At 35.3% G+C, this 106,808-nt stretch overlaps 3 protein-coding genes across 7 annotated transcripts; 2 read left to right on the top strand and 1 right to left on the bottom strand.

Annotated features, from left to right (window-relative positions):
• The first annotated feature begins 15,497 nt into the window (after positions 1 to 15,497).
• On the top strand, positions 15,498 to 68,472 carry LOC149795036 (short/branched chain specific acyl-CoA dehydrogenase, mitochondrial-like). Of its 4 annotated transcripts, none has more exons than XM_089964708.1 (11): positions 15,498 to 15,536; positions 19,033 to 19,201; positions 22,273 to 22,373; positions 27,454 to 27,660; positions 29,711 to 29,881; positions 32,192 to 32,317; positions 34,921 to 35,013; positions 39,215 to 39,304; positions 43,208 to 43,345; positions 47,116 to 47,215; positions 65,472 to 68,472. In XM_089964708.1, the coding sequence occupies exons 1-11, from the start codon at positions 15,510 to 15,512 to the stop codon at positions 65,543 to 65,545; spliced, it is 1,296 nt and encodes a 431-aa protein (XP_089820834.1). In that variant the 5' UTR covers positions 15,498 to 15,509; the 3' UTR covers positions 65,546 to 68,472. The 4 variants fall into 4 exon arrangements, with proteins under 4 accessions (XP_089820834.1, XP_089820836.1, XP_089820835.1 ...); XM_089964710.1 differs by having other exon boundaries at positions 15,533 to 15,659; XM_089964709.1 differs by lacking the exon at positions 15,498 to 15,536 and adding an exon at positions 15,763 to 16,136.
• A 5,364-nt stretch (positions 68,473 to 73,836) lies between these two features.
• On the bottom strand, positions 73,837 to 82,701 carry LOC149795037 (small integral membrane protein 8-like). Its single transcript, XM_089964711.1, has 2 exons — positions 82,491 to 82,701; positions 73,837 to 76,796 (listed from the first exon to the last, which is right to left on the bottom strand). The coding sequence occupies exons 1-2, from the start codon at positions 82,629 to 82,631 to the stop codon at positions 76,638 to 76,640; spliced, it is 300 nt and encodes a 99-aa protein (XP_089820837.1). The 5' UTR covers positions 82,632 to 82,701; the 3' UTR covers positions 73,837 to 76,637.
• A 340-nt stretch (positions 82,702 to 83,041) lies between these two features.
• Positions 83,042 to 101,512, top strand: LOC149795038 (ATPase PAAT-like). Of its 2 annotated transcripts, none has more exons than XM_089964705.1 (6): positions 83,042 to 83,170; positions 84,659 to 84,753; positions 87,607 to 87,916; positions 91,105 to 91,314; positions 95,324 to 95,622; positions 99,474 to 101,512. In XM_089964705.1, exons 1-6 carry the CDS (start codon positions 83,057 to 83,059, stop codon positions 99,880 to 99,882), a joined length of 1,437 nt encoding a protein of 478 aa, XP_089820831.1. In that variant the 5' UTR covers positions 83,042 to 83,056; the 3' UTR covers positions 99,883 to 101,512. The 2 variants fall into 2 exon arrangements, with proteins under 2 accessions (XP_089820831.1, XP_089820832.1); XM_089964706.1 differs by lacking the exon at positions 83,042 to 83,170 and adding an exon at positions 83,319 to 83,460.
• Positions 101,513 to 106,808: the final 5,296 nt, after the last annotated feature.

The raw sequence follows: 106,808 nt of genomic DNA on the forward strand, positions 1-106,808 counted from the left end.
CGAATCGATTCAGAATGATGTCGATGTTGCTACAACAATAATTGGTCTAGCGAGATATTCTGACGATTACACAAGATCGGCTGGTCCATCAATGATGTTTGCTATAGATACTACCGACAACGCCGATCATATTCGGTATGCTAAAATACGAACACCACAGAATACTGCATCTGATCCACAGCCAGTTGCTGGTGGTCCTGAATACGCAACCAGACCAACTGCTGCTTTTGATATTGTACGAGGTGATAGCGCGACTTACAACTTGGGATTTGTAACACGCCAAGCGATGTTGCTAGGAAATACCAGAGATTTTTCGTGCGCGATCCCACTAAATCACATCTTCGGATTTTGTAGGGATGTTAGAAAGGTTATTTTTGGAGCTAAACACACCGTTGTGCTTCACAGAATAGGTGATGACAATGATGCGATCTGGCGAGGGTTTGGTGTTGATGATGCTGGTATGGTAAGAATAAAAAAACTCTCATTGTGGATGCCGGTATTAACTTCATCGGACACAGAAGAACCGCGACTGAAATCTTTTATGAATCAAGGCGGTAAATCATTGCTAACATGGCTTACAGTAACTACAGACGCCATTCAAAGTTCCGTCAGAGATGTGTTTACTTGGCATATAGCATCACAACAGGGAGTTTCTGCGCCACGACATATTTTTATTGCGCTGCAAAGTATTCATCGGACGGGTAATCAGAAACAGTCTGATATGATATTTGACAAACTTGACGTTACCGAGGTTTCGTTGAGAATAAACGGACAACAAGAACCATCTGAAGATATATCATTAAGTTTTACAAATAATCATGTGGCGCGCGCATATCATCGCTGGCTGACATTCTTGTCGCGTAACACAAATATAGACTCTGGGACGCAAATATCGCAGTTTGATCTCACAAAATTTGTACCCGATTTATTACTTTTCGCTGGAGCATCTTGATTTATCCAAGCAGTCTGTTGTTGATATACATTTTCGAGCTCGTGTCGGCACCCTACCAGTTCCCGATCCTGTTGGTGAGGCAGGTGTTCACGGTCCCTATAGAGCAATCGCGGTCATTCTCAGTGATAAAGCAATGTTACTTGAAGGTATTAGTGGTCGAATGAGAATCGTTGATGCACCAGTGGAAAATATGTAGTTTTCCGAAAACATGTAGTATTGTTAAAACGATGTGTGTAGACAATTAGATCAATCCAATTTAAATAAAAATGTCATCCAGTCACGTTAATGTCACTCCTGGTCAGATGAAAAAATTACAATCGAAAAACGCGAGCACATGTGGGGCAAAAATAACTTTAAAACATGATCGAATCGCTAATGGTAGTCCAAATAAGCTATCGTTGACTAAAACACAACTTAATCATTTCAATAAAGCAAAACAAGCAAAAGCTGGAACCCAACTTGATTTTTCTCCATCCGCGGTCAAAAACATGATTAAAACCGGTGGTATATCTCCTCTTTTTGCCGCGATACCAGCACTGATAGCTGCTGCTGCTTCCGCAGTCGCTAAGGCCGCCGCGTTAGGAGCTGTTGGAACAGCTGCTGGAATGGCACTAAAGAAAGCAACTGGAAAAGGATATAAATAAAGGGACGCGGGTTACGACTTCCAGGAACTCCATCATCATGGTACCCAAAACGGTTCTAGGTTTTACCCAGAGTGTTTTCACTCCAATGTCAAATTTTGACTTGCTTGATGCTGTTAAGCAATTAAATATAAACATTTTTAGAGGCGTCTTTATGAGAGATCAGCTACCACGACAACCAAATAATCCAGAAACCGGAATTATTAATCTTGATAACAGCGATGGTCCAGGAACTCATTGGGTTGCTTACGCGATCGATCCACGTGGAATTATCTATTTTGATTCGTATGGGTTAGCACCGCCAGTTGAATTTCTAAAATATACAAAAGACATCCCCGCGTCAAAGACAAAAGTTTGGTACTCAACGCTACCAAGACAAACACTGACTGATCCTCCGATATGTGGTCGTGAAGTATTAAATGTTCTCGATGCGATATCAGCGTCAACCAAACCACCTCACAAAGTTGTGCACGAGTATACCACGGGTCGATTTAAACAGTTTCCTATCACATAATGGTTGATATTTAAGGAAGATCTCTTCTCAACAGAAAAGTGAAGCGTACCGACGTGGATTTATCAAAATATGCAACCAAAGATGAAATCGATAATCTTTTAAGTCTGACTGGGATAGACCCAGATGAGGTTGTTATTTTTCAGGACCGACACGGAAAACTAAAAACCAGCGATATCAAATGGCATGAAATAATTCGTAGGGTTATTGGAGCTGCTCCGGGTAACATCCCTGTGTTCACTGATAGCGGAAAAAATCAGAGATTCGCTGATATCAGCGCTGCGAGATGATACGCATAAAGCTGCAGGGGAACGCGTAAAAAAGACCGGTGATACAATGACAGGTGAACTCAGCATGAACGGTAACAAAATAACTGTGTTAAGAGATCCAACATCCCCGGAAGATGCCGCGACAAAAAATTATGTTGACACCGTTGACGGTAAATTCTCCACGTTGCGAGCCGAGGATGATGTTCATGTAAACGCGTTTAGAAATCTCCGTAGAAACTTTAGAAAAACCGATGAGACCACGGATAAATTGTTTGGAACTCCTCCCGTCATCGATATGAAACTTTCTGATATCAAGACCAACATTGACACGACCAAACAAACACAGCAAGATATCGTAAGTGGGATTCCTGAGATCGTTAACAAAACCAGTTTGATTAAAATCCCATCTGGAGTAACTGTCGGGCATATTACCAACATAGTATACACAGTATCATCTGGATTTGCAACATGGTCTAAACAAAATAATACTATCAAATATACAGCAACAGTCACTGGAGTGTACAGGCTGTCTGTGTTCAGTGCAGCAAAATTTGAGATATTTACAACGTATCCCTGGCGACATTCCACCGACAAGTTTTCCGGGGTTGTGAATATCATATTAAACAAGGGAACCGAAGAAACATTTATACTGGAATCCGCCGACAAGAAATTAACCGCAGAATCTTACTGATGGTGTTTGGAATTTGTAGCTGAAACGCCTCAATTGGTTACTGCGTAAAATAATAAAATGGCGTTAAAAAATAACTCAGCATCAATGACAACACTGGATGCTCAGCAATATAGATATGATCAAGTACGCGAATGGCAATCAGAGTTAAAAAAAATACCATTAACGAATGCACAATAAAAATAAAAAAATATCAGCGGCGTGTAATCATCCTAGACACAATAGTGTATTCAGTATCCGCGATAGTTGCATCTACGGGAGTATTACACCAGTGACAACTGCAATCGCGGTCACAATTACAGTTTCAACATCAACGACAATTGCAGGCGTTGCTAATATTATCGCGAAAAAAATATGCTCATGCGCGCTAACAAAATTGCACGAGTATGAAAAGTTAAACAACGCGGCCACGAGCACCTACTCGAAATTGTCGTCGCTGATATCATCAAGTCTCGATGATACAACAATATCAGATTCCGAATTCGCGCAAATGGCAAAGATGTATGAAGACTACACCGGTCATTTTTGAAGCAACAAAAGATAAATAATGTCGGAATTACTTCAACAGATAATCGCAAATACAAGCCCCAAACGAACTTCTTCAATAACAGTAATCTCGACTAAACCAGAATTCAGTATTAATTTTCCAACTGCGATTCCAGTAAACGAGATCGCGTTAGCACAATTACGAGTATATCACAGTTGGCCCAATATCAGATCAAAATCGTTCGGTGGATTACCAGCAAATAATTCGTTTGTGTTTGCACATAAAAATAAACCCGATGGCACACCAGCCTGGAACATCATTGGGATACCAACCGGGTCTTATTAAATCGATGAAATCAATGAGGAATTACAACGTCGAATAAAAAATATCACAACAAAGGAATCTAAGATAACAATAACTGTTCATGAGCCAACCCTGTCTTCTGCCATCGAAATAAGCACCCCAGACTACGCCGTGGATATATATCAGAGTTCGATCAGAACAGTGTTAGGATGGCCTTAAACTCCACCGGAAGCTCTACCAATACCACCAGAACCTAAGAAATCTGACTATGTCTCTGACAAACAATCATATCACGAAATCACCCCGTCATACAAACAACATTTAATTAACATAAAATCTTCACCGTTGGGTAGTAATTTTAAGTTCACTAACAAGGACAACATGGAGTGGTATTTTGATTATGAACTACCCGCCGCTGGACGTTTTTCTAAATTTCTTCACCTAAATCAAATTATTGAATATTTTAAAATCATTAATCAAGAACATAAAACACAACTAGAGCGAGTACGGCAGAGCTTCCAAGAACATCTTTTTGATATAACAAGTTCACGCAGTGAAATCATCACGCGAATAGAAATATTAAATCAGCTTGTATCCGACATGGTATATATTAATCGACGAGCATTTCAGGCAATAATTGTTCAACCCGACGACATAAATCGCTATAAACAAAACTTTTTAACTACATATTCGCTGACAGAAGCTACACTGCCAGATTTAAAGTTTCCTGGATATAACGCATCTGAGTTAAAAAAATCAGTCAACGATCTAATCAATGAATCCTTTGATGACATACTCGCACAGTACAGAAAAACACTACCGGAGCCAACTATCCTCAGACATAACAATAGCCCAACCGGAGAAGGACGACATGTATCTCCGGGCATCGTAAATATAACCAAAGTGGTCGCGGTCAATCTTGTGTGTGATGTCATTGATGGCAGTTACAGCACAGACATGACAGTATCAAATCAAGCGCAGCAAGGATTTGTTCTTTATTCATTTACTCCGAAAGATGTACCACCTGGATTTCTGATTGTGCAAGGGCCGATCAATCCAGTCTATCTGCGATGTCACAATCCGTGGCTGACCAGAATAAATTTTAAACTAACAGACCAGAGTGGTCACCTTCTTGATTTACGGAATGAAACACTTCATATTAATTTACTTGTAAAGTCTTAAAGACTTTTAATCGTGAAACGATTTTCGGTCTTCAGTAAAAATATATATTTTGTATACATCGACCAATTTCTCAATTTTGATAGGGTAATTACTAGTAAAAATCACAGAAATCGTCCGATTTGCTAATTTTGATAGGGTATTTACTAGTCAAAATCACAGAAATCGTCCGATTTGCTAATTTTAATAGGGTATTTACTATTAAAAATTACAGAAATCGTCCGATTTGCTAATTTTGATATGGTATTTACTAGTAGAATTCATGCGAATTTAGTAATCTGCAGAAAAAATATATTTTTTACTGAAAAATCGTTTACGATTTCACAATTAATCAATCGATTATATAATGTACCACCGTGTAAAATGTTTCATACATAACAAAGAACTTCTTGATGAAGCTGTCAGTAACGGAAAAGTCGCCCCGGAAAATATAATTCTTGATGAACACGGCACTGACGATTTTATACTGACTGATACGCAACTACAAAGACTACAAAAAGATCATATTGTGATCGCGCACTGCAGTATACCTCAAATTTTAGAGTATATACGCGTATTTAGATCTTAGATTTATGAATATGTACCACCATATAAATGTTTTCGTGTATGACAAACAAGGGCTCGAGCAAGCAGTTAAGGCCGCATTTACCCAAGAAGAAATTAACGTTAAATTTATTATTGACGAATACGGAGACGAAGATTTCTTACTAACACAGCAACAGATAGATAGTCTCAGACGCGAGCATATTACTTCAATTGTATGTGACCGTGATCAAATTTTCAATTATGCTCACTCTTGCATTAAATCCAATCGACTAAGGAAAATATTACAAGTCTCCTTGATGAGGAAGTAAAAAAAAAGTGACATATGTTTTTTACTTTCAATTTCATTTCCAAGTACTTGACTTCATTTCTAGGTATTTATAAGTCAACGGACATGCAATTTTTTAGCTTTCTTACACGAGTATTTATCATCTTCCTTGTTTCATATTCTTGAGCTAATTCCAATCTATTTTTTTCCATTGCACGAGACAACGAAATAAATTAATTTATTTGTGCTTCTTCTACTGTAGTCAGCGATTTATATAAATTCGTCTGGATCCTTTTTATAAATCGGTACTGAGCAGGCAGAATATAACGCCCTACGCATTTAGCTTCATGTAGTGATTCAAAATCAGACATGATTGTTTCAGGATTTAGTTTATCGGATATATTAAATCCGCGCTCTTCTAATTTTTTAATAGCATCAATCACATCATTGATATTTTCGTAATTCATATATATATATAAATATTATATATTTAAAAGAAAAAAATGCACACCACATCTCCTTTGACTCTCTAGGGTGTCTTATGACATCCTACCAAACTCAGGAGCGGAAACACAACCCCCATGTGAGCCCCTAACCTGTCAAATAACAGTCTAGGAGGCCAAGAGGGCGTGTTTGCTAAAGACGAAACATTCCCCATGTTGAACCTCTAGCTTACCCAAATGATATGCTAGCGGGTTCAGAGGAATACAGATATATACATATAGACTTGTAAGCTTCTAAGGTGCCATCGCATCTTAGCAAGTTTACAGTAGGACAGTACAACATATAGTTTTGTAAGCTTCTACGGTGCCATCGCATCTTAGCAAGTTTACGGTAGGACAGTACAACATATAGTATTTACATGTATTTACATTTGTAAGCTTTTAAGGTGCCGTCGCATCTTAACAAGTTTACAGTAGGACAGTACAACATATAGTATTTCCATGTATTTACATTTGTATGCTTCTACATAATAACTGTATTTGAAGCAACAAAAGATAAATAATGTCGGAATTACAACATATTGTATTTTTTAACTAAGGACAGTACAACATGTATTTTTTAACTAAGGACAGCACAGACAATTGCGGGGTTATATTCTACGCTCAGGTGGCGCTCACCTGATAATATATACTTTTGAGAGAGTGACGTATGTAAGGTGAAGTAGTTCGCATTTAAAACATGCACAGTGGAGAGAATGTTTGCATACCTCTATGCTACATTAATGTAATGTGGATGATATTTCTTTTGGATATTGTACTTTTGGAAATTTTACATGATTTAAGCACACTGCTAACTAAAATGACTACTCCCTTGTGTTAAAAAATCAGTCTGAATTAGTCTAAAGTACACTATACATAGCAGCTATTAAAATAGGGAAAATGAATTTTGCCAGACTAGACAATACCAGCTTGTGAAAGTGCAATGAATGAATTACCAAATATATAAAATGTAAAAAAAGTTATCGGCTCTTTTTTATACAATTTACCTCTGAAGTTCAGGAAGTGAAAATGACCAAGTAGAGCTAGCACTTTTTTGAAAGGTGCACATTTGAAGTAAGGCCAAGCTGTATACTCTATAACCCATAGTACACCCATCAATCATACACCAAAATAAAGGGAATTAAAGGTTCTTTGCATTATACCTAAGATATACAAGGTCTTTTTTAAATAGCCAGTATAACCAGTGAGGAAAGCCGGGGACATTCTTTTTCTTTAAAATCCTAACCCTATGCAAAATGCGAAACTGTATAGCGCCACCTCAACAAAGTTGCACACCCTCCCCCAAAATCAATCCCTCGAGGTGTAAAATGTCCCCCCGTCAGGGTGATAAGGCGGAAAGTTGTGCAACTTTGTTGGGTTTCGAAACCCCGTACATAATTCGGACGCTATAGTATATAAACTGACTGATACTTGGAAGCTTAGAAATAGCTCACTCGGTTTTTCGTACTTGTTTTCTTAAATATAATCGCAGAAAAAATACAGATGAACCAGAAAACCAAACGAATTCAGTAAAACAAGGATTTTATCTGTGAAAAAAAAAATTTTTTTATTGTACACCCGCCCGTGTTGACAGTTTTTGATAAAATCCTTGATAAAATCACCGGGAAGTAATTGGAGATGTGTTACTTCCGTGTTACCTGTACACGGAAAATTGTTTACCGTTGTAGTGTATATCGTTAACAAGTTCTGAACTGAATTTAAATTTTAACACAGCTTATGAAAAATAACACTTACCTTAACTGACAAACGCGGAAGTGTTATAGACTGTGACGCAGTGTGTATACAATTGGCTGTATACCGCTCTACCGCGCTGGATAAATTGACATCTCAAAGAGTGTTGCGCAAGGGGAGGCATGATATATATACTTAACGGAGTTATCTCCCATTTACATTAAAAAACTTCAGGATTTTAGTGAAGTAAATAATGAAAAACAATTTTTTGACTATATTTTTTTGAGAGGGCAGATTTGCATATATTTTTTTGCCACGGAGTGTATTGAGAATCTGTGAATATCAAAACACTTGCCAGCCTCGCACATTGAATGAAATATTATTTCTTCATTCGTATCTAAATTTCTGGATACAACTCCCTTGGCTCTTTTATTGTTACAGCCAGTATTACCAGACCTACAATTCTGGCTTTGTGTGACAGCCCTCAGATTGGATAAATTATTATTAAGCTTTTGTCCATCAATGTGATCGATCACAAGACCATCTTTTATCTCTCCGTTAAATACCTCGAACACGAAACGAGGACAGAGATACCTCTTTTTCCAAGCAACACTAAACATTTAATAACCAGTATTAGTAAAAACACCAACTGGTTTTTTCAACTTGCAATGTCTGACTATTCCATTACGATTCGCTTCATAATTCTTAATGATAGGGTGTGGGACAAATTCTTGGCTCATTTATATAATAATGTATTTGTCTAATTTATAATTTGTTTGAAAACTTATTTAAAAAATCGCGCTCACATTTTAGCGCAACATCGTTATTTTCTTTTTGTTATAATATCTTTTAAGTTTACGGTATCTCTTTCCCCGGAAACTTGTACATAACTGTGTTTTACCCCTGACCCCAACACCACATCGCAGACACGGTATTGGTCCTAAACTCCCCCCTTCGGACGCTTTGGGAATGTTCCCCGCAGAATTCTTTTCTGCAGGATTTATTACAAAGAGTTACAGATCCAACTTTAAACCACTTGCACTGATTCATTATATATATAATATTTCTTATTTAAATGTTTGTCTTAAATATAATATGGAGGAGTTTGAAAGATTATCTGTCATCGGCACCGGGAAAGCTTCTAGATTCGATCTTGACAGACTAACCCCTGACTGGCGGAGACGAGCTCTGACTGCTCTGTTTGATATTATCAGGAATGCCAAAAAAGAATTTCGTAACGACGGTGCATCTCACGTATGGTCTACATTTAAAATTATACGCGGCATTGACGAAGTCAATGTCGCTGACTCTGTCATTGATGCTACAATGAATGATGCACGAGCGAAAACAATTATCGATTATCTCTTTGATAATCAGAAATATTTTTTTCAGAATAAAATTTATTGTGCAAGATGATTCCGATACGTGGATTATCCGTGACAAAAATGACCCTGTACTTGCTAATGGAAAAACCGTTCTGTTAAGTAAAGATTCCAAACCAGGAATGTTGACTGGAATTGATAAGCCATATTACACTCGCTCGTATCCTGTGACCGCGGTCATTTATGGAATCTATCCGATAAAAAAAAAAAACAAAATCAATAAACTTGCCCTAATGAGATTCTCAAAGATGAATTGTGTAGGCGAACGAGTTATTGAATATTTTAAAAATGCGATGCGCGGAAACGGTATAACTGATCTAAGACGTTCCAAGATAGCAGAGTGGGCTGAAAAAGTCAAGGATACAGGAGCGTCAATAAACGATGTTGCCGAGCTAGAAAAAGCATTTAGATTTCCCATAACCGTAACAACGATAAGAGAAGAAGTATTATACAAATCGAAATATAATCAGAACGGAGCTCCAATAAATATCATTGATCATAACACTCACGCTTGCACTAACGCAGTTACGATATTTCCGCGGGATCGTGTTGTGAAATATTATTCGGGAAATATACTTGATTTTATTAAACAGATAAGCAAAAACGATCCTGTGTCGGTGTGGTTGTTTAAAAGTTCCGAAGATGGCGAGTATGATCAATTTGTAAGATCTAACGGTGAATTATACCGGACGGAATTTCTGCAACAACAAATGAAAAAACTCGCAGATAAATATTCAGAAAACACTGAGCAGTTATTAACTAATTGTTTTACAGTTCCGAAGTGAGTTTCTTGAAGATATACAATTGATCTGTGTCGAGTATGGACATGGCGGTTTGTGGAATACCAAGTATGACCACAAGGATATCATTTCCGTGGACATGGTTGCATGTTATCCGGGAAGCTTTCTTGGGATGGGTGAGTGTAGTGGATATTTTAAAAGATTTTGACATCCCACGAACTCGATGACGCGAGTTGCTATATATGGTCCTTTACCCGATTTTTCCCTGACAGGATTTGCTCGTGTAACATCGTTTGAATTCGCTGAAGAGATTCATCCAATTTGTTATGTTTGGTTTGGCAGACATTTCTCAGAGAAACGTTGGACACCAATAGTGTTATTGCGATATATGCTTGACAGCTGAATACTGGTATCGTTGACGGTCAGTGAATCAACTATTTCATATCGACCGCAGACTTTGGTTTGGTTACTAACACCGGAGCATATCAGTCTCGATGAAGTCATTGAAGAATATGCACGAGAGTGTCCCCATCAGACCATGGATGTCATTAACAATAACGCTTCTAATATTCTTAAAATTAAACTCAGCAATAGTGAAAAAACAGCAAAAGATCTCGGTAGAAGAATAATCGGTAAATTTACTCAAGGTGGTGCATATGATCATAAACGACATCACTCACGATTGATTATGGATGATGCTGAATTAAGTTTTATAATTGCTGATGCCGCTGCGAGAAATATATTTTGTAATCGGGAGGACGCTTACTTGTCTGACGAAACACGGTTGGGCACAATTGTTAGTTACTTTAATGGAGAATCACCTCAGTACACACATTTAAGTTCTTCGATGCTGGCTTATGTTTCTATAAATTTGCTATCAATGATAAATAGATTTCCCGACACTGCAGTTAGAGTTGCAACGGATTTATTTTATATCGATAAAAGATATTCAAAATCACTGGCTCGTTTTACAAGCAACGATGAATCTTGGAGTTCGCGGAGAATAAAAAAGGAAATGCTACATTGTTATTGTGAATCCGCTGATGTTGCTATCAAAGACAGTTATTGCAAATCAGAATTATCAGAAATGTCTTCTGCACCATCTGTGTATGATCCAATCACCAGACACAAAACCGTTTATTTGAACGTACCGGGTGGGTCTGGTAAGACAACTCGAGTGATTGAATTATTTCGTGGAAAATCTTCAGATATGATTGTGCTAACACCTACACACAGACTTGCCAGAAAGATGAAACAACGAGGAGTTAATTCTTGTACTTATCACAGCTTTTTCAAATACAGCGGTGGTGTATGGACTCCAGATCGAATGGGAACAAAATATATTCCGAGGATTATAATTTGGGATGAAATAGGCACAGTGTCGTTAGATATATTAAAATTGTTCCTGGATTGGCTGCTAACAAAAAATACAGATGTGATAATGTGCGGCGATCACGGTCAGCCACCACCTTTTGTTGGTCCATCTCCGCATCTGTGGTTAAAAGATTTTGTTGATTATTATGAAGAAGTGTCTGATGATTATATATCTCTTGATGCAACGTTAAAGGAATTTAAAACATTAATCAGATTACAACCGAATAAAATTCAATGTGAAATCATGCGTAAAATAATTTCAGAGACTTCAATGAGCGACTTTTGGAAAACGTGGAGACCAAACGATTTGATAGTGGCAAGTAGAAAGATAGTCAGAGACACACTTCAGATGAAATTGTTTTCACTGCAACGAGAAAAGTTTCCAATGTTGCCAGTGCCATTGTGTTATAGACCAGCTGATACGCGGTTACAGAATATAGATGTTGATATTCCTGGGAACTTGATAGAGTCAAGGAAACAGAATTTAGTATTAAATGATATTGTCACAGTTGATGTCAATGTTGTTGAAGATGCACTAAAAATGAACAAATCCCCGTGGACGCTAGGATACGCAATGACGATTCATTCATCTCAAGGACTAACTATTTCTGATATAGTTGTTTGGATTGTTGATGATCGAATCGAGTGGTCAAACTTAGTTTACTTGTCAGTGTCTCGAGTCAGAAGAATATCTCAATTGCGAAGAATTGTCTTGGAAGAGCCAATGGCTGATAATAATGAAAACAACAGTGATATAATAAGAACAAAATTAGCCGGTTACAAACAGAGTGACAAAAAATAATCGTGATTTCGACCTCGATGTTGAATTTATCATGACACTGAAACAACAGCAGAATAATCACTGTGCGAGCTGTAATTGTATAATGTTGTGGTGTTACACTAATAAAAATCCAAAACAATTCACCGTAGATAGAAAAGATAACAGTCGCGGTCATACACGACAAAATGTGATGCTGACATGTCTTGAGTGTAATCGAAGTCGTGGCGCTAGTTAAGTGATCTGGGCGGTATGTGTCCTCGGGAATTACTTGTAATTGTTCACGTGTGAATCCACGTTGAGGAGCAGTTGAATCCAGCCTGTAGATTGCTGGTCTACCAGTAGATCTAGTTATGTTAGATATCTTGTGTGTCGTGATGCTCCAGATAGGATCAGTCGCTCTTTTTTTACCACCTTTAAGTTCACCTGGTTCATATAAATATCTCACAGTGACATTGCCCAGTATTGGTTGTGCTGAAAAATCACGTCGTTGTACGGGTATATGTTTTTTGATAATTGCGTTAATAGGTTTCATGTTGGTTGTTCGAGTTATTTCATTATTTAATGCAGTTATCACACTTGGTAATCTTGCAACCCATTCACGCGATCTCCTCTCTTGAATGAATTCCTTCGCGTACTGATACCCAAATAACCGCTCGGCAAGTGTTCGATTAAATCGTTCAACAATTGCCTGATCACGATGAATCTCAGTATGCCCTCGTCTGATAGTGACATTATGTTGCTTCATCAGCGATGATACTGCACCCTGAAATTCTCTGCCAGGATCATCTTGTAATAGATTTGGCCATCGCAGAGGTCCTCGTTGATAAATTCGTTCAAACGCAGAAGCAACCTCAGATGCTGTTTTAGTCGTTAACGGTTCTGCATCTTTGTATTTACTTGCAACATCAACTGTGGTTAACGCGTATTTATATGTTCGACGACGAACGGTATCATGTGGTAGAAATAATATATCAGCTTGATGAACTTCATTAGGAACACTAACATTAAAATGTGCAAAATTAATTTTTCTAGGACGCGGTAGATAAATTTGCCATATTGCCTGTTTGGATAAGCAATCTGATGCAGTATCACGTGTGACTTTTGCTGCACTGGCAAGTTTACTAATTGCTGCGCTACCCTTCCAGTATCCTCTTGGGGAATACTAAATCGACTCCATTATAATTAATTACTAGCGCCTAATACAAGTTTAGATTTCATTGAAGATTTTATTAACCAGCTTACTAACCTCTCCTTGAAAGATTTATCAGTAATGGAATTTAACGCGTGAATTAATTTCACATCCGCGAGATGTCTATCTTGTAGATTTTTACTTTTATAAGCTACATCATGGACATGGCATGCTTTATCGATAGCATTTATTGGTTCTTCTCCGGGTTTTGGTCGATCTTGGTCATCAAGTCTGATATCAAGTCGGGTTCCAGTACCACAGTAATTATATCCTGGGAGATGTTTGTCTCCGGGATATTTCGCCCACGGAGTTCCGGGTAACTTTCCTAACTTGGCTGCGATATCACCGCCCTTTTATTGTTTTTTTTAGCTGACTTTGGTTTCGGCGCTGACTTTGGTTTTGGCGCTCCACTGGAGATACATTTAAATTTCTTTGCTCCGCATCGTTCACACTTGCCTGTACGCGCTTGTCGATTATTTTTTGTTGTAGTGGTTGTTATGTCTGCAGTTGGAGTACGTGCTCTACATTTCACACAATATAAATCCATATTTATATTATATTATTCTAATGGAGATCACTGTCTTTTCTGCTACAAGGAAACGAGAACCAGTTAAGCATCACGCAGCGCTACCAAATTCTGTTCGAATGATTATAATTGGACCATCTGGGAGTGGCAAGACACAGCTGTTGTTAAATTTAATAATGAAGTGGATGAAGTGGGATAAGTTGTATTTGGTAGCACCGAGTGTAGACGATCAACGATGCTACGAAATGTTCAAAGATTTTAATGAAAGTGCAAAATCATTAAATGAAAACGGTCGATGATATTGTTGAATTTATAACTGACATTAATGAAGCACCAAGTATTGATGATATTGATGGATCCATTAATAATTTAGTCGTGTATGATGATGTGATGTTGGATAAACAATCAAATCCTGCTACGATATTTTCCAGAGGCAGGCACAAAAACACTGATGTGATTTATGTAACCCAACGATATACCCAAATTCCTAAAGTGATCAGGGATAACTGTAATATTCTTGCTGTGTTTAACGGAGTTGATACACACACGTTACGAAATATACATCAGACTTGGTGCAGCGGTGATATGGACATAATTAAGTTTAGAAATTTATTTAGTCAGGCTCAGTCAACCCCGCACGGATTTATAACAATAAATCTACATGATCCTCAGACACGGTATCGAGGCGGGTTAGATACGATTTTTGGATAAACTGCTTTTCGAAAAAGGACACAGAAAGCAGCAGGGAGGGTGCCGACAACAAAACGCAGCAACGACGGCGACAACGAAGCGTCCTCGCGGTTTTTTAAAGGGTTTATTTCGCTCTCCTTTTTGCCTAAAAACTTGTAGGATTCGCCCTCCCTGCTGCTCTATTAATAGACTACTGTATTGTAAGGACTTAGAAATATGCAGGTGATTTCCAGTTGCTGTAGCATTGTGGGATCACATGATGATATTTAAATTAATTGTAAGAAATTAATGTATAATGATAACAACGCAGTTGCTAAAAGAAAATGTTATCTATTAAAGGTTGCAAATTACTCAGGTTTAAAATCTATTAAAAAAAAATATTGGTTACATAATTTACTTCTAATATCGACAGCATACTCCTAAATATCTTGACAATATAGATACAGGAATAGATAAAAACGATTTATTCCAGCAGACACCATACTTTAAAAATTACGAGAAAAGAAAAATCGAATTAAAACATGATTTATCACCTGTATAGACCTCAGAAAATCTATGGAGGATAGAAAAGCTATGTTTGATGCTCCTCAAAAACAACATAATATTAAAAAAAAAAGACTTTAGAATTTGCAAGAATTTATTGCACAAATTAATTTGACGGTTATTTTCTTTTCATTCTTCCGACTTTTCCAGCATTTTACACTCTGCTGTTTGCAGGACTACGTTGTAATTAATAGTTATTTCATAAATACCCCCCGAAATGGGGTGCTTCGAAACAAAGAGGATGTGCTGTACTGAACAGCAACAACAATATGGCTTCAAAGCTCTGCAACGTTGGGGTAGATAAGCAATATGCAACTTTCTGGTTTGAACCAAGATCTCTTCCTCAATCGTTAAATTTCGAAAAAAGTTAAAAATAATTGTTCTCTGGCTATCTGAATTTAATATTTTATATCCCTCAGGTAAACAAGCAGTTCACATTGGATCTCCATCGCACTGGTCACAGGTGCTTGAACTTCGTAGCCCTACAATGTAAGACGTATCACGTTATTAATGTTTTGTAGCACCAAAACTATCATGTGATACGTCTTACGTTGTAGGACTAGGGACGCCGTGTACCAACGTTTGCAAAGACTATTCACACAGCTGCTTTGTGCCGACGACAGAAAAGACATGCGACTGGCGAATGCTTTAGAGACGAGTCCAAAATATTCCGGATGATGTAAATTCCGCTAATGATAGCACCGATATAGGTTTCTACTTGAGGTGTCCTACTGGAACGTTTGTGGGCAGCAAGACACCTAGTCCAATAAATCATCAACCAAAATGTATGCGTGTTAGTGGTTACACATCAATACCATCATGCAGATTTTCCATTAAAAAAATCACAGAGATTATATTTTTTACTGAGCATGAATGGTTTAATGAGCAGAATAAAGGTGAATACTGAAGAAAAGGTACATTTTGTTAAATAACAATTGTGTGGGAAACCATTCAGTTACAAATAAAGCAAATGACACTGAAAATTAAGTCATTTATTGCAAGTCTTTGTGAGTAATTTTCTACATGAGATTATGAGTATGACTGGCAATAGATTTTCTTACATTTGTATTACTGCAGACGGTGTGACCCATAACAAGTTTAAGGTTGAACCCAAGGTTGGGTTAAATTAATAAGAGACCCTGGAGCAATTTCAAAAAGAGCACACTCCCCATTTTAATAGGTTGTGCCCCACTCCATCCGTTAATCGAGCCTTGATTTTACCAATTTTGACTACAACTGGTTGAAAAACAAATCTCAGATCAGGTACCTTTGTGTATCTGCATAGCTTTAAGTAAATTATGTATGCAGTGGCCATGTGAATAGTCTCTGCCATTATCTTGACCCGTATAAATGGTATTTTAGCATCATATGCCCTCCCAGCTGCAAATATGCTCAGTTTTGAGGGATGTAATTAGTGAAGATGATGATGATAGTGGCCAGTTTTCGACAGATTCTACCTATCTTCATATTTTTATATACTGTGGAATGCTTTATTTTTGACCTACCATGGTTCGTGCCCTAAACATGAATTTTGTTGGTTGCATTATAATTTTGCTAACACTATTAAAATCATTATTTAAGTTGATAATTTTTTAATGGTTAATTCATCCATGAAAAATGGGTAGCATCCTCAAAATCATTTGCAAGTTGACATATCTCCAAGGATGTTGAGGTGTGTATACTGGTATTTCCAAAAGTTTCTTTTCATGTTCGTGTGATAATGCCCATCTGCTGAATTACTGTTACACTGTAGCTGAAGTAGGCACAGACAGTTACACCATAATCTTCATATTCTAATGAACAAATGGTTTTCTTTTACATCATTTCCATGAATGCCAACATCTGAGCCGGGATCACCACCAAAAAAGAAGATGGAATAAATGCAAAAAAAATGTATTCAACATTTATGGGTTACTATCCCTTTACCTCACAGAGCATAGTTACAAAGTGCAGCATGCTATAAATAGAACACCTGTTACCTATTCGACTCCATACACGTAGGCCTGCCTGTTAACTGTTAAGCAGTGTAGTGTATGTTACGTTTAACAGCAATTTTAACCATTTTACATTTTTGGTACACATCTATTATGTGTGGAAAATTTAAGAGTAAAGTCCAATTGTTATAGCTGTGTAATTATTTTTCACAGAAGAATTTTGTATGTGCTTTAAAATCTTGAGAGAACTTGTTCACCGTCATGTCAGTGAGGCCGCATGACCAACCGTAGCTGCCATTTCTCATACTCGAAATTTACAAGTTTTTCGTCTGCATCTACATCACTAAGTCATGTGAATTTGATAATTTATAAAAACTAATTGCTGCCTACATCAATATCAGAGACTTTACCTTAGTTATTGAATCTTTCATAGTTGTGATTCTAATCGTGAAAACTTTGTAAGTACTGAATGAAATCCGCGACTGCCATTTTGGAGAGTGGGGATTATGACCCAGTTACTTTAAATAGCAGATATCGACCAGTGCATAAACAGTGACCACGTGATCTGATGTAATTGTCATTCGCAGAAATGGATGTAGTCTAATAGGGAGTTTTCCTCGAAGGTGGCGCTATGAAAACGGCTTAAATGGCTGATGTTTATAGCAGGCATCAAAAGGCGCTTCCATGCGAATGGAGCAGAGGCGTGAAAAGGCGCTTCCATGCAAATGGAGTAGAGGCGTCCAAAGACGCTTGCATGAGGTAAAGGGCTATCTGAAGTGTGGCATACCATTGGAATGTTCCACTTAGGTTACGGTGTTAAAATCAATTCTTTTTTGTGTCTCAGTATTTCTTTATAGCCATCAGTGATATATTTTACAATTTCCAAAGCATATTCATTTGCAGTATAAAAAAAATATATAAAAATGGGTTCAAAAAAATATGCCTCCAAAATTTGTTGTAGTTTTTAAAAGATTTCTTTCAGCAATTTTGGTAAAATATATCAAAATTTTAAAAACGTTTTTATTGTGCATTTTTATGTTTCTTTTCAGGCTATTTCACCACAGACATTTTATTTTCATGGTTTAAAATATTTCAAATAAGAATTCCATACTATGTGCTGTATCTGTTTTATTTCTTTTTCCAACATTTGATTTTAGCCATTTTTTTTATGGTACAGCATAAGTCCTTCTCATGACTTTTATTTACTTTGCCTTTGCCATCTTGGAAATCCTGGGCCAAGATTTTCTGTTAATGAAAATGGGTAAAAAGCCAGCCAATGAACAGCAGACCAGCTTAAAGTTAACAAACTTTCAATGGTCACCAACTTATAGTAAATATAGCATTAGGTGAATTCATCAGTTTGATCATATATTTTTCAATTTAAATTGAAGTCCAATGTAATAACTCATTTTGTCAAATATTTCATAATCAACACTTGCTGACACTTAGAACACTGGAGTCTGGAGATTTAAATGATAATGCCACAACAAATGTGCCTGAATTAAGGACAGAAATGAATTAGTATGGGTTGATGACATATTGACTGTAATCAATAACCTTATCTTAAAACCCTAATTATCAAATTAATTATGTAATTTTTATATAATCTGAGTACTTTTGACTATGGTTTCTCTTTTATCAACTTTCAGGGCTTGCCTCATTTTTTTTATCCCATTGTATTTTATTATAGCTCCTCACACACAGATGACATGGACCTGTTGGTTTTTACTCAAATTCTGTTACGTACATAGTGTGTCCTGTAACTGTTACCTATGTTCAGAAGAAAAATACATGTTCTAAAATGTCATTGTAACTACAAATGTCAGAGGTGCTTTACTATGTCATATATAATTTTCAGAGGTGTCTGTCCAGAAGAAATATACTTTCAAGATGTACACAGTTGGTTCGGACTGGTCTTTATCGGCCCTTTTCCATTCAGACTCGGACAGAATTGGGCATCCCAGGACTGCTGACATCGCCGCCAGTGGACCTTTTAACCCCAGATGAAGAAATGATGAGAGAATCAGGTTACATTTTTTTTTACATCATATTTGTATCAGATTTGTAGAAAAAGACATTTTAGTTGTGAAAATGTTGCCTAATTATCTTGGCAGATTCTTACAGTTACTTTGTTAACAGCACTGACAAAAGTCTGAAGAAGAAAGCAATCTATGATGACAAAAACATATGCTTTCAGAAGGGATCAAAACAATTATTTAGTGAAACTATTAATATTATCGCTGCAATGACCTTGATAATTGGTGCTATTGTTGCACCATTTTCTTTGAACGGTTGTTTCCACTTTTTGGTAATTTGTATTCCATACTTTGAATTGATTTTTCCAATTGCTTTTCTCAAACACGTAAACTGGTTTTATAATTTAGCCTTTTGTTTGGATAGTTTTCTTGCTGTTGTCTTCTTGGCCTTAAATCTGTTTAAGATACCTTTCATTGTCAAGTTTCATTAACTCTATTTTAGATTTGCAAACATCTACAGCAACCACATATTCCATTAATTAACTTTCTTCTTCTGCAGTGAACATTATCTTCACTGCAAGTGGAAGTTCTCTGGTATGAGATTTATCGTGGAACTCATCTGCTACAGTTGAATAGTCTTTGCCATGACCTTGACTGAAGTTTTTTGTGTCTATTGTTTGCATCTCATTTTCTTTGGGTCTTTTTAGTGGCTGTCTTATAAGAACTGAAGATTAATTTGAATACATAGATTGTGTCTCTGACAATTGAATTTCACAACGATCTACAGTGTCCTCTGTTCATTCTATCCTTAAGTTCATCTTCCACACAAAGTTTGTTGGGGAGGAGCCACAAAAATATGCTTTGTAGTTCAAGGGGGGAGTAGGTGTCTGTATATGTGATCCAAATAAATAAAATCCTACAATTAGCAACAAGTTATCTCCTAAAATAAGTTTATTAAAAATTATTGTATTCAAATTTGTTAATATATATGATGCACATACATAAACACACATGTAAACACAGCTGATCATAACTATACAGTAAACAAAAAAAACTTTGTCCTTGAAGTCCATTGGATAGTGGAGAGCAGTATTACCTTATAGTTGCTGATGTGGACTTTGCAGCTGGGGGGTTTGAAGGGATTTTAAGGTATGCAAATGTAATATTTGTTAATCTTTGATGTCATTAGAGACTTGATGGTACTATTTTTCAAACTTTCCCAACCATGATATTTTATCAGTGGCAAAAAAATATGTAGGTGAGACTTTAAGGGAATTACAAGTGAGAATAAAATAAGTTTTGAGGAATAAAAAGAAAGAGACCCCAGTGTCTAAACAATTTAACCAGCCTGACCACAACCTAAATTTTGTTTTATTATCAGATAATAGAAATCATCCATTCTTATCCGCAGCTCTCTAATAGAAACATTAATCAGAAATAAAGGGAACTTTATTGGATACACCGATTACATACTCTGCAGTTATTAGGGATCAGATCTCGGTTTTATTGGCATTCCAGGCTGTATTATTCAAATGTATAATATTGTGCCTACCTTCAAACTGTCCATCCGTGTGTCTGTCACCATATCTGCACCTAAACGCTTGGGTGGAATTTGACTACATATCTTATGCATACACTGGATAATCATGTGAAAGAGAGTTACTTGCATCATAATTTTGGGAGATCCCTTTATGATATCACAGCCACCAGTGAGTGAGTGAGTGGCCAATATTCCATTCACTGGTTTCTACTCCTGTCTATCGAAACCTCTAATGCATTGTTGTACAAAAAGAATTTCTTAGTAGTAAAGTATCTGTGACATTCCACGGCTCTAATAATATTGCAGTTGTTGTTGTTAGCACATACCAATATATTTTCAGTGAGTGCTAAATATAGTGCAATCACATTCTTGTACATGCCACATGACCATTCAAAGACACAACACTAGGTAACTGTAAAAAGACATGTAACTCAGAAAGGATATATATGTAAATGCATATTTTTCTTAGTTCCTCATGCAAACCACTGAAATAAATTATAGGGTAGGCAAACTTTTCGGATAAAGCTAGTATGTGTTATAAAGGATAAAATATAGACCTGTAAAAATTGCACATTGAGTTTTTCCACCACAACACGATCAAAGCCCAATTGTTATTTACATGTAGCCATCATAATGTTGTTGAGTGGTTCCTGATTAAAGGTTTAGTTAAGGGACTCTACTTTAAGAACTTGAAAAGAAGTTTCCATTTGTTTTTATCTTGAATAATTCTGTTTATGCTTTTCATTTAGAACTACCTTCACTGATTAGTAGTAGTTGTGGCGGTAGTAGGTTTTCAAAGAGTGTTATCCAAATACTGGCTCTATGATACAGATTAAAAGGAATTGCCATACAAATCCTGGAAGATAAAGCTTTCCAAACAGACAAAGACACGAGGCACTAAACAAAAACAGTTACATGGTAAAAAGGTTAAATAAGTAAAATCTTTAAAACACAGGTTAAACTTTTACTTCATTCCCTGAAAAGTCCAAGATTCTTCTGATGGAACACCATCATAAAGATTCATCATCAAGTTCTCCTGAAAAACCTCTGTCTCGCATGGTGGAAGTTAACACACCTGACAGAAATGTGTTCCTTTCTTTGTGAACACTAGCATGGTATTCCCTCTCAGGATATATGCTTAAGTCAGGTACATTGGAGTGTGCCCTAGATGTGATTGGCACAATATCACCTATCTCTGAGAATTTTTCTTTATGTTGTTGTTGTGGGGTTTAACGCCATTTTTCAGCACACGATAGGTTATACATGGCAGCCAGTATTAATGGTGGAGGAAGAACCCGGGAAGAACCACTGACCCACGAGAAGATACTGGCAAGCTTTCTAACATACCCACATTAGCTGAGTCTGAGACTTGAACCCACGCAGACAGAGGTGTGATGGCAGTGATCCGGAATGGTGAGCACTTTAGACCACTCAGCCACTTGGGGCCCCTTTTCTTTATGAAGGATGCCATATAATCATAGCATATATGTACAGATTTTTCACGTGTAATTTCACCAGGAGTGATAAGAGATACTAACTGATTAATATGTATGTATTTATTTGTAATTTCCTTATATTTCAGTGGCCAAGTTGGCTGCAGAGAAAATCAAACCTCTGGTTCGGAAGATGGATGAAGAGAGTCACATGGATCAGTCTGTTATCGATGCCCTCTTTCAGAATGGGGTACGCTTGCTTTTATATTTGTAACTTTGAATCTACAATCAACATGCCGGGGCTCCGAGTGGCCGAGTGGTCTAAAGCGCTCTTCGTTACTGATCACTGCCATCTCACCTCTGTCTGCATCGGTTCGAGTCTAAGATTCAGCCAATGTGGGTATGTGAGAAAGCTTGCCAGTAGCTTCTAGTGGGTCAGCGGTTCTTTCCGGGGTTTTCTCGGGTTCTTCCTCCATCATTAATACTGGCCGCCATGTATAGCCTATCGTGTGCTGCAAAATGGCGTTAAACCCCATCACAACAACAACAACAATCAACATGCCAGATTTTTTATAAATGCGGATAAATTATGTAAAAAGATCAAATCTGATACATGCTGATTTCAGACAGTCATAGATACACATAAAAATTACAGAGAAAGATACGCATAATAAGTGCAGACAGTGATTCACTTACTAATTGCAGACAGTCAAGGATACATATACTAAGTGCAGACAGTCAAGAATACACAAACTAGTTGCTGACAATCAAGGAGTTATAAACTAGTTATATACAGTGATGTATATACATACTAATTTCAGACAGTCAAGGATACACATAATAAATGCTGTCATTTAAACACATACGGATTGCAGTCAGTCAAGGATACACATATTAATTGCAGACAGTCAGTGATACACATACTAATTGCAGACAGTCAGTGATACACATACTAACTGCAATGATACACATAATAATTACAGACAGTCAATGATGTACATACTAATTGTAGTCAGTGATACACATACTAAGTGCAGACAGTCAAGGATACACATACTAATTGCAAACAGTGATACACATACTAATTGCAGTCAAGGATACACATACTAATTTCAGACAGTCAAGGATACACATATTAATAGCAGACAGTCAAGGATACCCTTATTAATTGCAGACAGTCAGTGATACACATACTAATTGCAGACAGTATGTGATAAACATACTAATTGCAGACAATGCTACACATACTAATTGCAGTCAGTCATGATACACATTTTGATTGCAGTCAGTCATGATACACATTTTGATTGCAGTCAGTCAAGGATACACATACTAATTGCAGACAGTGAAGGATACACATACTAATTGCAAGACAGTTAGTGATACACATACTAATTGCAGTCAGTCAAGGATACACATACTAATTGCAGACAGTCAAGGATACACATACTAATTCCAGACAGTCAAGGATACACATACTAATTGCAGACAGTCAAGGATACACATACTAATTGCAGACAGTCAAGGATACACATACTAATTGCAGTCAGTCAAGGATAGAGATACTAATTGCAGACAGTGATACACATACTAAGTGCAGTCAGTCAAGGATACACATACTAACTGCAGACAGTGATATACATACTAATTGCAGAACAGTTAGTGATACATGTACTAATTGCAGACAGTGATACACACTAATTGCAGACAGTGATACACTAATTGCAGACAGTCAGTGATGCACACACTAATTGCAGACAGTGATACACATACTAATTGCAGTCAGTCAAAAATACATATACTAATTGCACACAATCAGTGATACACATAGTAATTATAGACAGTCAAGGACATACAAAAAAGTTGCAGACAGTCAATTATATACATGCTAATTGCATATAGTCAAGGATATATGTACTAATTGCAGACAGTTAAGGATATACATACTATAGTACAAGTCACATGGGTCATGTAAGCACATTTACTGATATATGTTTAAAAAATACTTTTATTTTTAACATTTAATCGTAGTATAGTTATAAAAAAGTTTTTTCAGTCATGATTTTTGAGTGATCCTCACACTAATTGTCATAAAAAAAATTCCAGATGAAAATTATCGATCGCTATGGACTTTTACAATGGTAGTTTGGCATTACACTGGGTCAAAAAAGTCAATATTGGATTGAACTATTACTAGTGAATAGGGGATCATGTATGCGATCATGTGAACAAGAAGTTGCGTGCATCTTCATTCATTTCCTGTGTGGAAGTTCAGCTATGAATGGGATAGAGGAGTAACACACAATAAGTTTTATTCCTAGCAAGTTCATTTGACATTTCTTCAAAATGATAATTTAGCATGATGTAAAATTTAACTTAAATAAATCTGAATTGACAGCAGTCTTTCTAGTCTTTTATGAGTATGAAAGTACATACTTGTATGGGGAAAATATATGTTATGTACAAATTGAAACAAAATATATGACATACCATACAGAAGATATAAATGAAGTTAAATAATTGCCTGAAATTTATTGGACTTGTGTGACAATTTTTTGTGTGCTGGTGTTTCCCTAGGCTTTGTTTATAAATGATGATATTGTCGCTTCTCTGTTTATGTTTGTATTGCAACTTTTTCTCTACAGCAGGCACGTTCACTTTTACGTCATAGCACGTGATGAAACCGACTTAAATGAGATCACCCTGCTTGCTTGACTATGCCTAAAAATGTCGAAGTATCTTATCATGGAATTTGGCATCAAGCATTTTTCTAGGAATTTATAAAATAATCTTCAATGGAATTTGGGTGGACAGAGGGCGAAATAAAGTGTATAAACTCCATTTAAATGTATGTGTAATCAAATTCTCCAAAATGACAACTGATGCTGCAAAAGTGACTTGGTGTACATGAGCTATGTGACTTGTGCTATAGTTGCTGACAATCAAGTATATACAAATTGCATACAGTCAAGTATATACAGTTTAATTGGAGACAGTGAGGGTCATTTAATATCAATTGTTAGATTTAGTTTTAAACATTCTGAAGATGGTCCTGATGTATTTGCTTAGCCTGATTTGATGACTTTTTAGATTGACATCCTTTGACCTTAAAATGTCTGTTATATACAAATTTGTGTTCTTAAGAAGTGTATTAAATTGGGGTTTCCCAGCTCTATGATGACCCTTTCATCAGTCACTTGAATACTCAGCGTTGCTAAAATTACTTAGTTTTGGCATGATGTTTTCATTGTACATGTGACCTCAAAAGGTCAAAACAATGGAGAACTCCATTAAAATTTGGGCTAGCACTACTTTAATTACTTTCAGTAATGAGTTTCACTGCTGAGAAAGAACCATCCGAAGAGCAACATTCTAGTTTGCAGCAATGAACGTCCCTTTGTGTAGGGTAATTATTATTTGATATTGATTCAGATTCAAGATACTGATTAGTTTGCAGTTTTTTCATAGAAGAATCACTTCCTTTGCACAATTATTTGAGTGCTTCTATGCTACAGTCTGATTCATAAGCTAGGTAAAGTATATACAATGCATTTTAATAATTTAGTGCCTAATCACATGGACTACCTGTGTTATACTCCTTCTAATTAGGGCTCTGCATTCAGTTTTTGGAGGCCTATAGTAAACAGATTTTAAATCTTGACAACAGCAAGTCTTTGTAATCTCAGGAGCCATTCAGCTAATTCTGATGTGTGTTTGTGAATGCATGCGTCATAGATTTAGATATGCCTTTTATGGGTTTTGTCTCTGCAGCTCCCTTTTGGATATAGTCATGTCCCTTGACAGTTGACATAAAATCTTCAGATGGGATGTTGATGGTAACTGGCATAGCTCCAGAACCATTCAACAATTTCTCATGTAATTTGGTATGAATATTGTCTCACACACTTGTACCTTTTTTAAGTGTGGTCTCATTTAAAAGAGTTCTGAATCTACACCAGTCCACCCCCACCCACCCCATCGCTTGTCCTATTGACTTTGGTTTTGTTAAGATAACTTCAACAAAATAATTTGATTTGAACCAAATTTGGCGTGTGGCTTCTCACTGAAGAGACCCAGAATGTATTTGAGTTTCAGTATTCCATGGAGTTATGGACCCTGATTGTGCATGATTCTGACTTTGGTTTCTGCAGCATAATTTTGTACTAAGTTTCCTTATCTTTCAGGAAAATTTGGCATGCAGTATTTTATTGATGAGTCCTCGAGTGACTCAGATATCTAGCATTTTATGACATTTACAGGACTTTTGCTCTAGTTGTCTGTACTCCTTATTTTGGTTTTGGCACATTGTTTTTAAGCTTTGTTGGAATTTAACCTAATTCTTTTCACGGTAATAAGCTCTGCCTAATCTTTGGTATGCTAAACATATTTACAGTGCATCTGTCTGAGTAAATTTGCAATTTATTAACCTTTCTTCAGAAAATAAACTTGGTTGTTTGTTACAATAGAGTGAGCAATATTTAATGGACAGCACGGTGTTTTTAAAGGTGGTCAGAGCTTATTTGGCTCAGCGTAGTCTTTCAAGGTAATTGTCACTGGCTAAAGCTTTGATATGCTAAACATACTGGTAGTGACTTTTCCTTTGTCCAGGTACCAGTAAATGTGCAATTTATTTACTTCTCTTCAGAAGAAACCTCAGTTCTTTGTTACAGTAGAGCGAGCAGTATTTAATGGACAGCATGGGTGTTTTTAAAGGTGGTCAGGCTCATTGTAATCAAGGTGATGGGCACTGACTAAAGCTTTGATATGCTAAACATACCGTTAGTTGCTTTGCTTTGTCTGGGTTCTGGTAAATTTGTAATTTATTTACTTTTTTTGCAGAAAATAAACTTGGTTCTTTGTTTTCTTGCTCATTTTTAAACCACAGTATTTGATGCTTCTTTGTTACAATACAGTGAGCAATGTTTAATTTACTCTTTTGAGAGTGATGACAGTGAAGATGAACTTGAGGGATTTGATGCAATAGACTGAACTCCAAGGCTAACTTTAATATGACCCTTTTAAGGGCCAGCCATATAATCAGAAAGATAAACTGTATTTTCAATATTGCCCAATTTTTCATTCATGATCCAAAATGGTGAACTGTTGTTACACTGCGAAAATGGAGTGAAGTTATCAAGATTTTAAAATATATCACATGTATGTTACATTTTTTTTTATAATATAGCAAGGCAAAGTGACAGCTTTCCATGATTGTAAATTCAACTTGAAATAATCCTATAAATGGATAATTTAGTTATTATTTAGTTACGATGTACACGTGAGTTTTCCTTCAACTTCATATTACAGTTGCATTTCCTGTTTTGTTTCAGCTGATGGGGATAGAGGTTGAGGCAGAATATGGCGGTACAAACTCTACCTTCTTTATCGCCAACTTGGTGATTGAGGAACTAGCCAAGGTTGATCCTGCCGTCAGCGTCATGTGTGATATTCAGAACACTCTGATTGTCTCCCTTTTCAAGAAATATGGAACTAAGACACAGAAAGATAAATATCTTCCTCAGCTGGCTATTAATATGGTGAGAGAACCACTGTGTATTGGTCATAAAGTTACAGTCTAATATTTCTTCATCTCCATTTTATTAATACATCATTAATTGATACATTGTAGAGGAATTTAGTTGGAGTCAAATTGTGCTAGCCTGATGCATAATGAAGTCACCTGTTTGAAACAGCAGCCTCCCATATCATGCCTGGTTCTAATTTTTGCCTTCTCCATTTACCCAAATATTAAACCTCTTGAAAGCAACCTACCTTACACAGCAGATTGATACAGTTAGTGGGTGGCTGTTAAGAGAGGTTGCACTGTATTGTTATGTCCTAGTGGCTTAAATTACATAAGAACAAAAGTGAGAAAAACAGTAAGCATTCTATAATACAAAATATAAATTTATTTTTAGATAACATAAAGGCAAACAAAGTGAATGAATTAAAAAAACTTAAGTATGGTATCAATTCCTAGAATTTCCTAAATGTACTATTAATTTCACTGTAATCCAGAAGTACTTCAAAAGTATTCCAAATGAAAGGTTCTAATGTGCTTATGTGCTAGTTCCACCGTTCTAATATCTAAAAGTTTTTATTTATTCAAGGTCACAAATGTCCTTGAATGTTTCACAGTAATCCGATGAAATTAATAAATATACAAGTCCTTGAATAATTTCACAATAATTCAGTAAGGTACTATCTGTTTAGAATAAATGTTTCAGCTCTGTAGTTTAATCAGACAAAGTATAAATAAATCAGATTTCCTCTCATAACACTCACAAGTCTGGAACAGCATTGAATAAGAATGCTGCTGATTTAATTTAATTCCTTGATATAGTCACTATATACTTGGCAGATAAACAACACAAAATCACTAGAATATAATTCCACATATTTTTTAATTAATATGTATTGTGAAATAGTTTAGCAGTCAACACTTGACTTTTTTTAATTTTAACCAATCACCAGTTTTGACAATCTGACCATTCTGCAGTACAAATTTACTTCTTAGATCATGTGATGTTGATCTGTCCTACATTATTCACTCATAGCCTATTTAAACCAAAATATAATATTGACATGAACTCAAGTGGCCGAGTGGTCTAAAGCGCTTACCGTTACGGATCACTGCCATCTCACCTCTGTCTGCGTGGGTTCAAGTCACGGGTTCAGCCTATGTTGGTATGTGAGAAAGCTTGCCAGTAGTTTCTTGTGGGTCGGTGGTTGTTTCTGGGGTTTTCCTGGGTTCTTCCTTCACCATTAATACTGGCCACCATGTATAGCCTATCTTGTGCTGAAAAATGGCATTAAACCCTACAACAACAACAACAACCAGTTTTTCTGAGCTGGTTTTGATCAAACTTGGTAAATAGGCTAATATCATCAAGGTGTTAGGTGAGTTTTATTATGAGTGAGAACTATGCATATCAGTGAGGTTATATTTGCATTTTATCAGATAGTTTCTTTTGCCACTATGGAGACTGTATTTTTGATAGGATTTTTATCAAACTTGGGGAAATGGCTTACATCGTCAATATCTGAGCAGATTTATGGGGTAATCTTATATTTGATCGTTTAAGCTTGTTACTGCATCAGAAGTCAAATTATGGATTTTGCCTCAGTTTGTTAAGTAAGCTAATATTATCAAGGGCTTTGACAAGTTTTATAATAATTGAGATCTGCTAATATTGTTGAGGTTATTTGCATCTGATTAGCTGAGCTTGTTGCCTCTCTATAGCTTGTATTTCTTACCAGATTTCACGGCAGTATCAGGCACACTTTGGCCTCTTGTTTTAAACCATACTTCATCTATTACAAATTAATCCATGACTTCAAATGTCTTTTGACCATAAGTCATGTGCTGTGTGAATAGCACAGGTACTGAAATGTTTCTAAAATGTATAGAAAGTTAAGAAAAAGTCTGTCTTGTTATCTAAATACTAATGTATCAAGCAGTGGTAATATTATGTAAAAAAATATAAACATTGATGTTTTTAACTTTTTGTGGGATGCCTATAGATTTATCCTATGATCCAGGAAATCTTTTTTTCTTGATAAATCTTAACTTATTTATGCTTTCAGCTTGGAAGTTTTTGCCTTTCTGAAGTCGATGCTGGAACAGATGCTTTTGCTCTGAAAACTGCAGCTGTCAAACAAGGGGACCATTACATCATTAATGGCAGTAAAATGTGGATTTCTAATGCTGAGCATGCTGGGGTCTTCATCGTTATGGCCAATGCTAAGCCAACAGCAGTATGTATCAGGTTTGGTCTCTGAAGTTGTCATAACCAGTTCCTACTACATTGTATCAACATAGGAAAATATGAAGACTATGTTATTTGCCATCTTGCAGTTTGGCTGTTTGCTTGATGAGGAAAGGAGGATTGTGCAGCAATTTCTTATTTGAATGCATTCCCTAATCACATTAACGTCAGGAAGAAACTGCTACCTCTTGAACCAGCAATCGAGATGAAGGGAAGAAACTTTCTCAACTCTTCCCCTTACTTCCCCTCACCACTTAGCAGTGATTGCTTACCATGTTTTAACTTTCTCTTGATACAATATACATTGCATCTTATACCTTATTGACCATCCATCAGTGAAGTATTGTATTCCGTGTAAAGTTATTTACTATGGTGGCTCTCTAGAGTTTTTAATTTGCCTAGGGTTTGATTTTTAAAGAAAGATAATTCCCCCAGGTTCCTCACCAGTTTTACTGGCTATTTAAAAAAGACCCTGTATATCATGGGTATTTTTAAAAGAACTTTTATTTCCCTTTATTTTGGTGTATGATTGATTGGTGTAATTTGGGTTATAGAGTATACAGCATGGCCTTACCTAAGATGTGAACCTTTCAGAAAACTGCTAGCTTGACTTGGTCATTTTCACTTCCTGAACTATAGACGTAATTTGTAAAAAGACGAAGTCAGTAAAAAAAATTAAAACATTTTCTATATTTGAGAATTTATTCATTGCTTTTTCAGAAGCTGGTATTGTCTAGTGTGGCAAAATTTGTTTTCCCTATTTTAATAACTGCTAAAGATAGTGTACTTTAAACTAACTCAGGCTGAGTTTTCAAGCACATGGGAGTAGTCATTTTTTTGGTTACCTGTATTCATAGATCATGTACAGTTTCCATAAGTACAATATCCAAAGAAATCCACACTACATGAAAGTAACATAGAGGTATGCCAACATTCTCTACATTGTGCATGCTGTAAAAGCAAACCTGTCACTCATTCAGAAGTTTATAATATCTTTTGAGCACCCCCATGCAGTCATTATTTTCTGAAATTTGTTGATATTTATGTGTATTCTCGCAAAAGTGAACCTTTTTTTTTTACCTCTTGTGGTAATAGACCAGAACAGATTTTATCGCTACTCCTCTAAGTCTCCACTAAAATATTTATTATGTCTAGTTGGTCCTAAATAAAAATGGTGTCAGTCTGATGTCCAGTATGACTGCCATTGCAGTAATCTTGAAACTGTTGTTATCACTACTCCAGAACAGAAAGTCATACTGTCATGAAATTTTCACCAGTGGCCTTCTTAAGGATATCCAGTTGATCCTAAATGAAAATGGTGATATTTGATGTCCAATATAGCTGCCATTTTTGATAATTTTATTATCACTAGTCTTCACTTAAATTAAGCTGAAACTGGTAATCATCTACAGACACCTAGCAATGGTGATGGGAGGTAATTGCAAGGATTGGAAAGAGATCCTTCTCATCTTTCATATGGAGTATAGATGGGAAAGCCTTTCCATGATTTCTTGATTGAAGAGTTTGCAGAGCTTCTTAATGTTAATATGATTGGGTAGGTATTCTTGTAGAAATGTAATTCGCTAAACAATTTGCTGTTTACTTTTTAATGCTGTATAATTCACTCCTCTTATAAAGTTTTTGAGTGAATTTGCAATTAGTGATGTTTGTTAACATTTGATGGCATTATTGTCCATTTTCTGTGTAAAATGTACTAAGATGTTAACATTCTAGATTCGATAAGATTGTCCATTTTGTTTTTTAAATATTTATTATGAAGATGTAGCTCAACATGATGAGGATATGTTTTATAACCAGTCACTTGATGAGGATATGTTTTATAACCAGTCACTTGATGAGGATATGTTTTATAACCAGTCACATGATGAGGATATGTTTTATAACCAGTCACTTGATGAGGATATGTTTTATAACCAGTCGCTTTTGTAATTAATATAAAGATTTATGGCCCTTTTTTTACTGATCCCACATTGTGAATAATTGAGATATATATTGTAACCTTTCCAGTAGTGATGTTATCAACAGACTTGTTCACATTTTGGCTCAAGATTGTCATTTGTATATATTTCCATGGCTCTTTCATGGATTCATTTTATACTTGGGATCTTTTGTCAAAGTGCTCATCCATTTGATTACAGAAGCTGTTTATCATTGTATTACATGTCCTTAACCCTTGCATGGACTATGTTCTTTCATTTATTCAAAAAAAATTGCCATTTAAAACATTTATTCACCACATTCATCCTATAATTAATTAATTAATCAATGTGATTTTCAGGGATACAAGGGAATCACAAGTTTTATAGTTGATCGAGGCACAGAGGGTCTGACGATCGGCAAGAAAGAAGACAAGCTTGGCATCAGGGCCTCCAGTACTTGTGCAGTTCACTTTGATAATGTTAAGGTTATCCTGTGCTTACATTTTTTTATGTCCCACCATATATGTGGCAAGGACATGTGGTGTCACCTGTTTCTATCCATCCATTCATCTATCCAGTAAAATATTTGTATATGTCATTTTTAAATAATACTATATTGGGGATTTGTCAATAACATTGGCAGCATTTGGTTTGATGAACACATTGCTAGTTTAAAGCTAGTATAACAGAGCTAAATTACTTTATTCATGTAGAATTGATAAATAGTTGAATTGCTTTGAAACTGTTGATCTATACAACATTTTTTATTTAACTGATACTTGTGCTAGAAACCTCCACAAAACGTTACGTGGATCCAGTTGTTCATGAATGAGATTTAGATAGCTGGTTTTGAATTTTTTACATTTTAAACATTTTAATAATAATATCAATTTTGTTCTTTTGTCTATATGTATTATTTATTTAGCACATAGAGCGTCTGGGAGTTGGTTGATTGGTTGGTTTTAATGGCATTTTAAAACATTATTGGTGTTATCATGTTGAGGAAATAGGATCTAGGTGCCAAAGTTCCTTTCACAGAGATACTGAGGCAGCTTACTCAAGCTGGCTTGGGCAGATATCAGATCTGGTACCTTGGATGAGAAATCAGATGTTCATCCATCTGAGTTACTTTCCAGTATGACTAGGACCTAAGTTGTATGTTGTTACTCTTTGTGGCATCAGTATGATGTTATGTGCATTTAGCTCAGTATCTCTTTGTGTTACTGGCATCAGTATGATGTTATATGCATTTAGCTCAGTTTCGCTTTGTGTTACTGGCATCAGTATGATGTTATGTGCATTTAGCTCAGTTTCTCTTTGTGTTACTGGCATCAGTATGATGTTATGTGCATTTAGCTCAGTTTCGCTTTGTGTTACTGGCATCAGTATGATGTTATATGCATTTAGCTCAGTTTCTCTTTGTGTTACTGGCATCAGTATGATGTTATGTGCATTTATCTCAGTTTCTCTTTGTGCTACTGGCATCAGTATGATGTTATGTGCATTTAGCTCAGTTTCGCTTTGTGTTACTGGCATCAGTATGATGTTATATGCATGTAGCTCAGTTTCTCTTTGTGTTACTGGCATCATTATGATGTTATATGCATTTAGCTCAGTTTCTCTTTGTGCTACTGGCATCAGTATGATGTTATATGCATTTAGCTCAGTTTCGCTTTGTGTTACTGGCATCAGTATGATGTCATATGCATTTAGCTCAGTTTCTCTTTGTGTTACTGGCATCAGTATGATGTTATATGCATTTAGCTCAGTTTCTCTTTGTGTTACTGGCATCAGTATGATGTTATATGCATTTAGCCCAGTTTCTCTTTGTGTTACTGGCATCAGTATGATGTTATATGCATTTAGCTGTTTCTCTTTTTGTTACTGGCATCAGTATGATGTTATATGCATTTAGCTCAGTTTTGCTTTGTGTTACTGGCATCAGTATGATGTTATGTGCATTTATCTCAGTTTCTGTTTGTGTTACTGGCATCAGTATGATGTTATATGCGTTTAGCTCAGTTTCTCATAAATTGTTTCTGTACTTACTATCACTGAGAGAAATAAAATGTTCATATAAGTACATACACAATTAACATCACACAAAATGACTTCAGAATTATCACCAACACAGTTATTAAAACAAGCACCATTACATCAATAACAAATGCCTAGATTTAATAGTGACCACTGCCTACATGTGTCTGTTCCATCATACCTTGAGAGTACATGAATATGTTCTGTTGTTCCTTTCAGCACCTTGTATATATGTGTCTTCATTCAGTCCTTTCATTGTACCTGAGTGTATTTATTTCATTTACTTTTGTTCCCTTGGCTTTTTTCATTTGTCACATTGTTCTGTTCGATGCTGTAGTAACTATCTCTATCCCACCTGACCAATGTAATTCTAAAGTTTTATGTAAGAATCTTTGCTCAGGGTTATCAGCTTGTTCATTGAAACCAGTCAGGTTTGTCCATTGAAACCAATAAAGTTGTGACATCATGTGATGAATCCTAAATCTGTGTGACATGAATATATCAGCAACACAAGGTAAGAGACTGACAAAGCCTGAAAGAAACCTTGAGCATTAACAACCCAGATTTCAGCTGGTAATCGTATTGAATCTCATTATGCCGACATCAACAACAAGAGATGGGCAGAACTAGAAAATGTCACTGACCCATACTTCATAGAGAATGGGTCACACGGCTTTATCCAGTGAAACCCAACTCATGGGCTATGCCCACTCGTACATCAAATTGGGTAATGCTCAAGGCCTATCCTCTATTTATAAGATACTGCATGTTCTGATCTTATCAGAAGTTGATTTATGTAGACATCTTACATGTATTTCAATTTAGTGTCTTCAATGCAAAATTTACATTTCATCAAGAAGAATGAAAAAAAATATTGTATTTCAGGCAAATGTGTATGTAAAGAAAGGTACAAATCCATTGATTATTTTTGTAAATTATATAATGCAGATAATTTTGACTAACACGACATTTATGTTCACCAGTAGAAAGTGATTATTGCTTTGTCCTACATGTATACGACTTATTCGAGGAATACTTTGTATAATACCAGGTACCAGAGAGCGACATTCTGGGAGAGATTGGGAAGGGATACAAATATGCCATCGAGATGCTGAATGAAGGAAGGATTGGAATTGGTGCACAGGCAAGTGTATCATGATAAGTTTTCGACAAACAAGAGAACTTGGTGTAGGACAGCTTGGATCTCTTAATATTCAAAACTTTTAAAATGTCATTATTTTCATTAGTATTTATCTTATATTTTAAGAATGTTTGCTGGTATCAAATCAGAATATGTAAATGAGCAATTTTGAAGGTTCTAATTGACTGACAGTAGTGAAGGTTCTAATTGACTGACCTTTGTGAAGGTTCTAATTGACTGACAGTAGTGAAGGTTCTAATTGACTGACCATAGTAAAGGTTCTAACTGACTGATGATATTATAGGTTCTAATTGACTAATGCTGTAGTTTATGGTAGCTACATACAGTAACTCAATTATGATATATAATCTACATCATCTACAACTGGACATTACAAATCCACTTGCCCATTTCCCAGAACAAGCTCAGATTTGCCTCAGACAAGCTCAAGTTTGCTGGCATTGTTTCTCTCTCTCTCTCTCTCTCTTTATCTACATATCTATGTTCATGTACTATTTACATTTATCATTTTTGATACCTAAATAATGGTATATGGTTTTAAGGTGCAAATTTAGATAATAAATATATTGTAATTTCCAGAAAACACTGAGTTTATTTTACTTATTTTTGTTAACTTTCATTGTGATATTACATGTCTTATTTTATGTATTGGGGCAATTGATATGTATATTGGGGGGTTGGGGGCAAGTAAACCAACTGTTTTTTTTTGTTACATATTTAACCTATTATCTAAAATTAAAGCATGAACTTCTGTAACTGAAGAGTTGGAGCTTGTTTCTGTTCAACAACTCCATTTACTTAATGTGCATTGATTTGTCAAAGTTTGGTGTAAATGATATTTCATGTTTGTAAACTTGATATGTATTAGGGTGAAGTTAATGTTAAGGGTTATTATTATTATTATTATTATTATTATTGTGTAATCAGAAAACTTGTGTATGCTTATAATTTTTTTTTCCTCTCAAGAACTCAAAATAACTACAGTCAGAATAGTTACAGGTCATCACAACTTAAAAATAACTCTCCATTACAAAGAACAGGTTACATGTCATCACAACATAAAAATAACTCTCCATTACAAAGAACAGGTTACATGTCATTACAACATAAAAATAACTCTTCATTGCAAAGAACAGGTTACAGGTCATCACAGTATCTAAATAACTCTAAATCCAGTGCAAGACTGTTTACAAATGCATTGATGAAGATGTGTTCACTAAAACAGTTGTATGCAAGGAAACAAAAGAATATTCAAGTAGGTAAGAAATGAATGACAGTCAAAGATCATAGCTGGCAGGACCATTGTGACAGATATCAATTACTCTGTCATAGATTAAAGGAGACCAGAAACCAATGGAAATATAGAATAATAATAAAAGTACTATAGCAGAAAACCTTATTCTGAAGTATCATCTGTGACCATAATGCCAATATTTAAATATTGGCCTATCTTCTAAGAGCTGAATTTCCGTGACCTCATATGCAAAATTTCTGCGCCTGTTCGGTCACTTTCGGGATGTGACGTCATAGTAGCGACTCCAGCAGCCCAAGTGGGAGTTGCCAGAGTAAAAGACAATACCGTTTTGCGTTGCTTACAGGTGTAATAGAACATTAAGAAAAGCCTGTGGACATATTTTTTTTTCTTTTCCGAAAGATAAAGGCATAATGAAAGAATGGGTACATTATTACAAACGAGTCGTTTTTTGAAAGCAACACCATACAGCACTATGTGCTCGTTACATTTCTCAAAGGAATGTTACGAGAGGGATCATGAAAAAATGGCAGCTCAAAAATACGCAAATGCTTGGCCTAGACTAAAAGTTGGCGCTGTTCCAGATATACCTTTGGACATTTTAAATCCTGGGAAAAGTGTTAAACGTGTGAGTTACGAAAATAGGCAGAAGGACGAGTAAGTGACCACAAAATGCAACAATCAATCCACATATCTTTTATCTAAAACAGCAGTGCTAAAAACAAATCTGATATCCCGACACCCTGGGCCCCTTCTGGTTTTAGTTCCGGCCCATCCTGTATTCAAAGTGAGGTGCCCGTCAGGCTTGTCGAAACAAAATTGTTTGCCTGAGGAGACTTTGATCACGCTGGTGAAATAAGTAAATGTATTTTCAAGATGTTGACATACATGCCATAACATGGCACAATCTAAATCAGATCACCACTGTCCTAGGTGAAATTTAGATTTGATTTTAATCAGATGGAAGCTTTGCTAAAAATAAGATTCTAAACCTGTCGTGTTTTGAGAAAACACAATTTTCAGTAATCTTATAAAAATTAAAAATTAAAAAAAAATGCATTGTATACATGTAGTATGTATAAACGGTAATCTGTAATAATTGGAACTGATATAAAACTATTCTTTGGGCAGTTTAATAAGCAGTGATTGAAAGAAAAGATGTCAAAGTTTCACATTAACTGTCTGACAATAGAAACGGGTGGGGGGGGGGCTATTGACCTCCCCCCTTGCCCCAATGTGCGACCACCCATGAGACGTGCCTTTTCTCCCTGTGATATGCCTTATTATTCCCCCATGACAAGCCCCTTTTGCATATTCTGGTCAGCTCTGGCTAAATTGCAAAATAGCTAAAGTTTTGATTTAAGTACGCAAACAATAAAGCCGGTGTGACTAATGAACATAATCCTTATCCTTGCATTGATCTTGTGAAAAGGACTGCCCTTTGAACATACTTCAAAGAAACCATGTTCGACAGTGTGTGTATGTGTAAGCACCAGCAATTGATTACCAAATAAACGATGCCTATTTTGTTGTTACTTATGATGCCATGGACTTCATTTTAACAGTTCAAATCTGCAGTCACAAGTTACCGTACATGTGACAACTGTTTTTCTCAAGTTTTATGCCCCACCTTATTTCCTTAGGTCTAAGTCTTAATGCATGTAACACTGTTTGCTGAATAAAATATTTATTCAGAATTAGTTCTTTAGGGCCACATATACTGCATGGTATATTTTGTTTTATTCCTTGTAATTTAATCATGGTAATTAAACTTTTCATATACGGTAGAGGAATGTCAGGTGTTAACTGGCCGAGTTTCTTTGGCAGAAATGGAAATGCGATTTTGTTTGCAGAGAAAATTTCAAATTGATCATTCATTTAAGCTAATTGGTGACTTTAATTTTTTTTACTATAGTACTGTTGTAGTTGTTTAAAAAAATCTGAAATTTACTTGAATAATGTTTAATCTTCATGTTTTATTTACTGAAGAAGAAAAAAAAGAAAAAAACTGTTGTATGATATTAATTATTTCGTCCAGTGTCAGATTTAGATGTGTGTGCATGTGATTTGAATTTTTAACATAGCTTTAACAATTTTTCAGTCATATCGCTATGATGTCTGCAGTGTGGCAGTTTAGACTGTGGATTGCATACGTTATATCTATTTATAAATGGTTTGGGGTTGCGGTTTTTTCTTCCGACAAATGAAAATTGACAGACATAATGTAATAATCGGGACTTTGCTGCGCAAAATTGAGAGATATTACGAGATCGGGAGGTAGATGAGGAAATACCCCCAAAATCGGGAGGTTTTTCTCCCAGCTTGAGAGTTGACAGGTATAAATTGTCCGGGCTTGTGGAATTTCATTCAGGACTTTAGTTTATTTAAGTCACCAGCCCGGGGCCTGTGCCTAACAAATTTCTTTTAGCACTTACCAGTACAGTACATAAACTATTATATCAGACTGCAGATTCAACTTTTGAATGTGCAACCCAAATGTGGTCTCCTTCCTTTCTGCCTCGCTCGCCAATGTTTATGTTTGTATTTGAGGACTGGCTAGTATAGCATCACGGTACTACGTGATCTGTCGTCTCATCAAAACTCAGCAATTTACGGAATCGTGGTATCTTCCATGCAATATAATCACTACCCGCTTACGATATTTAATTTATAAACATTGCAGTCGAATTAAAATCTGTAGAGAATTACATACGTAAAAGGAAAATTTTGATTTCTAGTCTCTTTTAAGTTATACATAACTTATTTAAAATGTATTCATACATATCAGTTTCAGATTCAGTATCCTCGGCTGATGTATGAGAATTCATGATATGCTGAAGTTTAATTCCTCATAAGGATTTGTTTGGGTAATATACCAGGCTCCATTACTTTGTTTCTCATCGTTTGCAGATTGCTTATGTATATTTTTAGATGCTTGGACTGGCAGAAGGTTGTTTTGAAGCCACTATCCCATACACAAAAGAGAGAAAACAGTTTGGGAAGAGAATTTTTGATTTTCAGGTAATTCATTAGCATTAACACAAATTAAAGTAAATCTGGAAATATTTAGTTTTTATTAAAATTTAGGACTTGCTCCTATCATTCACAAGTGTTTACTTTTATTAATAAAAACTTACAGATTGTATTTTTATTGATCAAATCTTGTCCAAAGTAGATTGTATTTTTATTGATCAAAACTTGTCCAAAGTAGATTGTATTTTTATTGATCAAAACTTGTCCAAAGTAGATTGTCTTTTTATTGATCAAAACTTGTCCAAAGTAGATTGTATTTTTATTGATCAAAACTTGTCCAAAGTAGATTGTATTTTTATTGATAAAAATTTGTCAGAATTTGATTGTATTTAGTTAAAATTGTTTTTGAATCTTTCATTACAACAAATTTTGTTTGTAATGTGTCTCATGGACTATGGGGTGGACTGTGTATGGGTTTGTGTAAATTAAGTTTCACCTTGCATAATTTCACCAAAAATTCCTTATGTTGCCCTTGAGAGTAAAATTCAGCCTGTTACCTATGAGGTCAAGTGATTGGAAGTCGGGAATGAGCGTGATCTAATCATGGAATATTACTCGTGTATGGTAGCTTGAATTCTGAAGACTGTACCATTATCAGCTTACATAAATGCTGCAGAAAAAAGTTTCTGTATTGTAACATCAGTTCTATCAAATATACCTTCACCAAACCTCACAGAAATGCCACCATTGAATCTACAGAGAAGCCCGATGATTTTAGTGGCAGTAATACAATATTGGTCATTATTGCCTCGGGTCTCAGAACTACACCTTCTGCTCTTGTGGAGCCAAACAAAAGGAGTCAATCCAGTCCTCCCCCCCACCTAAACAGTCTTGGAGGGGTGAGATGAATAAAAGTTAGGGGTGGTCCCTCCACTCCTTATATGCAGTTGAGGACCCTCCACCACAAAAGCATTCATACTGTTCTTTGTGAGGAGTTGGGGGAAGAAGTTACTCCAAGTTAAATTTATTGGAGAGACGATAGAGGCACTAGAAACTACATCCGAAGACCCGCTACCCCAGGAGTAGGAGTTGCCAGCTATAAAGATCTTACTGAACCATAGGACTGCTCAGTTTGAGAGAGATGCACTTTGAAGGTCTCATTACTTTCATGGCATCTTTGGAAACATGATACCAACAACAACAGCTTGCAGTAGCTCCTGGTCCATCGAAACTTGCCAGGAAGCATGTTCATCCCAGTGGATAGTAGTGACAGATAAGTACTGCATTATTAAAATAGGTTTTATCCCCCCCCCTCTACATTTTGTAATCAAAAGATTCAAGATGGAGTTTGTGATGTACCAAAGAAAAAAAGAGAGTAGAGACATTTTACAGTCAGTTGAACATTTATTGAACAGACTTCGACTTTGCTGTTACTGTACAAAGAAGATTCATTTTTAGGGTAAACAGGTGAAATATAATGATCACTATGACTTGATGAAGACAAATAATTCCTATGTAATATTAAAAAATTATTCAGAATTAAATCACTGTTGATAATGAATTAAATATTATCATAATGAAAATGTTTACTCAGATGATATTCTGCATCTAATTTCCTACCATCTGTTTAGAAAAATATATAAATCTTAGAATTAGGAAACGTATTTCATGCGCAGTCACTGGAAAACTTGCACGTGTATTTACAATATTTTTAAATTTCTTGATTAATTACCTGATAACATTAACATTAGGAAATAACCTCCATATATATATATATATATATATATATATATATATATATATATATATATATATATATAGGGAAGTAACTCTTATTGATTAATTCTTTTCAGGTGAAATAAGTTAAAGGAAATTTTACACCTTTTCATTTCGGTAATGCCTTGTGGGTAATTTTTGCTCTTCTGGTCCATCATCCATCCATCTGTTAGCACAAGTTTGTTAACACAACTACTCAGAGGATTACCTTGAAACCATAACCACATTTATCTTGTCGTCTAGTTGGTCCTTAATGAAAATGGTGCCACTCAAATATGTAATATGGTCATATCAACATGAGATTTTCTCTAAAACATGCATGATGATATCTAGTTAGTTCTTAATGAAATTGTTGCTGATCTAACATCCAACTTGGCCACCATGGCAGGTATTTTGAAAATTTTGTTTTTGTTACTTCTCTGGAGGGAAAGTAATATTGACAAGGGGTTTTCACCAGAAGACTTCTAGGTGATCAGATGCCTAATATTACTGCCACAGTGGTCATTTTAAAAATGTTATCACTACTCCTCCTGAATGGAAAGTTGTATCAGCATGGTTTTTTTAATACTAAAAGTCTTCTTAACATGTCTAGTTCGACCTAAGTGAATATGGTGTCAGTCTTAGGTCTACTACGACTGCTACAGCAGCCATCTTGAAAATCTTGTTATCACTACCCATTGTAAACAAAAGTCATATAGTCATGCAGTTTTAACCAAAAGACTTGTAAATGTTATTACACCTACTTCACCTTCATACCTGGTCATATCATTACTGTGCTTTCCACAAATGACTTTGTAAATTGTCTAGTTTTGTTCTAACTGGAAATTGTATAAATCTGATATACAGTATAGCCGTCAAGGCAACCGTGTTAAAAATCTTGTTATTCTTGCTCCTTCAAAACGGAAAGACATAATAGCATAGGGTTTTCTCCAGAAGAATTCTTATAATGTCATGCTGGTTAAGATTTGTAATGGTGCTGATATGACATCCAGCATGGCCTTCAGGTGTTCTTAAATGAAACATCACTTTGACATCTGGGTTTCCATCAGATGACTTCTTATGGTGTCTAGTTGGTCCTATATCAAAATGATGCAAACTGACCCTCAATATTGTTACCTGTACTCCTCCCAAAGGGATGGCTAGATCAGCATGGGGTTTTACCGATAGATTGCCTAAGATGCCTTGTTAGTCCTAAATGAAAATAGTTCCAGTCACACGTTCAGTGTAGTTGCCATGATGGCAGCCTTGAACATGTTGGTGCCACAACTTTCTGTGAATGGATGGCCATATTGATATGGAATTTAACCAAAAAAGACTTCTGAGGTCTACTTGGTCCTAAATGACAATGGTGCAGTCTGACATCCAATATGTCCACCACATCGACTAATTTGAAAATCATGTTATCGCTGCAGATTAATAGAGATGGTTTCAATATTCAGCAGTTAAAAGGAAGAAATGGTCTTATTTTGAATTCCTGTAAACGTTTTTTGGGCCGATAGAGAGTCAGACCCTTCGAGTGATTCTTGTCTCAGAATTTATGCACTTAGCATTATTGGTACACCAAAATGAAAGTTTGACATTTGAGTATTGAGCTTGCTTTCCATTTCATCAATATTTGTTCTTGAAACTTTGTCATCCACATGGATAAATATGGTCAGATAAGAGGTCAGAGATCATTGATACACAGTAAAAATAAAAGTGGTCCTGAAATTGACCCTTGAGGTATTTCAACTGCCATTATGGGATAGATCAGCACAAAGATCTTTTTTAAAACAAATATATTTAAAATATGGGTTAAAACAAGATGGTGTTAAATTAGAACCATGGTAAATTTCTGATTTCTGTAGTAGAACATTGTAATTGACCAGACCTAATACTTTTCAAAAATGTATTTAAGTTGCTATTAACCATTAGATTGATTGATTGATTAATTGATTTATATCTTACAGTTCTAGATCCATATTACCTTGAACCATATGCACTTATGAGTGGACCAAAACAAAGACTGAATTGGCATGCATAATCACCCATGCAACAAATGTGAAGAGTCAAGAGTGAGTTCGCTAGTATTAATATGATCTACTAAGTAAATATACGTGGTCATACTACAGGATTTTATATAATTTTAGTTTCGGACTGAATCAATGCATCTGTATTTTGATTTGGATACCACAGGGCATGCAGCATCAGATAGCTCATGTAGCCACCCAGATCCAGGCAGCCAAGCTTCTAGTGTATAATGCAGCCAGGAGAAAAGAAGCAGGGCTTCCTGTAGTCAAGGAAGGAGCAATGGCAAAGTATTTTGCCTCTGAGGTAATTAATTTGTGTTGCACATTGTTGATTGGTTGCCATAACAATGATTTTACAGGCTACAGCTTTCTCACACAAACATCTTATTCATCTCAACAAATTGTGCCACAGTCTTAACACTGTCGACAGCACCACCACCAGAAAATGGGAAACACTGCTACAACACATTTGTTAGGACCCATCTTGAAAGTTGTATATTCCATCTGGTTGAACATGCTTCTGTGGACTCTAATTTGCCCTGGATTGAACAACATTTGTACACAGTGCATTGGAAAAAAAGGAGGCATTAAGAGCTGTATTGTTAAAGATTCACTCCTATGAGATTAACAAGCTGATGCCTTGGACCAATTTTTAAAAAGATCTGAACTTAAATTATTTCTCTCTCCTAATTTCTGTGTAGCAGACAAACATCTATGGTTAGAGCTAAACCCAGCTATCTTTTTTCATTATAAAAATGAATGTTTTACAACCTTTTCACCAATTTCTCCTGATTTCAAGATATCTACAGTTTTATTGCCAAAAGAAATGAGATTTTGATTTGTTTTTCTGGCAAGATTTGTTGTATTATTTAAGAAAAAATGATGCATCATCAAAATGGGTGTAGTCGTGTTGGCTTTGATAGCCATAAATATTGTTACTGCCTAGTACACTTAATCTCACAAGTGCTGGCTGATCGGCTAAAGAGAATTATTAGATAGGTGTACATGGAGCTGTCACTGGATCAGGTACATTTTATAAAGATTTAAGCCCATGAAATAACAATTTCCGTGTGCATGGCTTTTGAAAATAATGCTGTGCTTGAAAAATCCAATAGCCTGTTCGGGCCCCTCCTGTATACTAAGTGGGGTGCTTGTCAGGCTTGTAAAAAAAAATCTAGTTTTCCTGAGAAACAATGATCACACTGACAAGGTGTGGAAATTTATTTTCAAGATGTTGGAAGACTAGTAAATTATTAATATTTATCCCCATGTATGTCCCTTACCCTTATGAAGATCTCTACTTACCATGCTTTTATTGAAAGCTGTCAACTTTGTGAAAATGCGAAGCATGTTATCTGTTAATGGGAAACAGGTTGCCTGGGTTACCATAACTAGTGCTCACATGGCTTTAACATACTTGTGATTCTAAAATACCACTTTATATATTTATGTGTTAGAATCAGTCTACTTGGGACCAGAACTGTCTCACCAACTGTTGCAACCGGCGCAATGATGCATGGCCGCATAATACAATTAAGGCTAGTTTGTATACATGACATGCTGTTGATTACTTTATTGTTGTAATCTAGAGAGTTTATGCCAAATGCAGGATGTTTTTTCAGGTATTATAAATAAAAAAGGGATCGAATTTGGTTGTGTTGGCTTTTGAGTATTTGATTATAAAAATTGGCTGACCTTTTCTTGAAGTTGAGGTAAAAAGGAAAGACTGACTAAAAATGATTTTGGTAAAGCACTTGTGTAAGTACTCTGAGTTTTATTAATGGTTCTATGTAATTGTTATTGTTTTTGTTCCAGGTGTTTGAAGTTAAGTTGAATGAAAAATAATTCAACTGCCCTGAGCTCACGCTTACTCTAGTGTAATGAAACACTGGTTAAACAAATTATGCAGCACCTGTGAACAACATTCAAAGTGTAAACAGAAACTGTATAAATCATTGTTGAGCAATTAGATTGGCTGACGTCGGGACCTAGAGAAAAACATTGCATTACAGTTTTCAAGATTCGGGTGAATAAGCAACTCAATTTAATTTTAATTTTTTCATATTTGATGTGTATCATTTGCAACATGGTGTGAAAAATAAAGATTGAAAAAGGGGCAATTTTGGGTACATGGAAATTGGAGACCAGGCTTGTGGAGTTTGTGTCAGGGCTTGCAATTTTTTTTTTAAGTCACCATCCTTGGTCCTGTGTCTAAACAAAAAATTCTTTGAGCATTGTAATTTTGAAGCACAGTGGAGTCTTTTGGCTGGTATGCTGTGTCTACTTTTGGTAGCTTTATGTACACGATATGGGCCTCGCAAAGAAGAGAGCTCAATCTTGTCGAGCAACAGTAGCTGCAGTTGCTATATATACTTCATGACAGCACAGCTTCATTCCCAGGCATGACCTTGTAACTTTGACTGGATAATCCTTAGTAAACTTTTAATTTGAAGGCAATAACCAAAGGTGGAATCCCATGGGAATCTCCCTTATCCATGTATAAATGATTAATATTAATATTCATCTATGGTCATCTCATAGTAAAAGAAGTTAATCATTACAGGGTTAATGAGGCAGAATGACCCTGGCAGAGGTTGGATGCCATTATATTTCCTCCTCCTGGTACATCTTCTTATGTTAATGTTATGGGATTGTTGTTGTTGTTGTTTCTGTTGTTGTTGCTGTTGTAGGGTTTAACGCCTTTTTTCAGCACACAATAGGCCATACATGGCAGGCAGTATTAATGGTGGAGGAAGAACCCGGGAAGAACCACCGACCCATGAGAAACTACTGGCAAGCTTTCTCACATACCCACATTGGCTGAATCTGAGACTCAAACCCACGCAGACAGAATGTTATGGGGTAATTTATATGACAGAAAAAAACATTTTTTTTCTAACTAATGATTTGCAATGTTCTGATTGTTTTTTATATCCACTTTGTTTCCATCATTTATCTGAATAATCATTGAACATTCTCTTTTTAGGAGTAAGATGCAGTTTCTCAATATAGTCTTTATGACAGCTTGACCAACGGAATATTGTTTTTACTATTATTATGAACATAAATACAGCAGTTGCCCTTGTGAGGTCACCCTTCTGTAATGTAGATGTGGCCATATACAAAGCTTGGCCTCAGAAGAGTGGTAACAAATAGTACTGTTTATTTGGTTCTGGGGAAAAAATAATACCAGCGTAATTTGATCCAGGGCAAGATGGCCTAACATATAGGGTAACTACTCCATTTATATCTAAACAACCAATGAAAATTTTATACTCAATTCATCATCACTTTACAACATTAGAGAATCACATTAGTGTTATATTTATATAAATTTATGTGTTTCAGATTAAACGTATACATTTTAAACCCATGAAATCAATTTATTCTCAGGCTCATTTTTTTAAAGATATAAATGTTAAATACCAGTACTAACATGGTACAGATTAGCTTTAGGGGAGCTGGAAGCCAACTTTAATGACAGTAATTATCCCAAGACATGCCTAGGATGCATTCAGTTCAGCAGATAATTGAAGCTACACAGCTTCCCTAGCATAAACATTTGCTAAAATTTCTCATCGTGGATGTAGTCTTATGATCAAGTGTGGCCTTTTGATTGGAAAAATACTGTCAATTCCTTTGCTTTATATGTTTAAAATGGAAAGTATGTGCATGTCTGTGTTTGATATAAAACGTGTGAGGGAAAATCTGCTTTTAGTCGGTGACTTTTGTTTCCATTACCTTTCGAAAATCTACTCTGCCACATTTGAATGCACAGTCATGAAACTTGATGGGTGTATTCACTTTTGAGTGTACTATTCAACATAGACGAAAGTATATCACAGTGACCAATTTTTTATGTTCCATTTGACTACTTTTAATTTGTACATTCTTCTCAGTTTTGCTGATACTGCTGTATGTAGTCATAAAACTTCATCTTGGAGGGTATTAGCTGCAAAGGGCAAAGGTAGGTTATAGTGACCTATTTTTATTGCTTATTATATTTATAGTGTGACTATTCAAATGTCTGCTCTTGGTTAGTCATTTTACCTGTTGAATATTTACTATTTACAGGTTGCTGCCCTAACAGCCTCCAAGTGCATAGAATGGATGGGAGGTGTGGGTTACACTAAGGACTATCCTATAGAAAAATTCTTCAGAGACTGTAAAATAGGTATGAAACATGCAAAACGTCATTGCTGTTTTAAACACTCTTATTTTCAGTGGGAGTAAACTTTTTAACATTATTGGTCAATTATCTGATATACAGATTCCTTTTTTGTTAAAGTTGATCTGAGGATGTTTTGTTGAATACAAGACAGTGTGATCATTGAGGATGTTTTGTTGAATACAAGACAGTGTGATCATTGAGAAGCAGGATCATTCACCTATCTACTTGCTTAGATTTCATTTTTTTTTAAATCATGCACATAGGGGGTCTCCCAAAATAGATACAAAATTGTGTTCTTTACAATATTAATCATTATTAAAAGTATGGCCTCTTTTTTTCACTGAATGCTATTAATAGTACTGGAAAACTTCTCAGCATGAGTACATTTATTGACTGAGCTGAGGAAGAAGCACTTAGTGGGATTAAGTAACATCCCTAATTTTGCCAACCGTTGTTAATTTGTTGGCACATACATTGGCAAAATATATCCTCAGCAGCAGAGAGGGTGAACAGACCACTTAGGGGAATGGTCACCCTTGTGTTTTACCAAAAAAAATAGTGACCACTCATAGAGGTCAATTACCACGTCTACGATTATTGTTTGTCCCAAACAGAATTGTAGACGCCCCTCTCTGCTGCTATCAATATTGGGAATCATCATCTGAATCATGGGAATCTTCATCTGTTTCATCTTCATCTGAATCTTCGGAATTTGTTCTATGTTTCAAGTAATATTCAAGTTCTGATGGTGGTTTTTCTATTTTGGGATTTATGTTCTTTCTGTGTTTATAATATATCATCAAACTTCTGTATTCCTCTTCTGCTGATATTAATTAAATTATTATGTTATAATAAAATGGTACATCCAGAATCTCATACTGCAAGAACAGCTCGAGAACGATTAGAAACAATTAAAAAATTTCTTCCTGTCAGAGACTCATTTAGAAAAAATCTGCAAGCGCAGCAAGAAGCAAAAGTTGAGTTTGAAGAAGACACTAAAAAACTATTTAAACCCGTCACTGCAGCTACTGAACAAGTTACAACTGTCATCAAAGAAGATCTTCTTCCGGTATCAAAACAAACTGCGGCGCAGGCTGAAAAAATAGCAAGAAGAACCAAACAAACAAAAAAGATTTTACGAGACCTTCCAACTGGCATAGCCGCAGCTCAACCTCCACCTGTTGGTGAGGAAATACTTGAAGGTATTGGAGAACTTCGTACTGAAGTCGCCGATGTGAGAAAAAAACTTGTATCTAAATCCAAACCAGCAGGAGAAAACGTAGAATTAATTGCAAAATTTAACGAAGGAGTTGTTGAGGAAATTAGAAATATTAAAAGAGAGAGATTACCTGAGATGATATTAGATAATATATCTAATAAATCTAGTATTTTAAAACCCCGTTATGAAAAAACAAATGATGATAATTTCATTAAATGGATATATCGCGTATATTACAACAAAAAACAAGCTAGAGGTCTAGAATACGAAAGACTTAATGAAGAAGTAAAAAGACTTTATAGAGAGAGACGGGAACAACCAGAACAAGGAGAGTCCTACCAGTATCAGCTTCCTCCACCTCTGCAACAAATAGAACAACAACAATCTTCTTCGCCGCAGCAAAGGTTGAAGTCGGAAATTAAAAGGACTAAAGAGCTAATTAAATTACTATCCTCGAAGAAAATTTCTTCGCCTTTACGTACAATTTCTTCACCGGTTGTAACATTTACACCGACAGGTTCACCACATGGATTTCGAGAAAGTGACTCACCCCCGGACACCACTGAAGTACTTACTCCGGTAATGCAACCACCAGTATTTAAAACACCTCAAGATGAACCTAAAACAGGATCTGGTTTATGTCCTGATAATATCATCAATGACGTGTCACGGTTAGAAGTTCTCATAGGAGGAAAACGTGCTGGAAATAATTCACCAGAAATAACCAATGAAGCAGCTGATATTTGTCGGCGACTATTTCAAGGTGGTATCATGGATATTGGCGTTTACCGAGAACTTATTGATGAGCTCGTTGATGACTAGTTGTTAGATAAATGGTAAATAAAATAAGATGATTGTGCATGATAATCATCGTAAACCCACACAGGTTAGAGCGGTAAACTCACGATTACCAATCTATAGTGTTATTTACGGAAATGGACTTGGTGATGTCATTCGAGGATTATTCACGAGGATAGCTCCAAAAGTAGCGCCTGTTGCAAAACAATTATCGATGAAGGCTATTGATATTGTTCGTGATAAAGCTCCTGGTGCAATTGTCAATGTTGCTGGTAAGGCGTTCTCGGCGATCAAGGAAAGACTAGCACGATTATTGCGACGAAAACAACAACCACCGGTGAAACTGGCAAGTACTGAGGTGATGCCCTCAGACGTAAGTAAAATAATAAATCAGGCTGCAAATCAAAAACTAGCGGCGATATCTGAAGAAGCAGAAAAAAATATAACAGCAAATTTAATAGCAGGGAGCGGTCTTCGTCGACGATGATCATCATTTGGAAAAATGGTAACTATAATAAAAATGTTCAGGCGCGAATCAGACCCAGCATTTGATATGGAGGCACCTGTCCTTAAGTACGAGTCAGTACGTGATTATCAATTTTATTCCTATGACGCAAGACTACCAAATCAGCGGGGGAGAATCGAATTACAGGTTCATGATACAAGTAGATATTTCTTGCCCGCTGAGGCGTTTATTGAAGTAGAAGGTAGACTTGTAACGAATGTTGTAGCTAATACGCCATATGCTGCTAATTTGCGTGTTGGTTTTGTCAACAACGGGATCATGGCATTATTTAGTGGCGCCACATACATGATTGATGGAAAAAATATTGAATCAGTTCAGAATGATGTCGACGTTGCTACAACAATAATTGGTCTGGCGAGATATTCTGACGACTTTACAAGATCAGCCGGTCCAACAATGATGTTTGCCAAAGATATTACCAACAACGCTGATCATGTTCAGTATACCAAAATACAAGCAGAACGAGATACTGCAGTTGATCCACAGCCAGTTGACTTTGAACACGCAGCCAGACCAGCTGCTGCTTTTGATATTATAAAAAGTGTTAATGCGACTTACAACTTGGGATTTGCAACACGCCGAGCGGCGTTGTCGGGAGATGATAGAAATTTTTCGTGTGCAATTCCATTATCACACATCTTTGGATTTTGCAGAAATGTTAGAAAAGTCATCTTTGGAGCTAAACACACAATTGTGCTCGTAAGAAAAAGTGATGATAATGATGCAATCTGGCGAGGTGCTGGTGTTGCCGAGGGTAAAGTAAATATATCAAAACTTTCATTGTGGATGCCAGTAATGACTCCATCTATTACTGAGGAACAAAAATTACTATCTTTTATGGATCAAGGCGGCAAATCATTGCTATCATGGTTAACAGTAACCACAGATGCTGCTCAAAGCAATATTAATGGTTTATTTACATGGCATATAGCATCACAACAGGGTGTTTCTGCACCACGACATATTTTTTATTGCACTACAAGATAATGCTCGGACGAATAATCAAGAACGTTCACATATGATATTTGATAACCTTGGAGTTAATGAAGTTTCCTTACGGATAAATGGACATCAAGAACCAGCCGAGGATATACAACTAAATTTTGATCAAAATCATGTAGCGCGCGCATATCATCGTTTAATGTCATTCATGGGACGTGATCAAAATATAGATACCGGCTTGCAAATATCACAACTAGATTTTACAGGTCTATATCCGATTTATTATTTTTCACTAGAACATCTTGATTTATCCAAACAATCTGTTGTTGATATACACTTTCGAGCTCATGTTACTAACCCTCCTCCTGATATACCCGGTCCACCAGTTGTTCCCGGCTTCTACAGAGCGATCGCGGTCATACTTAGCGACAAGGCCATGTTACTTGAAGGTGGCAGTGGTCGAATGAGGGTCTTTGATGCACCGGTGGAAAATCTTTAATCGTGTTATTTAGAAAAATATATTTTATATAAAAATGTCGTATAGTCATGTTAATGTTACTCTGACCCCGGGTCAGGTAAAAAAAGCTTCAATCAAAAACCGCCAACAAATGCGGAACTAAAATATCACTAAAACGAGATCATATTAGTGGTGGTCCAAACAAATTATCGTTGACAAATAATCAGATTAAACATTTCAATAAAGCCCTAGAATCAAAAACTGGAGTTCAATTCCATCTCTCCCCGAGCGCCATCAAAGACATGGTTAAAACGGGTGGTATATTTCCACTTCTTGCGGCTATTCCGGCATTAATAGCTGCGTCTGCTCCAGCCGTAGCAAAAGCGGCCGCGTTAGGTGCTGTTGGAACAGCCGCTGGAATGGCACTAAAGAAGGCAACAGGGCGAGGATACAAAAAAAAGGGACGCGGTCTAAGATTGCCGGGATCTCGTTGGGGGAGAGGCCTAAGGCTTCCAGGATCATTTCGTTAAACGTTCCAGCATCAAATTTTGATTTACTTGATGCTGCTAAAAAATTAAAAATATCCGCCTTTAGAGGTGTTTTTATGCGAGATCAATTACCGAAACAACCAAACAAACTAGAAACAGGTATTATTAATCTTGACAAACGTTCTGGACCTGGTACTCATTGGGTATCATACGCGATTGATCCGCGTGGAATTGTTTATTTTGATTCGTACGGGTTAGCTCCACCTGTTGAATTTATCAAGTATGTCGCACCACTCCACGCAACAACCAGAGGTTCCAAAGTTTGGTATTCAACGCTACCCACACAAACAATGACAGATCCGCCAATATGCGGCCATGAAGTAATTAATGTACTCGACGCTATATCAAAATCATCCAGGCCGCCACATAAAGTCGTGCACGATTATACAAGCAACCGATTTGTTGCGCGTAAAGCATTTTAAACAACGGATCTTATTATAATGGTTGACATCTACGGAACATCTTCTACTAGTAAGAAAATAAAATCCGACGTTGATCTGTCGAAGTATGCGACTAAAGATGACCTCGCTGATATCATGAACCTTGCTGGAGTTGATCCAGATGAGGTTGTTATTTTTCAAGATCGATATGGTAAACTAAAAACCAGCAATATCAAATGGAATGATATAGTCCGGCGAGTACTCGGTGCAGTTGCAGATAATATTCCCGTGTTTACTGACGGTGGTAGAATCAGAGATTCAAGTATGTCACTTAAAACCATCAGAGATGAAATTACAAAAAGTGTTGCTAATCGCGTGAGAAACACCGGTGACACAATGACAGGTGAACTTAGCATGAACGGGAACAAAATAGTAGCTGTAACAGCTCCAAAATCTGACAACGACGTCGCAAACAAACTATACGTCGACGACGTGGATGGAAAACTATCCACGCTACGGGCCAAATATGATGTTCACGTAAACGCGTTCACAAATCTTCGCAGAAATTTTAGAAAAATTAATGAAACCGCAGAAGATTTTTTTGGTAATCCGTTGGTCGCTGATATAAAACTCGTTGATATCAAAACTGACCTAGACACGATCAAACAAAGACAGCAAAACATCGTAGCGGGAATTCCTGAGATTGTCAACAAAACAAATTTGATTAAAATTCCAGCTGCAATAACTCCCGGGCATATCACAAACATCGTATGCACGGTATCATCGGGATTTGCAACATGGTCGCAGCAAAATAATACTGTCAAATATACCGCAACAGTCACTGGCGTGTACAGGCTATCTGTGTTTAGTGCTGCAAAATTTGAAATATTTACAACGTTTCCATGGCGTCATTCCACCGACAGGTTTTCCGGGGTTGTATCTGTTGTATTAAATAGCGGAACCGAAGAAATATTTATTCTGGAAGCAGATGATAAGAAATTAACCGCAACATCCTTCTGGTGGTGTTTGGAATTTGTAGCTGAAACACCTCAATTGGTTACTGCATAAAAATATATATGGACGGTGCACAATACAGATACAATCAAGCACGTGAATGGCAGGCGGCGCTAAAAGATCAAGTCGATCAATATACAGTAAAAGTAAAAAAATATCGACGACGATTGGTTATCGTTGATGTGATTGTTTATTCAGTATCCGCTGTTGTTGCTGGAACCGGTGTAATATTATCAGCGTTGACAACGATGGCACCAGTAGCTGTAACTATCTGTATTTCAGCAGCAACAGCTATTGCAGGTGTGCTTGGTATCATCACAAAAAAATATGTACTTGTACGAACGAAAAATTATCCGATTACAAAATAAAATTACACACAACGACGGTAGCATACTCGAAATTATCCTCGTTGTTATCAGCGAGTCTCAGTGATGGAATTATATCTGATTTCGAATTTTCAATGATAACCAAAATATACGACGAAGGTATCGGTATTAAAGATACAAGTATCAATAATGACAGAATTACTCCAGCAGATCGTGACCAACACAACTCCGCCAAAGATAACGATGATCTCGGTAAGTTCAACTAATCCTGAATTTAGTGTTAATTTTCCTACTGCAATTCCAGTAAAAGAAATAGCACTAGCACAATTACGAGTATATTACAGCTGGCCAAATATCAGATCAAAATCATTTAATGGTACACCAGCAAATAATTCGCTTGTATTTACTAACAAGAACAAACCCGATGGAACACCTGACTGGGTTGTTGTTGGAATACCAACTGGCAGTTATGAGATTGAAGAGATCAGTGAGGAATTTGCGCGTAGAATAAAATCAATAACAGGAAAAGAATCAAAAATATCAATTAATGTTCATGAGCCGACGTTGTCCTCGACGGTTGAAATAAACTCGCCTGATTATGCCGTTGATATTTATCAATCTTCAATCAGATCAGTGCTAGGATGGCCTGAAATTCCCCCGGTGCATGAAGGACCACCAGAACCAACTCGGGATGATTTTATCACAGATGAAGCAAAATTTATGATAGTTCCTGAATATAGAGGTAAATATCCGTGGATCCAGACTAGTGGTTTTTCCATGTTTACAATTACTCCTGATGGTGACATTCCTAAAATAATAAATAATGTACGTAGTGTTCATTCAGATGCTAGAGTAAATCCACTCGTTGATGAAGAATTTATTAAATCATATTCTGATCCTGTTAATTTTGAATTTAAACAATCAATCAACAAACTACGAAATTTCTTTACTGATAGCTACAGCGATGACGTAAAACAAAAAATCATTGAGACGATAAAACATCTAAATCAGGTCATATCAGATATTAGATACGTTAATAAAACTATCATTGTGAACATGGTTAGACACGGTGATGAAAATATTGATAATTATAAAGCTAGACCATGGTTTCTCAATCATTACAAAATAACTGAACAACAATTACCAACATTTGTAATACCGGGGATTGATGCTAGAGAACTAGTAAAATTATTAAACGATCTTATCAACGAAAACTTCCCTAAAATACTCGATGCATGGAAAAAACTAGCACCACCTCCAACTGTTCTCAGATATGATAATGATCCACACGGCGGCGGAAGACACGTATCCCCGCGGATCGTTAATATAACACCGACGGTCGCGGTCAATCTGGTTTGTGACGTAATCGATGGCAGCTATCAAATAGATCTCGGAAGATCAAATCAAGCTCAACAAGGATACATCCTGTACACGTTCACACCACAAGTTCCCCCTGGAAGTTTAATCGTGCAAGAACCAACTAATCCCGTGTATTTGCGGTGTCACAATAATATGTTAACGCGAATCAATTTTAAACTCACAGACCACCTTAATCGCTTGATTGACATACGTGAAGAAGAGCTTGTAATAAATCTGTATGTAAAGTCGTAAGACTTCCGTCGTAAGGACTTCCGTCTTAAGGATTTCTGTCTAAGGACTTCCGTCGTAAGGATTTCTGTCTAAGGACTTTTGTCGTAGATCTTCAGAATCAAATTCGATCAACTTAAAAAAATATTTTATTATTACTGGCACAAATTTGTGTTTGGTACAAATTAATCGGCCTAGGCAACTAAAAAAGCTAGTCGATGAAAGTAAAATTAAAATTTCTATCACAAAAAAAAAATAATATTTATTAATTTTCCTGATTTTTACTGAAATTGTACAAATTACATGATTTTGACTACCAACTACCCCCTCAGAAACATAAAAATGCACAAACTACTTGATTTTGACTACCAACTACCCCCTCAGAAACATAAAAATGCACGAACTACTTGATTTTGACTACCAACTACCCCGTCAAAATCAAGAAAGTTCTAACCTTGTCAGATTGTTCCTAACAAATTTTATTTATTATAAATTAATTTTATTTATTAATAATATTATTTTTACTGAGATTTTTATTTTTTTTTTACTAAAATACAACGAAATTGCTCAATTTTCCTGATTTTGACTACCAACTACCCCGTCAGAAATCAAGTAATTCGTGCATTTTTCTTTGATTTTGACTACCAACTACCCCGTCAGAATCAAGTAATTCGTGCATTTTTCTTGATTTTAGTAAAAAAAAAATAAATTAATTCAGTAAATAAATAAATTAATTCAGAAATAAATAATTTGTAAAATTAAGAAATTTGTACAATTTTATGTTTTTGATGGGGTAAATGGTAGTCAAAATTAAGAAATTTGTACAATTTTATGTTTTTGATGGGGTAAATGGTAGTCAAATTAAGAAATTTGTACAATTTTATGTTTTTGATGGGGTAAATGGTAGTCAAAATTAAGAAATTTGTACAAATTTGTTAAATTTCAGTAAAAAAAACCAAATTACTAACCCATCAAATTCAGAAATAATATTTCTGATCAAAGATCTCAGTCATCTTCATCGGAATTACTACTTTGGATCGTTTCACCAGTAACGAAGTTACCTTGGATCGTTTCACGATCTAACATTATTTTTCTTAATAGTCTTATACGGGTACTAATCGTTTTCTTTGCCTCATACTCGTGGGATAATAACGACTTAATTCTTTCTACGGCGGTAGAAAGAGGAACGAACTCCTTCACATGATCATCTTCTACGGTAGCTAGCGACTGAAACATTGCCGATTGAATCCGTTTCATGAGCCTGTATTCAGATGATAGTGTGTGTGTCCCCATGGTTTTACGTTCTTGTAAAATCTCAAAGTCAGAAACTATTTTTTCAGGATTAAGTTCATCAGATATATTAATTCCATCTTTTTTCAATTTTTTAATAGCGACAATTACATCATTGATATTTTCATGGTTCATTATATAATATATAAATCTTTAAAATAAAAAAAAATATCCCTAGAACACCTATCGAGTGTATTAGCGAGTTCGTCGGGATGTTTCAGGGACAGCACAACCAAGAACTCGTAGCTTGCCACCGCAATCTACCAAGTTCATTAGGCAAATATTCCCTCTACGAGAGCCCCTAACCCGCCAAACAACGGTCTAGAGGCCCAAGAGGGAGGACAGCACAGTCCTCATTAAACTCGTAGCTTGCCACCGCAATCTACCAAGTTTATAGGATATACATATAACATATAACTAACTAAGGACAGCACAGTCCTCATTAAACTCGTAGCTTGCCACCGCAATCTACCAAGTTTATAGGATATACATATAACTAACTAAGGACAGCACAAGGACAGCACAGTCCTCGTTAAACTCGTAGCTTGCCACCGCAATCTACCAAGTTTACAGGATATACATATAACATATATACAATGAAATGGTTATATACAATGAATGAAGAGCCCCTATCGAGTGTATTAGCGAGCTCAGATTATGAATGAAACGGCACTAACTAAGGACAGCACAAGGACAGCACAGTCCTCATTAAACTCGTAACTTGCCACCGCAATCTACCAAGTTTAGAGGATATACATATATACAATGAAATGGTTATATACAATGAATGAAGAGCCCCTATCGAGTGTATTAGCGAGCTCAGATTATGAATGAAACGGCACTAACTAAGGACAGTACAAACATGTACGCTCAGCAAAATCACACCCACAATAATTAATCCAGTGGGTGATACGAAAATATGTATCAACCACAAGTCAATATTGTGGTTGGGAATTTGCTGAGCGGGGGAGGTTCTTGCGGTTCCCCCCACTATTATAAAAATCGCAATTATGCGCACCACCGACAAATTGTCAGCCATGGGGATTCGATCCTGGACCGCGAGCGTCACAGTCCAATACCATACTGATCGAGCTATCAAACATTGTTATGAACATATGTTTCGGAAGTTAATATATAGCTAAGGAACCAATATTTACACTAAACAGCGGTTTCTGAATAATAACAGTTTCTGTATTTAACAGTTTCTGAATAATAACAGTTTCTGTATTTAACAGTTTCTGTATTTGTAGCGGTTTCTGAATAATAACAGTTTCTGTATTTATAACAGTTTCTGAATAATAACAGTTTCTGTATTTATAACAGTTTCTGAATAATAACAGTTTCTGTATTTATAACAGTTTCTGAATAATAACAGTTTCTGTATTTATAACAGTTTCTGAATAATAGTTTCTGTATTTGTAGCGGGTTTCCCAAGTAGACTGAGAATCAATAATAATAGTTTCTGTATTTGTAGCGGGTTTCCTAAGTAGACTGAGAATCAATAATAACAGTGGCATTAATGCACCAGTCAAAGAACTTTCCAGAATGTAAGTTCAGTGAACACACAACTGCAGGTCGATTACAATGAGCAACGATTTCTGTTTCACACACAGCTTCCTACGGATCAATAACATTATCATGTGTTGTATGATGGGAAAATATTTAAAAAACATAAATAATACTTCTACGAGTAATTAGTTACGATGTAATTAGTTAAACTGACTAATTACGATCATAAAAAACCAACCATCTACGAAGAAAACTATATATTACAAAGTAATCTCCCCTTATATACTAAAAAATTCAGTAGTGTATGGAGGACCTACTGTGACATAAATTAAAAAATTAATTCAATGTGGTGATGATAGTTAATAATGTGGTGATGATAGTTAATAATGTGGTGATGATAGTTATTGATACTTAAAGATAATTTTCTGCTTATATTTTTTCGAGAAGGTGGTTTTATACATATTTTCTGCCACTCTTTGTACTGATTGCGGGTGAATATCAAAATATTTCGCAGCAGAAGATATTGAACGAAACATAACTTTTTCGCCAGTTTCTATGTTTGAGGAAATTACCGCCCTCTTTCCGATTGTCTTACATCTTCCTGTATTACCACATGCAGAGTTCACGCCTTGCGTGACAATACGAAGGTTGGATAAATTATTGTTTTGAGGATTTCCATCAATATGATCAATAACAAGACCGTCTTTGATCAAACCCTTGTGACACTCGTACGTAAATCTATGGCACAGATAATGTTTCTTCCCAACAGTAAATGTGAGATAACCAGCATTAGTAATATAACCAACTTGTTTCTTCAACTTGCAGTGTCTGATGATACCATTAATATTTGATTCATAGTTTGTTATGACAGGATGTGGGACAAATATATTTTGCTCCATTATAATAATATTATATGTTTAAATCATTGTTTGTCTGAAATCTTGATATATAATCCCTCACGGATTTTATAGCGTTTTCACCGCTATTATTTTTTTTGTCATAATATCTTTTAAGCTCTCTGAACCGTTTCCCGCCGCACTTCCCACATAATTCTGTCTTTCCTCGCACTCCAATACCACACCGTAGACATGGTATTGGTCCTAGACTTCCTCGTCGTATGTTTTGTGAGTGCATCCAACAAAATTCCTTTCTACAGGATTTGTTGCATCGATTTACTGAGCCGATCATCAACCATCTGCATTGGGACATTGTATATATATATATAATTTTCTTTATTTAAATATTTGTTTTAATTATATGAACGAGTTTGAGAGATTATCCCAAACTAGGCCTGTTAAGTATAAATTCAACCTTGACAGATTATCTTCTGACTTGCCAGTACGAGATCTGGTTGATCCGAAAAATAAAAGTTTGATCTCGAAAATTCACGACGCCAAGAAAGAATTTTACACGGATGGTGCATCTCATACATGGTCAACGTTCAAGATTATACGCAACACTGACTTTGTCACGGACGCTACAATGAATGACAAACGAGCGGCAACTATCATTAACTACATCGCTGAATACGAGGGCAATCAAAAATATTTCTTCAGAGTAAAATTTATTGTATTAACAGAAACAGATAGTTGGATTATCCGTGACAAATATGATCCTGTCCTTGGTAATAATAAAACTATCATATTAAGTAAAAATTCCAGACCGGGTCTACTGACAGGTATTGACAAACCGTATTATGAGCGAGCATATCCTGTAACGGCGGTTATTTATGGAATCTATGAGATAAATAAAAAACCTAACGTTGATAAACTAGCGCCGATGAAATTTTCAAGGTTAAATTGTGTGGCCGAACGAGTAATAGAACACTTTAGAAACGCGATGCGTGGAAATGGATTAACTGATTTAAGGCGTGAAAAAATAAACTCGTGGGCTGATTCAGTTAAGGATACCGGTGCTACAATAAAAGATGTTGCTGAACTAGGAAAACTATTAAAATTTCCAATAACTGTGGCGACAATAACGGGAGAAGTACTGTACCAGTCGAAATATAAATCGAAGGGAGCTCCAATAAATATTATCGATCATAACGCGCACGCATGGACTAACGCGGTAACAATATTTCCACGTGATCGAACTGTTAGATTTTATCACACAGATAGTATGTTTGATTTTATTAACGAAATAAGTAAAAACGATCCTGTATCAGTATGGTTATTTAAAAGTAATGAGGAGGGTGAATTTGATCAGTTTGTCAAACCGAACGGTGAAATATATCGCACAGAATCCCTCCATGACGAGATGAAAAATCTTGCGACGTTTTTACAGTGCAAGCACGCGGAAAATACTGACAAATTACTAACTAATTGTTTTACCGTTCCATCTGTTGCGGCTCATTTCGCCAGAGAACGAAATTCATGGAAACCAACACGATTTGATTTACTCGAGGACGTACGCGCAAGTTGCGTCGAATATGGACATGGCGGATTATGGAATACCAAATACAATTACAATGATGTTATTTCGGTTGATATGGTTGCATGTTATCCAGGAAGTTTTCTGGGATACGGAGATTGTTCTACGTACTTTGAAAGATTCGGTCATCCTACAAACGAGATGACGCGAGTGGCAATTAATGGACCATTACCTGATTTTGATCTGACTGGATTCGCCTGTATTGAATCATTCGAGTTTAATGAAAATCTTCACAAGATTTGTTATGTTTGGTTTGGCAGACATTTTTGTGAAAAACGTTGGGCACCTGTAGTTTTGTTGCGATATATGCTAGATTGTATGATACTGACATCGTTGGTGGTCAGTGAGGCAATTATATCATATCATGCACAGACCAAAGTTTGGTTGCCCATGTCAGATTCTGAAGTTATCAGCGAGTTTAAGGAAAAATATCCTGATATTTCCGAAGATGATATTCCTAATAAACTCAAAACCGCAAAAGATCTCGGTAGAAAAATTATAGGTAAATTTACTCAAGGTGGTGCATATGATTATAAAAGACATCACGCACGATTAATTCTAGATGATGCCGAGTACGATTTTATAATCGCTGATACAACGGCGAAAAATACGTTTGTAAATCGAGAGAGTGTTTATTTATCCGACGGAACAAAATTAGGTACGATCGTTAGTTACATAAATGACGTATCCCCACAATATACTCATCTAAGATCTTCCATGTTGGCTTATGTTTCTATAAATTTATTATCGATGGTTAATAGATTTCCTGAGACCGCAGTCAGAGTCGCAACAGATTCGTTTTATATTTCAAGTAAATATTTAGAATCTGTTATGAAATTTACAAGTAATGATGAACGATGGGGTTCGTGGAGAATAAAAAAGGAACTATTACACAATTATGTAGAATCAGCAGATGTTCCAGTGAGAGATTTTTATCGTGAGGGTAATAAAATATCAGAAATGTCGAAGGCACCATCGTTGAGTGATCCAATAACCAGATATAAGACAGTATATCTCAATGGACCTGGTGGATGCGGCAAAACAACTCGAACGATTAATGTTTTTAGAAATTCAGATATAATCGTGCTGACACCCACACATAGACTCGCACGTGAGATGAAACAGCGGCAAGTACAATCGTGTACGTATCATAGTTTCTTTCGGTGGCGCGGGGATACATGGACTCCTGAACGGATGGGAGAAAAATATATACCTAAAATAATTATTTGGGATGAGATATGCACGGTGTCATTGGATACATTAAAAATGTTTCTTGATTGGTTGTTGACGAAAAATACCGCCATAATAATGTGTGGCGATCATGGTCAACCTCCGCCTTTTGTTGGACCATCTCCACATGAAATAGATGATGATCATAGAGCTCTTGATGCAAATTTGAAGGAGTTTAAAAAATTAATCAGATTACAATCAAACAAAATTCAGTGTGAAATAATACGTGGAGTGATCTCAGAGACATCAATGAGTGATTTTTTGAACTCATGGAGACCCAACGATTTGATCGTAGCAAGTAGAAAGATAATCAGAGACGCTTTACAACAACAGTTATTTCAGCTGCATAAAGAACAATATTCAGAATTACCCGTACCGTTATGTTATAGACCATCAGATACACGAAAACAGAATATTAATGTTGATATTCCAGGACCCTTGACAGAGTCAAGGAAACAGAATCTCGTATTAAATGATATTGTCGCCGTTGATATCAGTGTGGTCGAAGATGCATTACGCGCTGACAAATCTCCATGGGTGTTGGGATACGCTATGACAATCCACTCGTCTCAGGGATTAACTATTTCTGACACACGAGTCTGAATTGTAGACGATCGCATCGAGTGGTCAAATTTAGTTTATTTAGCGGTATCGAGGGTCAGAAATATATCTCAATTACGTAGAATTATAATTCCTGAAATCGTTGATAAATTTAACATCATCGATGATGATATAATAAGAAAAAAATTAATCGGATACAAACAATCTGATAAAAAAAATAAACGTGACTTTGATCTTGATGTTGAATTTATTATTGAGTTAAAACAGCAGCAGAACAATCATTGCGCATGTTGTAATTGTATAATGTTATGGCGGTATTCGAGTAATGATTCAAGACAATTTACCGTAGATAGAAAAGATAATAGTCGCGGTCATACACGAGAAAATACCATGTTAACCTGTCTCGAGTGTAATCGACGTAGAGGCGCTGGCACCTTGGGTGCTAGTTAAGTGATCGAAATCACCGAAGTGATCGCGGTGGTAGTTGTGTATCCGCGGGAATTATTTGTAGTTGTTCACGTGTAAATCCACGTTGAGGAGCGGCCGAATCTAATCTGTAGATTGCAGGTCTGGAAACGCCTACATTTCTTCCAGTGGATCTTGTCACGGTAGATATTTTGTGTGTGGTAACACTCCAAATAGGATCAGTTGCTCTCGCCTTACCACCTTCAAGTTCACCAGGCTCATATAAATATCTGACTGTGACATCACCTAATATTTTTTGTTTTCCAGCATCTTTTCGTTGTGTTGGTATATTTTTTTTTGTGACCGCGCTAATGGGTTTCATGTTGGTTGTTCGTGTAATCTCATTATTTAATGCAGCTATCACGATTGGTAATCTTGCAACCCATTCGCGAGATCTTTTATCCTGAATAAATTCCCTCGCGTATTGATATCCAAATAACCGTTCAGCAAGTGTTCGATTAAATCGCTCAACAATTGCTTGATCACGGTGAATTGCAGTATGACCTCGTCGTATTTTGGTATTATGTTGTTTCATCAGCGATGATACTGGACCAAGAAATTCCTTACCAGGATCAACCTGTAGTAGCTGCGGCCATCGCAGACCACCTTGTGGTCCAAGTCCTCGTTGATAAATTCGTTCAAACGCATCGGCTACTTCAGATGATGTTTTCGCTGATAGCGGCTCTGCTTCTTTATATCTACTTGCAACATCAACTACGGTTAGCGCGTACTTGTACGTTTTTCCACGCACAGTATCATGCGGTAAAAACAGAATATCAGCTTGATGAACTTCATTAGGAACACTGACATCGAAATACGCGTACTGAATTTGTTTAGGACGTGGTAGATAAATTTGCCATATTGCTTGTTTAGATAACCACGTTTTAGCAGTAGAATGTTTAACCGCCGCTGCATCAGCGAGTTTACCAATTGCTGCTTTGCCTCTCCAGTATCCTCTCGGTGAATAATAAATTGATTCCATTATTAATTACCAGCCCCAATCGCTAATTTACCTTTCATCGAGGATCTTACTAACCAATTAGCTAATGATTCTCTAATATTTTTATTTTTTATAGAATTTAATGAATGAATTAATTTTACATCTGCAATATGCCTATCTTGTAGATTTTGACTTTTATAAGCTACATCATGAGCATGACAAGCTCGATCAATAGCATTTATTGGTTCCTCGCCTGGTTTTGGTTGATCTTGATTATCGAGCCTGATATCAAGTCTGGTACCAGGACCGCAATAATTATATCCTGGTAGATGTTTTTCTCCACTATATTTAGCCCATGGAGCACCTGGAAACTTTGACATCAAATTAGCAATATCACCACCGCGCTTATTAGGTAAAAACGAAAATTTCTTTCTACCGCATATAGAACATTTTCCACCGTATGCTATTTTTTTGTGTTTTGTTATAACCGTGGCTAAATCAGTAGTTGGAGTTTTAACTCTACAACGTAAACAATATAAATTCATGTTATAATATATATGGATATAATTGATTTCTCAGCAACTCGGCAGCGAGAGCCAGTTAAGCATCATCCTGCGCTACCGAACTCCATCAGAATGATTATCATAGGACCATCTGGATCGGGTAAGACGCAATTATTACTTAATCTGATAATGAGATGGTTGAAATGGGATAAGTTGTATTTAGTAGCACCATCCGTTGATGATCAACGATGTTATGATGTACTTAAAGATTTCAATGAAAACGCGCGATTACTGGATGAAGATAATGATGTTATAGAGTTTATAACCGATATTGATGAAGCACCATCCGTAGATTCCATAGACGGATTTATTAATAATTTAGTTGTATACGACGATGTGATGCTAGATAAACAATCAAATCCAGCCAGAATATTTTCCTGAGGGAGACATAAAAATACAGACGTGATCTATGTTACTCAACGATATACACAAATACCAAAAGTGATCAGAGACAACTGCAACATTTTAGTTGTGTTTAATGGCGTAGACACACACACGTTGCGAAATATTCATCAAACTTGGTGTGGTGGTGACATGGATATAATTAAATTCAAAAATTTCTTCTCACGAGCGCAAGCTACCCCGCATGGATTTATAACAATAAATTTACATGATCCAAGAACAAGATATCGTGTGGGTATTGATAAAATATTTGGGTAACAGGGGTGATGATAAAATTAAATTGAATTAAACAGATATCATTAATATAATGAACAACTGTGCGTGGCTGCGTCAAGGAACAACAGATAAATGCAACAAAAGGTGCCGTGGAGAATATTGCAAGAAACATAATTATCTTATAAAGAAAAACCCTCATGCTGGTCCACGAAGATGTGTTGGATGTAACAACGGCGTTAGAGGATTATATCAGATTTGCAAAAATTGCGGTGGAGATCGATATCGAAGTTTGATGAACTATTACAGAAAAAGAAAAAACATAAATCCCAAAATAGAAAAACCACCATCAGAACTTGAATATTACTTGAAACATAGAACAAATAAAGATGAAACAGATGAAGATTCCCATGATTCAGATGATGATTCCCAATATTGATAGCAGCAGAGAGGGGCGTCTACAATTCTGTTTGGGACAAACAATAATCGTAGACGTGGTAATTGACCTCTATGAGTGGTCACTATTTTTTTTGGTAAAACACAAGGGTGACCATTCCCCTAAGTGGTCTGTTCACCCTCTCTGCTGCTATCCTCACTATCTACCCCCTCCCCCACACACCATGGACTTATTAAAAGGTCAAGTGTAAACTTGTGTAAACAGTTGCCATATTGGAAAAGATTGCAGCAACCTCCATATTTAATTTGTTCTCTGACCATATCCTGACACCACACAATGTTGAAAAAATTAATTATTCGATATATGTCTGTATCTTTAATTGAGCCATGAAGGTCCACTTTTTACTATACAGTTCAGCATTTTAAGCATTATACATGTTCTGTGTTACATCTTTTTCAGGAGCCATCTATGAAGGTACATCCAATATTCAGCTAAACACAATAGCTAAATGTCTGGAGCAAGAGAGCACTTGACACCTGTCCATCAGCCTGTCAGAGATAAAATTTGACCTTCACCTGTGAAAAGAGTCATCTTCATCACATATGGACAAATCATCGGTGATTTCAGTCCATTCCAAATATAGGAACAGTATAATTCTGTAAAAAGAGAGATCTGAAAATGTTATAGGATTTTGTTGACAAAAGTAACTAGAAACATTTTAATTTTGAATAATTTTAGTGTCAACTGGTTGAAATAATCATGTGTCAGTTTGTGCAAGTATGGTTCACCACAAGAAATACCAGTCTAAGCAATTTGCTTCGAGTTTTCAAAAAATTAAAAGCATTCATTAATACAGTGGAAATAATTTATTGGAAATAATTGTTAGATATTGGAGACTCCACTCTTTATGTGCAAGTGACAGAATTCAAAATCTTAAATGCCATTACAGTTTATCATCTAGTTATCTAGGGTCCAGTATACTAATAAACTGGAGAAACTTTTGTGCTATAAAGTATAAGATGAGATATAAGAGATAATATATGATTTTAACTATTGTGGTTTAGTTTGTAAAATTTAAGAGAGCATTGCAGTATTATTTGTTAGGACTGAGTAACAAAGGATATCACACTTATGTTATGCCTCTTAGATGATAAATTGTTTTGCTATAATCTGTTATGGCACCCTCATATATGTCTTTAAAAGACTTGGTCAAACAAATTTCAAGATATGCTTAAGATTTTTCAAAAGCATGATTGTCACTCTCCCTTTCTCCCACCTGACTTTGTTCAGTTGGTATGAGTACTTCTTTCTAGACTGCCACTTTTAAAATGTCATGGTTCATTCAGAATATAGTGAATACGTTTTGTTACAATGCCACTGATGAAATCTCTTTTGGTTCATTTAGAACACTGTAAAAATGTTAAATGTTCTTCATATTAATGCCACCGTTTGATTATTTCAGATTCATTCAAAATAGTCTCAGAATGGTAAATTTACTTTTTACAACGCCACTGTTGGACTCTCTTTGGGTTCATTAAGAATACAAATCAATACTTTTTTTTTACATGGCTGCTCCTGGATTCTCTCTCAGTTCATTTTAAATACAGATTTCATTATTTTTAGATCTAAAAATCATCATCATTTTGCAAAAAATTATATTTTCAATGCTAGCTAAATTTGTGGATTTGGGGAGAGGTCCTCTTGTCCTTACTGATAGATTTCAGATGTTTTAAACATTTGGTTTATAGTAATTAGTAATTACACACAAATTAGTATCTAATGAATATTAGTTAATTCACATCAAGTATTACATCAGCTCTGCATATCAGGAATTTCTTTTTTAAATGAGATTTCTTCATACTAACTACATCATTAGTATATTTTGTTGATTAATGATGTTCAGACTGAAATTTCATGATCTCTCGAGGGCAGTTTAAATGAGAATCTGGTGGGATCAGCTGTTTCTTTTTAGTTCACCTGGCCAAATTGTCAGGTTAGCATATGGCTTAGTCCTTCCTTCATCATGTATTGAAGGTCATCTACTTGCAGTTGCTGTTTACAACTTCTCAAAAACCACTCATCGGAATCAAAATCACATAAATCTCTTTAAGATTTTTGAAAAACTGCTCAACCAAATTTGACTAGAACCATCTTTGCAAACAATTTTAATGCACCATCAAATATGGTCAACATATTACTAAAATTAATAAATTCTTCTGAAAACATGCTCAGCAAAAGTTGAGACAATTGGACACAGACAGATAGACAATTGGACAGACATGTCCTGGCATAGACGGCTTCAAAGTTTTTATATATTATGCTAATCTGCCGTCAAATATATCCACCATTACTAAAATAAAAAAACATGGAAATTACATCTCAAAAACCATTAAAGTGAGTTGGAAGAAATCTGACACAAAGTATCCTAACATATCAAATATGGAGGAAGAAAAATCTTCAAACAGTTGTTTTTGTAACATATGCAGTCAAAAGCATTAGAAGAAATATCAACAGAAATTGGCCTATTGGCCAGATTTTGTGAACAGCTGCTATTGCATTTGCATTTGGCTATTATGCAGATTAGCAATCTCTTGGATGACCCTTCTTTCTTTCAATCAGTGACTTTAACCTTGGAATTTTTAAAAATATAATTGATGGGCTTTTTCCTTAGCCCATGTGCAAGTTATCGCCAAAAGTAGGTCCAGATATGTGGTGAAGAACTAATGTTAGAGTGCAGAAATCCCTTGTTTTCTTTTAGTCAGTGACCTTGACATTTGGCCCAGATAACCCTAGGGTCCTTCCTTATGCTATATGCGAGCAATTCACATAGTTTGGTAACTGTTGATGGATGAGAACTTGAGTTATTGTGCAGAAACCATTTTTCTTCTTTTAGACAAATAGACCTTGACCTTTGCCTTTTGCTCCTAAATATATAGACTTCTTCCTTACCTTGTGTGCATACAGCCACAAAGTTAGATAACTGTAGATGGTGGACAATGCAAGTTATTTTGCAGAAACAAACTGCTTACAAGCAGATGGATGTCGTAACATATACTCCACCTTTATAGCAGGCATATAAAAAGCACTAAAACTAATGAAAATTTACATGCAGTAAGATTGCCCCACGAACAGACAGAGCAAGATGATTATCATAATTTACATGTCTTAAACTATGGGTGCCAAATGTTGCAAAATTTAGTTTTGTTTTTAATAATTTAAGTGTTACATTTAATAATTCAAATACATTTTCTGAATTTAGTTGGTGTGATGTACTTTCATATGCAAAGTGAAACTTTTCATCTGCAGTGGATACTGCACTTAATCACTATAATATGTTCTACAAAAAAAAAACATTGTATATGCTCTATTTTTAGTTTATATACAATAGTTTTTCACTCATTTACATTAGAAGTCATTTAATTGAAATTGTTATATTTTGTGGAATAAAAGCTTGATTTTATTGGCTGTAATTTTTTATTCTTTTGATATACAGTCCTACCCGTTTATGTCGACATCCTCTGGCCTGAGGAAATATTGTTGACATAGGCGGATGTCAAGGTAAGTGTTGGGGGGGGGGGAGGTCTGGGAAAAAAAAGATTCAAGTTAAATTTGTCAGTAAGGGGTGACCTGTCGTCAGTGAGTAGCATTAACACTTTGAGAAAACAAACAATGGAAATTTTGAGTACATGAAGACAAAACCAGTGTGAAATACACTTGTATATTGACAAATTACATTTTGGTTACCTCTGTGTAATAAAATCCACAATAAATTATTGCATTGGTCACATCCTGATATGAAAAACATTCACTACACTATTCAATGTTGGCATTAGCACATGGTTGCATAGTTGTTATTTACATGCTTCAAGTACATGGACTTAAATTGGCTTAGATTTTGGTCAGTCTGTTCCCTTCTTATTAAGGCTACCAAGGGGATGGGGCTATTCACAGGGAAATGAAAACCTGTCAACAAGTTGATTTAAACAGTACATGTATTTAGTTACAGAAGTCGTCATGAAAAGTACATAAAAGCGAACAAGAGATATGCGGCTGATATGATTAATGAAGGCATAATATTGTATACACTGACGCACGCTAATGAGGTATCAAAATAAAACAATTCTTACAATACAATATGTAACAATATCAGCTCAAGCGGTATACATTTAAAATACATCCCAGAGATAACAAGTTATGAATTCTCTCAAAATACAAATACATGTAGCAGTAAAAGATTTTAATGACAAATACATGTAATTGAGATTATTATCTATAGCATAATCAATTCATAAAATTACAATAAAATTGAATTTAATTTAAATTTAAATTAATTAAAATTAAGTGTTGTTAGCACAACAAGTGGGCATCGGAGATAATGAGAGTACATGCATTTCTGAATTTCATGCAAGCTTCTTCTGTTTGAGCCTTGATAGTTGTTCTCTCTGGAGAACACACTGCAACTTTTCCAAGTGAGCATATTCTTCCGATATTACCAATGAGTTTGATGGCACAAAAAATATTGTCAAACCATCACACATTTAAAAGGCCTCTCTGCATGAAACACATAGCAAATAGCAAAGGTAATGTTTCCAAGTCCTCATTAGCATCAGTATCAATTATGTTGTCTTCCATGCCGTCTTCTGAAACGTAATCCATTTTAATGGCAGCAATAATGTTATCATCAGCTAGAGCTGCTTGGCATTGTTCCTTGTCATCCGTTTCAATGGCCATCCGAACAAACTCATCCATCGGAATTCCAATACCTTCATATAAGCCATCTTCTTCAAGACTGTGGGATATCTGATGGGGAGAATCCATGAAATCGGTCCTGCTAAATACTGCTAAGCCAGACAAAGGCACACAAAGCCTGGCTTATTTTGGTATACTGTATCGGTCCTACTAAACACCACAAAGACGGCAAATATATGTAGTGTTGATAAAAAATTGTATATCAATAAATATGTAAGAATTAGAAAATGTTTGCTTTGTCTATGATCGTTCTTTTTCATTATCTTTTTAAATCAGTACAAGGATAGAAACATTTTTAAACTTATAATACTGGAAAATATTTACTGTTGATATAAAATTTACGGCATATGGTAGTGAAATGCTACTGTAATTCAATTAACACACGAAGTAGACACACACTACCTTTAACTGAATTAACAGAGGCAGTATAAGGGCAGATACAAAATGTTGATCATGCAAAATATAAGTTTATTAATATGTGATTATGATTTTTTCACTTTCTATCTACGCATTCCCAAAATAAAGTCAAATTGACAGTGTATTATAGCAGAACATAATTCTTCAAAATGTTCTTGATACCGTTTTTTCTTTCTTTCTTTTCAACCTTGTTAAATTTATTCAATTTTGGACTGTAGAAATAACAACAAACAAACATTACTGAAAATCCATTATTACATCAAATTCATTAGATATACTATTATAAATTATAAGAGATGGAATGTAGTGTAGTTGATAATTAATTTACTATACTTTATTATCATTTACATAAATTAACAAGTTTGGAATACAATTGCAAGGAAAAGCATGGAAAGGACTGTCAATTAATACCTACTTAACCAAAAATATAAAGTGTTTTTCATGTATTTTTGAATCCCCCAAGATGTGTGTGCTTATTTAAATTTTACAAAAGAATTTTGATAAAAATTTTAGTTTATAAAAAAATTTTGATGGGGTATTTATCGAGTCCTATTGTTACTTAAAGGGTAGTAGTCCAAAACATGGGTCTTATCCCCATTTTCAGATTTTCTATCCTTAATTTTTGGTGATCTTTACCAAAGATCTCCTATGTCCCATTTATGCCATGTGTATCAATGCTATAGTGTGTGTATGCTATATAGTCTTTATGTAGGGACAGCAGAACTATTTGTCAAATTTTTCCCAGTTGTCTTAATATATATTTTTATGTGGACTTTTCAAATTCATTTGTTTGTCCTGGTATAAATTTAGATATTTTTGAAATTATTGCAATTTAGAATTTAGGAACGGTGCTACAAGTTGAAATTAAAATAAAACCTAGTTTTTTATGTGAGTGACTATGGTGTGGCATTTCTTGCATTAAAGCCTATTTCCAAAATGAGGCAGGCTTTTTGTTGTATTATTTACTTCATGTGGGTTTTTCCAATACTCTTTCACAGGCCTGTCCACTTCGCGTAGCACCTTGTGATATAGCCCTGCAACGTCTATGCATCGTACTTTATCCACATGAAGGTCTTGTTTCCCTCCTAATACTTGACTCTTTTTATTTTCTATTTTGTTAGTCCTATGCTAATGCGTTACCTTTTATATTTTAAGAGTGTTGGTTAGAGAAAAAAAAGGGACTACTAAGATTCTTAAAATTTTTAAGAAGTTAAGTTATGTTCAAGAAGAGTTGGAACTGTATGTCTGAGTTGAGGGATGAGGTGAGGGCTCCAGCCAGTGCTCTGGTGGTGGCACACCCCTAGTGGGTAGCAAACAGAAGCCTCTCCTCCCATCCCCCCCTCTTGCCGTTAAATGTTTGTAATATAATTGAATTATTAAGCTAAATTATAAAAAATTGATAAATTTTTAGTTTGTGTATTGGTTTTCAAAATCCAGAGGTAATTGTGATTTTATATTTTAAGATCATATTGTTATAAAACCCAACATTACGTAAAGTAGAAGCATCCAGTCCGTCTTGAAAAATTAATGTCATTTGCTAAAAGAATTATAAAATGTTTTAGAATAAAGTTTGGAAACTTTGAAAATGCAATTCTGAGGCCATATATTTATATAGGTATTAAAATATATTTTTTCCATGAGGAGAGAGATGAAACTGGGGCTCCAGTCCGTGCTTGACAGATTGCACCCCTCGATTTCGAATTTGTACTCTGTCGTCCAATTTTCAGTCATTTAATTTGCATAAATATGTTGAAAACTAGTCTTTCAGCTTTGTTAATTTATTCATCAATATAATGAACAATATAAATACTCAATTTTTATTCAACTTTGTGTGGCTTTGTCAGGCTTAGCAGTATTTAGCAGAACCCCCATGAAATTCCTCGTTTTCGGGAAAGAAAGCGTGCATAAAGCAGTTCTGTATGGTCTCTGGCTTCTCTAATTCCCAAGCTTTCCTCAAGTTGTACAGAGCCCCAAGCAAATCTATCTTAAATTCTTGCTGATCAATCGCAGCCAGCTTTTTGTGGGCAAGAAGTTTTCGATAATGTAGTTTTAGATTCTGGATGATTCCTTGATCCATCGGCTGTATGAGCAACGTGGTGTTGGGCGGAAGAAAACTTAGTTGGACATGTTGGAGATTGTCCACACATGTGTGTGCAGAACAATTATCCACAAGCAAGGCAATTTTTCTTCCTTGCACTTTCATTTGTCTGTCAAGTTTCCTTATCCACTCCATAAAAATGTCCAACGTCATCCAGGCTTTTGTGTTCGCATAATAATCCACATGAAGATGGTGCACATTTTTAAAACAGCGAGGCTTCTTAGACTTGCCAATAACTAGAAGTGGCATTTCATCATTGTCAATCATGTTCGATGTGACTAGAATAGAGATGTGATCTTTAGGCTGGTTCCCACCAACACATGGTTGAGCTTTGATGCAGTATGTCTTGTCTGGAGTACCCTTAAAGAATAAAGCTGTTTCATTATCTTTAAGTTGGGCTTTCCATCCATCAAGCTGTGATGGTTCTGCTGAGTTGGATTCTCCATAAATCCATTTGTATCCGATGTTATGACTGAACCAACCACTTCTTGCAGTGAAGTTCTCCACACTTTTTCCACAAATTCTTTCGCTTTTTCTATGATCATATCACGATCTATGGAAAAGGTGGAATGTGCAATGCGGGTTTCATTGAACTATTTTGCTGTGGCTTCCTCCACGTCTTCAAATTCAGCAGTCTTCTGCTTCTTCATTTGGGAAGTGCAGTTACCTTCAACGTAGTCTTTCTTTATAGACTCAGCAGCTTTCATCCATCCTGACAGTGTTATGTTTAAGAGAAAATTTTTCACAGACATCTTTGTGAGATGCTCCACCCTCAGCTTCCTTAACAGCCAGATATTTAGTTTCCTGAGACTGTAAATTTAATCTGCGTTTTACACTGTCATTGGTAGCCATCATAAATATAAATAAAGTTAAAAAGAAAACTTTCACAGCACAATAAACTTGTTTTAATCACCACTTTTTGTTTTATTCGACCATGACATTAAAGTCTGGCGGCAAGATCAACTATGTGTTGAATAAAGTACAGGTTGGAACTGGCCATTTGCCGACAAATGATTAGGTGGGAAAATTAAAGCCTGGCGGCAGGATCAACTGATTGTTGAACAAAGCATGGGTCCAAACTGGCAGCTGGTTGACATAAATGATTAGAAAACAAAGGATTTGTTCAACTGGGACCAAGGGCTTCCAATGACATGTACGTTTATTTTTTATCTCAACGTTTACATAAGCATGACAATTTTGATAGTAATAGTAGACCAAGTGACCGGGACTTTGCTTATTTTGTCTAAATAGGCGGCCTGTCGACATAAGTGATGTCGATATAAGTGGGTAGGACTGTATAACATTATTTGCATGTAATATTGCTTTATTCATTTGCAACAAAACTGGTTCAGCTGTGAAAACAATGATACATTTGGAAGAAAATTTCATACAATAATTTTATCACAGCCTTCAGTTGGTGTCATACCAGATTTCTTCATATTGGCATAATAGAATTTTGGGATATAACTAATCACTGATGTAATTGTTATAACCCACAATTCCATTCAACCAATGGACAGAAATCTAATAACCTGGCAAATATTGAAACAATACATGATATGAAACAGGATCCATTTTTTCACATCCCATCAAATGTTTATTCAGCCTTTTAAAAGTGTACAAGGAAATAAGACAAAACTATAATCATTTATTCCCATGGTGCTCTGCACCAAGAGTTATTAATTCATGTACAATCTACTAATACATGTACAATCTATTTACAATGAAAAAAGTACATACTTTTATCAAGAATTGAGCAGATTTTATCTAAATAAAAAACTAAGTTGATTTTAGAGCATTTGAAGAACAAGGAGAAATGATTTAGTTATCCTGGTGGCCCTGTCTGCATCTAACCTTGGTTAAAGTTTTGCTGCTATGTCCGTATCTCTTTCGTTTATCATTCTGGGTAGGTGGTTTTGGGTAGGAATATTGCTAATTAACAATGCTTTACCCAAGAATAAATCACATTTGGGGGTCTAGATAGGGTTTGAGGTTATTCCAATGCACAAACTGGGACACAATTTCAAGTTCAAGTTTTAGGGCAAGCTGTTATCGATAGCCATCTAACTTGCAATATGATCACTTAATGGGCAACACATGACAAGAGCATGTACTTGGCAACATGAAACAAGATCATGTAACTGGTGAGTTAGAAATCTAATTTTTTTAATACATATATTATCTTTACTTTTCAAAGGATAATGTGCATTTTTTTCAGTGCTGTTAATTATCAATAATTGTTTGGAATATGTTGAAACTTGGTTGAAGGGGTAAGGTTTGGTAGAAATAAACTTGCTTAGCCACTGTCTTTGACTTTTTCAGAATCTTTAGATCATGGAAGTAGTTAAAGTTTTACAATATTGATGTTTTCTCCTTGAAATGTTGTTGTTGTTGTTGGGTTTAACACCATTTTTCAGCACAAGACAGGCTATACATGGCGGCCAGTATTAATTATGGAGGAAGAACCCAGGAAAATCCTGAAAAGAACCACCAACCCATGAGAAGCTACTGACAAGCTTTCTCACATACCCATACAGGCCAAACCCACGACTCGAACACACGCAGAAAGAGGTGAGATGGCAGTGATCCGTAACGGTGAGCACTTTAGACCACTCGGGGGCCCCTTCTCCTTGATATACTTTTCATGTTGAATGATTTCTTTCACAGTATTTTCGCAAATTTAGTAGCCATTCAATACACAAATGATGCTTATTCTATGTAGACCTGTTTCATGTAAGTTGCAGTAATGTTTGTTGAGAATCCTTCAAAGTTTTTCTTTGGTAATATTATTTGGGTCAGGGTTAAAATACAAGGACATGTTTAATTCTTGAGGGCAGGTAACACTTAATCAGTGTGATTCTTCATCCTGTCATCATTTTAAATGGATAGGTGACCGTAATCTACTTTTGCACTTTGAATGATTCTAGTCTATCTTGGCATGTATTAGCCCAAGATTTGCCAAAGTTCTGATATTCAAGGATCCCTTTAGTTAAGTCCATATGGCCTACTTTTGCCCATGGCAAACTTCTTAATAATGTTGTTAGTCTGAATTTGTTGGCAAATGTTGCTTCTGCAAATAACAAAAGTATATTAATGCTATTATTATTTGTTACTAGTATTGCTAGGTTTCCATTTCTTTCATTGATGATCATACTGTCAAATTCAAAATTTATTTTGTCGACAGTCATTAGGTTGATTTTCATTTCAATGAACTCATTTTGGCGCCACCATTTCATCTAAATTATTACATGGACAATGTTATCGACTCTACTTCAAATGTTGGTGTTATTTATTGCTTCAACTACTGCTGGGGCATCGAGTGGATGAGTGGTCTAAAGCACTCACCATTACGGATCATTGCGATCTCACCTCTGTCTGCGTGGGTTTGAGTCTCGGGTAAGGCCAATGTGGGTATGTGAGAAAGCTTGCCAGTAGCTTCTCATGGATCGGTGGTTCTTTCTGGAGTTTTCTCTGGTTTTTCCTCCACCATTTATACTGGCCACCATGCATAAACTATCTTGCGATGTAAAATGGCGTTAAACCCCACAACAACAACAACAATCAACTACTGCTGAGCACACATGGTTGAGCTTGGTTTCATAATCTGAGTTAATGTAGGTAATCCAACTCAGTGGAAGAAATATCAAACAGCAGATTCCCAGATTAAAACAGTGGTGAATTGATGCAACTCAGAGAACACTGCAGTATCGAAAAAGCATCGCACACAATATTTCATTCAAAACATTATTTTATTACTTTCATATCTTATGCCAATTTACTTAAAATTGTAGCTTTTGATATTGGCATCTGAAAGATTAGTTTTTATTAGTTCAAACGCAATTTTCTTGTATAGTGAATACTATTGAATATTTCTAAATTATTTATATTTTGATTTTAATTTATCATTTCACATCAATATCAACAAGATGACCATGAATCAATGATTGTTGACCAAATAAGTGTCAGCTAAATGAGTTTTACTAAATGAAATCTACAAAATGAACTGTCAATGATATGAATGTCAACCAAATGACTGCCAATGAAATTATTGGTGCTGCATTGCTGCTTTTCACATTAGTTAATTTAGCATAGTTGAGCTATGCTGTCCTCTAACAGTATTTACAGTTGCTAGGTTGTAGACTCCTGAAAATGAATCAAGTTCTACGATAGCAGGAAAGAACCTTGTATCTTTTCTTTGAGTTATCTGAATATGCACCTTTTCTAAAAAATAAAATGTAATCTTCCAACATATAACATCGAAAGAAAAAAAACAACAATTTAATGTATTTCTTGACAGATTCAAACAGAAATTATCCATTTGTTCACTGTTACAGCTGTTCCAAGATGGCAGCCACAAGTTTTTAATCCCATCTTGATGTTCGTATTCTCCTTGTAAATGTTCCATCTGGGTTCATGGAAGTATAGGTGTTCACTCTTTTGTCTGCAGTCAAATTCATATAGACAATATAAGCAACACATCCAACCAAGGCTGCAATTCCCAAGGATATCACCTGCTTGTTCTGAAAAGATATTCATTATGAACACATCACTATTTCTGAGACAAATAACATCAGGGAATATGTGCAATCAGTTTACAGTAACATGATTCAATTTGGTTTCAAAACATGGACAACGATCCCAATTTGATGCAGTAAACACAGTAACTTGTTGGTTGGTTGGTTGTTTTTTAATGATATTTTTAATGCATTATAAACAGACTTTGAAAAACTCGACCACTTTATTGTGATTGGACGTACTTTATTAAGGAAAAAGGCATTACAGTAAGCATAGTATGACAAAAGCAATGAGACTTTAATCTGTGTAATGGCAGTTGGGACAAATCAGCTGCCTGCACTCCCAGCCCTCAAGGAAAGTACTATTGAAATTTTGTTTTCAAGCTAATTAATTATTAGGTTCTAAAGTCTGTAGGACATCCTGATGGTTTTTTAAAAACATTTTTATTAGGCACCTGTTATTGCTTTGGGTTTAATGCCATTTGTCAGCACAAGATGGGCTATACATGGTAGCCAGTATGACTGGTGGAGGAAGAAACCTGGAGTAACCCAGTAAGAACCACTGTGACCTAAGGGAAGCTTCTGGCAGCTTTCTCACATACCCACATGAACAGAGATGAGATGGCTGTGATCGATAAAGGTGAGTGAGCGCTTTAGACCACATGGCCCCCAGGCCCTAGCAGTTATTACCCATTCATGATTTTTAAATTGAAAAACCAGAAGAACATTTTAAAAATGCACAAAACACAATCACCTCATCCATTAATTAATAATTTCTAACCAGATTAATGGCAGAAGGTCCCTAACAATGTCATCTTCTTTCAGTGTAAATGACAAGCATATTCAATCATTTACAGAGGTCTCCATTGGATTTTAAAATTAGGTGTCCAGGACTTCAGCAAGGGCCCCGAGTGGCCGAATGGTCTAAAGTGCTCTCTGTTACTGATCACTGCCATCTTACCTCTGTCTGTATGGGTTCGAGTCTCAGATTCTGCCAATGTGGGTATGTGAGAAAGCCTGCCAGTAGCTTCTCGTGGGTCAGTGGTTCTTTCCGGGAGTTTCCCAGGTTCTTCCTCCACCATTAATACTGGTTGCCATGTACAGCCTATTGTGTGCTGAACAATGCCATTAAACCCTACAACAACCAACCAACCAACCCATCAGCAAAGTTACAGTCCCCTCCCAGAAGCATATTGGACATACCTGAAGTGGTTAAATGTCCAGATCAGAAGAACCAGTCTTTGCCATTTTTCCAAATTCATTACAAAACTGACACTAAGCAAGGCATCATGCACTTTCTTATAACTGGCTACTGTTCCATCTCAACTGTTAGTTCTAGAAACTTTAGTACTCTTCTGAATCTCCTTACAATCTTTGTCAGAATACATAAGCAAATTTGCAAACAGCATTTTGTCTAAGTCTTGACTTGTTTTGATTTTGAGGTCACATGCACAACTTATTTGGCTAAACAAACAAAATGATGAAAGCTAATGTTGTTCATTTGATGTACTCCTATAATGACCACATGTACATCTGGGGGTATTTCAGCCACTGAATTCTATCATTGTAAATATCAGCACAGCTAAAATGATCAATTGATCAACACATTTTCAAACTCAGCAGGTGGTTGACTGGCAAGCCTTTGAATTTGCCGCCCAGCTACTGTGTGCATACAGAGGACTCCTGTGTGATTTTCTGCATCCCAGATAAAATGTTTGCCTCCAAATACACGTGATTAAGTGTTTCCATTATCTCTGATTTATCAGTTCCTGCAAAACTCCATTTTCATTTGTGGGGTCTGGTCTTTTGATTATACTTAGAAGCTAAACACTGCATTGTCTGCATCCAGTATTTTCAATTTCTTGTTCTAACACTTCATCATGCAAAAATGTGAAATACTTGCCTTCATAACTGAAGACATGCACAGTATGAAGTCTGAAGAATTATACATTCATTGAAAAGTTCATCAAAGAAGATGCACTGATGTAATAATACAAAGATGACAATGTTAGGGACTACCTGTTGACGACTTTGAAATAATAAACGTAATGAATGAAACGGCCAAGTTATGTGCATTTTTCTTTAATACCATTCTGGAAAATCAAAATGGGGATACAACAGCATAGTAGTAAGTGTACACTGCAGTACAGTGTTATGGGATAAATCCCAATTTAGACCTTATCATTAACAAATTTTTTTCATTTGATATATAATTAAAGTTAGAATTTCCTTTGCTTATTTTGCAAAAACAAGAAACAGGTTTCAAATGTTTCAAGCATTTATACTTACTTGTTGCCATAAGTCAATCAGTTAGACCTGATTACTGTTTACATTATGGATATTAGAGTATTACATTTTTGTAAATAAAATAATCCATATTTTAAACTATTTTCTGCACTTGAAGCGTTTGCCTATTTTTCTGAACCATTTATCAGTACCTTACAATCTTATCCATCTAAATGCTTTTAATGGCATTTTAAAATGAAATGTTTATCCATTGAAAAATGTCATACATGTAATTCTCCCAGCATCAGCTGAACACCACACATACTGTTTTAAAGTTTAAATTTACTTCTTTTAAAAATCAAAATAATTACTCACACTCACCCCCCCCCCAAAAAAACGTGGCATTTTATGTGTTCTATCAATACTCTAGAGAACCAGCCAAAACCAGTCTACTGGGAATCAAAAATGTGCCACCAGTACAGCAACTGGCATGATGATGCAAGGCAGAGTTATGGGATTAGAATTATTAATGAATAGCTGGAATGCAATGGAAGCGGGGAATGCCAAAATCATTTATATGGATGATAAGTTTCCTGAGTCACATGAATATCAATATCAATATATTTTTATTTTTTATTACAGAAACATACTTCAACTTAATTCTATTTAAGTATTCCCAGCTTCCACTGCATTCCAGCCATCTGAAATGTAGGCCAATAAAACCTGAAAACACATCCATTTGCTTGTGTGAAAATTTGAATTTATTAGAAAAATGACATCAGAGTAAGTAAAATTTGAATAAAACATTACAACTTTAATTTTAGAAAAGTGTCAATTTGGGCTGCCAAGTGTTTGAGATATTCCTGAAAACATGACTTTTCATACTGATGTTAGTTAACATCAGAACAGGCTACATAGAACCGTTTTTTAAGCAGTAAGACCTTGACCCCCAAAACAAATATCAGGGTGTCATGGAATTGTATATATCATTTATTTATTATTTGGATTAAATACATGTACTCGGGTTTCATTGTTGTGTACAGTGTTACCCAAGGGTGGTTTATGTATATCGTATATTATTTTGGAATGGTGAGTTCGGTTCATCCCATGCTGCACAAGCAAAGTGCTTATGTTGGGAAAAACAATATACTTTGAGCGCACAGACAGTGTATGGCTACATGGCCTGTGTATAAACTACCTCATCGTAGAGCTAAACATCACATTACGAAGAGTCTTATAAGTGAGCAGTCCACTTTATGACACGCGATCTCCAGCTGTAGATGTATGTGAGTTAAATATTATTTTCCTATTTGTATTATAGGATATAATTGTTTTACTGTCACATTTATCTTGTATTTTAGGTAATTCCAACTTGTGTCATATAATGCAATGTTATAGTCTGTTTCCTAGTTTACCTGTAACTTGATAGAATGATTATATTTGCAATAATGTTGTATTTATTAAGGAAGAGAAGGTGTTACGTTAAGTACTACAAGATTTTTGTTAGATACAGGTTCAGTAATCCGGATGATATAATTTGTATAAAATAATCAACTCAAGTTTACAGTACATAACATCAATACATGCTGTTATACATGATCGTGTCATTTGTAGTACACGGATTCCAATATTATAATTTCAGCTGACAGATTGGTGATTGATTGATTGATGGTCTGTGATGAAGAATGCCAAGTGTATTGCTCAAGGAGTCAAGGAGGGATGGAGTGATAGTTATGCCGTATCTCCGTATATGCACCGTACTGTAGGTGTTGTTTAGCCATGGTGTTAATTTGGGTTGTTTTAAACCCAGTGTACTGCTGTCGGTGATGTTGGCTCAGAAAATAAATATCGTCACATAGTGAAAAACCCAGGCTTCTGGTCTGCAGAGAACAAGAGATTTTATGGATCTTTAGGCAGACCATTCATGGTGACTCCTCAACCATTCAACAAAGCATTGAGGTTGAAAAGACCTTTTTGGCTTTGTGTTCGATTTCGCAAGATACGTGTCCCATTGTTTCATATCATATTTCACTACTTGAGTGAAAATGTGTCATATTTCATTATCTGAGTGACCTATACTATTTGTGTGAAAATTGTCCCTGTTTACATGAATCATTTTTTCCATCGTTTGTGTGGAATAACTTTGAATCATTACTTATTGTATCATTCTACTATTTAAAGTTTTTTCTTGCATATTAGTTCACATTTTATTTAAATCACAATACATTATCAGGTTCATGCATATTTTGTTAAATATCCAATATTTGGATTTTGTTGGCGCACAAATCAAAGTCTTTTTTTTTATTGAACCATTCATAAATAAACATTGTATTTTTGTCACCATCAAAAGTGTTCTCTTTTATAGTCCGACCCCAACCCAGTTATCAGAGATATTCTTAAAAATTTTCCTTGTTCCACTGTCAATCTACTGGGGAACACACTACACAATACTGTTATTTAGATATAAAGACATTATCCCAAAGGATAAATATCAGGGTCAGTGTCTTACATTGTAGTACTACACTTGTTCAAGCTGTAAGACTTCCAGTCCTTAAAAATATCAAGGTTGACATCTTATACTTCAGGGTAGGCCTGCAATGTGAGATGGATCATGTTATTTATGTTTTGGTGCTACATATTCTGCCTAAATAACGGCATTGTGTAACATGTTCCAGTGTTGACTGACATCAGAATGAGAGACCAAATTTTCAGGAATATCTCACATACTTTGCAGATATTTAAGAGCTTTTCCACAAATTAAAGTCATGTTGATTTAGAAATACTCTAATAGTCTTTTTTTCCAATAAATTTAAATTTTCACACAAGCAAATGGATGTGTTTTCAAGTTGGCTGACCAACATTTCAGCTAGTCGTAATACAGTGGAAGCCAGGAATGCTGAAATTGGTTAAAAGGTATTAAATATCTTAAACGAAACAAAGCTATCTAAAAACTTTCTATGATATCAGTTTATTTTTAGTCGTTTTATTAAAAATCATTCTTCAACCGAATCCTATTTCAGCATTCCTGGCTTCCATTGCATTTCATTGAGCTACTGTCAGAGTTTATTCCATTAAAGTAAAGTAAGTATAATCAATTAGATTTAAATCTTTGGAAGAGTGTCAATATGGGCTAGCAAGTGTGTGAGATATTTCTGAACATCTTACCTCTAGTTCTCCTGTCAATCGACTTTGGAACACGCTACACAAAATCATTATTTAGTCAGGAAGACATAGCACCAACACATAAATGACATGTGATAAGACTTACATTTTAGGACTAAACTTTGTCGGACTTTGCAGTGTTTAGTGAGACTCACCCGCAGCGGTGCAAATATACATAGCTTTTTCAGTTTACCTATTTTTGTGAGAGAAAAAATAAGCATGTAGATTCATATGTTGTTCCATTTGCTTTTTACAGTTTCCTTACAAGATACATGACCCAATAGTCTCATTCACGCTTGGTTGTCGGCTCACCGGTTTGATATATAATTCGAAGTTGAGGGCTCTAAAAAGAGGCGTTGACTTCATTTTGCCCCATCCTGTACCCGTTTCAGCTGTCCGAAATGGATCGGCCTTTTGTTGGTTAGTGTTACTATTTGGCTGACCTTCAGACATATCTGTAACAATGTTTCTCAACCTCGCTTACACGGAGGCTGCCATATTTAGACGACCCGGATGTTGCAGGGATATATTATTTTATATAAGTTCTTTTAGTAGAAATAATTTTAAACATGTATTAAGATAGATTTTTACTCTTATTGTAAATAGAAAGATAAAATAAAATTCTTAAATGAATTTGAAAAAATAGAGAATATATACGTTTGATACCCTATAATTGCATGTAATTGTGTTTTTAATACAAACAATGCATCCCTGCGGGACCATTTTGTATTTTTTTAGGTATGCCTGGAATATTTTTTGTTATATTAATTTCCGGCTCTCAAATCGCTTTAAATATAATCTTGCTTTGGTCTCTAGAAATTTACTTGTTATATCAATTTTACTTTTTGAAAAAAGTAAATTATATAGAGTTAAAAAACATGCCACAGTTCAAAACAAAATCTGAGGCCACCCAATTGAATTGTATGGGAGGTCCCAACGCTCAGCAAACAAGGGTTTATTTCGTTGCACCAAGTAGTACAGTATACAGCGAAGTAAAGTTTTATTTAATACGGATATATTACTCAAAAAGATTAATATATTATTTATAACAATGGTAGACTTTCATTAACCTATTTAGCATCCTTAGCTTGGGAGGAGAGATCTTGTTTCTTTCTACAGTTTGCCATATTATGAAGTCATTTAATGAATTGTTTTTTATGGAATATGACTTTTGTAGTCAGTGTCAGGCTTTGCAGTCATCCGCCATGTTACTGGTATAATTGACAAGACTGATGCATGTTTTCTTTCAAACAGATTCACAGTTGTTAACAAAATTTATAACGTGAGTAGATTCCATTTTCTTAATGATTGATTCGCCGAACGATCACTCCCATATCATCGCAAGCCATGGGTAAAAAAAACACTATTCTCTCATTTTTACCCATGGATGCATGTCCTAAGATTTGTTGCATTTTCATGTTATTGCTGAACCAGTCATTGTGATCCTTAGTAAACTTTTCTCAAAAGGTTGAACCAGGATGACCTTTTAATTTTGACTGAATAAACCACTAATATTTTCTCTTCATTTATTGATTTGATTGAATAAACCAATCAGATTTTCTCATCCAAAACAGTAATTTATTGATTTAAAAGATTCACTTCTGTTATTGTTCAAGAGCTTATCTTGTTGATATGTTTATGATGTATTTTTGTTTAAATCTGTTTATGAGAAAAGAGTTCAAAAGAGATTTTTGTCCAATAATAACAGTACTGGTATAACATGCAGAGGAAAAATCCCCATTGTTTTCATCATTAATTTCAATTTTATTTAATTTGTTTCCTATTATCCCCAAAATCAATTGTTTTTTGATGGACATTTGTTTTTACCTAGGTATTCAACATGAAGAAGTAGTATGGTCTTGAATGCCTTGGAATTAACAGTGTAGTCTGTTACAGGGTAATCTGGACCAAGTTGTACAGTTTTTATGACACATTGCTGATTATGTGCACCCATTTAAATTTTACGTGGGGTAAAAGAAAAAATTTAAATTTTGCTCAGACATATTATCAAAAGGAGGATTTGGACTGTTTCACAGTTTGCAGCTTTTGCACTGTTCACCTATCTTTATTGTAATGAAATCCTTTGGCATAAAATTTTCAATGAAATAAAACAGAAAATATGTCTGACCAATTAAAAATTGTTGGTTGTTCAATTCCAGGATTGAACTGTCCCATGGCAAACTGGGAGAATTCCAAGTATCCATGCCCTCAAAACTGAAAATTATCAGAGGGGTTCCAAGTTCACCTGTCTGGTCAGTTCTGATGAGCCAATCACCAATTTATGAATTTAAAATGAGTCACAAAACTAATAATAAACAATTGGCCAAACTTGTCTTTTGCAGTAGGTTCTGGTTTACCTAGAGCAAAGTGCATAAAGCCAACTTAAACCTGTGCAGATTTGTCTTAATCTGAGATGTCTTTGGTTCAAGTTGTCCTTTCTCCATACTGTTTGACATACACTGTATTTATTTTGTTTAAAGGATGAGATGACTGGTGTAGAGTACTGTGTGATGCACTCCAGCTGGCCATGCCAGAGGGATCTGTCAGACTGTGCCAGATACATATTACAACAGAGGTATTGTTATGTATATTTAATTTGCATTGTTTGTTGTTTTTTAAATGTTTCTGTAATGTAACATTTGTATGTTAGACTTAACATTGTCCAAAGTCCAAAAGTTTATTTTCTACTTGACCTGAATTATTGATTTTTTAAAATTTTATTTTATTTTGTAAACAACTAATATAGTGCTAAAATATTCTCTCTATTTATGGATTTATTCATCTTCACTAGCCAAGGTTCTGATATGTTAACCCTATCTACACCTTGATGGATCAAGCAGATATTTTAGTGCTTTGTCCTTGCAACATCTATTGGATTTCATGAGTTGTATGTACATGTATTTGTAACTAATCAATAGCTTGTAACAGTGGTGCATTTTGAATTTAGCTGAAAATGGTGGAGGCAAATGAGTTTAAATGAATGCTTTGAATGTTTAACATCAAAAGTATGACTACGTCCCAGAGGGAAGCCATTACAAGTGTATTTGAGTGAAAGGTATGTGTACAGACATGGACTGGCATTGGAAAATTTGGGTTGTGTATTCCACTTGTCTCAGTCTTGTAAGAAGAGTGTTCCAGTTTGAACAACTCAATTTTGATTGAATGGAGTGGTTCACCACCACATCCAATGAAATTCATGGACCTGAAGCACAGAAATATCTGCTTGATCTTAAAAGGTGTAGTTAGGTGTTAACATATCAGAACCTTGGCTAGGGAAGATGGGGTTTATTAGCAGGATCATTATTAATAGAAGTAAATATGTTGTTTGGGACTGGGTCTAGGTTGTTGGGATTCCCCATCAATTGACCTGGTGTACCTGATATTTTCCAGGTTATATATTATAATTTTAGTAACAGACTGCTAATTATAGCTAACATTATTTGGGTAAATATTAAGATCTTTCTAGAAGGCTATTTTCCATTAAGTAAGGGTTTATTTTAGGAATTGTTAATTGTGACCTGAGTTCAAATAGAAGACTGTGTGCTCTTGTTACTGGAAAAAAATATTCATTCATGCTTAAGATCCTGCAGAATCAAGATGTTTTTTTGTTTTGCTCATTTGGACTGGAATTTATTTCTTCAAATTATTTAATTTAGGGATTATTTTCTCAGGAAATAAGAATGCTTATTAAAAATAATATTCTTGGACAGAGACATTCACTGGTTTTAAATTTGAATTTAAACCTGGACTTAAATTACTGTGCAGTGCTCAAAGAAAAAATTTATAGACGCAGGTCCAGAGCTGATGACTTGAAAAAAATTAACATGCCCTGCCTGAAATTCCACAAATCTGGACTTTAATTTCCATATGCCCAAAATTTCCCTTCTTTAAAATTATTTGTTACATAACATTGCAATTGCTGCAGTTCAAATATAAATTCTGCAGGGGGTTGGAAGGCAATGCAAGTGTTAGTGATCATCATTACACTCACTAGAGACTAGATTGTCCAGGTGTTCAAACTTCTCTGCTGGATTCTCTGAGATAGTCATGGTCAGAACCAAGTTGATGCATGTCAGTATGTTGTTTGCAGTGTGTGCACAATCCACAATGGGCTCATCCACTGCAGTCTTCGAACACATCTCACTAGCTATTGTCAGCCATTTAAGTAATATGTGAAACAATGGTTTATACCCGACCTCTTTGCCTTTTTCTTTACCGCAGTTTAAACTGCCCAAAGGATAGTTTTACATCAGCTCCAATCTTGACTGTTTACAGTGTTTATTCAGAACATGAAATTATTGCTTCTGTAATTCTAGGATTATTATGGGATTTAATTTGTAATATCGTAAGTTCTTTTTCTTTTTCATTTTCACTTTGTATTCTTAGGAAATAAAATATTTGTTGAATTTACAAAGTTGTTTTTTTTTTAACTCTTTTCTCTTACTTATTGTAATAGCATAGGCTCATAACAGGTATAAACATCTTTAGCATTAGGGCTGTTCCAATAAAACATACCTGGGACCCAGGAAAGGCACTTTTAATGTGGGGTACTCACATATACATGTAGATGCAATTTAGAATTTTCTTATCATTTTAATATGAAGTTTGTAAAATGACTGTACCCTGGCATGTATTTATATTTAAAAAATGCCTTCCCTGTATACCATGTATGTTTAAATGGAATATCCCTCAGCAGTTAAGTGGGGTGCATGGTCTGACTTGCACCAGAAGGTTATAAATCTTTTGAAGATTAGATTTTATATCACCCATGAAATAATAGAATTTGCATATTGTTTTAATTGGCTCAGAAGGAAAACTAACATTGGAAAATTTTACAAAATTGAAGAGGAGAAAGAAATTGACAATTTCTACAGTAAAGGAGCATTCATACTAGGACGTTTTATTTAATGTTTTCATCATCTGCATTTTTGACATCTTAGTTGGAACAGAAATGAAAGCTATTGTGTAGTAGTAAAACATTATAAGATCATTATGAACCCTGACCGAGTCTTTTCAAAGACTTATAAAAATGATACTAACAGCTGCCTCACTAGGCACTCAGCATTAAGAGGTTAGTGTTAGGACTGGTTGGCCTGGTATCAGGATAATGTGACAGGGTGGGACATCATGCTATGTGTCTGCGGCATGATGCCCTCTTTCTAGACATCACTGTAAACTGCCTCGTTGCAGACATCATATTGATATGACTGAAAAATTGTTAAAAGCTTCATTAAATATCCAAATCACACATGCACACATGCCTAGGGACTTTTTTAGATGCAAAGACTCATCTTATTGTAAATTACAAGTCTAGGATTAAATTACATACACTTGATATTTATTAGTTTGAATGAAGTAGTTTTTGAGTAACGTCTTTCCAAATAAAAATATTTTATTTTAAGCACTAGACATTATCCTATCTTTTCAGTGATAATTCCAAACAAGATGATGGATCAGCTAATAGTGACATGCGTGTATTCACACTCGATGGTACTACTTCAGACCCTGAATCCCCGTGTACCATCCAGTTGAAATGCAAGCATCAGTATGCCGTTGCTCTAACAGGAGGAGAAATCATCAGTGGATCCCGGACCATTGAGATGTACGACATTTCAGGGGCCTATCTGTTGAGTTGCAGGGGTCAGTTTCTTAAAAACACAGATGGAGATGAGGGGACGAGGAATCTGTTTAGCTGCAGATTTTCACTGGATGAGCCAGTTTTTGCATTAACCATCAAGGTAATGTTTTAAATATTCCTCACATTTTCAACAAACACATAAATAAGGAATCAGAGAGGACTTTTTTAAAAGTTATCCTGTACTTTTCTAATAGTAGGCTTAATTTTTTAACCATATAAAATTGCATTTTCCAGTGGTAATATATTTTTGAATTAAGTTATATTATTTTTGTTGGTCAACAATTAAATTTATTTGTACTGTATATTTAGGGATACATTATGAATATGCCAATTCATGTGACTGTCAAGTGAGTTGTGAACATTATGGTCATTCTCAAGTTACACTGGACAACAAATTTTTACAAAAGTCATGTTACTGAAATAAAATTAGTCAATTCTTATCAATTTTTATGTGCTGAACACGAATATGACAGTCAAATTGCAAAATTGGCTCTAGTTTTTTTGTAATCTGCAAGAAATTAATGTTTACATAACGAAATGCATTCCAATAGTAAAAGGTCAACTGTAATAGCCTACCTATAAAAAATCAAGTCATTGACTACATCTTAGATTTCTTCGCCTGTCTCTTGTACAGCTGTTCGGGAGCATCTCTGAGGAGTGTCCAGCAGTAGTCAGCCAGCATTGTAGTGGACCATTTTCCCTGGTATCTTTGTTCCATTGTTGCGATATCTTGATGAAAACGTTCGCCGTGTTCATCACTAACAATACCACAGTTGCTAGGAAAGAAATCCAAATGGGAATGAAGGAAGTGAATCTTTAGAGACATATTGCAGCCAAGTTTCTTATACTTCATCAACATGTCTTCTACTAGTTCCTTATAGTTTTCTGCCCTAACATTTCCGAGGAAGTTTGTAGAAACTAGGCGAAAAGCATTCCATGCTTGTTTCGCGTCACCTTCCAGCAAGTTGTTGAACCGGTCATCTTTGAAAAGCTCTCGAATCTGAGGACCCACAAAAACTCCCTCTTTAATCTTTGCTTCGCTGAGTCGAGGGAATTTTTCATGCAGGTATCGGAATGCTGGCAAAGTCCGGTCAATGGCTTTCACGAAGTTCTTCATCAAACCTAGTTTGATGTGAAGGGGTGGTAGCAAGATTTTCTGAGCCTCAACCAGAGCTGGGTGTTGGATATTCTTCTCTCCAATGGCTACATTCTGCCTGTGAGTCCATTCCTTCCTCATGTAGTGCATTTCCCTTGCTCGGCTATCCCACTCACATAAGAAACACATGTATTTTGTATATCCTTGCTGCAGTCCCATTAAAAGGGCAACTACCTTCAAATCACCACAGAGGTGCCAACTGTACTTGTTATACTCAATGGAATTCAGTAGCTGCCTTAAGTTATCGTATGTCTCTTTCATGTGGACAGCATACGCTACTGGAATAGATGGAAGAATGTTTCCATTGTGCAAAAGCACAGCCTTGAGACTCAGTTTCGAAGAGTCCACAAATAGTCTCCATTCTTGTGGGTCATGAGTGATTTTTAAAGCATTCATGAGGCCCTCAATATCGGAACAGAATATCAGATTACTTTCCTTTCTGAAGAAAGGCTCCAATTGCTGGTGGCGCTTTCGATATGCAGTAATTGTGACATCTTCTTCTAGAAGATTCCATTGTTGGAGTCTTGATCCTAGCAATTCTGCCTTGTTCTTTGATAAGTCCAAATCACGAATCAGGTCATTTAGTTCTTCCTGTGTTATTCTGTGTGGGGTTGATGATGCACCACAGTGAAAATCTGGATCACTGCATGCTGATGGACCAGGAGAAGAACAGGTCGACTCACCTTTGTCTTCGTCAGATGAATCAAGAGAATATTCTGCTGGAGGTTCTGGAATAGGAAGTCCCTCACCATGTGGAACTGGTCTCAATGCAGACGGAATGTTTGGGTAGACTATTCTCGACTTCTTTCGCTTCGTTATTCCGCCGGAAAGAGGAGGAACCAAGCAGAAGTAACAGTCATTTAGGTGGTTGCTTGGCTCTCTCCACACCATTGGGACTGCAAACGGCATTGATGACCTTTTGCAATTCAACCACTGTGAAAGCTGTGTTGTACATGTAGCACAGCATATATGCGGAGCCCAAGGCTTGTCTTGGTCACCAACCTTGCATCCGAAGTAAAGATGATATGCCTTCTTCACTTGAGAATTGATACTTTTCTTCTGGTTGGCAAATGTCACTTCCCCACAAATATAGCAAAACTTGTCCGCGGTATTAACACACTTTCGAGGCATTACTGTTCTTTATTGTACGTAAATGGATAAAATAATAAGTTTTATGTAACAGTAGCTTGAACTGTCTCGCACAACGTCTAAAATATTTTAAATGCTGAACCTATCTGATTGGGCTTTATATAGTACACTGCTTACGTCAGCTTCAGCAGCCGCCTGGCATTAGTATAATAGGCCTACACATGTATAGTACACTGCTGACGTCAACTTACTTCAGCAGCCGCATGGCATTAGTATTGCATTGCATCAGAAAATGATGCAATCAACTGTGGATGATGTGAGCATGATGGTATTATGCAATATTACATCATTATTCCGGATGTTGCTGCAGTCCTACTGGAGAAATTTACACAGTGAAACATAGAAAATGAGGTATATGAATATCTTCAAAACGAGAGCCAATACAAATTTTTCACGGTTATATTCGTGTTCGGCACACCAAAATACTACAGATTAGGGCCTTTTCAAGTCAGTAATGATTTCACTGTTGACCAGTGTTATTTAAATATACAGTAAGTTATTTTTTTAGGGAACAAAACTGCATTATTATAGAAAGAAAAGGTATCAAGTGTTAGGACTTTAGCCTTAAACTATGTAACCAAAAGAAGCATGACCAACAAATTTAGTCAGATTTTTTTTTACAAACCCTTTATTTCCCTAGAAATTGAAAAGACACTTACTGTATTGTGAATTAAATCACAAATAACCCTAAATGTTCCATGGTAGGTTAAAAAGTACAGAATGTTCCAAATGAATTCCTATAATGTTGAATGGGCTGATGTATCAATAGTCTTGAAAGTTCTGATTTACCAATGACAAATAAATACAACTCTCAGTCATGACAAAAGTCAGATACACAAAAACTCTACCCTCAATCACAGATGAAGGTCAAACACACAATATAAATCAAATATAGTTAACACAAGAATACATTTATTTGTGATTTACTGTTTGGGAATCCATAAACCCAGCAAATATTAAACATAGGATTTTTTTCCCAACAGTTTTTGTCACTTCAAGGGAAAAGGGAATGTGATGTCACCAAGCTTTTGTTTTTCGTCTCCCAATCAGAGGTCAGAAATCCAAGCTTTCAGCCCAAAAAACGATCAGGAAACATTAACCTTGAAAAGGTTAAAGGCTATCTTCACAGCATGGGAGACAACATAGCACCTGATGCCTCTGATCTTCTAAAGTCAGTGGAGCAGTTTCAGCAGGTAGGTGTACAAGTACACAAATCTGGACTTATATTTGTAAAACATGTATGCCCCTACTGCCGGCCAAATGGTTTAAAATGTTTAAAAAAAATTTATTTGGCAAAAATTTAGTCATGTACTCAATAAATGAATACAAATTTACCTACAAAATTCATTTTATCTACCCGAAGTGGTATTTACTTAACTATGCTAAATAGGTTTTCATTGGAAATGATGAAAAATGTGTATTAAGCACTTTTGTGAAAAAGGTAAAGTAGTTGTAATGGCTAGAAATCTTCATATGAACACAAAAATGACTGCCAAAATTCAATTTTAGTTGTCTACATTGATGTTGTTATTGTTATGGGTTTTAACAACATTTTTCACCTCAAGATAGCCCATATATGGTAATCCACGCAGACAGAGGTGAGATGGCAGTGTTCTGTAACAGTGAGTGCTTAGCAACTAGGGGCCCTATTAATAAGTAGCAGAATTTCAGTTGTTAACAAATATTGTCAAAGCACACAAGAGGGATGCATGAGTACATTAGTACTGCCACTCTTTATCCTTCTAGTGTGATTAGCAAATCACTACCCATTTTTTGCTTCACATAATGTGATTTTAACCAATTTAATGATTTTTACAAAGGTTGGTAACAAAATTTCATTGTAAGTTGTTAAAACTTGTACAGCTTAAAAAAGAAAATACCAGTAGATATACAATCTTAACATTTTTTATGAGACAAAGAAGCATAGAAATTTTATGAAATGAGGAAGTACAACAATTTTTTTTGTAAAGTCTTGATGTTAGAGCAGAAGGTTGTATTTTTCAACAAGTTTCATACATTTGAAATAAATACAAATGGAAGATTCTATTTATTGCATGGCAAAAACTGAAACCTACATTATGACTCCGATGTCTCATATATCTATATGTGTGTGATGATGTTTTTCACTTAAAATACCAGTGAAGGATATCACTATCATTCATCTTGAGATCTCTTTCATCACAATACTTCTGCTGTGAGCTAAGTGCACACAAAGTGGCAAAACTCATGATTTCCATAATTACTTGAGCATTTATTTACAGTAATCAAGATTAATGATAATTGCAACACATTCTCATCTAGAATTGAGCAGTGGTTGAACTTAGTGCTGCACAAACAGGGCATTTGACACTGATTGAGCTAGCTGCAATTATACCTTGTGTGGCCTGATTTCAAGTCAAAAAAAGCTATTGTGGTAATTGTTTTCATTCACATTCTCATGTTTACTTCTGAAGGGTAAATCAAAGTTGAAATTGTGGACTATTTTAGTTTTTGCTCAGTGAATCATATGACTAAGAAAGGTCTTTATTTTTTTAACCTTTGATATTGGCATTGTTTTGTAAGCAATCTGCAATACACAGTTTAGATGCTATGTGTTGTCAGTTACCTTTGTCATTTCAACTACTGTTCTTTGAGTTTAAACAGCATATAAAGTTGACACAGAATTTTCATTGTAAACACTTTTATGACCTAAATGTGAAGACATTTTCAGTGGGTTTTTTTCTTTCTTTGCAGTAGTATTGCAATACACAAATTTTATTTTAGCCTGCAGTTTTAATTCAGGAATGTTAGAAAAATAACTTTTATACTGCTTCATTATTGGATAGGAAAATTACACCTTCAGAATCAAAAAAGTAACATCTTGCTTGTGTCGGACATACAATTCTGACCCTCAGGTGGAATTTTTCTATCCCACACTAATAATGCATAATAACTGCATTACTTGATATGATGTCATTTTTGTTTTTGTCATTAAACATTATTGCTTGTGTGACATAAAAAATATTTTATCATATTAGTTTATGTACCATACCTAAGTAACACCATAGTCATGTGATCAATAAAGTAAAAAATATTCCTTATTCAAAGGTAAATGTACACACTGTTATCCTTGCAGATTATCCCATAGCTGCCATCTCTGCTACATCGTATTTTTGACACTTGTTTTTAACATCAAGAAATTAGAAGATAAATCTCTTTATTGGAGGGTGCCTCTGGTGGATTAGTGGTCTGAGGCACTCACCTTTACAGATAAGTGACATCTTGCCTCAATCCCTATGGGTTTGAGTCTCAGCTAGACTAATGTGGGTTTGTGAGAAAGCTTCCGTTGTGTCATTGTTTCTTCCCCAGGGTGTTCCCATTTTCTTCCTCCACCAAATGTACTGGTTGCCATGAATAGCATGTCCTTAAAAATGGCATAAAAATTCATGAACACAAATAAATAAATCTCTTTATTATATACATACTTAAGTATAGAGACTTACTGACAAAATAATTATTATATTTTTTTCATTCCTGTATTTTCACATGTGAAAAATATATCCTTATATTTTCACATGTGAAAATTGTATCCTTTTATTTTCACATACTGTTTTCTTAATATGATTAGGCTACAAAAGTGAGATAAATTTGTGAAAAAGTGGTGGGGGTGCATGTCATGGCAAAGAACAAGTTTAATCTGCTAAACTCGATTCTGGAGCAAGTTTGGTATTTAATAAAAAGAAAATTTTCTTTTCGTATGCTAATGCCAGATATATTTCATCTTGTGGTACCAAAAACTCATAAAATATGTTTCCACACAATGAAATATATCCAGTATTAATGTAGGAAAAGTAAATATCCTCCATTTGTTTGCATGGTTTAAATATTTTTATGGCATTGTTAGACTAAGAGTTATGCAATAGCGTTAGTGTATTCTCAATATTTCAGTCATATTAACGTGTTGATCATACTATGCCTTTGAATAGTACTGTATATCCATTTAGTCATGTATCAATTTAGTAGGTATCATTGAGTTCATAAATTTATTTTTATTTGTACAGGTATGTAATTTTTTTTAGCAGTTGATTTTCGGCATATACAGCAAATATTTCCATATTAACATATTTATAATAGATAATGAATACAGTACAAGGTTGATTATATTGACATGACATCTGTGGACATTAAGTCACAAAGACCATTGGGGTGTCTTCTTGATCCAATGTTTATTCTATATAAATTTGTAATTTACCACACATAAAAACTGTTGTTTTGACAAATCCATATTTCTCAGTGGGTATGAAGAATTGATACCTACCCATAGAAATAATGTGAAAATCTTCAATTGCACCATCATGGCAAAGTACAGCACTTTTTATTTTTTCAAGTAGAATGTATTTTTCAAATAAAATAATTGATTCCTCCCATTATTTTTTTTATAGGTGTCCATTATAAATTGTATAGAGAAGATATTTACATGAAAGAAAGAAATGATGAATGTATTTTGTCAAGTGGGTGAAAATACTTAAGTTTTTCACTCATGAGATGACATATATGTTAATCACTCAGAGCAGACAGATTATCTTGTTATTTTATGTTGAAACATACAGGCTTGCAACGTATATAACAGATGGAAGAAGCAGATATTTTACTGTATTTTCAGGCAATGTCATTGGTGTACTGATTACTTTCTAGCACAGAAAATATCAGTAGTGACATAATTCTTCCCAACTCAAGATTTAAAAAAAGCACATAAAGAAAAAACAAGTCAAGAAAAAAGTACATGCACATTTTGGTATTTGAATTTGGTTCGTCTGCATATGATGCGGCCATACTTACCACTAGACTGTGCAAGCTTTAAAACAATATATGAAATTTTTGGGTCATAATGTTATTGATGTCAATTGTCAGGAGAATGAAAATATTCCTGGTATTATTCAGTGAATTATCAGAATTATTTATTTTGGAAAATATAGTAATTCATAAAAGTTTTACATAATGGGTGTTATTGTCAAACCTGCATTTGAGACATGTCACTTTCCTGCTGGCGGCAAAAGGGACATCTACGTAGTGAAAGTATTGTTGTTTGGCTAGTGGGGGAGGTCAGCGAACATCATTGCAGACATTGATGATGCAATGGGTTTGGCACAATACTTGTTTATGTAGAAATATTCTTTGATGTAATTTTCAGCGTCTTTCTGTATTGTTTCCCTCCCCTTTCAGTCCCAAATGTCTGGACTGGGTCAGCTGCAGAGTGTGCTGTCGAGACTTGGCACTACCACATCAACAGACTCAGCAACAGGAAACCAGTTAGGAGGCATGTCAGCCCTTCTGTCCATGATGTCACAACTTGACCAGTCCCCAGAAGCTAGTAATGAACAGGAAAGTGGAGAACTTGATAAGGGAATGATGTATAGGATGTTAAAAGATGTGTGTGGCAAAGTTACCCACATGCGCAACTGTAAGACTAAATCTGCAATGGAGACAACGGAACTTTTAGAACAACAAGGCACTAATTCTAGGTAAGGTGTTAACGAATTAATAAATAGAATAATCAGTAAAAGTCAATTTGAAATCTGTCAGCTACAAATATTAGTCTGGTTTCATTGATGAATGTTGATTTGTAAGATTGCTTATCTTATCAGAGTTTTTTTGTAATATAAACACGAGAAACAAGCCATTCTAGTGTTTCATCCATGAAGCACACTTGAGAGATTTGCGCATAATTGATACAAATTCATGCAAGCAAAGAGATTTCATGTGTTAAATGTAGTACTATAGGATCATTTTCCTTCTTTAACTATTAATCTGATACTTCTGCACAGATGAATAAAAAAACTTCCAAATTACACAATTTATTTATTTTATGAATAGGAACAAAATCCATAATTTGGTGTTTTTTAATTACAAAGTCTGCTATGCCTAAACTTCCCTCATTCTCCTAATTCCATATACAGCAGAGCTAAGGATTGTCCAGAAATAGTTGTATACCTAGCTATATTCCATAATATTTCTCGGTTGATTGGTTAGGAATAAAATTGGAATACAGTCCAGTTGCAATAGTTGTGGTGTGAAAATGTAAAACAAATTAAAGTAATATATTGAGGTAACTTCCACTCCTTTTATTAACATTTTGAACTAGAAGAAAAATTTGTAGACAATGCGGTTCTTGTAAGTACATGTTCCAGTCACATGATATAAAGTGTCATTTATCATTCTTAAACTTGATGAACTTGCACTAGGATGTAGATATGGAATGATTGACAACTGGTTTCGTTACCCACTGTTATGCTCAGATTATGAAAGCGATAAAAAATTTCATAGATGTTATGACTATTGAACAAGTTGGTAAGATCCACAGAAAAAGCAGCCAGACAAGATAGTAAAACCCACAAAAACACAAGTCAGCAAGCTGGTAGAACCCACAAAAGTCAAGCTGGTAAAACCCACAAAAACAGCAAACAAGCTGGTAAACCCACAAAAAACAGCAGTCAAACAAGCTGCTTAAACCCACAAAAAAACAGCAGAGAAGCAAGTATAACAAAAAAAAACCCAGCAGTCAAACAAGCTGGTAAACCCACAAAAGCAGCAGTCAAACAAGCCAGTAAAACCCACAATAACTGCAGTCAAACAAACTAGTAAAACCAACAAAAACAGCAGTCAAACAAGCTGGTATAACGCACAAAAGTCAAGCTGGTAAAACCCACAAAAACAGCAAACAAGCTGGTAAACCCACAAAAAACAGCAGTCAAACAAGCTGCTTAAACCAACAAAAAAATAGCAGAGAAGCAAGTATAACAAAAAAAAACCAGCAGTCAAACAAGCTGGTAAATCCACAAGAGCAGCAGTCAAACAAGCTGGTAAAGCCCACAAAAAACAGCTGTCTAGCAATCTGGTAAAACTCAGAAAAACAGCAGTCAAACAAGCTGGTAAACCCACAAAAAACAGCAGTCCAACAAGCTGGTAAAACCCACAAAAACAGCAGTCAAACAGAAAAAAATGGATTCCACAGTGGCAGAATAAAAAGCAGTATTACACTGGCAGGATATCACTGAAACTTCACAGAGTCTCATGACTGTAATGTTGGAGGGGCATACAGTTGTATACTGCAGCTTCTTCTGCACTATTAGAGTCTGATTGGAGGACCAAAAAAGAGAAGGCAATCTGATTAAAATCAGATCTCCCTTGCCCTATGTGAAAATCTGACGAAAACACTGATGGGTATGTTCTGGTGACATTTATAATTTGCCAATAGAAATGCAACTTTCAAATATCTGAAAGTGAATAAAATCATTCGGTACAAATTGATGCTTTTCATCCACAATGTTCAGTCTCCAAGTGTGAAGAAACAGGACTTCATCTGATTGGTTGATAAAATGAGCAGTTATGGTAAGAACATAGGTGACCAGAACATGACCCCTAAGTGGTCGCTGTCAGATCTTAATGTATAACAGTGAAGATCTGATTTTAATCAGGTTGAAAGAGAAGGCTTAAATAAAGATGGTTATGTAAATGGTTTTTCATTCAAATAAAATGTTAAATAGACTCTGGAAAGATGTCTCATTTTATTATGAGATTGTTCAAAAATGATCACACCATTGACCCAGTTTATAAAATGAAGGGCATCATTTGGCTCCTTTTTTTTTGTCAAAGCTTGCTGAAACACTGATTCGGTTTTATTAAAATCTTTCTATGAGAAAGCGTAGGTAAAATGCAAGTAGTGAAAGAATGCACACTTCTTTTTTGTCATGTTTATAGTGAATGCCAAAGATACTTTTTCTTTTCATGTTAACTCATAAGCTATTTATTTTATTTCACACTCTTTACACCAAATTGTACTGGATGATATCAAAGTTCTTTTATTTTGAGCTGCATACAATACTGTGCAGAACTTTTTATTAGACTGTTGTTCCTCCATCATTTATCTAAACTAAGTCTTGTCTTAGGTTGCTTGTTTAGGTACGAATAAACAGTAACACAAGAAAGAGTGAAAACAACAAGCTTTGAAAAATACAATAATTTATTTCCCTGGAAAATTCTGTAAAAATGAAAAATTATGAATTACGGTTTTAAGAATCAATCCAAAAATAATCCAAGAATAAAATTTTAGTAGTCCTAATAACAAAACTTTCTACTGATTTCAAGTTCGAATCCCAACAAAGAATCCAAGATGGAAGTCGATGACATATGCTGTAACATATAGTGTTGAAGTCAACAGTTCCTTGTAGAAATAAGAATTATTACTCCACTTTTGGAAATTTGAATATTTTTTTTTAAATGTCCTTTTTCAACAATTTCACATGAGCACATGTATTTCCCAGGAAAAAAAAAGAATTAATCCTTTTGAATCCAACTAATTTGAAATAACTCCAATCCAAGTAATTTGAAATAACTCCAAACAGCACAACATACAACTTCTAGTGTAAGAAAAGGCCCAGCTTCTACTGTGAATAATTCTCCAAAACAGAGGTTATATCGTCTTCTAAAATGTAAAAAGGGGGTCACATGATCATGTTCTCAAAGCTCGTAGAAATTAGGTACTTGTTAAAGATCACTTCCACCCAGTGTGGCCCTGATGAAAACCAATCATTTTACTATAAGAAATAAAAAATAAAATAAAAAATGTTTTCATCTTAAACGTGTAGTCCCATCATGACCTCAACAACAACCAATCATTTTAAAATAAAAATAGAACTTATTTATGTGGTTGCTACTAATTTCGAATCAAGGTCAGGATCTAGATCAACACCTGGTGTTTATAAAACGAACAGTCATGGTCAAACTATTTTCTGAAAAAAGTATCATTTCTAGTGAATAAATTTACATTACAATAGCATGTAATGAAAAATAAATTTTTTTTACAACTGACAAACAGACAATTAAATATATATTAAATCAGATATAATTAAATCAAATATACAATACACTTGTAAACACGTTAACAACAGCATTAAATTTAATCCAAGTGCTTTCAGTTGTTGTACTCATCCCCTAAACTAAAACAAAATTATACATATTGGAAAATACAGTCCCATAATTGAAAATTCCAACATGAATGGTTGTTTTGCTGTAGCATACAGAGTTTCTTTAGTGGTGCAGGTAAAATATTGAAAATTACCATTTTTAGCAATAAAGCTTTCAGTGGAAGACAGTTGTATGTTAAAATAGTTTTATGGTTTTATCAGAATCAAAAAGATCACTATGATGTCACAGTGGTGAAAACATTTCTGAGCATATTTTGCAGGATTTAATGTTGCAAAGTTTTCTGCTGTCCAAACATTTGCTGATATTTATACCATGGCAAGACCTCTCTGTACTTATCACGGGAAATGTACTTTATAATAATTCACTATTTTCATGGCTTTGTTTCCAGTTTCAGATCAGCTTCTATCCCAGAGCCAACCATTCCTTTACATTCTAATGAGAAATCTGGAAATGGTTTAACTATAGAGTCTGTGAGATTGACATTTGAAAAGATGCTTATGGAACAGATGCATCAAACAGAGAACAGACTCATGATTTACATCGATGAAAAATTCTCAAAAATGGAGGTACACTTGACAAAGAAATTAGATGAACTGATAAATAACACAAAGGTAAATTTGCAGTTTGACAAGGAAAAATCCTCATATAGTAGTAATGCCAGTCAAATGTCAACTCAAATTTTAGATACAATGATTAGTGAGATTTGCGAATCAAGGTCTAAGCAAATGACCACAGAGACTAGCATTGGTCAGATTGGGAATGAAACTGCCCATTCTCATGGCATAGAATTAGACTAAAGTTTATCTGCACAAGAGCCTGGCTGTAAAAAACTTTGTGTTGAAAGGAATTATGTACACCTGCTAATGGTGTGCTGTATTGCTGGTTTACTGCAGCATTTTTTTCCAGTGGTACATGTGACATTACTTTTTCATACAATGTACAGAAATTCCAGAGTAATCTTTTGTTGATATTAACAGCAATCCTTTCATGATAAAATAATAAAAAATTCTCGCAAAATAGTTGAATTTGTGATAGATTTATTTGAATGTTTCAGATATTTTATTTATGATCCTTTAATCATATGATTGACATGTGTCACATTCGCTGTTGTGGACGCCAAATGGGATGTTTTAAAGATATTTCTATCATGTATATTAAATATATTTTATTGATTAAGTGTGTTTTAGGTTTACTGACCCTTTCTAATAAATGCATTGCCTGGGTGTTGGCATCCTACTCAGAGTTTCCCTACTTATTAAAATTTACTAGTGTAACTAGTAAAACTAGGTTTCAGTGTCAAAACCTCCTAAGTTTTCAGTACAGTGTCTTTTTCACAGGGTGTAAGCTACAGTGTAAGTTAATTATCCCTATTTAGTTACAGTTTTTAGAGTACAACTGATACGACATTGCAAATTCATCTACTCTAGGTACTAACCATTTAATTTTCAGTAGAAGGGAAGTTTTAATTTTTTTAATTTTATCTCGAAATAATTATTTTTTAAAAAAATGATGTGATCAATATAATGCTGGTTTTTTTTGGCCATAAATCAGAGCAAGCTATTTTTGACCAATTTTGAAGTCCTAGACAATGCCCAGAACATTATTTGTTGGTCTCTAATAATGCAGTATACTGCGGTACATATCATTGACTGACTTCTCATTGGTTACGTATTTCTAGGAGATTGGTTTGTGTGAGGATTGTTATGAAGAAGAAATGTCTGCAAGACAGCCAGACTAAATGTATGAGCATATTTATCATTCAAACATTTCAGTCAGAACCTGCCAGAGCTGTTAAGTGTTGATATAATTTAATAATATACAGATTGATTTTGTTGTATTTTTTTTTACCTCTAGATTATTCACATAGATATAGCTCAAATAGATCAGGGAAATTTTAAATGCCTAACGATTGAAAACAACTGTATCAACTGTATGTTGTTTTAGGTCTGTTCCAGTAAAATATACATGGGACCCAGGGAAGGCACTTTTAACCTTGAATAGGAACCCATAGATACAATTTACAGTTTTGTCTTGTTTTCAGATGAGTTATGGGTAATCTGAGTACCCTGGCATATATTTAAAAAAAAGTGACTTCCCTGTGTACAATGTATGTATAAATGGAATTGTCCTTAGGATATATATATATATATATATATATATATATATATATATATATATATATATATATATACACACACACACACACATACATACATATATACAGTGGAGCCTCGTTAATCCGGACACATTCGTTCCCAGCGAATATGTCCGGATTAACGAGTTAACGAGTTTTCCGGATAATTGAATCATGCACATTTTTTATTTTACGATATCATCACATCATATATATGTACATTTATATGCTAGCTTTAAATGTAATGTACTGTATATTCAATAATGGTTGAAATAAATTAATGAATACATCTATTAATTTGTGTTTATTTCACATTATTATAACATGTGCTTGTACGTACATATACAGTAAATAGAAGTTTAGACAATTAACACATCGAACACATCACACTATGTTCATGTACATGTATAACATACATTTATTATGTCAATTTCCTGAAGAAGTCTGTAACCTTTGTTTGCCTGGATTCTTTGAAGCCCTATACTGTCCACAACTTAAAAATGTCAACTGTATTTGCACAGCAAACAATAAACTGTGATTGTTACATACAATTGGTAAACAACAAAGAGGCTTAATGACACTTTTAATTTATTTACCATATGTTATGTCAAAAAGCGTGGACGATTTGATCCCAGTGTGTTTATTTAATTATTAACACCCCCGTTGGCGACTAGCTAAAACAGACTTTGTTTATACAATTGCTGGTTACAATATGGTCACGCTACTTAGTTATTGATAGTGGCCATAGATTCCCAAGGGCTTCACTACTGTGGTTTATGTATTATTCTTCTGATTGTATTTTCACATATGATTTTTCGAATTTTCTTATTTTTGGACAGATTATTTCCGGATTATCGAGACAAGTTTTAATGTAATTTTACACTTTGGTCCCCGATTTTGATTTCCGGATCCGGAATGCGGATTTCTTGATTAACGGAGCAAATTAACGTTTAGGAATTCCGTTCCCGTTGAATTATGTCCAGATAGCGAGGTTTCCAGATAAACGGAGTCCGGATTAACAAGGCTCCACTGTATATATATATATATATATATATATATATATATATATATATATATATATATATAATGTATAACAGGTTTCTTTGAAAATATCAGATTGAACAATTTTGTCCAAAAAGAGTGGTTTTAAATTGAGCAATTTTAATTTGAGTGACTGCATATATAGAGATGTTTTTATTGCAGTACAGCACCACAATTTTTAACCCTGTAAAAGAAATAATTTTTTACCTTATGCTGAATTAACTGAATGTAAAACTTCACTGAGGACAAGTCAGAAGAAATTACTTACCATTCAGCAAGAAAAAATCAGGAGTTAAACTATGTCATTTAACTGATATGTCATTCTGCTTCATTAGAAAAATAACCTGAGCACATTGGTGTTATGTTAATTAGAGATATAAGCTGCAATTAAAAACAAGAAAACCCTTCATGCCATTGAAAATTTTATTGGCTACCTCATATTGAAAAGAACACCTCTGCCTTCCCTTGAGGATTTGATAGGCTATTGCATGTTGAAAAGAACACCTCTGCCTTCCATTGAGGATTTGATAGGCTATTGCATGTTGAAAAGAACACCCCTCCCTGCGATTTAAAATTTTATTGGCTGCTACATGTTGAAAATAAACCCCCTGCTTTCCATTGAGAGTTTGTTTGGCCATTGCATGTTAAAAAGAACACCCCTGCCTTCCACTGAAAATCTAATTGGCTACTGCATGCTATAAAAACACCCCTGCCTGCCATTGAGGATTTGAGTGGCTACTGCATGTTGAAAAGAATACCCCTGCCTTCCATTGAGAATCTGATTGGCTACTGCATGTTCATGTTGGAAGTTTTAAGTGCAGGGTGTGAATAGTCTTTAATATCTTCCACAGGACAGGATAGGTTATTGTAATCCAAGAAGATATGTTATTGCAATCTATGAGGATAGGTTATTGTAATCCAAGAGGATATGTTATTGCAATCCATGAGGATAGGTTTTTGCAATCCAAGAGTATAGGTTATTGCAATTCCAAGAATTTTATATAGGCATCAATAACAGCAAATGACATATTGTACCCTACTTTGTGTAGAAAATGAATAAAATTAAATTGGGCATGTCTATCTATCCAGTGTTTTTGTCCTTCCATCCATCCTAGTTTTGTTTCTGTACAGTTGTTATTGGAGTGCAACCAGAATTTGAATGCAGCTAGATTATGATGGGTCCTTGACTGAGTTTGTTTGTTGGCACTCTAGATCTTTGGAATGCAGCTGTCTATCCATCTGTCACACTCTCTCCAGTTTATATTGGATAAAACATTTAACATATCATGAAACTTGGTATGCAGTTTTATAATGACAATTATCTGTCTGTGTTTTACTGTCATGAAACTTGGTATGCACCTTTTTAATGGTTAGACAACATGTCATGTGAAAGAACTGGTTCTATTTGATCATCATTTTATGAGTTATTGGGGGTGGGAGAAAATGTCGGTCATCCACACTCTTGACATAATGTCTTCTAAACCATTTGTCAGGGAAGTATTTTCATGAAACTTGGTGTATTTATGTATCACGACAAGGCTTAATGTCTCATAAAAAATTGCATTTGTCATGCTATTTTCAATCAGATGGTAGTGTATTCTGTAAACACTTGCTTACTAACAGATCTAGTCATCAAGTAGGAGTTGAACTGTGATGCAGGTGACTAACCGGTCATTCAGATATGGAAGGAAAGGAAGACCAATATTGTTGACTACAAAGATGATTACTGTCATTATTCAAAAGCTCTGTTGTAAATTTGCAGTTTGAATGGGTGGAAAATCCGAAATACTTATTAAATGTTCCTCTTAAATTCAGTTATGTAGACAGAACATTTTCATTTGATGCAGTATTACCATATTTGCCGGCCTATAAGTCAATGCAGTGTATAAGTCGAATCATCAAATTTGGCAAACTTTTCATCCTTCATCCATATATAAATCGATGCTGAGTATAAGACGAGGCCAGACCAATACCTCAGATTGTGTTTTTTACTTCATTCCACACAGCATTGCGAATTTATTCAATGCAAGTTAATGGTCTACCTGACTAGTAATATTTATTTTGTAAACAAAATAATACATATCTAATTCTGTGATTATTGGTTAAATATTCGGATCACTAATAATTGTAAATATGTCGCTTTAGTTTGATGTTATTGATACAGTCTTGATTCTGACTTACAAGGTTCAGGAAATGGAATTTTCTATTAAGGTGACAGAGCATTGCCAAAAATGGTCATTTGTAATCTAGGTTATTTGGAGGGGTATATCAGGTTGTTTACTTTAGTATTACTCATTCCTACCTTAATATGTGGAACAGACTCGGTCTTATTGTTGTGTTCAGTTTTTAATTTGATGAATTAATTTAAATTATTCACTTGAATTACAAAGGGCTCATTACTAATTCTTGTAATAAATCATTAATATAGAATTATAGTGAATTCAGTCACGAACATTTTGGTTCCTGGTAAATGGCACATTAACACATTCGAGACTACAGGCATTACAGCACATTCAGTATTGGAATTTATCTGATCATTTATACAGTTGGACTTGTGCTAGACCTTTTTAGACTTGGATTTAATTTGCAATACTGTATTTTCTTTTTAAATTTTCACTTTGTATTCTTGAAAAATAAATTATTTGTTGCATTTTACAAAACTTGTTTGCTTTTGCTCTTGTTTGTTACCTAATTTAAAATCAAAGAGTCATAGCACTATACAAAACAGTGTACAAAATAGTTGTCATGTTCATTGTGGATTATATTGTTCCATTCTTATGACATCTTTATTGGATGGCAGATTGTTATCAATTGCACAGATTTTAATGCCTTGATGTCAGAATGCTACCAGCCAAATTATGCACAGATAGGTCATGTGGTTCTTTTTTAGAAGTTGTGTATACCATTTGTGAACAGGCAACAAATGATGGATAAATGATTGTACCATAAAGCTTACTTGGTATCATAATTGGTTGAGCTAATTACATCATCTAAACTGCCTAGTCGGAGGAATGACAATCATTTTACTTTATGGACACCAGTATATTTTATGGTGAAATACATCTCAGTTATTTGGGCTCCTTGTGATGAAGTGATGTTAGTGATCATAACCATCTGTCCATCAATCTGTCCCTGTCCATCAAGAATTTAGTTTCAGCAGGATAACTTTACTTGAAATTGTTGGAATTTTTACCATATTTGGTATATAGCTCTATACTGGTGAGATACTAATAAATGAGTTCCATTTCCAGCTTTTCATGATATCAATCTACCCACCATTTCCCTGCCTCCTGTTTATGGCATCTGCAGCACAAATTTACTAAGGTTCTCTGGATTCCAATCAAATTTTTATGTGTGACTTTATATCAATGAGACCTTGAATTAATTAGATTTCCATGTTTTGACAATATAATTTACAGGAGTTATGCTCCCTGAATACCTGTCCTTCTCACTGAGGTTTTTCCAGCAAAACTTTAACAAGGTTCACTGGATTCCAACCAAATTTTGACGGGTAGCTTTATATCAATGAGACCTTGAGTGAATTTGATTTCCATGTTTCCACAACATAATTTACAGGAGTTATGCCCCCTGAATACCTGTCCTTACTGTGCTTTCCTCTGCAAAACTATAACAAGGTTTGTTTCATTTCAACTAAATTTGGTATAGTGCTTTATATTGATGAGAGTTTGAATAGTTTAGATTTATATCATTCCAAGACATTTATTAAAGAAAACGTACACCCTGTTTTGCCCATTCTCCTGACTTTGGTTATGAAGGATTGTTGGATTTCAACCAAATTTGACCACTCCGGTGGCCTAATAGTTAGAGTGTCAGAGTTGGATGCAAAGGTCGCTGGTTCAATCTCCAGCTGAGTCATAAGAAAGACTTGTAACAATGGTACTAACAGCTGCCACACTAGGTGCTCATCATTAAGAGGTTACCGTTAGGACCGGTGCTACATGTCTGCAGCACAATGCCCCAACGCTAGACAACTCTATAAACTGCCACCCTGCAGACATTGTAGTGATATGACTGAAAAATTGTTAAAGCTATCTTAAAATTCAAAGAAACACACACACACACACAAACAGACACAAATTTGGCAGTACCTTGATTGTCATGTATATTTAGTTGTGTGTCTAACTTTTGTCCGCGCCTGTAAATTTTACTTTTACATTGGTAACATTTGTCCATGATTATGAGTTGTAAATAGAATGTTAACATGGCATTTAGGTTCAGAACATTCTGTGTCCCAGTTACGTCTACAGTTAGACTGGGCTTTTCCATTGTAAATCTTCACCTACTACCATCATTTAGTTGAGGTGAACATGTGAATAAATAGGGATTTGGCAAACATATAATTGATTCTTATTCTATATCTGTCTGTGGGAATTCATTTTCAGAGTTTGCAGTTGTGTTGTTGACATGAGGTAAAATTCAAGAGGAATTATTTTAAAAAAATATTCATTGGAATTATTAAAGTACTCATTGACTTTTGGACTAATATTACTTTGGAATTTTGAGAACTCATTCAAATGCAACATTATG

Source organism: Sinohyriopsis cumingii, chromosome 7 (assembly GCF_028554795.1).
Source record: "Sinohyriopsis cumingii isolate HCF-2022 chromosome 7, ASM2855479v2, whole genome shotgun sequence".
NCBI lineage: Eukaryota > Metazoa > Mollusca > Bivalvia > Unionida > Unionidae > Sinohyriopsis > Sinohyriopsis cumingii.

Bases quoted from the DNA above. Each gene is read 5' to 3' on its own strand.
- LOC149795036 (XM_089964707.1), top strand. From the start codon at position 17,859: ATGCGAATGGAGCAGAGGCGTGAAAAGGCGCTTCCATGCAAATGGAGT. The intron at 19,202-22,272 runs GTTACATTTTTT...CTTATATTTCAG, and splicing joins AGAAATGATGAGAGAATCAG to TGGCCAAGTTGGCTGCAGAG. The intron at 27,661-29,710 runs GTGAGAGAACCA...TTATGCTTTCAG, and splicing joins CTCAGCTGGCTATTAATATG to CTTGGAAGTTTTTGCCTTTC.
- LOC149795037 (XM_089964711.1), bottom strand. From the start codon at position 82,631: ATGTCTGAAGGTCAGCCAAATAGTAACACTAACCAACAAAAGGCCGAT. The intron at 76,797-82,490 runs GTGAGCCGACAA...ATATCTTTTCAG, and splicing joins TCGAATTATATATCAAACCG to AACAAGCAGGTGATATCCTT.
- LOC149795038 (XM_089964705.1), top strand. From the start codon at position 83,057: ATGCCACAGTTCAAAACAAAATCTGAGGCCACCCAATTGAATTGTATG. The intron at 91,315-95,323 runs GTAGGTGTACAA...CTCCCCTTTCAG, and splicing joins CAGTGGAGCAGTTTCAGCAG to TCCCAAATGTCTGGACTGGG. The intron at 95,623-99,473 runs GTAAGGTGTTAA...CTTTGTTTCCAG, and splicing joins CAACAAGGCACTAATTCTAG to TTTCAGATCAGCTTCTATCC.